Source organism: Rhinolophus hipposideros (genome assembly GCF_964194185.1).
Source record: "Rhinolophus hipposideros genome assembly, chromosome: 22".
Taxonomy (NCBI): Eukaryota; Metazoa; Chordata; class Mammalia; order Chiroptera; family Rhinolophidae; genus Rhinolophus; species Rhinolophus hipposideros.
In genome coordinates, this window is record NC_138068.1 from 26,491,201 (window position 1) to 26,635,379 (window position 144,179).

Sequence of the window (144,179 nt, forward strand, 5' to 3'; positions counted from 1 at the left end):
TCTGGCTAAGATGGAGGGTATTTACAACAGGGAAACAGAAGTTAACACCATAGAGTTTTATGAAAAGGAAGTTAGGACCATAGAGTTTGACTCGGTGTTCTCACTTGTACAAGGTGCTCTAGGCTAAAGAAACACTGCCCTTCAACAATGCTAGTCTTACAAAACCCACAAAACTTTGAGCACATTAAAAGCTTCTATGTAGTTACTTTTTATGGCTGTATCTAATATATTTATATCTGACTGCTCTCAACTAAAAAAGTAAACATTTACACCCAAAGGTAGCACTAGCTGTGAATTCCCTATGATACTTGCAACAGTCATGGTCCAAATGAAGGCACTGTCCTATGATGTTTAATATTCAAATAACTTTTATTTAATTTGAAAACAATTCTTAAAACTGCATTAATAGTCAAAACTCTGTTATATAAAAATCCTAAGGAGTATTTCTATATAAGTCAGAAGTAATTCTAGGTTAACAAGATCAGATTTGACTTAGGACTTTATCCTTTTAACAAACTGTCAAGAATGGACCAAAAAAAAAGATTATTTACAGAAAACATTATCTACATATGTACTCAAAAAAGTACAAATTTGGTGACAGAAGAGACTTAAGGACATACTGGAATTATCTACATATGTACGCAGAGGTACCAATTTGGTGACAGGAGACTTAAGGACATGTTGGAATCTCTGAAGCAGTTCTCAAGGAGCTTAGTTTTATTTTCTTGGATTTTTAAGACCGCCTAAGATCCTTCTTCATCCTCGATCTTGGGAGCCAGATAGTACTTCAAATGTCCCATATCAGCAATTTTATATTCTACAACTGAAAGACAGGAACATAGTTAATTACTGAGAAGTATCACATATACTACCTACAAAACAAGATGCAATGAATTTATCTTACCAAGGGGTACATCTGCAGACATACTGAGTGTTACTGTAGGAGAGAGTGGAGTGGCTTTTGTAAAGAAGTTCAGGTATCTCAGTGCAAAAGTTAGCTGTACTGGCTCATTCATCTCTATGGTAACCTAAGGGAGAAAACAAAAGATTCATCATATTGAAAAACAAGAGAATGGGTTGCAATTCAAGAGAATTGCAACCCATTGGTTCATAATATAAATTAAAAAAACAAAACAAAAAACCTTTACTTTGGAGGGTACTATGAAACTAATTTTCTGAAGACAGGTTAGTAAAACAAAAGAATCAAGTCTTTAGCCAGCCTTTCCCTGTATGAACTGAATCCCAGATAACCAAATTATATGGTAAGAGAGCTTCTCTTTATGGAAATATTTCTAATAAACCAGCTAATAAATGAAGGAGAAATGAAATATATTACAACTCTGCAAACCCTAATGACTTAATGAATCTAGACAATGATTACTATGGGTGCTAAAATCACAAAAAGGCATCCAGACATCTCATCACTCCTACCAGAGGTACACAGGTGTAGTAAGTATTCTTGCTTACCCACCCAAAAAACAAAACACATTGAGTATCATCAAACCTCTAGAGCTGTAGCTACCAGTTTACAGGAAACAGGGTAAAGGAACATGTTAATCGATGTAAGGAATACAATTTGCAAAATACAGACTCCCGGAAACTCAACGACAAAAGACCTAGTTTCTTCAACAAATTATAATGGAAGGGCAATCAAGAAACTGGAAAGAGAACCAATGGATTGAAAGACATTTTAAGGCGTATCAACCAACTGCAATGCAATGTATGGACCTTCTTAAAATTTTGATTCAAATAGTTCTGAAGTGACCAAGGAAATAGGAACACTGAAAAATTCCTCAATATTGAATAATTTTCTTCAATGTGATAAAGTTTAATATTTATATGAATTGAGATTTTCTTAAAAATCAAAGTTGGAAAGGGGAGTGAAATATAATTTAGGAGACAGATAAAAGTTAGAATTCGCCCCCAGGCTTTTGTTAATATCATTTTTTAAGTCTTTATTTAAATGGAGTTTTACTTTCAGTTTCATTTAAACTGAAAGTTGACCACTCATACAAGGGACAAGAAAATATCTACTATTTACTGTAAACTTACAACATGCTAGATACTGTGTTAAGCACTTTGTTACCATATTTGATCCTAATCATCCTGTGAGATTAGGCCCTTTAATTGTCCTTGTTTTAGTGTTCACAGGCTAGTAAGTGAAGTTTTATTTTAGTACAATTACCAAATACTGGTTTGTACTCAGGATCTAAAAAGAACACTTGATTAAGGAAAACCTTAATTAAAGGAGGGTTCTCTAGGCCCTCTTAGAGGCCTACCACACAGAAAAGTTAATATGAGGATTATATAAAAGCTCATAACAGCTGGATTTTCACCCCTAACTAGATCCTTCTATTGAGTTGCTATCCTATGCTCAATTTTTTGGTAAAAGCAAATACCTCCAGAAAGCTAAAGGTTAGCCACCTAGCTTGGGTTTGATATACAAACTCATTGTTCTGTGGTTTATAAAGGAAGCACTGAATTTGCATTCCCTTCTCACAAATTGGAAAGTAGATGGCACTTATAAATCACTTGCAGATTTCAACAGTATCTTTCACTTCTCACAAATTTCTTGGAAATGCCATTTTGTCTATTATTCTTTAGAGTTTTCTTTAATTTTTGCAATTACCTTGCTATAGACTGCATGTTTGTGTTGTTGTGTCTCCCCCACCATTCCTGTTAAAACCAAATCCCCAATGTGATTGCATTTGGAGGTGGGGCCTTTGGGAGGTGCTTAGGGTCATGAGAATAGAGCCTTCATGAATAGGATTAATGCCCTTTTAAAAGAGACCCCAAAGAGCTCCCTTGCCTCTTCTACCAGATGACAAGGCTGCTGTCTATGAACTAGACACAGAATCTGCCAGCTTCCCAGCCTCAGGAACTATTAAATAAATTCCCATTGCTTATAAGCCACTAGTCTATGGCATTTTGTTATAGCAGCCCAAACAGACTAAGACAACCTAATATTAAGCAGTTTTACAATTCTCTTCAAAGTATTTTCTGTCTACTTAAGAATTACTTACAGCTTCCTCTTCTTTATCCACATTACTTGTTTGTGACAATTTAATATTTCCATTTCCAAGTTCCCCACTTGCAGAAAATTTCACTCCGTCCTTTGCACAGGAAATTACAATAGCATCTCCAATATGACTGAGATCTCGGCATATACGTGCAAATTCACCAGAAGGCATCTTTACTACACAGCTATATTCTTGTTCCTAAAAAACAAACAAACAAACAAAAACACTTAAAGGTCAATTTCTGGGAATGAAAGAATTGGCAACCTCACTTTCTGAAGAACCAGCACTTAATCAAGAACTAAGAATTTAAGATTTTTTTGAGTACACTGAAATGTCACTCATTGTGTGATTTCTTAACTCCAAAAACTACTCAAAGGCCCCTCCGAATCACCCAACAGGGCTAAATCAAACGGGCATAGGAATGATGACGGTGCAAGAAGGCCCATCTGCTTTCCAAAACAAGAGAATATGGTACCAGGGATTATAAACATTCCAACACTTCTCTCCTTTAATGTTTCTAAACCTAACCTTAATAAATGTCTGCCACCATAATTTAAAATCTACTCTTAAATAAAAATCAAGCATTCTAGGAATAAAAAGACGCATGGAGGTTAATAAAAATACAAATATGCACTTGGCAACAATGAATTCAACAAATGATCTATTTTAGAGTACTGTAGTTTAATAAAAGACAAATGTGTCAGTCTAAATAGTAAAATCCCACTCTATACCATGCACCAGCAGATATATAATTGTTAGGAAGTAGGCTTTAAATTAATTATATTAACATATCTTATGTAACTCATGTACAGTATACTCAATCAGAAACCGATACTCACTGGAATCCCAAGTTGTTCAACATCTAAATCCATTAACTTCATTTCATAGTCTGAAACCTTTTCTTGATCTACCAAAAGAAAGCCAATGTTGAAGAAAAGCATGTAAGTTTATAACTGCGATGTCAATTTTACAAGCTCACAAACATTATCTTAAACTTCTCCCAGCTTTGAGAAATACTGACAATATATTTTAATTTTCTTTAGCCTAACTCAGTAGGAAAATATGACCTACTTGGAGCTTCAAAAACTAGTGCCAATGTGTCCGCATTATCTTCAGCCCTTAGTGTAATGATGTCCTCGTTGCCGGCACACTTTAGTATTTTGGACATGCTAGAACAGAGAAGACACAGGGTTTAAAATCGACACCATCTTTTCAAGGTCGTTAGATTTCTAAGCAACTCAAACAAGGAGTTACCATTGTGACTCATTAGGCTGTCTGATGAATTGGCAAGTTAGGGAAACGCACTACAGGAGGATGTGTAAACCGGGCCAGCCATTTCGGAATGCAATCTGCCAGTATTTATAAACTACAAAGCTACCACCAGCAATTTCATTTCCCGATAGAAATAAAATAACAGTATTTTCTGAATTCAAATCCGTTTAGTGGGTGAATAAATCATTGGGCCTCGACGATCATAAAAACTGCCTAAAATTGAAAGCCACTGTCCTGCAGACATTTTCCAAGTCCAAGAGGGTGCTCACTACCACTTTACTTTATAAAAGACTGGAAATAACCTATTGTCCCTAAGTAAAGGGATACAACTAGGGGCCGTTATAAAGCGGTTAAAGTCAACCATAATCGGTTTCTCATCCCAGGCCGCCGGCACCTAACGACCAAAGAGCTCTGGAACAGTGTTTTCCTGGCCCGGCAGCGAAACCCGTCATTTTCCCGCCACCACCCGCTTTGTGACTTTGGCGCGGAAAAAAGCCGGTTTGGCGCCGCAGTCAGCGCGGGCTTTTGGAACCGCGCGCCCCGTGGGTCCCGCCTCCAGGCACAGCCGGCCAATGAGAAGGCGCCGATGGCCCACTGCAGCTAAAGAGGGCCCGGCTCGGAGGCGCTCCCGCCAAGAGCCAGAATTGGGGGTGAGGGGAAGAGTGCGCCGCTCCCCACTGCCCCCAAGCTTACCTAGTGAGGTTCACACCCATGGCCAGGTTGCGGTCGCAGCGGTACGTGTCGAAGCCCTCGGAGCGCAGGGTGAGCTGCACTAAGGAGACATGGGATGAGTCCATGCTCTGCAAGTTCACGCCGCTGGAGCTGATGTCCCAGCAAGCCTCGTTGATGAGGTCCTTAAGCGCCTCCAGCACCTTCTTCAGGATGGAGCCCTGGACCAGGCGCGCCTCGAACATGGTGGCGGTGTCGCAACGACGCGGCTACAGGCTAAGGGAAAGAGGAAGGTGTAGCGGGTTTAGGCTTCGCGGGATGAGAGCAAGCGGGCGAACACAGCAGGAAGAGCCGGCGACCGAGGACGTTCACAGCAAGCTCGCTGCGCCAGCAACCGTTTAATACCGCCGCGTCTGCTAGCGCGCGCTCTCCGTGCCTGCGCCCCGTGGAGACGTCACCACGCCGACCCGCCCACTTCCTGGGCGGGGAGACTCGACGGCCAATCGTGTGCCTGCTCTGCGCGAAGCCCGCCCCCGAACATCCATTGGAAAATGTAGGGACGGGGCGGGGCACGAACGCTGCACCTCCTGGGCCTGGCAGGATGGAGTGGGGGCAGGACTCCCGCCTTTTTGCCAGGCTCTATTGACTCAACGCTGGACATGCCCGGGAATCAGTGAGATCCAGGCTGGGAGTCGTCGAGTCCCAACTTTTTGGTACTTCCTTAACCTCCCGCTTTGAGGATAGAAAGTTTTCAGCCGTGGAAGTGAAACACAAGTGCAACCTATGCGGGGGACGGGGGTGGAAAAACCGCCTGTAGCCTGAAGAGAACTGCTGCTTTAAATGTGCACTTCATTTTTGCTGTTATAGAAGTGACGCGCTCCTAAAAGTCAAACGATGAAGGGTTGGATAGTTACAAAAAGTTATCTCAGCTTCCCACCACCGGCTATTAAGACCCACGCCCACACACGCAAGGCTCACATCACTCAATAATTTCCTCTATACAGCTTTCTAGCTTTTTCTATACAAATACACATTAAAAACAAAAACAGGTTCATACCGTTAACACTTCTGCAATATACTTAAAGTACCTGTATATATAATTTCGTGCCACACAAGTGTTTTCTATATAAGTACCTTATAAAAAGGCATAATATAGGCACACCTCGGACATATTGCAGGTTTGGTTCCAGACCACCGCAATAAAGCGAGTGTAGCAGTAGAGAATTATGGTATTTTTCCTGGTAGAGGGTTTTGCCTTTAATTTGTAACACTTGTGAAGCACAAGAAAGCCACAAGCAATAAAACGAGGTATGCCTGTATTTTACGTTTGTAACCTAATTTACCAATTTCTTGTGTGTGTTTACAAACACCTTTGGGCACTTAGGTGATTTTATGAGATCAACACCTTGAAGTATTATTTGCATACACATTAAGTATTTGATTAATGTTACTAAATTGACCTCTAAAGTATTGCAGTTTATATTCTAGCCAAGACTATGAGCATGCTCATTTCCCTCAATTTTCGTAACGATAGATATTAGCAATCTTGACTTTAATCTGTGCTCGTTTACGTGAAAATTTCACTTTGTATACTGAGTATTACAGATTGAACATCTTTCATATATTTCTTGACCATTGCATTGTTTGTATATTTTTATTAAACTGTCTTTTTCTTATTGATTAAAATAAGCACTTTATATGTTACAGTAATCATTTCCCTATTACATGTATTCTCTCTCTGCTTTGTTATTTCTCTTTCACTTTGATTACAGCATTTTCCTTTAGTTGCATTTGATATCTTATTATGGTTTGTAGAATTCTTTAGTTTTTCTACCACGTATCTGGGTGTGGATTTAGTTTTATTTATTGTGTTCAGGGAATTTTGTGTTCTTTAATAAGAAGATTCATGTATTTCATCAAGTCTAGAATATTCTCAACCATTATGGCTTCAAATATTGCCTTTCCCTGGCATTTCTGTTAGATTTATCTACGTCATTGAATTTAAGATACCGTCAATTGTAAGATACATTACTTTACTTAACACAAGAAAGAAAATATTGTCAGACTATCACAGTGTTTATCATTTAGAATTTCTATTTTGTAATTATTGAAATAACTTTGATTTTTAAAAATATTTGCATCACGTATTACTCTTGTGCATAAGTTAAAATATATATATATATAAACAAAATTAACTGGCTAAGGCATTCCTAATATTTCTCCACACTAAGTTTCTCACTTAGTTGCTGGCACTGTTGTTTTTCCATATAATGTTATACTCTATTGTATAGGGTGATGATGAGTGCTACTTTACTGTCTCTGGAATTTCTTCCAAGTCTCTGCCACCCATTTGTAAATTTTTTTATTAAAAATGTTGTATTCAATTTATTTAAGTTTAAAAAATAAAAAAAAAAAAAACCAGTATACCCTGACTTCAGGAATGTATTTGGTCTGAGTTTAGTTAGCCTGGCAGGGCTGTACTGTAATGGATGAGAAGTTTGTTGAGGCCAAATTGTAGTGTTATTTATCCTAGTAAACATACTGTGCATTCTGAAACATGCACTGGTTTTCCCACCTCTTTTATATTAGGCTGGATTTGAAAGGAATAGCTGAGCGTTTGGACGGACTGATGTGATGCTTCCTCAGATGTGAACTTTCACAATTATGTACCCTACAGGTGAGGCTCTGAATACTAACACCTCCACCTGTCTCAGAGGATGACCTTGTGGCTTTCTCTGTGTTGACGTCCTTCTAGGTCCTTTAGATCATAAACTTTGCTTAATTTACCCAAGATGTGTCTGGTCTTTAGATCAAGAAGTGACCACTGACAGTCAAAATAGTTATCGTAACAGTCCTTAACAGATTAAAAGAGTTTTTAAATTACCATCAGCATGTTACTTACTTTTAAAAATAACATTAAAACAAAACACAAAAGCAAAGTTTTCTTCAAATAAGTTATGGCCTGAAGGGAGTGATTTGCTTCTTAAAACAAAACAAAAATACAAGTATTCGCGCAATGTTAATAGGAAACAAAGCATACCGAGTTGTGTTCCTTCACATCTATTTTACTGTCACTTTGAGGCACTATTAGTGTAACTTGCGAATACACTCTTATAGAAATCAAGAATTCTCACTAGTTTCCCAAAAACCCACAATTCAGGTCAAAATTGATTATACGAAACTTCAACTCATTATGTGTGGAAGTTTTTCTCCTTGTTAAATTACAATATGCCAAAAACCCACAATTCAGGTCAAAATTGATTATACGAAACTTCAACTCATTATGTGTGGAAGTTTTTCTCCTTGTTAAATTACAATATGCTTAAGGGAAGGGACCTCATTTCATACTTGTTTTACATCACTTACAAGGCAGAGAATAAGAACGGCTGATGGCAATGCTTGAGAAACACAGGCTAGTGTGGGCTTAGGTAAGAAACAGATCAGTGTTCCGATTCTTAGTGGGCATTTTCTAGCTGTGAGACCGCGGTTAAATCATTTCCCTTTACGAGATTTAAATCCATTCAACAAGTACTTAGGATGTGTCAGACACATAGGGGAATCTGGCTGTAAACAAAGTAAACAAGGTCTTTCAACAGTCCAGAGGATAACAGAAATGTGAAAAACCGCGGAAGATCTTATCTATAAAATGAAAATCATATCCACTGCCAAACGTTGTGCAGACTGGCATAAATTAAAGTGATTACTTGGTTCAGTACCTAACATATAATTGATGCTCAGTAAGTACTAGAGACAACTTGGCAAAGCGACGCAGACTGAAGTTTGGGCTTCACATCCCTTATCACGTGACGACACAGTTGGGCTCCCCAGGCCTTTCCACTCAGGGCCTAACCAGCGTCTACTTACATGCGTGAGGGAAGAGGCCTGGCTACCCACGACACAAAGCACAGACCGGGAAGCCAACCACCAACCAGGCTAGAGCCTCGGGGTTGCCTCCTCTCACCTCCAGCAACCCGTTAATTCTAGGATCTAGGTACCAGCCGGCCATCCGCGGTCAGGCCGGAGCTCCTATTGGCTAGTATCCCTCGGAAGCGCACGCCTTTTCCCGCCCCGTCACGTTTTTCTGTCCAATGCAGGCCTAGCCACTCCGCTCCGCCCTGCCCCCACTGCCCCGCCTCCCTGGCGGATTCGCGCCATTGGTGGATCTCCGGGGCCGTGATGGTGGCGGCGCGCGTGCGCGTTCGCTCTGGGGCCATCCGGAGAGAAGGACCTAGCGGGCTGGGGCGGCAGGAGAGGCAATTGTGCTCCGCCCTAGTGAAAGGGCGGCGACGGTGCTGGGTCGGGCCGAGGTCCAGGGCTGGCCGCCGGGCTGCGGTGGGGCCCGTGAGCCGCTGCGGAGCCCTGAGCTACGCAGGCGGGGCGGGGCCGGCCGAGTAGAGTCCGCGCGCGCCCGCGCTGAGCTGCCCGCTCCGGCGGCTGCGCTGCTCGCCCGCGGGGACGTCGCGCCGGAGTCTCCAGCATGAACGAGCTGAGGCTCAGGGCGGTCCGCGAACCGGACGCACCGCCCGAGTACAAGGTAGCGGCGGCTTCGGGGTGGGCGCGGTCGGGGCCGCGGCGCCCCCGGAGAGTCGCGGGGGGCACGCGCGCAGAGGGGTCGTTTGGCTCTTGGACCCTTTGTCGCGGCCGACGGCGGCCCCGGGCCTGGCCAGCCTGGGGGTCCTCGGGTGCAGGGCCCCCACGGAGCGCGCGTCAGGGCTCAGCCAGAGGGGACCCCGGGGACACGGCTCTGGGGCCCGGGTGGAGGTGGTACCTCGGCGGCGCAGGAAGGAGCGCGCGGGGGTGACGCACGCTGCCTGCCCCCTGTGCCAGTTGGGGGCGCCCTCCTGCCCCTCACCTCCCGAGGCCTTCCCGGGTGTGAAGACGTCCGGACCTGAAAGCCTCCTCTGGCCGGTGACTTCTCGGAGCCGGACTTGGGCGCTCCGCACACCACTAACGTGCTGTTGTGTTTTCGGGGGCGGGGAGGTGATCAACACAAGGCCCTGGGATTTGCCTCCTAGGACCTTTAAATCCCTTCTGGAAAATGAAATCCGTTGGCTTTAAGCAGAGACGTCTCTAGACTCGTGCAGTCAGCGAGTGTTGGGCGGTATACTCCCAGTAGATGGGCTTGTTTCTGGCTTCAAGTGTGGGCACCGATGGGGTAAAAACAGAGGCCATCGTGGGGATGCGGCTGGTCGAAGTTGAGGAAGATGGAGAGTGGTTGTGATACTCTGGGCTCTGAATGACAGCATAGATTTGTGTGTGTGTGTGCTTTTGTTTTGTTTTTACCAATAAGTACGTCTGATCGTTACAAATCCTTTGCTTTTCAAAAATACAGCTGACTAGCTATCATGTCCTTTTTCTCCCTCTTCTCAAACCTTTTAGGCCCACAAAGTTTCATTAACATCAAGTCTGACCTGTCACCTTAATCAGGACTACGTCGCCTCTAGACCTTTGAATATGCACCGACTAGTACATATAGGGTGGGGACAGTTCTTTCAGGCCCAACCAGGGTGTTTAATGGGAAGATTAGAGATTTCAAAAATACCTTGTCTCTGCAAGCAACTCCTAAACTTGAGCTAAATCCCTAAATATTCTCCAAATTCATTCTAAAAATCAATATGGAGAGTCCTACTTGAATGATCCACTGTAGATAGCAACACCAAAAGAGTTGTTCAAAACCCCATTATCATTCACCCAAAACATTCCTCCTAGTATAACAGAGTTGCTCCCCTACCCACCCACTTCATGGATCCATCTCCCAGAGAAAGAATGCCAGCTGACTCTTAAATACTTTCTCATCCCGTGTTTTAGGTAGAGAGGACATGAGGAGCTGTCCAGCTGAAGATGCCTTAATTTTTTATTACAACTGCACTTAAACCACTTATACAATGACAGAATGCCTGGGGTGTGAGGTTTACTAAGTGCATGTCGCTCCCTAAAACACAGCAGCTACTGTATTCTGTTAAAGCCAGATGTAGTCCATTAACCTAGAACAAGGCAATCAGCGCCCTCACTCTGTATTTCTGAATTACCATGTATGGGACTTTTAATAATAAAGATATATTTTAAGAACTGTGGAAGTGGTTTATTTGCCTTTGGTGAATGTATATAGAGTTTTTAAGAATCTTGATTCTATGCCATACTTTGAAAAACTTACTTCTGTGATTCTGGCTTTGCCAATATTCTTGTTAGAACTTAAGAAAATTAGGAACAATAAAACAAGGATATCTTTTTAGGGAAATGAATTGTGAAATGGGAACTTTCTTATTTCTTTTTTTTTGGGGGGGGAATTTTTTATTTCATAGTAGAAGAATTCAGAAAACAATATCAGATCAATTCATTAAAAGCACTGGAATGAATTTGAAAGAGTCTTTAAAATGTTACAGTTGCTTAACTGCTGTGGCAAAATTGTCTTGTAAATAAGCAGATAATCATTCGTTTCAAGATAATCTGGAGAATGTGTTTATTATAAAAGTCAGGAGGTATTTTGTTATATTTAGCATCCTAGAATGGAATTTTCAAAGCCAGTTTCTAATAAAGGAAATGTTTTCCTCTGCGAGCCGTACTTATAATTTTAAAGTCCCCAAAGCATAGTATTGTTGCCAAACTAAAACACTTGGAATTTAAGCTTTGGGAATGATCCTCTTCCCGCCCAACCATGTTTTTACAATGTAGTTTAGAAAAAAGAAGATGAAGCATGGGCCAAAAGATTGGCATCTTAAAATTTATGATTGGGTTGGCATTTCAGGGGGCTTTGTTTTGGAGGTTAGAGTGAAGGATCTGGGGTTTTCTGTTGTACTTAGATGCTGGAGTGCTATTTAAATTAGAGGTTTACTCCTTCCAAGACTTCCTTTCTAGATTGATGAAAGCAGTATTGAGAGGAAATTGTGACATTTAGGAAGGGGAGTTTAAATTTTAACCGAAGACAGTGGTTAAGAGCACAGGTTTAAGTGTCAGCTGAATCCATCTTGAGCCTGGGCTCTGTCTCTTGAGTTGTGTAACTGAGCAAATCACTTGTATAAAAGCTTCAGTTTGTCCATCTCTACAATTGGGGTGGTAAAATAGTATGTGCATCAGAGTATATTCATGTGGATTAAATGAGTATGCATGTTACATAAGCATGGCAGAAATAGTCATGTTGTAACAATGTGTTATTGTTTCTGGTTGAAATATAATGTTATAGGAAAAAAAATTTAATATTCACCTTCTGCTCTTGGAAGATGATTAAATTTTCAAGTTATAAGTGTTTGGAGTACTCTTCCTAGTTTAAGGAAAGTGTATGGACAGGGCTTGGCCTTCTGTGATCTCTCTTTTCAGTTCATTTTCTTGCTGAACTTTTCAGGGCTCAGAATCACAGTGAAGCTTTCACTGTAGAAGGAGCATCGCTGTATACAAGTATCTTCCCTTCTTGGCACTAGCCAGCTGGAATATATTTCAGGACAGTGGTGAATGATTAAAAAACGGTTTTCTTGATAGAATTTTAAGAGTGAACTACTGAAATAAAATCTTATTTTAAGATCTCTAAGTACTTCAGATGTAGAAGAAATGCTTTATTTCTGTCAAAAACTTTTTTTTACATTGCGAAATACTTTGGATATTGAAAAATTAGTGAGCCTTAACTATGGCTCTTAGACTTAGAGAATGTGAAAGATTGATTTGTCATACGATAACCCACCATTTTAAGTTTATTTATGTTGATCAAACAAGTATACTTTTATTTTAAAAAATCAGTTACTCCCCAATTTATGAGTAAAGTTAATCCCCCCTTCTTCCGTCTCCTTCTCCCACCTCTGGTTCAGGCGTTGTTTCTTAGTCTAGTTGTGTAGGACACAGCTCCCTGGCCCATGCTGGTATTAGGAGCCGTGCCCTCCCCCGCCCCCCCCCCCAGGCAGTCAGTTGCCAGTTGTGGGTCAACTGCTCACAGCAGCTCACAGTGTCTCACAGCAGCTCTCATCAGCTGCCGGCCACTCATGGCAGCACACAGCAGCCCACAGCAGCACTCAGTAGCCCCTGGCAACCCACGGCTCCAGGGAGAGCCGTTGTTCACAATCTTAGCTGTAGAGGTGCAGCTCGCTGGCCCATGTGGGAATCGACAGCGCTCCAACCACCTGGGCCATCGGGCGGGCCCAAAGTTAATTTTTTAAAAATTTAATTTTGTTTAGAATGTTTGGTGTTTGCACAAATTTGTTTTTTCATTAGAAGAATTTATATATATATATATATATATATATATTTTTTTTTTTTTTAATTAAAGTTTATTGGGGTGATGATTGTTAGTAAAGTTACATAGGTTTCAGGTGTACAATTCTGTAATACATTGTCTATATATCACATTGTGTGTTCACCACCCAGAGTCAGTTCTCGTTTATCACCATATACTGGATAATTTATATTTTTTAAAAATGTTAAATAGCTCTCATCAGATGTTAGAGGAGGAATCTTAGAGGTCATTATTTTATAGAAGTGGATACCATAGCCCAGAGAGTTTACATGCTTAAGGTCACACAGCTGGTTAGATGCAGAATGGTTAATAGTATGAAGCTTTTCTAATTCTTGTTTTTTTCTCATTGTGTTACATAATGCTGCCTTCAATATACGGAATTAATTTACAGACTTTAAAAGCTTCTGCATTGATTGACTTTGGTAGAAAAATGCCCAAATATCACCTATTTTTCTTATGTGGCTACAAAAATAAAATAAATCTTTCAAAATGCCAAATACATAAATAAAAGTAAATTCTTAGGTAGTAAATACGGAGATTCTGAGACAATTTATTTTGGTAGAAAAAGTTGATTAGGTCCAGTTTTCCTGGTTATTGGATGACTGGCGATTATATAGTTTGAAGCCCAGCCCTGGGCACAGCCACTTGGGAAAGGAACTCCCTGTGTGGTGCAGGCTCCTTGTTCTGAGATGACTCTTCGAATCAGAACTGTTTGTTTTAGCAATGTCGTGTTTCCCCGAAAATAAGACCGGGCCTTATATTAATTATTGCTCCAAAAGATGCATTAGGGCTTCTGAATAGGGGATGTCCTCCTGAAAAATCATGCTAGGGCTTGTTTTCTGGTTAGGTCTTATTTTCGGGGAAACACGGTAGTCAGTCATTCAGTGTTACACACCTTCTTAGGACATTCACGGAATCCAGGGTCTGTTGTATACAATCTCTGTTAGTTCTGAGGAAGGAGGGCTGGTGTCTTCTCATTCATGAGGAAAATATCCAGGATTTTATGCCAATTTTGGCTCCAAATCTATTCTTCACTGTTTTGAAGAAATCCTATAGCTGATTGCATCTGGGAACTTATGAAATGACTCTTGTAACTAATTTCACAGTGCAAATAATTGTCCCTTAAACCATTTGAAAATAGGTGTCAATATTTCAGATTTGCACACTCTTCTGTCTTTTCTAGGATCCACATAGGGGGAGTGTGTTGAACTTGTTAGCGTTCCACTCAGTAGGCTTGCAGAGTGACTCGCCTGCACACAGCTTAACCTGTTCCCTGTGCTGTGAATGCCTGTCCGGCCTCCCTCCCTGGCACTGGAGGCTGCTGGGGGTGAGAGCATAGCCTTTCGTGTATCATACTGCCTCTGGTATGGAAAAGGGACAGAGACACCCTGACTCATGATTATTAATTTTGCCAGGGTCTTTTTGGAAGAATACTAATTCGTTCCTGGCATTGGGCAGAATTCTTGCCTTCCAAACCTGTCACATGATGGTTGCCTGGTTAGGGTGGTGGTGCGGAGCCTGCGAGGGCAGACCTGGTCCCCATTAGGCAGCTCACCCTGCCAGCCCCTGATCTTTGTTCTTATGCTGTTTGCCCCAACACTGGGGATGGCATAGGGCCCACTAAGTTGAGTGACCTTTTAAAGAAAGTTAAACTTTATTATGTTATTTTGACTAGGTAATGCATGGTTCAGAATCGGACAGGTGCAAAGGGTACATTGTGAGCACCTCCTTCCCTCCTATCCAGTTCTCCTCCCCAGACGCAGCCCCTGGTCCAGGTCGTCGTGCTCATGAGTGCTGCTGTCCATGCAGAAGGACCTGACCGTTCCTTCCAAATTCAGATGTCCTTTTGATTTGTTGCCCTTTGTATTAGAGTCACCACAGGGCCAGCTGGAGCTTCTCTGAAGATCTGGCTGTTTTTTGGACAAGCCCTTGAGACCTGAGATTTACTGGCAACACTCTGCTCCTGAGTCTCTGATGTTATGAGGACATCTGTCATTGACCCTGGATCCCTCAGTGGGTGACTGTCAGGGCCTCCTCCCCACAGTCTGTGTCCTGCTAGTTCTGTGGCTTCAGGGTCTGCAGGACATTTCTAGATGCATGTCCCTCAGTCAGTGCACACTTACTTTGTCTCAAGTCTGACTTCTGTCGTTCTAGATACTGACCCTCCCTTCTCCTGTCTCCTCTGCAAGTAGAGTCAGATCTCTGAGTTGCTGCTGCAGCTTGAAATCCATTAGTCCCTGTGTCTCTCTGCTCGCACCAAGTGGTCACAGGTCTAACCAGGTGTTACCTGGATTCTTTACCTTTTGCCTTGTGTAGTTTCCATAGTTCAGGGATTGAGGCCTGCACTGTTGTAAACCCTTCTACTTGAACGCTCTCCCTTCAGGGTTTGTTCTCAGGTCCTTCCAGTCCACCTGTCCTTTGTATCTTCTAGCAGCTCTGAAACCACCCTAGTAAGTGCGGGTATGTGTGGGGGGGGAAGCATTCTGGCCCTTCCTCAGATCTCTTAAACTTGATTCTTTCTAGCCTTCTCAAGCAGCTTCTTCCTCCTGCTTGGGTTCCCCTGTGCCATGGATCTCGGCCCTTGCTTGGTCCCAAATGTTCTCTTTCTTTGTCACTCCTCTCCCAGCTCTACCTGTTTAAGTATTATTTTTTCAAACTCCATTTTAAACCTTCTCCATCTCAACACTTAGGCTAGCATTTATTGTAGAAATCACAGAAATGTGTACATATGAGAATTAAATCCATTTACAGTCCCGTCATTCAAAGGAACAACCATTGTTCAAATAGGTATCTCTCCCATGCATATTGCTACATGTGGCTTAATAGTGGCTACCATGAATGATCTGGTAGTGTGATTGGGCAAACACCTTTTCATGCTGTCAGAAGCATTTCCCCAAATTGTTAAGGTTCATTAAGTTCTTTATAAACACTATTTCAAACTTTTTTTAATTACAAAAGAATCAGATGAAAATAAAAGATATTCATTGTGGAAGCACCAAAAAGGAAAGAAATCACCTTAATCCTGCCACTCAGAGATAATCACTGTTAGTGTTTGGTGTGTATCCTTTCTTTTTACACATACTACACATTCCTGCACTATGTGTACTACTGTTTTAAAACTTTTTTTTTTAACTTATGGATATGTCGTAAACATTAAGATCTTTAAAAATTTTAACCCAGCATCATTTTTAATGGCTGTATGTCATTTCGTTGTGTGGCTGTACCTTATTGAAGTATTTAAGTTTTTTGGTATTGTAAGCAGACTGCAGGAAATACCCTTGTAAAAAAAAAAAAAAGGAAAAAAAGGAAAAGCTTTCTGTACATGCATGCTATCCTTAGATAAGTTCTGTGTTTAGAACTGCGGTCTGTAAAAGGGATATACATTTTTCAACCTTTGGTACAAATAATATATTTCCTTTCCTCGGTAACTTTGTGGCCACCATAACTGTGTGAGGGTCTATCTGTGTGGTCTCTTCTCCCCCACACATACTTGTTTCTTAATCTTAGGAGAGGTAGTATGGCCAAGTACAGACTTAGAGTTGGACTGCTTGGTTTATAATGTGGCTAATTTGCCTCAGTTTTTTTCATTTGAAAAATGGGACTTAGAAGGGGGTTGTCCTGAGGCATTGTCACGCCTTTCCTGTACAAACTGTACCTTAGCATTACCAAATAGTTGATTAGGAGAAGTTTCTCTTTATAGAATAAATGAAAAAGGAGTGATGGAATTATTAATAGAATATTAGTATTTTCAACCCCCATTGAATTAATAGAAGGAGGCAGCAGCCATCAGTGCTGCTGCCCTTACAGAGACAACTAGATACTGTGTATCTCTTGATGGACATATGCAATACTACTGATGGCGGAATCTTGTCCAAAAGTCATATCTGAGCCTGATCAAGACTAGTCCTAAATACTAGTTTTCAGAAAATTCGAGGAACAGAAGAACACATTGAAAACCACTACTGGACAAATGACGTGGTTGCTTTAGAAAATAAATGGCAAGGAGATACCAGTCTCCCCAACATAAAAAAAAAAAAGGTGTGTGTGTGTGTGTGTGTGTGTGTGTGTGTGTGTGTGTGTGTAGGGGATGAGAGGGGAGTGGAGGGGATGACATGGAGGATAAAACCTATACAGATTAAAAGACAAAGCATATTAATGATTTCTGGGCTTTATTTGGATCCTGATTCAATCAAACTTAGAAATGAAATTATTGGGTAAATTTGAATACTTAATGTAAAGGCATTGTTAACTTTTAAGGTGTGATAAATGGTATAGTGATGTTTAAAAGTCCCTATTTTAAAAAGCAGTAACTATAAAGGAAACAATTGATAAACCGAGCTACATTAAAATTAAGACCTTTTGTTTCTTGAGCTATTAAGAGAGGGAAAAGGAAGGCCACAGGCAATGAGAAGATATTTATAAAAAATATATCTGACACAGGACTCATATCCAGAATCTATAAAGAATTCCTACAGAATGAATTTATAAAAAAGACAGCTCTATAGAAAAATAGGTACTTCAGATGGTCAATAAATACGTGAAAATGTGCCCAACATCATTAGTCATCAGGGAAATGCAAATTAAAACCCACAATGAGATATCACTACATACCCACCAGAATGATTAAAATGAAAAAGACTGAAAATACTAAGCATTGGCAAATACGTGGAGCAAATGGAGCTTTCACTTACTGCTTGTGGGAGTATAAATTTGGTACAGCACTATGGAAAACTGCTTGGCAATATTTACTAAAGCTAAAAATACATAAATCTTAGGATCTAATAGTTCCATTCCTAGGTGATTACCCAGTAGTAATCTGTACATGTGTTCACTAAAACACAAGTTCTAGAATATTGAAAACTCTTTTTTGTAGTAGCCCCAAACTGCAAACAACCCAAAGTGTGAATAATGCTGCTATGAACTTGGGTGTACAAATATCTGTTGGAATTTCTGCTTTCAATTATTTTGAGCTTATACCCTGAAGTGGAATTGCTGGATCACATGGTAATTCCGTGTTTAATTTTTTTTGAGGAACTATACTTGTGTATTCTTGTATTTTAGAAGTTTCTCAAGTTTTATTTTCTAATAATGGCAAGTATCGATAGATAGAACTTACGTAAACAAGAATTGAGGTCCTCAGTAAATTAAGAGTGTAAAACGGCCCTGAGATAAAAATTCAAGAACTGCTGCCTTAATGAACTGTATTTACTCACCAAGGAAGAGAAGGGTTGAAGCAGTCATTGGCAAGGGGTGTGGACTCGATGGGTGATGAGTAGGGTGACACTCTTGCTATTTAGTGTTCCAGTTTGGAGGTTACATTATGTGGTCACCCTAATGATGGCGTGCATATTAGGGGGATTGTCAGACTCGGTAACTGAGTCACTTTTGTTTGCGTGGTGATGTAGAGCTTCCTGAGCCGGCAAGATTTCCTCTGCCTCTGGACCATGGAGAACCATGTTTTAGGATGAAAGAAAACCACGTCATTCTGAATGTAACCAAATGGTTACCTTAAAAAGTTCTTTGTATGGTGCTATAAGACGTAAGGCCTTTTTTTTTTTTTTTTTTTTTTTTTTTTTTTTTTTAAAGAAAGCTTCTCATCATATGGTCACAAACTGGATGTTGCCAACATGACTCTCAAAATACCATCCCTTTGGAGACCATACATCCCTTTGGAAATTTGACTAATGATTAGAAATTTGTTTAATGATTTTGACCTTTCAGTGTTACTTGAAAATGTAACTCAAAAATTTCCCCATGAATTGTTTTAATAAAAATGTGGGATTTTTGAGACGTAACTACACATTTTTCCTATGTAAACATTGAAAACATCATGTTGAGGATCACGTGCATTCTGTGAAGTTTGTGTGTTAACAATCATGTATATCTTCCCAGGAAAACCTTAGCCCAGGAGGGTTTGCAGAGTGTGCTTGCTTAATCCAGTTTCCTCCTCTTCCAGCGGGCAGAAGGCATCACGTGCTGCAAGGCAGGCAGCACAAAAGCCCACCTAGTCATCACACTGCATGCAGCTCAGAGTTCCACCTCACAGTTTGATGTCCAGTAGTCTCAGTGGGTCTCGTGACCTGTCTTCCCTCTCCCCTCCAAGTACAATTGTGGAAGAAGGACACAATGAAGGGGGGCAAGGTAATCCAAATACACTTTCCCATTCAGACAGGAAAGAATGGGGGAGACACGCAGCAATGTCTCGGCTCACCTCTCTCCTGAATGTGCCTACCATAAACAAAAAGTTGACTAGGTATTTCATCAGCAAAAATGATTTTTTGGGGGGAAAATTAAAAAAATTGCAATCTGGTACCTGCAGCCATCATGAGTCATGTGCAAGTCCCTCAGACCAAGATGATGGAAGTTCTTTCAAGAGGGAGAGGAAGTTCAGGGGAGGGGCTGTTATAACCATAGAGCTGTTAGACCTATAGAGTTCTTCCCATAGGGCTTTCTTGACCAACATAGGGTGTGAGAGTACCTCCTACAGGTCCTTCTGATTCCTGTCTTGTTCAGGTGTCATAAATTTTGACACTGGGGATTAGAGTGAGACTTCTGTGTGCTTAGATGAGGTTTGCCTGATGGGTTTGCTCTGTTCCCTGACTGGTTTCATTTTATGTTGAGGTGGGGAGCAGAGCCCCTTACATCTCATCTACCATCCATATGTCAGATCTCAGTCCAGAGCTTCTCCAGGGTTTCAGAGAGCCGAGGGCTCCTACTTTCCCTGGAGCCTTCCTGAAGTATATACTCTTGGCTGCATTCTCTATTTTATTTCATCCTTCTTAGTTCTTCAGAACTATGTCATCCAGAAATTTGTTGAACTCTCCTATCTGCTGATGGTCTTTGTCCCCTACCATTTCTGTCTAAGGCCATGGTTTCGTTCCTTACTGTACTCATTGACATTCATTTCAGTGGGATATTGAGGTCAAAAGGCATGAGCTCTGTCTGCCATCTTCAACAGGAAGTTTTGCGTTTTGAGAGACGGAGCTGATCTTACAACATTAGAAGCAGGTAGTTGCTACACTTTTGTTGTTTTGTGTGGGGGGGGCAGATGAAAATGGTTCCTCTTGATTGATAACGTGAATTCTGGGCTTCTGCTCTTGCTGTTAAGAAGGATGAGTTGACGTCAGATCCTGGAAAGTGACTGTGTTTGGTTTGAGTTGGCTGGTGGAGGAGAGGAGAGGGTAGGAGACCAATGAAAGAGTCAGGAGAATGAGGTGTGCTATCTAAGCCTGAAAGAACATGTTTTGAGAAGAAAGAAAAGGTCGGTGTCAAATACCACAGAGATGTCAAGTAGAATGAGGAGTAGATGTGGTTTTATCCTGCCCACATATTTTCCTTAAATGGCCCAAAAATTATTTCATGGAAGATGATATCTCAGAAGGTGATGAGAACCTAAACTTTTTTTTTTAACAGTAAACTTTTATACATAGATCTGCAATTTTGTGGATTTTGCTAAGCTCTCACTTGTGATATTTTTTAGCCTCTATTACCTCACAGAATAACTAGCACTGTGTATTTATAACCTATTTCTTTAAACATTGCAGCAAAATCTCAGGCTACTATACTAAAAAGTAGCCCCCACCCCTTTTAACTGGAAGGGACTGAAATGATAGTTGACTTAAACAAAATGGAAGTATATCTCCCTCACATAAAAGAAGTCTGGAGGTCAGCATTCCAGAAACTTCACAGTGTCACGGCTTTAGGTCCCTTCTGTTTTGCCGTTCTGCCACCATCCAGTCATCATCAGATGTCATCAGACGTCAACTCATCCTTCTTAATGAGTTGAAAGAAGCTACCCGGAGTATGTGACTTCTACCACTAGCACAGGATGGCTGCTGGAATTCCACCCATCACATCCGTATTTCAGAAAGCAAGCAGAAGGCAAAGGGAAAGAAGAGGCCTGCTCATTTCCTGTAAAGACACTTCCTGAAAAATGCACTCACCATTTCTGCCTCGATCCCATTGGCCAGAACTCTGTCACATGTCCTCACCTGGCTGCAAGGGATGCTAGGAAACGTCCTTTTTAGATGGCCATGTGCTTGGCTAAGCATTGGGGTTACAATGGAGGAAAAGGAGAATGGATGTTGGGGTAACCAGGGGTTTCTGAGCACTTCCAAAAGCCTGAAGAAGCCCATTAAAAATTAGCAGCAGATCTACAAAACAGGAAAAGCTAGAAGAAGATGAGGGCAGAGAATAAAGGAGACCAGTTGTGGTGGTTAAGGGTCTCCTCCAGTGGTGGCAGGTGGCTGATTCAGAGAGCAAGGCAAAAAGAAAAGGGGGACTGTTCTGCACGATTGGGGATGGGGATTGAACACAAGCAGCTGCCTCCTCAGTCGGAGAACCCTGAAGGACAGGCCTTGAGGATCTTTTGGTGTGTGGTACATGAGTGTTCAGCAAACAAAGAAATAATATGTAGGAAACTCCCTGCATCCTGGTAGCTATGACTGTCCAGCGCCACTTTCATAAAAGTAGAGGAAAAACAAGGCCCTCAGCACCATGTCCGTCTTCATCAAATTCATATCTTTTGCTCTCTATAGGACAGAGCAGTAATTGTTACCTAAAATGAGAATCTTGAATTCTTACAAAATCGTGCGGAAATTATCTGTTGAAGATAACCAGAAATGGTGCTGCTTTTAATAGGATGACTGGATAAATGTGTTCATTGCACATGTATCTTCTTCCCACGGATGCAACAGAAATGTATGTTACCCGGCTGTTGGAGCAGTAACCTGCTGGAGCTGTGGCACAGACACTGTCAGGGCTGGCATGGAGCCAGGTGTCCTGCTGCCTTGAGGGCCAAACGAGGATGCCATGGTTAGACTCTTACTAGTGCAGTGGGGCAGTTCTCTCTGGAGAAACAAACCAGTTATTAATAAACGCAGCCTTCAAAATAATAGTAGTCTTCAAAACAAGAGGTCCTTGGTGGGAAAGTAACTATAGGATAAGGATGGGAAATGGCCCCATTATGTGGCATGTGAGAAGAGGCTCAAGGAGGCAGGCTGGCCATCCAGAGTTCTGATTGCCTTGGGCCAGGGTTTTCCACGGGCTCAACTCCCACAATAAATGTTCTCTATTCCCTCCACTGTAGGTTTATAGTGTCCCACTCCGCTTTGAGTGTGAGGGTGCTCCCAGGGAGTCCCTTCATTGCTAATCTTTGGCTACTTTTAATAGAATCTCCCAATTGGTGTGTACTGTGTTTGGCCTGATGTTTGTTCCCTCTTACAGTTTCGGGAGACCAAGGGCCACGTGAGCTTTGTGTTCTCACAGGAACGTCAGCCAAACTCCCAGTTTTCTCTTGAGCAGTTGCCATTGCTATCTCCTCTCTGTTCCACAGAACTCTCTGTACAGAGACTTTTCAATTTGCACGTAATGGTCTGTTAAAAGGTACCACTGGGGAGTAGCTACTTTGAGAACTTTTAAGAAAGAATCATTTCTTCCGAAGATACCAGCCTCTCCTGGGGACTTATCACCAGACGCGTGACATCATTGCGGAGGGTCCCACTTGGGTCCCGGTAGCTGTGGTAGACATCTTATTTCCTAGATCTCAGGAAGAATTGTCTCGTTATTGGGTTTGGTGTTCTAACACAGGACTCTTACCTTTCTCATTGGTCAGAAAATATACAAAACACTAGAATGAGCCACCATTTGAAGTTGAGGAAACAAGGACTTTTAGTGTCCAGGGGGGTCAAAAAGGGATGAAAACTAGGATGATTTGAGATTTTACACAGTCCTTTCTTTTCAGGGAAATTTGGCCCAGGATTTCCAGCCTTCATTGATTAATCTTAGTTTCGATGAGTTCAGTACAGGCATATCTTGGAGATATTGTGGGGTCGATTCCAGATCACCACAATAAAGCGAGTATCCTAATAAAGTGAGTAGCTATCTTTTTGCTGGTGGATGGCGTCTTGCCTTCAGTTTGTAAAAAACACAACACCTGTGAAGTGCAGTAAAGCGAGGTGCAGTAAATTAAGCCAGTACGCATGGGTAATGTGGTTGTGGAAGCTGACCTTGGGGGCTGCTGCTGCTGGCTGCTTTGAAGGATGTCATATTGCGTCATGTATTCATCTGCGTGACTCCAGGCCTCGCTCCTTATTCAGAGGTATTTAGCACTGCCTGGGCAGGGATGGAGGAAGGGGCTTAGTGGGGGTGGACATTTGAGCTGGAGGAGCAGGAATGTGCCTGGAAGGCTGAATAGAGAATGAGTCAGCAGTGGTCCCAAACTGCAATGGGAAGGCATTGAGGGCAATGCCAGAGAGCTTCGGGGGAAGCCAGTAAAGGTGTCTGTTTTGTTTTGGGAGGCAGCAAAAGTTATGCTCAGAGACTGAGTTGTCTTTGCTACGTAGCAATTTATTTAACACAGGTCCCCTGTGGCAATTACAACAATTTCACAAGCCACTAGCATACAGGTTATCTCTTAATAAGCAAAAGGGCCTGAAATTCAAGTTAGAATTTGAACTCAGGTGAGCTGATTCTGTGTTCGTGCTCTTTGCCATAGCCGTTCCGCCTTCCTGGCCTCCTGGTCTCCCAGTCATATTTCTTCTGTGGTTTGGCCAAAGAGCCATTAACACAGGAGGACCTGTGAGCATCTCGGGGTTAGCCAGCAGGGCCCCGGGGGGGTGAGGGAGCCCTTGCCTCATTCTGCACCCGTTCTGGAGACAGGAGGTGCTGACAGGGGCCTCTGAGTTCCTTGGGGCTGCAAGCTGGCAGCAGGGGCATCTCAGCGCAGGCCCTGCAGGCTGCAGCGGTGTGAGGCCTGCGAGGCCCAGCTCAGCCCCAGCTCCTCTGTGGAACCCTCTCAACTCCTGCCACCCGCCACCCATTCTTCATCTCCCTCCCTTCTCCAGGTTCTGTGGAAATCGACTGTCCAAATCCTGGTTAGGTCCTGTCTCTTGCTCTCTCCTCAGCACGTGCAGTCTCTGGAGTCGGGCTCCTTGTCTTGGATTTCTGTAGCTTCTGTGTAATTCCATAAAGGCATGTTGATCCATCATGGGGGTTCCTGGTGGGGCGGCAAAACTGACTGTCCCAGAGCACACAGTAGGCAGATCTCCAAGGCACAGCTCCCTTGCTGACTTGGCCGTAGACTCCTGGCCTCTTTCAGTCTTGGCTGTTCCTAGCACGTGAGGTTGTCAGGAGACTGAGTGGTGCTAAGTCATCTGTGAGGATTGGCAACTGGTGGAGCACTGAGAACCAGGCCTCTGGTTTCAGGAAGAATTTGTTCCGCAGACTTGTCACCAGAGTAGAGGAGCAAAAAGAAAATATTGGCATGTCAGTATTTATTTTTAGTATTGAAGTACCATGCTACATTAACATATGATGTGCTTAGAATCAATCCCAATATTTTGTTTAAAAGTGTTTAGACTGTATGAAATTAAAGACAGTAAAACTAAGTGAACCAGATGCACAAATTTTGGACACACTACAGAATTTTAAGTAGAAACTTAAATTCATAAAAATTTAAATGCTAAACATAAAAATTACTATTCCTATGTAGATTAGTAGATAAGTAAAATTTAAATTTTATTCAAAATTAAAACTTACTGAAATGTCCTAAATAAGTTACATTTATTGAATTCACAATTAAAACTTACTAAAATTTAAAATGTAAATATACATCAATAGTGACCTTGATTTCAGCACATTTTTGTTTAACTTATTCCCTGTGCTGAAAATTAACTCCAGGAGTAGGGTAGTGACGAGACCACTGAACTGCAGCTCTTTCCTTTCACTCTTTCATCTCCAAATCCCACCTGTTGTTTGATAACTTTGAGGGAAAACATTTTTTGTGTGTGGTGGGGAGCACAGACTGTAGTAGCTTTATAATTGCTCATGTGCTGTGGTTTTGGGTTTAAAGATAGCGTTTCCGGTTTGTCTTAGTGTTCTTTAGTTACATCACTAGGTTTGAAATCAGTTTCATCATTTAGTTTCATCATTAGTTTCTTTGAACTGGAGTAAGAATTAGTTTTCAGGCAGAAGTTTTGCTTTATTGGTTTATTTTTTTTCCCCTCTTCCTGAGGATTATGAAATGAAAAAAGGTTTCTAAATGAGGAAACTAGGTGTGGGTAAGTCTCAAATATAAATAGAATAATGGGAGAAGCATGTCATTTCGAATGCCTTTTGTGTCACACAGGCGCTGTTTTTATGTTCTAGTTTTTCATCTGTAAACGGTCAATAATGCCATGTCTCCCCTTTATTCCTGCTCCCTCCCCCCACCCAACATTCGTATGGTGACTTAGTTTACAACATATTTCTCTGCATCGTCTCAGGCCTTTCAGGCTTTTTTGGTGCACAGGAATAAATACATTTTACACTGTGTCCCAATACAAGGTTCTATGTATACATTACTTTGAAACAAAAGTTTCATGAAGCAGTACTTTTACTATCTGTGATACATTCAAAAGTTTTCTGTTTTGATTCTTATTGTACCTTTTATGTAAACTTTTATTGAAGTGTTACACTTTTATTGAAGTATAACAGAAATGTGTCTATGTCATAATTATACAGTTGGATGTTTCATAAAGTAAGCACATCTCTGCAGCCTGCCCCCAGATTAGACAAAACATTACCAGTACGTGGGAAGGCTCCCCTGTCACCTCTTCTAATCACTTCCTTCTCTCAGAGATATCCCCTAACCTGACTTCTGGCACATTTTATTTTATTTTTTGCCAGTTGGGATCCACTGAAGTGATGTCAAGACGCAGTAGGTCTCGACCCACAGCGCGAACAACAGCCTTATTTTATCTCCCCAATACCCTTGAAATGGGAATTGTTTCTGTTTTATAGATGGAAAAGCCAAGGTCCAAAGGTGACATGGTTTCTTAAACGATCACACAGCTAGTAATGGTTTCCCCTTTCCCCAAGCTTTTGGGACACTGTTCTCCCAGAGATAAAGTGACTTGCTTCTTTGGAAAGTCAGAGGCAGCCTTTTTGGTTTTATGTCTAGTTTTTCACTCCCTCTTGTGTTGACAGGATTGATACTCATTATTAAAGTAGCTTTAGCGAATTTCAATAATACCATTCTTAAGTACTGAGAATATTTTTTGTTTGTGTTTTGTGAACATGAGTTGTGTACATCTGCTCATTGCTCTGGAGGTTGTGTGGTTTGGAGGCTTTCATGGCATTCATCCTCTTCACCCCCCCCCCTCCCAATTAAACTGCAGTGGCATAGATGGCATACAGGCATGACAGATGGCCTGGACGGGGTGTACTTGCATCTTTCCCAGCCTGTGGAAGCCTATGGATAGATTTCTTCCCACCCCATGTCTCCCTCAGGTTCCAGAACACCCACCTGCAGGGCGTAAGTGCTCTGCTGGCTTACCGTCCTCAAGCCTCTCTGGTTGTGAGGTCATTGCTCCCATCCAGAATGCTCGGGGTAAATGCTGTGAGAACCACTGGGGCTGACGTCCCATGGTCTCTGCCCAGAGTCCCTGATTGGGCACTGGGCCCGACGACCGTCTCAGGCTCTGAACTTGTGGCCCGTTCTGGCTCTGTCCATTCTTAGCTGAGGCTTCCTTCTAAGAGCCTCGGCCTGCTGAGCTCTCCCTTGACAGGGTTCTCTGGGAGAGAGGCAGATGGGAAACGCGCTCAAGGCAGGTCTGCCAGTGTCTTGATGGTAAGGGAGGATAGACTCCAAGATTCCAACCTGAGCACTAACGCACAGGGTCTGTTACTGGGGCAGACAGCCTCCTTAGTCATTAGCTCCTACGGCCGGCACAGGGTGGAAAGCAGTGGAGACTCAAGATGTTAAAAACAGGACAACAGGCACAAAATGCATCACTTATACTAAGCCCCACATCACCAAACTGAGACTTGACTTAGAATTTGTGCTCTCCCAGAAACAGTCTTAAGTCAGTGAGGAATCACTTGATCAGCACTAGTAATTAGGTGGTTTGCCCGATAAATCCCGCCATCCCCTAAGGGAAAGTGACCTTGTGATAACCAAAGTCACTTTGTGATTCTTTTTTGCCTGATATTAATATAATGTATTTGTGCCCCGCTGTTCTACCTATTAAAGTCTTTCATTTTGTACAGCTCCTCGGTGCTTCTTTCTGTCTGCTAGATTAGATGCTGCCGGATTCATGAATCATTGGGTAAAGCCAATAAGATCTTTAAAATGTGCTCATCTGAATTTTGTTTGTTTTCTCCCCCCTTCTTCCACCTCCCCCCACTCCAATTCAAGCTGCTGTTTCTCAGTCTAGTTGTGTAGGACACAGCTCCCTGGCCCATGCTGGTGTTGGTTCATGGCAGCTCTCGCCGGCTGCCGGCTGCTCATGGCAGCACATGGTAGCCCACGGCAGCACACACAGCAGCCCACGGCCACTGGAGTCAGCTCACATCAGCTCAGGCCAACCTCCCGCTGCTCACAGCAGCCCAGCTCCAGGGAGAGCTGTTGTTCACAATCTTAGCTGTAGAGGGCGCAGGTCACGGGCCCATGTGGGAATCGAACCAGCGACCACGGAGTTAGGAGCAGGCATTAGGAGCACGGCGCTCCAACCACCTGAGACACCGGCTGGCCCCCTGAATTTTGCTTTTTAACAAAGGAAATGTAGGACAGTGCCCTGTCAAAGTGTCCTTGTTGCAGAGCTGCACAATAATCTTTGGATAGAAGATTTGCTACCCCAGACATTTAAAAGAAGGCTGTTTTTTGTTGATGAAGCAGCTGAGTTTCGGCTTTGTAGAAATTTTACTATGCATTAGCAGATTTTTCTTTATTACCGGACAACTGAGTTGTTATAGTTTACTCCGTGAGATGGAGTTGGGTAGAGCCTGTTCACAGCGTGAAGTTTGAGTGGCGGTTGCATTTGTGACTAAGTAAGTGAGTAATTTCTTCTTCGCTCTGTGCGTCTGACTGTTTTGGCTTGGAGCAGAGACCACCTTGGCAGGGAACTCAGCTTGTAGAAGCCCAAGCTGCAGTAGGCAATGCACAGGCATACCTGCTGTATTGCGGCGCTATACGTGTTTTACTGCGGTGCTTTGGCCCCCAATCTGCACTGGCTCGGAGCTACGCCTGTATTTCCTTTTTGCAAGGATGCTGGGGTGGGGGGGTGGCTGGGAAGCAGTCAGCAGCTCTTGAGATATTGGAGATTTAGTTCCATCCTTTTACCCACCTCTATTCTGCATGTTTGATGGCTCATCCTTATGGCTTTCTTTTCTTTTTTTTTTTTTTCTTCAGGTTCTACAATTTATTATTTTTTTTATTAAATTTATTGGGGTGACAATTGTTAGTAAATTTACATAGATTTCAGGTGTACAATTCTGTATTACATCGTCTATAAATCCCATTGTGTGTTCACCACCCAGAGTCAGTTCTCCTTCCATCACCATATAGTCGATCCCCCTTCTTATGGCTTTCTTAAGACTTTCGCATTCCTCCCGCTTATGGAACCTACAAATCTGTGTAAACATGGTAAGATGGGTATTTTGTGCAAAGTGGCTGGCTATTGTGTGATAGTTATGCCTACGATTTTAATCTAAGTGGAGGCTCCAAAGTGGAGAATTCCTTAGTTATTCTTTAACCTGTCATCTTCTCTCCCTTTCCTCCCCTTGTGAAGAAATATTTATTGAGGACCTCCTATGTGCCAGGCAGTGGTGTAGGCCATGGGGACATAGCAGTGAAAAGTAAAAGTCCCTCCCTCTTGGAGTTTATGTTCCAGTGGGAGAGACGGGCAAACGTGTAATAATTTCAGGTAATAGTGATGTTAGGAAGAACACAGGTGTTTCTTAATATGAGTGTGGCGTGAAGTGTTAGCGTGAAGGGGCCTTCCTGTATGCAGTCTAATCGGCTCAAAGGACAGAGGTGTTCTGACTCTGCTTGGAGCATTTCCCATTATTCCAGGGAAAAGAGTGGCAATGTGCACAGACCTATGCATTTTGTAGGGTAGGACTGAACCATTTAGGGCTCTAAAAGGTTTCACTATGCCTCCTTTCTCATTATTCCTGGCAACACATTAGTTGGTGTCTGGAAATCACCACCCTGGGTTTTATGGTTGCCCCCTGGGGACTCCCCTCCCCTGTACCATTTTTACCTTTGGGAAGGGCTGAAATCAGAGGCTTTTAGTCATTAGTCGCATTTGTATAACTGTAGCTCTAGGGTTGTCTTCCGCTCGCTAATTCTGGCACTCATTATTCCAGGCCTTGTAGATAAAGTTAATGAATTTCATTAAAATTCAGTGAGTTTAATAGAACACTCTGAGCTTTTACCAGATTCAAGGCAAGGATTCAAGGTAAACAAAGATGGATAAGGCAGTCCTTACATTTAATGAGTTTGAAACCTAAATTAGATTATGGAAAGTGCCTTGTTGTCTGGAAGTGAAATGGTTCATAGCCAGAGTTAGGTTTTAAAAAGCCAAATCTGCCACACCCGTCATTTCCTGTCCTTTTTCTGGAGCTTTTTGATGTAGAGTGCAGGTATCTGTGGAGGTACTTGAAGTGCAGCAGTCCGTCTGGGGAGGCTGAATGCATTTCTGTGGATCACGTTGGTATGAGCCTTTTGGAGGACCAGGTGTGGCCACCTTGGGGACGAGTCTAACTAGGAGGAGATTAAGGCTCCTCCTGTTTGATCCTTTGTTCTGACAATTGAACTTGTCAAATGGAGCTAGCATTAGAAAAAGCTAGAAATATTTTCTTTGCTATTCCTAACACTACACACATACACTCATACCTACGTGGCTTTTTCAGTGAGAGGGACACATAGGTCCCTGACACTCTTACTAAGGATGAGCCTGTCTCTGGTAATTTCTCTCCCTGGGACATGCCTGTAAGTGGGAGTGAATTGCCCTGGCAGCTGCCACAAAGCTTAAGATGCAAGCAGATATTTAGCAGAAAGGTTAGGCTCTGCCTGATGACTTTCCTCCAGGATGAGGTTTGTAATTTGCATTTAAAGCAATGCAACCCCCCCCCAAAAAAAAAAAACACAAAACAAACAAAAACAGTTTGTATAAGTTACAGCCACTCAGTAAATGAAACTTACAAATTTGAATGCTATGCCGGTGCAACGGACAGAGTTGTTGGAAGCATCAGCAGCCGGGCATTGAGCAGAGCCAGTCCTCGAATAACATCGTTTTGTTCAGCATGGTTTCGTCATGACAATAGTGAGATGCTGTAGGAACTTCATTCTTGTTTATATCAACTAGCCTGTGGTAAAATTGGTTTCGTTATATGTCACTTCACTGCATTTCCAAGAACCTATCGATGACGTTAAATGAGGACTTACTGTACTACCTTTTAATGACATTGCCTTGAAAATGAAAAAGAAGAAAAAGCTTAGTGGGTGACACCACTGATTTTCTTTTCCTACTTTTTAGCTCCCTTTAGGCAAACATGAACAGAATATTAATATATTTTCCTTAGCAAGGTAGAATACTGAGTTGGCAACTGGTAAAGAAACGGGGTATGGAGTGGGGTCAGTCCCATCTGCCTGCAGCCGCTTGACACAATGCCCAGGGCTCCTGTCCAGCCTGGCCACCGCCACGCTTTTTTGGTCAAGTTGTGACCATGGCCACTTGTGGGTGTCACTGTGGAGTCTTGCGAAATATTGAGGTTGGAGTGTGGGCCCCTGATACCAACTGGTGACGAAAAGGGAGCCTGAAAGGGATGCTGCCCAGCAAGCTTTTGTAAGCCCAAGGCAGGCCTCAGGAAGGCGTGAGAATTGAGAGGGGATGGGAAGAGGGAGGACTTCCACCTCGAGAATAACAGTAAAAAGGAGTTCTGCAAATGCTTGCTTTTCCGGACTGGGCCAGGCCCTTCCCCAGGCCAAAGCCAGACCTTGACCACAAGGAACTTCCCCTCCCAGCCCCTGTTGCCTCTGGGCCTCCCTGGCTGCCTTCTCTTGCCTCTGTTGAAGGAAGGCTTCTGTGCTGTTGTAAAAGCCAGGTCGGTGCTGGTGTTGGCTTCTGGGCATCTGTGGCGGGGCGAGGGGTCCTGGAAGGTGGTGGGGGGCCTTTGGAGCATGAGTTTCTCCTGAGCCTTGGTACCCCGGAGATTGCATGTATCCATCACCCTCAGTCCTTCTGCCTTTTCTCTGAAGGGTCTAAGTGAACCAAAAGGAAGGAGGCCTCTGAGAGAGCTTTTTTCCTTCCATTTAAAGCACTACTTTTGCTTCCTGTTTACACCAGCACCACAACCTCCTTGGGGAATGGCTAAGGAAGTGGAGGAGGATGGGTGATGATTGAGATAGAATCTGAGAGACAGGGTCTACTCCACTTAGCCTCTGATCTGGGCCCTTGGGTTGAAAAGGAGGGAAGAGGGAGGGATGCCTGGGAGCTGGGCCCAGACAACCTGATGCGTCCGCTCCCTGCTGTCCTGTGCTGGTCCCAGAGCTTCTGAGCTGCGTCCTCAGACCCACTGCACAGCGGGGCGGGGGTGGGATTGGGCACTGGCCTGGTCCTGCTGCGAGGGCCACCGTGGAGGTGGTGCATGGGCCCTGGCATGGGGGCTGCAAGTCAGAGTGGGTTCCGTCGTACTCTCAGTGCAGTCCGGACACGCTGGCCCGTGGTAGGTCAAGTAGGATTTCTTGTCTCAGTGGTTCAACAAATCTTTGGGTACCTGCTGTGTTCCACATACTGCTCAGTGCAGTGGGAAACAAGACACCTATGGCCGCTGACACACCACCGTGTCGGACATGTATGTGATGTTTTTACCATGTGCCCCAGATTGCACACATTTCCTAAGTTTCCGATCGGCCCATTATAAAGCACACACAGGAAAGAAAATACAAACGAGATAAACAGAAATAAGTTCTAACGTTTCTCTCTACACTTCAGTGGATTGCGTTGCGTGTGTCCCCCTTCAGAGAGCAGTTTCCCTGGGCTGCTGCCTTTGTGCTGCAGGCCTCCGCCTCTGTGGTAGCTCTGGGAAGCGGATCAGTTTTGAGTTGGGGCTGCCAGTTGGATGAGTGGAAGGTGTGAAAGAGGAATCAAAGCCGGCAGATGGTGGGGCTCACATACTTGGTTAGCACATGCACCCCAGCAAGGTCTGATGGCGACCAGGCCTTCCTCGCGCCTTCGGAGGTGCCTGGGGCGCCTGGGTGAGTGTTGAAGGTTCTTGTGCTCTTCTCCTGTGCTCCGTGCTGGCGCCGCGGCCGCTGAGGGAGGGGGGTGTCGCTCTTCAGTCCCTGTATAGTGTCCACAGACTTTCATGGATGTTGCATTTGATCATCCCCACAACCGTCTGAGAGGAGGGCTCCTTTCCCCGCCGGGAAGACCGGAGAATGGAGGCTGCACCGGGTGCAGTGAGCATTAGAGCCGGGCCCTGGGCCCTGCTCTCCCTGGTTGGCTGCTGCCTCCTGCGGACAGCCTTCCTTCCCACCCGCCTGGCTTGCCTTCCCCTGGAGGAGCAAACCAGGGAACATGCTCAGCTCCTCTGACTCTTGGTCCAGCATGTGAGTTGTTTTTTGGGCAGGGACTTGGGCTCTGGGTCCCGGGAGCCTCCTGGGCCCGTTCTGGAAGCTGCACCAGCACTCGGAGTCCTTTGCTCAGGCATAAGCGGCCCAAGTGCAAGTCCTGTGCCCATGAGGTCGGGAGGAGCGGGAACCCTGTAGCCTCCAGGTTCTCTTAAGTTTTTGTTTCCTTGGCCTGCTGTTCTGTGACACCTGGTGCTGGTGGCCGTGGTGGTGGTTGGAGCGGGTCAGGAGCCTAAAGTGCGGTCTGATTTGCTTCCTCCCCGACCATGAGTTCCTGGGCTGTGCCCTTTCCTTCCCCTGAGCAGGGATTTGCGCCTCTGCCAGCGGGAGAATGGTTGTCTGTGTAGGTGTTGGTTTCCTGCTCAGAGGGAGTTTCCATAGAAGGGCTGTGGGGATGCTTTTTCAGTGATCTGGGGTGAGGCCCAGGACCCTGCTTATAGGCAGATAAACCCCAGGAAGTTAATCTCCTTCAGGCCTGTGCCTTCAGGGCCTTTACTGAATTTCCTAGGAGTTGTGCACCCCAGGCCCCCTACCCTCTTGGAAATAACAAGTCACAGTATCTTTGTATCAGTTCTGTCTCCTGCTGCTTTCTGCCTCAGGAGGCCTGTCTGCACTTCACCCATCCTGGCTCGGAAGGAGAGGAGTCACAAATGGCGGTACTGCAGGAAACAGTGCTGGGCTAATGTGCAAAGAAAGGGCCTGGAAGGTCCAGGGGGCTCAGCACAGAGCCAGAGCTCCCTGCCCCTCCCATGCAGGGCCTTTGCCTGGCTCCTTCCTGCCCTCCCTCGCCAGGGAACCGGCAGCCTTTGTGAGTCTCCTTGACAACCGGATGGATAAGTTAAAAATAACCTTCTGTGTGTGTGTTTGTGCACGCATGCACACAGGCACGTGGCCTCGCCTGCTGTCAGTCCCTGTGGCTTCTCGATGCTCCCGAGAGCATCTGCCCGGAGGCCTCTGTGGTGCCCAGGTGCTTGCGTGTCGAAGGCCCTTGGTTTAGGGGTCAGATCTAGATAACCACGCAGCAGCATCCTTACCTCCTGGTACAGATGGTTGCCGGTGCGTGTGGGTGTCAGTGTTAATAACGTGGAGACTGGAAAGCTGTTCTGAATGCCTCCGTCGTCGTGCAGGCTAACCGGAGAGGGATAGTTCTGGAGGCGCTGCTGTGTTTCAGAACCTTTCGGGTGGTAGAAGGGACACAGCCCTGGGGCGGAGTTTGGTTGTATCTCTTCAGTGACCCCCCACAGGTAAGGAGGGCCCTTTCTGGGCCCTTTTTATAAGGTGAGGACACTGATGTCACTTAACGTGACTTGTCTAGAGCCACCTGGTGCAGCTGTGGCAGAGTAAAGAGCAGCGACTCCATCATCAGAAGCTGGAGCTCCTTCCCTCAGGTCCTATAGGCCCTTTACCAAAGCCAGCTAGCTGTCCCTTTTGTATCAGCAGTTTCGTGCTACTTAGGCCTCCTGTTTTGTGGTGTTATCACTGTTGTAATTTAATTTAGAAATAGCTGTTTCCACAAGGGCAGGAGCTTGATAGCTCTTTACCATCCCTGGAGTTAACTCCTGGCTCCCTCCCGCCATTCTTCCACCCACTAGTATTTTGCTGTGTGCCAGGCTTTGGGATGTCATGAGAACAAGGTATCTTGGTTCCCGTCTGTAGGGAGCAATAGACGATTACAAACATCTCCCTCTAAGTCCCTTCTAAGCCAGTGCCCAGAGGGAGGAGTCTGAGTGTTAGAGGGAATGAATGACTCAGATGGGAGTGGGGTTAGAGATGGCTGGGAGGACATATCAGGGACACAAAGTGCTTAAATCTGGAATGTGTAAAAATATCCTACAAATCAATAAAAAGGAAGGCAGAAAACTCAGTAGAAAACTGGCAGTGACTTAACAGACATTTCACAAAAGATAACCAAAGGGCCAATAAATGAAATGGTGCTCACCTTCATATAAGGGAAATTCAAATTGTTAGTTCAACTTAAAAAAACATGTAATTGTTTCTGTGTTTGCACATGTACCTAACAAAATCTTTGAAGATGCGGTGAAACATCCTTTTGCCATTTCTAGTTTACTTTGTTTTGAATTTTTTTTTTAAAAGATTTTTTTATTGGGGAAGGGGAACAGGACTTTCTTGGGGAACAGTGTGTACTTCCAGGACTTCTTCCAAGTCAAGTTGTTGTCCTTTCAGTCTTAGCTGTGGAGGGCGCAGCTCAGCTCCAGGTCCAGTTGCCATTGTTAGTTGCCGGGGGCGCAGCCCACCATCCCTTGCAGGAGTCCAAACGACAACCTTGTGGTTGAGAGCCCACTGGCCCATGTGGGAATCGAACCGGCAGCCTTCGGAGTTAGGAGCATGGAGCTCCTACTGCCTGAGCCACTGGGCCTGCCCATTTTGAATTTCTTACTGAACAATAAAATGCATTCCACGATACTTAAATAAAAGAAGACCTACGTTCATAGGAGATTTGGGGCCAGCCATTGAGCTTCTCAGAGCCCGTTTGTTCATTTGTAAATAGGGATCTTCCTCTGTTCCTTCTCTTCCTCCCAGAACTGCTCTGAGGTTCACAGATATGAGAAATGCTCTAAAAACTGTCAAGGTGATACGGTGATACGGTAGATGACAGAAAGAAAGGAGGGAGGGAGGGTGGAGAGAGAGAGAGAGAGAGAGAGAGAGAGAGAGAGAGAGAGAGCGCGAGCGAGAAAGGAGAAGTTTAGCCCTGGTTTAGAAAGCCCCTTGCTGCAGTTCCTACCTGGGTTGAGACCCCTGGCAGCTGCCCAGCAGGACTCCAGGCTTACACATACCTCTAAATTAAAGAGATATGTTGTCAGAGAAAGGGGGGCACATCCTGTTTGTCAGGATCACCAGTACTTTACTAGCCCAACGGGGTTCCAGGTTTACACATACCTCTAAATCAGAGAGAGCCAGAGAAGGGAAGACTAGGCACCTCGCGGTGAGAAAGAGAGATAAGGGAAGGGAGAGGTGGAGGCAGTCCTACTCATAGAAATAAAAGCCTTTATATGATATAAGGCAAAGCTGCTTTCTTTGCGTCAGCCCACGCCATGTTACTCCATTTTACTAATAAATTTCTGGGCTGTTTTATTCTGCACAAAATTCTGTCTCTTAATTGAATTCTGTCCTTCAACAAGAGAAGAGACGAGGTTCAATGTCATTTCCCAGTAATACAATAGGGGACTATACAAATACTAATTAGTATTGTTACTGTCTAATTCTAAGAGATATCATTTCTCCTCAACCTCTTCACACAGCCACTGTGCTAAATTCCCCTAAGAAATAAAAGCTCTGAGTAGTAGATCAGGAATGAGGCCCTGATGAAATCCAGTCACAGTCCCCTTTTGCATTTTGTGGATACAAAAAGAGGCGCTTTGTCCCCCTGTGGACTGTCCCCTCCCTCACTCCCCTCTAAGGCAGGGGGCTTGAGCAGACCTCGCTGTTTCTAATCCTTCCTCCGGCAGGTGCCTGCCTCTTGCAGCAGAGAGCCGGCCACCTTGGCACATGTCAGAACAATGTTGGGACGCTGTGAGTCCCATCTGTTGTGTCACCTGACTTTGCCAGGTCCTCAGGCCCTGTTCCGGTCTTTTCCCACAGATCTCCTGTGACAGGTGTGTACTTCTCAGTATCCTACTCAGCATTTTTTACCTTTTCCTCTTCTGTTTTTCTGCCGTGTAGGAGTCAGAGTCAGATACAAAGGTAGATGGAGAGACTGCGTCAGACAGTGAGAGCCGAGCAGAAGCTGCTCCCCTCGTAACCTCTGCAGACGATACCCCGGAGGTCCTCAACAGGGCCCTTTCCAACTTGTCGTCAAGGTAACTTGGCTTACTGGGGCAGGTGCTTGTTGGGGGCCTTGCTCTGTGTCCAAGCACGCTGGGAGACCCAGAGCCCTCAGAGAGCCATGTCAAGGTGTGTGGGGCAGGCCCACCTACTGGCATTGGTGACCGTCCCCCTTGCCTCCGCCCAGGGCTCCATTGAGTGTCATGTAGGCTTAATAGCAACTGCGAAAACAGCCTGGAAGGGTCTGGCCCTTGAAGGGTGCTCTGGGCTGGGCTGGGCGAGGCCGTCCAAGGAGGAGGAAAGAGTGCACAGAGGTGATGGTGGGCAAGACTGACAGCACGTGACGACAAATGGTCCTTAGGGTTTGTGACTGGTGGGTGAGCTGCTTTTCACAAGCTTCCAGTTCAACATTTAGTTTTTCCTCGCTCACACACATGCATTGTGGACATTTTAAAATTATCCCAGAAGAATCGAGAAATATTTCTACTTGGGTGAAGCCAGGGTTAAAATTCTGGTCCTGAGACTCTGTTCCCTGTACACCAGCTATATGGGTAGATTAAAAATACAAACTGGAAGACCCCAAAGCATTTTCTAAAAGTGTTCCTATGTGTGGTGGCTACCACACACGTGTCCCTTTGAAAGGTTGTATTGTGTAGGAAGGGCATGGGTTCTGGAGCCAGACTCCCAGGATTCACATCCCAACTTCACCTCACAACTGTATGGCCTATCCATTTCCTCATCTGTAAAAGCTCGTAACTAGTGTTGAGAGTTGAATGAATTAATATAAATACGTAAAGTCCTTATAAAAGTGTCAGGTGCATATTTGTCATAGGTATTAGTATCATTCTGCAATATTATCACCATAACAATGCAGGGGCAGGGCAATGAGGATTGCACTGCCTGGAAAATGTTTATAGTTTTTTCTTCAGATAGAGACAGCCATAGAAGCCATCAAAGCAGATACAGAAGTAGAGGGCACCACATTTCCAGTGGGGTTTTTGCCTGATTCGTTCGTTAAGATACAAGCTGGGTGTATTTTGCTTAGGCCTTGGAGCACCCTCTGAGTTCGGTGTGGCTGAGGCCGTGGCTCTCGTGGGTCTGCTCCCACCAGCATGTGGCTATTGTGTCTGTCAGGGTGCAGGAGGCGCTTCTGGAAAGCACTGACCTCCGGCCCTCTCCTCCAAGGAAGAGCCATTCTGGGCTTTTAACATGTTTCCTCCTTCCCTCCTCTCTAACTTAGATGGAAGAACTGGTGGGTGAGAGGCATCCTGACTTTGGCCATGATTGCATTTTTCTTCGTCATCATTTACCTGGGACCAATGGTTTTAATGATAATTGTAAGTGCCATTTGCATGCTATTTGCTGCCTTCAGTTTTCCCTGCAGGGTCACTCATCTGAAGTGCTACGTGTTGGGTTGGTTCTGGGAATCATTTGGGGTCCAGGCTCTTCAGAACACGCCTTTCTTAGAATACCTGTGACTTCTCAGCTTTCACAGCAACTGGAGGGATGTTAGCATGGGCCATTTGTATGTGGTTAAAGATCTCTTCATTTTGTGATTTCCACTGATTATGCTGTGACCCCAGCTGTGACTGTGATTCTTGGTTTTGTTTCTTATTTTCCTGGGGCCTCACTCATAGGCTTAGGCCTTTCATTAAGAAATCATAAACCACAGTGCTTCTCTCTTAGTCTTCTCACTGTCATGGACAGGGTCAGATGACTGACAGCTGACTCTGAGCACAGTAGTTGGGGCTTTTCAAGTATTTCTATTTAAAGTCAAAAGGGGAAGAAATTGATTGAGTCCTGGGAGGTTCTAGAATAAAAAAGTTAACTGAAATTTTAGGAACATGTATTTATTGTGAGAAATTGGATCTACTCCATGTGACTTAAAGGGCTACATTCCACGTGGTACAGTGTGAGAGAGAAAAGAGGAGGAGAGCCCAATCACTGTAGGACTGACATTTTTCTTAAATACAGTGGTTTCTCTTGAAGTCCCATGACCTGTTAGCTTCTGTTTCCAAAGATTGTAACAAGTGGGGAGTTAGCAAGTGTTGTAATTGTTTTGTGTCCTGCAGGTGATGTGTGTTCAGATAAAGTGTTTCCACGAGATTATCACAATTGGCTACAATGTCTACCACTCCTATGACCTGCCCTGGTTCAGGACCCTCAGCTGGTAAGCTGGGCCCAATAGGGACTCTTAACACAGTTGGATGATAAAGTGTTTTGTGGCGGAACTTACAGTGGCAGTAGGTGGGAGGGCAGTGATGGCCATGCACTTTGTCATGCAGGGACTCTGGTCCTGCTCCCTGTACAAGAACATAGGATACACTGATGCCAAAAACTAACACCCACGGAGCCATAGATAGGGGAGTCATACCACTGTAGTCTCGCTGATGGCTGGGTTGGGGACATAGGAAGCAGGAGCCACACGATCCACAATCTGCCAACCAACCAACCAACCAACCAACCCCTTTTTAACTGCAATCTGCTCTTGCTAGCTCAGCCACGGCAGTCATATCAGTGGCCAATGGCTAACTGGTTATAGTTGATGGCCATCTACTACCCGATGGCCATCTACCTCCCCACGTGAGGCCGAGAGCCTGGAAACTGATCTCTGGGACTCTGTCCCCACACACTTGCATAGTACCTTTGAGACCCGAGTATTTCATAGGCCAGACTGTGTGGCTGGCCTTTGAGGACTTTTTAGTAGTTGCCAGGAATCTGGAATCTTCCTTAGAAGAAAGCAGACGGGGGAGGCAGATAACAGGTTGGGCAAGGTTTTATGAAGGAAATGGTATTTGGGGGGCAGCCGGACGGCTCAGTTGGTTAGAGCGCGGTGCTCTTAACAACAAGGTTGCCAGTTCGATCCCCACATGGGCCACTGCGAGCTGCGCCCTCCACAATTAGATTGAAACAACTACTTGACTTGGAGCTGCTGGGTCCGGGAAAAACACACTTAAAAAAAGAAAAAAGAAAATGGTATTTGAGCAGCGAGTGAAGAGAGATGAGTGAAGAGGCTGCTCCAGGCTGGGAAAAGACAGGCACAAAGTGGACGGGTGGCAGAGCCGCCGTGAACCATCTTGATGGGCGCGCAGGGTGTCTGTTGGGAGAGTGGAGATAAGACTGGGTGGCAGGATGAGGTGTGTTTTGGAGCATTGTTTTACGATTTGAGTGTGCTCAGGTTAAGTGTGGACTCACCTTAAAGGGGCAAAAACTACATCCCAAGTTTGTGATACATGGAAGGTGGATGAAAGCTGCCACAAGTTTCTAGATAAACTTCTCACCCATAGTGTCACTAGAGAACAGTGTACCATGGGGTCTGTCTCAGGACTGGGGCACTGCTATTTTGGTCCTCTCCTCGGGGTTTTCTGATAGCCTTGCTGTAAAGGACAAGCCCCTGTGCTCCCTTTGGCCATGACCTGTCTTCATTTCCAGGTACTTTCTGCTGTGTGTCAATTACTTCTTCTATGGGGAAACAGTGACGGATTACTTCTTCACGCTGGTCCAGAGAGAGGAGCCTTTGCGGATTCTCAGCAAATACCACCGATTCATTTCCTTTACTCTCTACCTAATAGGTATGCCTCGAGGCGCTCCTCACTTCTTGTCTGCTGAGTAGGAGTTGGGGAATTTCTAGGTTAATGTAAAGTTTTGATGATGTTCACTCTGCCTGTGCAGGGGTCAGCACTGACGGCTCCGCCTTACAGGAGCTGTAGCAGTCTTGCCTAAGAGAAGTGAGACAGGGGCTGTGTGGGTGCAGGGGCTGCAGTCTGTGCCATGTGCCGTGTGTCCCAACCTCCGTTGGAGGATAGCAGAGCACGATCCTGCCCTGATTTGCCTGTTGGCAGAGATCTTGCGGTGTGACTGAAAGGAAACCACCCAGGAACTTACGTATAAAAACAGTCTCTTAGGAGACTGATGTTGCAGTGTGGTGGGAACGTTACTGATTTGGGTTTGAAAAGACTGTGACTGCAGAGGGGCTGGGAGCTTACACTGTGGAGTTACTAGGAGGATTAAATCAGACACATTAAAACCCGACACACAGTACAGTGTTAGGTCGATCTAAACTCAGTTCAGACTGTACACGAGTTCTAAGCAGGCTCGTGGTTTTCCTTGTTGCTTCAAAGCTAGTTTGAGGCACGTGAGAAATCTGTTCTGACCCAAATCTGTTCGACCTGTTTTTGATCAGCTCTGTGAATGACACCTGGCTATTAACATACACAGTCCACTGCCAGAGGGCCTTCTGACATTGAGGACATTCAGAGGGCATGACTCAGACCCTGAAAGCAGCCCCCACAGGGAGCTCGGGTGTGTGGGACAGCAGCATGCTGTCTTCTGGGCAGAAGTCCTCTTCCTTCCTGGAGAAGGGGGCGAGGCTGCAGATACTTTTTGCCACAATATGGGTCAGTGTGTGAGACAGGTAAGGGTGGCCTTGAGCCATACCTGGTGGATCCCCCCTCCACCTGACCTCTTGGGACAAGGGTCAGAAAACTTTTTCTTAAAGGTCCAGATAATATTTTAGGCTTTCGGGACCTGGGTCTGTGTTGCAACTCCCCAGTTCTGACGTTGTAGCACAAAAGCAACTACAGACAAAATGTAAACAAGTGGGCATAGCTGTGTTCCAGTACCATTTTATTTATAAAAACAAGCAGCTGGCCTGACTTGTTTGCTGGCCCCTGCTCTAGAGCCGGAACATTCTTATCTGGTGAACAGTGGCCTAACTTGAGTGTAGTTTGCCAGATTTAAAGATAGGACCTTCCTTTGATTGTCTTGAAGGAGTAATTTTTTCCTTCTGACTGCTGTCTGAAGAACTCGTTCTCCCCTCCATCCCCTCCCTGGCTTTGGGATTCTGCACTGGTTAACTGCTACCGGGAAGTTAGCCAAAGGACCATGTAACACAGATAAAGGAAATAACTAGGACAAAGATAAATGCAGAATGTGATTCGTTTTGCCCTTTCTCTTCCCTCCTCAAACCAGGATTCTGCATGTTTGTACTGAGTCTGGTCAAGAAGCATTATCGCCTGCAGTTCTACATGGTAAGGGAAGTGTGTGTGTGTGTGTGTGTGTGTGTGTGTGTGTGTGTGAGAGAGAGAGAGAGAGAGAGAGAGAGAGAGAGAGAGAGAGAGAGAGAAGGGAGAGAGAATTCTTGGCTTAAATGAAGTTTTGCAGAAACTCAACAAGCCTCTCATCCTTTCTGTAGTAAATCAGAACTCCGGAGTGCAGTCTGTTCTGTGTGTATCTAGAACCCAGGGCATGAAGGAAGAGGCCCGTTTAAGTTTGGCAGCTCTTAGACATCCAGCTAGGCCCAATCACTGTTACCCTAAGTGATGTCTCCACAGGACCTGAAGGTGGGCTCCAGGTAGGGCTCAAGATGAAGCTTTAGGCATTGTCCACAGATACCCTACCTGCGATATCATTCCTTCAACTTGAACACATCCTCTATCTGAGTGCCCCAAGCACTCAACGAATACTAAGAAAATGAGAAGTACCCAGGTTTGCGGAGCACAGAAGGACTCAGGACCATGTGATCCCAACTTTTGGGGGATCTGTAGCTGGGGGACAAAGTTTCTTCCAGAGGCCTGTTGCATACCTTTTCACTTCTAATAAGACAAGTGCAGAAGCAGATATCGTTCCTACCCATGCCTCAGCAATTTTCCATTTTGGTATTTACTGTTATTTGAAGTTCCTTTGAAGGTAAACTGATAGGGAAAGTTGATTCTTTTTCTTCTTTTGCAGTTTGGTTGGACCCATGTAACATTACTGATTGTTGTAACCCAGTCACATCTCATTATCCACAACCTGTTTGAAGGAATGATCTGGTAAGTGATCGCAGGGTTTCCCCTTTTACTTTGTGAATGTTTCTCTTGTAAAAGTGCCTTACCTTCTAAGCCAACGGTTCTCATCTTGAGCTACATCAGAATCCCTTGCTGAGCTGGTTCAACACAGATTGCTGGGCCCCACCCCTGAATTTCTGCTTCAGTGGATCCTGGGGGGCCTGAGAATTTGAATTTCTAGTACATTCCCAGTTGATGCTGATGTTTCTGGTCAGGACCTACACTTTGAGAACCACAGTTCTAAGCTAATAGGTATGGGGATATTTGAAAGAATCAAAGACAATGCAACTGTATGGCCACAAGTTTGAAAATTTCCTAGAGGAAATTTTCATGATTTCCTGGCAAAATGTAAACCACTAAAAGTCATGAAGAACAAAACTTGAATAGATAACAATTATAGAACAGTTTCAAAATTGCATAAAAATCGACACCTGGATAAAGGACCAGTGATAACAGCTGAGTTTTATCTAACCCTTACTAAAGCTGATAAGCATAGGGAAGGAGAAACAAGAATGATAAACTGATTTATTTTATAATTATAGATAAACCATTTTAAATAAACTTAGCAAATGGAATCTGGCAATGTGTCCGAAGAATGTATATAGTCATGTACCACTTAATGTTTCGGTCCATGACAGACCATGTATACTATTGTCCTGCGGGGTCTCTGGTCCCACTCCCAGCATAAGAACGTAGGACATGGTGAGACCAAAAAGGAACACCCACGGAGCCATAGATAGGGGAGTCATACCACTATATTCTAGCTGCGGCTGGGTTGCAGACACAGGAAGCAGGAGCCACATCATCCGCAATCTGCCGTCCACTTCTCTGCCAACTAACCAACCTCCTTGCTAACTGCAATCCGCTCTTGCTAGCTTAGCCACGGCAGTTATATCAGTGGCCAGTGGCTAACTGGTCGCAGCTGATGGCCACCTACTACCCGAACCAGCATCTTTCCACGTGAGGCCGAGAGCCTAGAAACTGCTCTCTGGGACTCTGTCCCCACAAGTATGGTCGTCACAATGGAACAGAAAATTCCAATCGCCTGGTGAAGTGGTAGCATGATGCATTACACAGATACTTAGCATTGTGCTGCAATTGCCCACAGTATTTAGCGAAGTAGCATGCTGTATAGATTTGTAGCCTAGGAGCTTTAAGGGAACAGAATTTGTCACCCCAAAATATCTCTATTTGACATAAGGATTATTTTAGACTGATTAATTTTAAGAAACAGCAGACATGGGAGAAGCTCTGAAAACCAAGTAGAAATTACCCTTTGTAAAAGACATTTACGTTTGTAAGGGTGTCTCCCTGCTATACCTGGAAAGAGAGGCATGACCTTATCTCTACAAACTCCTATAAATGCAGAAGAGAATGGACTTAAATCTCTTAACAACCTTCCCCTTATTTACTTTGCTTGTCCTGACAGCCTTCCCTAACTGACTCTCTCTACCCCCAACATCCTTTGTCTTTAGCTGAAGATGGTAGTTAAAGTGGTGGCTTCAGCCATTTTGGCTAGTTACTCAGTTTTCTTGGTATACATGTTATTAAACTTTTGTTTGATTTTTCTCCTGTTATCTGTTTTTTATTACAGGGATGTCTCTGCCAAAACCCAGAAGGGTAGAGGAAAAATTATTTTTCCTCTCCCACAGAGCAATAGGCTATTCCATACAGTCTAGATTGTACCATATAGGTAGACTGCACCATATAGGTTTGTGCGAGTGCCCTCTATGATGTTCGCACAAGGACGCAATTGCCTAAGAATGCGTTTCTCAGACTGTATCCCTGTAGTTAATTGGTGCACGACTGTACTGTTACTTAGTAGATTTTATTGCAGAAATGCAATGGTTTCAACAGGAAATCTATCAGCATTGATAGAAATCAGCAGTTGGGTAGTCTTAGTAAAGAAGTGAAGGCGTACCTTAGCGTATATAAGAGAAATATTAAAGTATTGTGGATAGGATCCCAGACTGCACCTCTGTTTCCAGATCTCAGAATGAGGGTATGTACTGCCCACCTCCTGAGGAATAAATTAGTAAATACATATAAAGTGCTTAGAACAGAGACTAGCTCATATAAATGTTAGACGTATGTATTATTGAAATTAAAGAAATTACAATGCAGTGGGGGGCATAGAGTTTCTTCCCTTCTTTCCAAGTTTTTGTTAGATGTTTCTTAACAGTAGCACATGCTACGTCCTCATCTTTAGGGCCAGATGTGCCACTTGCGTCTACAGTGAGTAATATTAAAATCTCTAGTTACTGGTTTTCAACTTACAAGACTTAAAATTATAGTTGTAGAGAGTATGTCCTGGAAGCCTCGACAAAGTAAACGTTGTGTGTGGCTGGTGGGGGGGGTAGTGGGAGGATACAGAGGCTGTGAATCCCTCCCTTAACCGGAAGTCAGAAAATTTTGTCTGTAGTTGATAGGACAGGAAATCGAGATTTATGTCCAGTGTGTTACACTGTAATAGAGGAAATAAAAAATAAAAAGTGATTGTCAGAGAGTGGAGAGTGAGGAGAGGCAGGTGATGGTACAAGTATGGAAACCGCCCCCTTTTTCATGGTAGGGGTGACTAGACCAGCAGGGGAGGCAGAGAAGAAATCGCTGTGTATAGGTGGTGATTTTGCCCTCATGGTAGTCCCAGGGAAAGTTAGGGCTCACCTAGAGCTAGTAAGAAACAGTTAAAAAAAGGTAAAAAGGTAAGTTATGAAATAGACATAAAATACAGAGGGTGCTAAAAATATGTATACACATTTTAAGAGAGGAAAACTTTTAATATTGTAATATTTAATATATACTAATAACAACAGACGAATACAAGTCACGTTTGACTTCTGCAATTACAAGAGGTGCTCAAAGTGGTTCCCATCAGCGTCCAGACACTTCTGATTACAGCGAACTACTGCTTGAGCAACGTTGACCAAAGTGTCCACTTGTATACATTTTTTTGGCACCCCTGGTGTATTACTTAGAATTATGGAAGCAACTATTAAAAGAAGGAAAATCAGAAATGATTAAAAGTGGCTATTTTGGGGAATGGATAGGGGTAGGAAAACTTTAATTTTTTTCTTTCCTTTACAGTTTATATTATCATGTACATAGATTATAATCAAAAAAAGAACAAGTGACATTTTATAGTCTGCCACCTTAATTTGTTCAGTAGTCATTCAGTCAATATTTGAATGCCTGCTATGTGCCAGGTATTAAGTACAGCTTATTTAGTATTTCTTTTTTTAAAGTTTATTTCTTAATGGGTAACAAGTACTTTATAGTTTATTTTGGTACTGGAATTTATGAATGGTATGGACTTTTGAGGTATCATCATGTTGGTAGAGTTGATCCTTTGGATTATTTCCTAGGTTCATTGTCCCCATTTCTTGTGTGATCTGTAATGACATCATGGCCTATATGTTTGGATTCTTCTTTGGTCGGACCCCACTCATCAAGGTAAACGGACTGCTCTCACATAAAGTATGACCATAAGGGAAGGGTGGTGTTTTCAACACAAGCAGATCTGCTTGGGAGACAGAGGATATCTAGCTGGTAGCTAGTGTGTACGTCTTCAATGTCATCCTGGAAAACGGCTGGCACTAAATTAGTTTTAAGAGAAAAGCCAAAGGAAAACATTGACAACTACTACCCACGGGAAGAAAATAGCTAATAAAGAAAATACTTTTACAGACTGTATAGACACCTTTTGGGGGTTTTAATTTGAATCTGAGTGTTGCCGTTAATTAGCTTACTGTTTATAATATAAATACATGATTTGAATGACCAATTAAAACAGAAGGGAAACTGAGGTGAATCAGGCAGGGACCAAGGAAACCAACCAAGCATAGGGGTATTTTAGAAGGGAAGGTGGTTAACAGTGAGGTTTTCAAACAAGTATTCATTGTTCCCAATGCCAGAGTTACCAAGACACCCTTTGCTAAGAACTTGCTCTCTGTCCACAGCTGTCCCCAAAGAAGACCTGGGAAGGCTTCATCGGGGGCTTCTTTGCTACCGTGCTGTTTGGCCTTCTGGTAGGTGGTGGCTGCTGGCCGGGCCAGGGAGTGGACAGAGGCCTCACACCCACCTTCAAAGCCTGTCCAGGGCTAGAGAGCATGTCTTCAAAGGCCAAGGACTCTGTCCTACTGAATGGGGACCTTGCCCTGAAGAGGGGCACCAGTGTGGCACACTCTGTAACTGGCACAAGCAGTACCAGCTGTCCCTCATCCGCCAGTTTTCAACTGGGGTCTTGGCAGTCGAGGAGCAGGGGCTGTACGCACCTTGTGCTTCTCTCATGCTGAGGGATGGTGCCACTCAGCAGGTGGTGTTCTTGTCCAGGCATTTCATTTTTCAAGGTTGGGGTGATTCGCCCCGGGAGGAAGGGGTAAGGTGAGATATGCCAAGTGAAGAGAGAAATGCCACTCTTGCCAAGATTTTCTCCTGTGTGTGTCCTGCCCATAGGTGGACCATCCTCCAGCCCTTTCAAGAGCATCACTCCCTGCTCTGACCCTAGGCTATCTCCCCTTCGAAGTGTTGTCCAGCTGTCCTTCATGGCCGACTTCCCTGCCATATTGCTCTTCCGCCTTCTTTCTCCTGGCTGCCTGCTTCTCACTGTACCATTCCCCTACCACCTACCTCCAGTTAGTGCAGTTTAGAGATCCTGAGAAAAATGGACTGTGGCTCCCCCAAGTGGGCAGAAACTTCTTACGGTTCTTTGCCCACGTTCCTCAGGTCTTTCCTGGATTCATGTAGGACCTGGGTGTTTGGGCAAGTATATGTGTGACCTCTGGACTGTGAGTCCCCTTTCTCTCCCTCCCCAGTTCAGGTAAAGCACATGTGGTGAAACCTAAACCTGGTTGAGTGCATGGCTTGCAGTTAGAGGGAGCTAGGCACGATGAGGGACGTGGCCAAACCAGGTGCCTGCTGCCCAGGAAGCATGGCAGAACCTGTGTCCTTTCCTGCCTCTGTTCTTTGTCCTCAGCTATCCTATGTGATGTCTGGGTACAGATGCTTTGTCTGCCCTGTGGAGTATAACAATGACACCAACAGCTTCACCGTGGACTGTGAGCCCTCGGACCTGTTTCGCCTGCATGAGTACAACCTTCCTGAGGTGATCCAGTCGGCCATTGGCTGGGTATGTGCCACTCCCATGAGGGGAACTAACCTCAGTGGGGTAGTGACTACAAAGAGAGAGGCCCCTCTCCACCACTGCTTTCCCTCCAAAAAACTACCTTCCTCTCTCCCCAAAGCTGTAAGCCCCAGGATGAGGGAGACTTGTTCAAGTGAGTACAGCGTGAGGGCAGGAGGCGATCTTTCCTCCCACTTCAAATCATGAGGACCAGCGCTTCTCAAAGTGTGCTTTGGGGATCTCTGGAGGACCCTGAGATCCTTTCAGGGGGTCAGTGAGGTCACAACTGTTTTCATAATAATACATTATTTGCCTTTTTCATTTGGTTGGCATTTGCTGTGATGGTGCAGAAGCAGTGATGGGTAAACCTGCTGGCATCTTAGCTTGAGTGAGGGCAGTGGCACCAAACTAGACTAAGTCGTATGATTCTTCACACCACACCCTCAGGAAAGATTAGTCGGTTCCTCTAAGAGTGGCTTTGGTGAAATAGTAACATTATTAATTTTAGTAAATCTCGACCCTTGGATATACACCTTTCCTAATACTCTTAGTACCAAAATGGAAAGTATGCATAAAACACTTCTGCTAAATACTGAAGTACTTGCTTACCTAAAGGAAAAGCATGTGGGTACTTGTTTGACTTACGAACTGAACTAGCTGCTTTTTCATAAAAACATAATTTTTACCTGAAAAGAACTGACAAACTATAGTGTCTTAGACTTGGATATTTGGCAGACATCTTTCTTGAAAATGAGTAAAGCAAGCCTGTTACTTTAAGGGAAGCCACTGACTGTAATTGTAACCAATGATAAAATATGACTTTTAAGTGAAAAGTAGAATTTTGTAAAGTTTGTGCCTGCCAGTTATGAGCTTGACAGCTTCCTCATACTTAAAGGATTTGCTGATGAGATCTGTGGTGATTTTAATGTATAATGTTTTGACATTGTGTAGCGAAATGTGTCTACATTTGGAAGAGTGATGTTACTCAGGGAACCAGTATTTTCTAAATGGCCAGTGCATGGTGTTACTCAGTCACACATGGGTAAAAGAACCACTCAAAGTGCAAGATAGAACAATGGATTTTAAGAGTGCAAAAATTTCATTGGTAGGACTTCAGATTCTATATTGTACCACATTTTTAAGGAACTACCACTTATCAAGTTCTGGTGTAGTGTCAAAGAATGCCTATAATTATCTGAAAAGATAGTACTAAAATATTCTTCCTTTTTGCAACTACATATCTGTGTAAGGCTGGATTTTCTTCATGTACTTCAACCAAAACAACATACCATGTTTCCCCAAAAATAAGACCTAGCTGGACCATCAGCTCTAATGTGTCTTTTGGAGCAAAAATTAATATAAGACTTGGTCTTATTTTAATATGATGTAAGACTGGGTAATATAACATAATATCATATATAATATAATACCAGGTCTTATATAATATAGTATAAGACTAGGTCTTGTATAGTATAGTATAATGTAAGACCGGGTCTTATATTAATTTTTGCTTCAAAAGACGCATTAGAGCTGATGATCTGGCTAGTAGATCTTAGTTTGGGGGAAGCATGGTATCACAAAAGATTGAATGTAGAATATCTTAATGTCTTCTATTAAGCCAGTCATTAGTGATTTAAAACAAAATCATTCTTCTTACTAATTATGTTTTTTTGGGGGGAAATACAGTCAGTTGCATAAAGAGTTATTTATGTTAACATATAGGAAGGCTAGGCCTGCACGCACCTTGACTTTTACTCTATTTATTCTTCTCAGAAAATCGTCCGGATGTACCCCTTCCAGATTCATAGCATTGCCCTGTCCACCTTTGCCTCGCTCATCGGTCCCTTTGGAGGGTTCTTTGCAAGTGGATTCAAACGAGCCTTTAAAATCAAAGTAGGAAAACCCTCTTCTCTGTTCCTCTCATTGTCTCCCAGCCAGGACCCTCTTCAGCCACCTTCTGCCTTCCTCCCCGTGCCCCACCCCATCAACCACCACCCCCTGCAAAATACCAGGCTTTTAATGTGTGCTCTTCTTCACCCATGCTCAGAATTTTGGTAGGTTAAGTAAAAAGACAGTGTTTCCAGAACAATCCAGTAGTTGGATTTTCAGTTTATTCGTTAATCATATCTTACATCTTTCTTCAAAAGCAACATTTTGTGATTTCATAAGATTGTGTCCCATTATAGCCTCAGCATTCAAGTCAATGCCCGCTTCTCACTTTCCGTTTCCCTCAGCTGCTCAGGACAGTAGCTGGACGTTGAGGTGGGACCATAGGTCAGGGTTTGATCTTGGCGGAGCCAGTCTCACCAGTCCTTCTCGTGCCTCCCACAGGACTTTGCCAATACCATTCCTGGCCACGGAGGCATCATGGATCGCTTTGACTGCCAGTATCTGATGGCCACCTTTGTCAATGTGTACATTGCCAGTTTTATCAGGTACAGTGCCTTCCATCTGAACCACGTCGGTGGACTTTTAAATATGGTGCAATTCTAGAATTTTAGCTCCATCTCAGTGTCAGTGAAAAGCAGTTATGAGTGCAGCTTTCCGTTGCTGCTATTATGCATTCCCTGAGGCCCCTCTGTCCTCCACTAGTTATGTTAGTAGGGAATCCCGAGGTGGGGGCAGCCACTTGGATAGTCAGGCCCGAGAAGGTGCTGGGTCCCCTCAGTGCTGTTTCTTCACACTTCCTTCCAGGGGCCCGAACCCCAGCAAGCTGATTCAGCAGTTCATGACCTTGCGGCCAGATCAGCAGCTCCACATCTTCAACACGCTCAAGTCTCACCTGACCGACAAGGGGATGCTGACAGGTGCCACGGAGGACTAGCAGGGGCTACACAGGCCCGGGAGAGCCAGAGCAGGACTGAGCGAGGGGGCAGAGCTCCAAGGCAAGCCCAGCTGCGGTGACTTAGACAATGACAAGGCTTCAACTCACTGTCTTTTTGTTTTTTGTAGAGTGTTTTATATCTGTGGGTTTTTACAAAAGTTGTACATACAGTCTATGTGCTTATATTTTGGGTTGTGAGTAAACTACAGCTTTGAGTTGGAATGAAGTCATGGGGTAAAAATTTGGGGTTTTTAAACGTTTTAAAAACCTGGAAGACAGTGTTGCCCAGCTCAGGTGTGGCTGCGTGGCGCTTCTAGCTCCCATCAGCTGAATGTTTCTGGGCTCTATCAGCCAGGGTGGCTGTTCATCTGTGTCCAACCAGTTCAGGGCCCCCCATATTTGTCTTTGTGTTCCTTCCCTGCCAGCAGGGAAGAGGTGCACGGCTTGGATGCCTTTGCTACTGGAGAGCTTTCACCCAAGCTGCTCTGGAACCCCTGCCTTCGTGCTCCAGGGGGGTTGCCTTCTCTAGGCTGGAGGGACAAAGGCTTACCGATCAGATAAGCATTCTGTCCACATGAAATCCTGTGGAACATGAGCTCTGCTTTATGATATGCGTTCACCTTATTTCATCACAGACGGAAAGAAGTTTTCAGTTTTTATTTGCTTCAGAAAACACAAAAAATTATTTATAATAGTCTGGAAGAAGAAACACACTGTAATATTTCAAGTGTATGCAGTAGAATGTACTGTAACTGAGCCCCTTCCCACATGCTTAGGCTCAGATGGCTCCTGTGGGGCAGCCCAGATAGCTGTGTCTTTTCAGGGATGATGGTGTTCATGTTTGTGCTGCAGGCGGGTTGCCCCTGAAAGCTTTCTGGGGCCTTCCCATTAGGCAGGGAGCAGCAGGCTTCTCGCTCGTGCACCCTTTGCCTGACCGACCACCCATGTAGCTGCTGTGTTGTATATATAGTACTCTTAAGGCAAGTGTGTATTGTGTATGTGTTGTAAAAATCACTTTTCTTATAGTGATTTCAATTGTACCATGACTTATTCACTGAAACCACAAGGTCCTGCTTAAAACTCTGGAAATCCAACCCAATTAGAGGTTTGACCATTCTGAGGATTAAATGCACACTTTTTCTGTAATGTGACCAGTTAAATGTAGTTTGTGTTTTACTGGGGGACCTTTTTTTTAAAACAAACACACAACCAAAAACCAAAACTGTGATTCCCCCCCCCCCCCTTCCTAATTATAGGAGTAAGGTTGACTTTGGGAAGAGAGTACAGGAGAGAGAACTCGGTGCCCACATGTGTTCAGTTATTCTGTGCCGCAGTGGTTCTCGTTGCCAAATGAGGGTGTAAATGGTTTGCTTCAGCACCTTGGTCTGGTGCTGGTTTGTTTTGTTTCTGTTTAAACCAGCCTTCCTGCCTCCCTGAAAGCCCACACTGTCCAGATCACGGAAGCGTCCGGCACAGGGCTGACCCCTCTCGATGTTTCAGCTCACAGTGCCTGCGTGACCTTCCCCATGCATGCAGCACTGAAGCAGCTTTTTTCTTTTGAACTTTTACTTCTGTTTTAGCCCACAGCTTTTCTTTTTCAGGTTCAAGTCCCCCTTAAAAACCAAATGTGGTCTTTTTGCGTGGGGTTTCAATCTTGGCTGTGTGACCCTAGGCAGGACGCATCACCCTCTGGGTCCTTCTTTTCTGGGCTGTCGTCTAATTCTAGTATTCCACGATTCTGGCTGAGCAAGTTCATGTCATCAGAGGCTGCTATGGGTAGGGACTCGTGTCCTGGGCACCCAAAAGCAAGTGCTTTCGGGCCTTTTCTAAATGCTTGTCCTTAGGATGAGGCAGTATATCAGCAACAAATTAAACAGTGGAAGTGATTAATAATGAGTCTAGTTTTCTTACTGCTGAATGAACTTGGTTTCCCAAACCAGAGACAGACGGCACCTCATTTGTCTCATGTTGCCCCATTGTGGGCATATGGTGGGTCCTTGTTGCAGGGAGTCTCAGCTGGGACCCAACAGCAGAGAGCCACTCTTTACGGCTGCCTTTGGGGTCAGGGTGCCTGGCACATTCCTCTGTGGAAGTGGTCACTGATGGGGCACCCAGGGGTCCTGGGGTCCTGGGAAGCTGAAGCTTGATGCTCACCAGAGCTGCCAGCAAGAAGGCCAGAGGGTCAGCTTGGGTTTTGCTGCCTTCCGATCTCCCCACACTCTTTCTGGTGAACAGCGGAATTTCCTAGTGGGGGAGTCAGGAGAGCAAGGCCACCTTATGTCTATATAGCACAATTTTTTCTTCCATTTATTGAAGGTATTTCACTTTTCAGGTGAGATTCAAGAGAGTATTTTAACATCTACCTGTGCAGATCTTAATGGTGTAACTTGCTTCAGATCCATCTTGTGTGTGCGTGAGAAATAAAATGTGACTGAAACTGTGTGATCTCCCTTGTTGTGAATTCAGTGTCTCACTTGCACTCAAGGCTTTATGTTTCCCACTTGTTTTTGTATTCATAAATATCGTGCAGGCCTGACTTAGAGGTTTTTGTTTTGTTTTCCCGTTTGAATCCTATACATTCTCACAACAGCCCTCCAAGGCTCCTCGGGTGAGAGTCGTGAGCACCTTGCTGGTGAGGAAGTTGAGGGCCAGACGGGGAGGGAGCTTCCCCAGAGTCATGGGGTGAAGTCGAGATGCCATCTTGCTGTCTGCCCACCAGGGCAAGGACTAGATTATCCCTGCCCGCCCTGCCTTTTCGAAAATGGCATGAGTGCACCTGAAATTTTGCAGCACTGCCTCCCTGAAGCATAGGAGGCCTGACCTGTGCACCAGGTTAGAGCTTAAGTTGCTGTTGGCTCACAACTAGAGACATAAAGGAAGTGAGGAACAGGCGTTACAGAAACCAAGGAATGTCTGCAGGGGGCTGAGACTGGGCGTTCTCCCTGGTGAGTTCTACTTGTCCCTGCTCACAGGACACCTGAATCTTGTCCCTTTGTGTGCGCATGCCACCCCCTTAACTGCTCTGAGCATCATGGAAGTACAGACTTAGTTTTACTCCTGGGAGTGAAACCCTCTGAGGCAGCCTGGACCTTATTTATGTTTATGTTTATTAGTTTTTGTCTGTTTGATATTCTGAGCATTTTAGTAGCTATAGTATAACTATATTAAAAAAAATTTACTCTTAGTGTTGTACAAGTCTGTAATATATGTTTGAAACTAGTGTATCAGAAGGGGGTGAAATGTAACTTTTAACCTTAACACAGGTGGACTTTTTAAATGGTATTTATCTTTTCCCACTGGGCTTCTTATAAGTCGACTTAATTTCTGCAAGAATATTCCAGAAATGTATTTTAAGGGAGATGAAACAGACCCTGTGATTTGAGTCTAAGCTAGTTGCTGAGTTGGCTAGAGGCTGATTTGAATGGATCCTTGAGTTCGGATATTCAGACTGCCAGTGAGTTCCCAGCAGGTTCAGGAGCTTCCCAGATGTTGACAGGGATGGGAGCGGGGAGGATTTGAATGACTCAGGGCCAAGAGTATCACTGCTTAGAAAACTACAGCAGTGGCCTCTTCCTTAAGCCCACCCAAGGTCACTTTCTAAGGGAGTCGCTTTTCGTTACCAAATGTGATACGTCACTGCTGAAACTTCTTCCTGTGTCACTGATATGTTAGGTACCGTTGCCTTTGCTTTTTTGGAGTAACTCACATCTGTGCCAACCTTGGATTATGTGCTGAGAAAAGGGGGGAGTGGGGAGGGGCACTTTCACTTGGACTCAGGGCTCCTGTTCTTCCAAAGTCAGGGTGGGGAGGAAGAGCTAAGAGGAGGATGTCCAGGTGACATCACGAGACAGTGAACCATGGAAAGACTCTCACCATGCTGTCTGCGCAGGGGCTCTGAAAGAGCATCTCCCTCAAGAAAGGAGCTGATTCTTGGCAGGGCTTCTTCATATTCTGTCCTTGTCCTAGGCAAAATAAACTTCCTTTTACCTTGATCACCCTCCACGCAGTTGCCCAGCTTCCAATTTTTAAAGAGATGGAACAGCTCCCACTATTGAGTTGGTTTCCCTTGTTGGGTGGGGGCCTAATGGCATGACCTACCATGTGGCATGACCTCCCGCGTGGCATGACCTACTACGTGGCATGACGTACCACTTGGCATTTTCTATCACGTGGCATGACCTACCATGTGGCATGACCTTGGCATTTGGACCAAGTGGTTATGAAAGCTTAATTTAAAGACTTCTTTTAGGCTCATTTCCTCTTGGTCCTAGACTCTGCTCACCTACTCTGCTCACCTGGGTCCCATTCTTGGTGAGTAGTGGGGTCTTAGCTGCTGACTGTCTGTATCGTTTGAAAGTTGCCCCATCTTTCTGTCCCCACCCCTGCCTCAGGTTGACCGGAAGTGACTTTACTCACCTGGGCTCTAAGGCGGGTAGAGGCTGTTGATCTTACCTGACGCTGACTCTTATCTGAGAGTCACCTGTTTGTATGTGGACCATGTTTTCAAAAGCAAAGAAATCTTAGCTGTGAGGGCAGTTTGGGTGGTATGCGTTGGATGCTAGACTGTTGGTGGTTCTGGAACATGTGGATGAATTATGAGAATAGAGGACAGAATATGTGATGTCTAAGATTTTTTGGCCAGTGGGTTTCAAGTCCACTGGCTATTTGAAAATCCTGTCCCCTCTCCTACCGTCCTCCACTAAATACCTATTTACTGAGGCTCCTTTTCTTTTTTTTTTTCTTGAGCTAGTAAGTTATCAGCAGTGTGTTTATTAATAATAGTTGCAGTAATAGTAATAGTGCTTAATACGCGCCAGGCACAGTGCTAAGGGTTTACCTATATTATCCCTTTTAATCCAGAAATCAACCTTTGATTAGGTATCATTCCCATTTTATAGATGAGAGCACTGAGGCACCGTGGCAGGCTGGGTGCTGTGGTTAAGAAGGCAAATGTCGGGCTCAAACAGCCGTAGGTCTGGGCAGGTTACACGTGTAACTCTGGCCCACCTGGGTGTGGTAACGGCACCTCCCTTGTTGGGTTTGTTGTGAGGACTTTATGAGATAATGCACGTGCGCATTTAGCACAGTGCCTGGCACATAGTAAGTCTCAGTAAATGGTAGTTATTTTTGCTGTACTCAGCTGGTTTATTTGAACCCAAGTTGGTGTGACGCCAGAGACTGGGTTCTCAGCCACTACACTGCCACCTGCCCTGCACGCAGCCTGGGTGTGCAAAGTCTGGGAAGCCATTATACTGCCCTTCTACGAGAGGCGGTCCAACTTTCACACCCACCTACAGCGTCTGGGTGCTGCACACTTCATTTAGAAGGCCAGCTTGACCAAAGGAAAGAGGACGTGAGGATATTCTGAAGTTCTCCATACTTAGAATAGTTTGCCTGAGCTCTTGCCCACTTCCTGCTGCCCCTAATCTGGACTTTCCACATGGAAGGAGGCCCTTTGCCCAGCGGTGCCTCAGCCCTGTGGGCAGTGGGGTCTATCTGTGACTGCCTCCAGACCCCATTTCCCCCTCTGGCCCGGAGCTGTGTTCTGTGCATACAGCTCAGGAACCTGCAACAGTGCCCTATACAAGTGGACATCTTGGGCCCAGAAGAGTGGGGAAAAGAGAAACCATCTCTGGAGCAGATTTTAATACAGACAAAGCCTACAAGCCCTGCCCACACCCTTACAACGTAACCTGCCAGGGCCTGTGTTTCATGCTTTCTTCAAAGTATTCATGGGATAGAAGCAGGTGACCACTGAGGTTGGATGATATGGGGTATTTCTGTTGGGTTCTCGGTTAGCAAGGGATCATACATGAATGAACGGAGAGCAGGCAGGCACTGAATTGAGTGAAAAATATTTGTTTTTTAGATAGAGATGGAGGAGAGAGAGAGAGAGAGAGAGAGAGAGAGAGAGAGAGAGAGAGAGAGAGAAGAGAGAGAGAGAGAGAGAGATAGAGAGAGAGAGAGAGAGAGATTGTGTTTGTGTGTGTGTGTGTGTGTGGTAGACAGTTCTTTACTTCGACAGGTGTTGACAGAGGACCTGTGAAATTCTCAAGGTGATGGAATAATAAAAACTTAGAACTGCCGGCTTGCCTTTGGACTGTTTCCTGGGTGTTAGTGGGGAGTGAAGACCAGACCCAAAGGCCCATCGTGTTTACCGATCTTTCCAGTTAATGAAGTTACGATTCCGGCCGGAATCAGGAGAACCTGGTTGTAGAGGTGTTTAGTAAACGGCTGTTGTGACAGACTCTTCCTGGACGTGTCCTCTCGTCCTTCTGGCCTCATGTTTGCCTGGCCTGACACTTCCTCCCTCATTGCTGCATCTAATGGACCCAGGCAGCTTTTGATCTGTAGAGAAAAAGGCTCTGAGCGGGGGGCGAGGGTCTCTGGACATCAGCCCCTGCGTTGGGTGGGCCCCAGCTCTTGGCAGCCTCCCGAGGCTTTTCCTGTACGTAGCACTGAGGGGTTAGCCATCTGGTGAGTCTGTCCCAAGTGAAACTGTTTGCTGATGGCTTCCACATGTGTGTCTGCCCTCCACTACCAAAACGCCTCTTTCTCACCTTCCTTAGGTTCAAGTCCCGGGTTTGCTGGCTTTGTGCCAAGGAATGGCAGATTAGAAAGATTTTCTAGCTGCTGCGCCTTTCTCGCGATGGGCGCTCACCAGATCCATGTGTTTGTGCCACTGCTGAGCTTCCTGTGTGATCAGTGTTAGACAATACATGTAGATGTATTTTCACTGCAGTGTCAGAACATGATGTACTGTACGTTGGAAAGTATTTACCTTATTTATGTACCCGAATGTTCCTATTACGCAAATAAACATCTGTTAAATTCTAGATCCTGTGTGCTTCCTGACGGGGGGGGGGGACTGGTCCCTGGTGTGAGATGGGGGCGTGATTGTGTGGAGCCAGCGTCACTTCCCAGGACGCCGCCGACCATCAGAGACCCCCTCTGCCTTTGGCCTTTGCAGCCTCCTCTCCTTGCTTTCCTCCTGCCTCCTTGGCTGCTCCTTCTCAGCCGCCTTTCTGGGCATCTGGGCATCTAGGGGCTGCCCGTCCGGCCCCTAGATAGTGACATTCTGCTCGAGGCTCTCTCCCACCACTGAACCCTCTCATGGGTGTTCTCACCCACTCTCAGAGCTCCGATTCCCACACTCAGCTGCACGATTCCAGCTCCATGTCCCCAAACTGGATGGCTCTGCAATGCCTCTTCGTGGGGACTTTGCACGACCAAACCCAAACCCAGCCCTTTTCCTACACCTGCCCCAGTCAGTGTTCTTAACCCCACCCGCACCCCACCCCGCCCCCGCATTGTTACAGAAGCTCATCACTAGGAGCGAGCTCATCAGTAACCAAGGCCTGACCCCTTCCACCTTCATCCTAACTGCAGCCTGGCTCCCTCTGCTAATCCACTCCTTACACTGTATAGGTGGGTGAGCTTTCTCTGCTCGATGCCTTCCCATGGCCTTAGGTCATATTTCAACCTTGTTAATGAGGCTCCCCAGGCCCGCCCATCTGACCCCCTGCACTTAGGGTCTGTCCTCTTTCAGCCACTCTGGGTCCCTGTCCCTTTGTGCCAGGTGCTCTGGTCTCCTGGCCTTCCCACATGCTGCTGCTTCTGCCGGATTTCCTTCTTTCCTGGCTTCCCCAGCTCCCCTCAGCCTGCCTCACTCCTGCTCAGCTTATGGTCCCACCAGCAGCAGCACCCGCTCTGGAGGCCCCCACCCAGGAGTCTGCTTTACTGGTCAGAGTGGGTCCTGGTGGGAGGGGAGGGGAGAAGGTGCCCCGAGTCTGAAGTCTTAGGAGACAGCCCTCCAACCCCTCCCCCCTCACACCGTCCCACATGTTTTGGGCCAGTGGGACCTCCAGATTGTTTGCTTTTTAGAGAGGAGCCTCTGCCTTCCTCATCGGTGGGACTAATGGAATGAATTTCTTCCCAACACTCACGGTGCAAAAAACACTGCATTTACTTACTTTCCTAAGTCCAACAAACTCTGACTGCAAGCCACAGGTTTCTAAGGTTGAGAAAACCAACATTAGGCATTTTCCCTGGCTGCCTTGCTGTCGTGTGTTGCACCAGGAGCCAAGGGCTTGTGTGAGGATGGAGAAGTTGGGGGGGCCCCGTCTCCAGTGCATCTGCTGGTGCTTGTTCAAGCCTGAGAGGGCCGCCCGCTCTCTCTGAGGAGGCCCCTGTCAGTGGCATCATGACCCCCCTTCCCTGGTCACCTGTGCAGCCATGTCCATCTGGCTACCGCCCACCCCGGTCCTCGATGCTCTCCATGCATTCAGCAAAGCCTTGGGGGATTTCTGCTCTCTGCTTGTCCTTGTCTGGAAACTAGAAATGAAGCAACAAACAAAGCCAGCACAGTTCCTGTCATCATGGAGCTCATTTTAGGAGAGGGTGGCAAACATGAAAATGGTGTTAGATGGACAAAGTGTAGGCAGGAGAGGGGAGCAGGGAGTGCTGCTGGGGCGAGGCGACAATTTTAAACAGGGCGATCAGGGGAGGCCTTGCTGCCAAGGTGATGTTTGGGCAAATGGACACAACCTTCAGGATGTGGGGAAGGACATTCCAGGCGGCCCAGAGCATGTGTGAAGACACCTGTGTCCGAGGAAGTGCTACGATGGATGAAGCAGGGCGAGTGAGGACCGAGCAGTGGCATGCAAAGAGGTCCGGAGAGAGTGGCTAATTATGCAGGGCTGAGGCCATTGGCCTTTACTCTGAGCAAGATGGGAAGCTGTTGGAGAGTTTAGAGCTGATGTTTGTCTTCAAAGACTCACTGTGCTGTGCTAAGAACAGATATTAGAGGGGCCAGGGTAGAAGCAGGGAGACGGGGGAACAGCAACAATTCAGGCTACAGAGGTTGGTGGATCAGCTCGGGTTGTGCGGTGAGAAACAGATCGTAGAATTTGCCGAAGGATTCCATATGATGTGGGAGAGAAGAGGACTCAAGGATGGCCAAGATGTTGCTGTCCTGGGCAACCGGAAGAAGGATGTCGCCATTTTTCAGAGCAGAAAAGGGCTGTGGGAGGAGAGATGTGGGGTGGGAGGTGGAACTGAGAGGGAAGACCGGGAGTTTGGTTTTACATACAGTAGGTCTGACATGCCTGTGAATATCCACGTGGGGATGTCCAGCCCAGGGGTGGACCGGGTGTGGATATTATTCTGCACCAAGAGCCAGGAGACGATGAGATAAGAGATGGAAAAGAGTTGAGGTTCACAGCCAAGCATTTTCCTCTACGAGGAAGGATACCATTACCTTTTTGGTCTCCTGGAGGTAGGTCGGGAAGGGAAAGAAAGCAAGAGTGACTTCCATATTTGGTTATTCAGAGGATAGGCAGTTGGGATGGAAAGCCCCAGAGAATGGACCGATGGCCTGGCCACGATATCCTAAATAAAAAACCATCATCTCCCCATATTTTCCAAAGGACATTGCCAGTACCCAAATCAACCAAAAACCAGAGAATTCTCAAATAGAATAAAACCAGGTGGCCACTTTCCTTGCCGTCTTCTCAGTTTGAACAAGAAACCTCCATCCGATGGAGACTACGTTCAGGATAAATTCTAGTCTGCATTTGACCAAGGCCCATCCTGCAGCAAAGATGGGCCCTCTGAGCTTGTTCACATGGTCCCGATTTCTCTGAGATTCAAAGAGCATTCGAAGGAATGCATTCCAAACCAGTGATTCTCACCCTTGGGTGCACTTTAGAATCACCTGAAGAACTTAAAAAAATCTCAGTGCCCAGGCAGCACCCGAGACCTATCACATCAGAATCTCTGGGGAAGGAACTCGGGCATCAGTGTGTTAAAAAAACATTCCCCAGTAATTCCAATGGGCAGCCAAGGTGAAGAATCAATGGTTGAAACTCCCTCTCGTGACTCCATCCCCTCTCTGATTCCCCTCCCCCCACAAGTGGTCCTTGCCTTCTGTGGGAGCGGCCCCAGAAGGGATGCCTCAGGGGGTCCTCAGTTGGCCTTCTGGTATAGTCATTGCAATGACCCACACCAGGAGCCGAGCCGAGCCGCTGTAGAATGACTTGTGCTGCCCGGCACCCCCACCCAGTGCTCATCTGTATTCTTGCATCTCACAGACTGTGTCTGTTCCTCTTTGCCTGACAAACAGAATGTGTTTCATGTGCCCCCAGCTAGCTCCTCTCCTCGCCACCCAGCCTTCCCTTTCCAAGCTCCCCATTGTACTCTCTACACTCTTCCTCACAAGGAATGCTTTCCAGCTCCATCACTATGCTGGCCAGTGTGTGGACAGACACAAGTGTATCCTTTTGGGGGTCCCCTATCATTGCCTGTAGTTGTGAATATGTGTGTGCATCGATGGGGGTACACATGGGGTCCAATGGATACTGCCCAAGAGGTAGCTTCTTCCTTCCGTTGTCAAGGGTGTCACTACTCCCTATCTACCCTGATTGTCATCAAGAGGAGGAGCCCAGGAGGGGGCCCTATGGGTAATCAATTTGCAGTCTCCTATGGACTCCATCAGTTACTAGAGAAAATTCCAGGAGAACTATGGTGGGTGGCTTCCTGAAGGTGCAATTATTTACTTTTTTATTTGGAATAGTTTCAGACTTGTAGAAAAGTTTTAACACAGTATAAAGAATTCCCTACATCACCAAAATTCCCCAAATGTTAACATGTTACTACATTTGCTTATTATCTCTCTTTCTACACATACATACACACACACACACACACACACATACACACACACACACACTTTTTCTGAATTGTTTGAAAGTTGTAGATAATAACGCCCTTTTACTGTTATGTAACATTATTTAAATTTCACCAGTTACCCCAATGGTGTTCTTCATAGCAAAATAATATATATAATTTTGGCTGGTGCAATTTGAGAGGCTCTTCAGTGGCTTTGAGATGAGAACTCCCCCAACTGCCTCCCTCCTCCCACCCATGCCCTCACTCAGCAGGCGTGAGCTGGAGACCTAGGTGAAAACATGCGCAGCCCAGCCGGGCAGTGCTGCCACATGCCCAGCAGAGGGCAGCAGTGGGTCACAAGCGAGGTGCAGGTCTTTGGAGTGAGACATCTGGGTGAAATCCTAGCCCAGCACTCAACTGGCCTTGTGATCTTGAACAAAGCACTCAACCGCTCAGCCGCCTCTTCTGTAAAATGGAGATAACTGAGAAAATATGCAAAGCACTGGTCCAGCCCTAGCACCTACTAATCACTTGGTCTGAGAAGTGTGAAGGGGGTGCAAGTGAAGGCAGGGCCAGGGCTGGACACAGAAGCTGGGGACTGAGAAGGAAGCACCCTTGCAAAGGAAGGAAGGGGAACTGCAGTTATAACTGAGTGTACTTACCACGGGCAGCCCAAGGCCAGTTGGAACTAAAATTCACACTGGATTACTGGCTGAGCGTTTGATGGCATTGTCCGGATTCCCACCTGGTGCTGGAACCCCGCTCCACAGCCATCCTTGACAATCCAAGAAGGAGGGATGGTTTGTCTTCTTTTCCATTTCGGTTGGGAGAGCACCTGAGTTCAACGGCTGACTCTATTGTTTACTGGCTGTGTAACCTTGTGGCTTTGGGCAAGTGGTTTAACTTCTCTGGATTTCAGTGTGCTCATCTGTGAAGTGGGTGTAAAAAGTGCCCAATTTGTGGAACTGTTTGAGGATTAAATGAGTTAGTCCTTGTAAAGACCTTCGGCTGGCTTCTGGCACACAGTGCATTTTCATAAATATTAGCTATTATTATTTCAGGTGTTGCCCCCTTTTTTTCTTCCTGATCTGTGTACGCTTGGCCTTTTCATATCACTCCCAAGATGGCCCTGTTGGGGTGGGGAGTTTATTTTGGCTCTGGTCCTCTCTGCTGTGGACATATCCATGTGCATAAGTGTCTGCTCACGCTGAACTCTCACTGTCACAGTTAATTGTGGAATTTTCATCTGTCAGACAGTTCTCTACCTGTCCGTTGTCTGTTGCTGCAAGCATACCAGAGAGCAAGGGAGCTTTAGAAAACAGTCACATCAAAATGCCTCAGAGCCAGGAAGAGGTTCCCCAAGATGGGATATTTTACACATAAGTAAGGATAACAACTACAGTTGTTTGCAACATATCAATTATATTTAAATACATGAATTTATAACGATACTTGAAAAACTCAACTGCTCACGTTTGGCAGATGCTAGTGGACCAAATCTATTTCTTAACCTGGTAGACAAAGAGAAAGACTCAAGCATTTATCCTGCCTTTTCTAAATAAACTGCACTATTAGTATTAAACACCGGCTGCATAAAGATGAACCAACTAGCAATCTAGGAAGTAATTTTAAAACTGGTAAATAAAGGGAAAGCATTAAGAGTGGGGAAACACACCTGCCATATATGGTCACTTTGATTTATGACAAAGGTTACAGTACAGTGGGGAAAGGTGGTCTTTTTAATACATGTGCTGCGTTACCTGGATATCCATGTGAAAAACCCACCTCACATCGTACCCCAAAAATCAATGCCAGATGAAGTGTAGGTCTGAATGTGAAGTGTAAAACAATAAAACTTTTGAAGAAAACAAAGGAGACCACCTTCATGACCTGAAGGAGGCACAGATTGCTTGAACAGGACACCAAAGGGTGAAACGAAAATGGTGACAAATTAAACTAAAAGGCTGTTGTGCTAGGTACCTTGAGGGTTGCAGTGACAGCCAAACCTGCTTCTGGTCCTAATAAAGTTTATAATTAAGCCTGTCTTCTACTGTTTGCCCTTTCTTTCTTTCTTTCTTTCTCTTTCTCTCTCTCTCTCTCTCTTTCTTCACCCCCCCCCCCTTCTGTCATTCTTTTCCCCCTCTTACTCCCCGTTCTTCTTTTTTTGAAGAAGAGCTTTCATAGGCGGCTGTCAGGCTTTCCCTCGGTGGTGAGCCTGCTGTGATCTTGCCGAGTGTCCCCAGAGAGCTTGTTTCCCTGCTGAATTACTGATATTTCTCCTTTGCTTTGCCAAGTCAGCCTCTATTTGAAGAGGTGGTTTATTGGTTGAGGAATAAGAATGGGATGGGAGAGGGAAAAACAGGTCTCCTTTGCATCACCGACAGCTGATTTCTGTTGTTAACGTGCTGAGACTGTGAAATTGCCAGTTGGTGATGATAAAGATTCTTTTGGGACCCTGTGGGTACGAGAGGGGTGGTGGCACTTGAGAACATAACCTGAGGCATTTAGAGAAATTCAAAAGTTGCTGTGCAGAGCTTGAGTTTAATCATTCACTGGGCTCAGTGATAGTTCCTTCTTTCTCTTTTCCTTCTTTCCTCCCTTCCTCCTTCCTTTCCCCTTCCCTTTCTTTATACTATGGGCCTGCATCTTAAGAATTCAAGGGACTTAGAAAAAACTCAGTAGCCTGGGATTATTCTCTCATTTATTCACCAAAAAATATGCAAAGACAAATAAATCACCCCCTGCCCTTGTTAATAAGAGAGTTAGACATTTAAAGTGAACCATTACAACACTGGGAAGCATTGTTAGTGGCTAATTATCAGTGACATTTATGAAAGCTTTCCATGGACCAAGTATTATGCCTGACCCATCCTGATGAGCTAAGTATCATTCAAATTATTTCATAGATTCTGAAATTGAGGCTCATAAGGGTTTAATAACTTGGTCAAATGTATTGTCAAGGATCCTAAGATAATCCTCTTTACAGGTTCTGGCCCCTCAGCTGAGTGCTGCTTGGCAATAACTCTTTCCTACTTTGTTATCAAAGTGTCTCCCAAATTATTTGACACTTGAGGCCTTAATCAAAAATCTGGCTGATGCCGCTTAGAAGGTGGCAGAATGCTGATGCCACATTTCTAAGTCAGACTGTGATTCATTTTTCAGCTATATATTTAAAAAAGATTGATGGTGGCCCCCTATGCCTCAGGGCAGCACCTCCTGGATGCTCAGCTCCAAAGGGGTTAGGGCTGTAGCTGGCTGGCCCTGAACAGAGAAAACTCAATGGTTATTTTTCTGCCGTGGCCTGAAGCCCAGGATACATGTTCATGCTACAACCGTTGCACCTGCTGAGACACACCAATGGAAATCCGGTCTTCTCACGCAAGAGATAAAAGGGCCCAGTTGCTTCATGAATGTTCAGGCTGGAAGAACAACTCTGCCTCCTTTCTCTGTGCTCAACACGCACTGTGTCCCGCCTGGAGTGGGGAATAAAAGTCCTAACTTTCTTCTTTACCTCCTCTTTCTTTCCCATTAGTTCACAGGACGGTGACAGGTGGCATTAATCTTGCTGAAGCTTAACCTTTCATCTTAGATTGAGTCTCCCTTAGGTTCTAAGGGAATTTCAGTGTGTGCAGCTTATTGGGAAGCGGTCCTTGAAAAGTTAGAAGGGGATGAGGAAGTTTGAGACAGAGAAGATACCGAATACAAGGTGTGCTAAAAAGTGAGCAAGTTAAGATGTTTGTTGTAAATCCTAGAGCAACTGCTAAGAAAATAACTGAAAAAATACAATGCAAAAAAATTGTTAAAGGAATTATGATGTTACTTTAGAAAATATTTACGTAATGTAAAAGAAAGCAGTAAAGGAGCAACAGAGGACAAAAAAGACATGAGACATAGGATACAAGAAGTAAAATGGCAAATGTAAGTCCGTCTCTGTTAACGATAACATTGAATGTGGAAGGGCTAGAAGATTGAATTAAAAAGGCAGCAATTGTCAGACTGGATAAAGTAATATGATCCAATGATATGTTGTCTGTAGGAGACAAACTCTAGATTTAAAGGTACAAATAGGTTGAAAGTAAAAAGAAGGCAAAATATTCAGGTATACCTTGGAGATATTGCAGTTTCGCTCCCAGACCACTGCAATAAAGGAAGTATCGCAACAAAGCGAGTCATAATCTTTTTGCTAGTAGAGACTCTTGCCTTGAATTTGTAAAAAAACGCAACCTCTGTGAAACACAATAAAATAAGAAACAATAAAATGACGTATGTCTGTATCACGCAAAAAACAACTGTAAGAAAGTGGAGTGGTGATAATAATACCACTCAAAATTGATTTTAAAATAAAAAATATTAGATATAGGGGACCATTTTATAATCATAAAATAGTTAACGCAGGGGCCGGCCTGGTGGCTCAGGCAGTTAGAGCTCCGTGCTCCTAACTCCGAAGGCTGCCGGTTCGATTCCCACATGGGCCAGTGGGCTCTCAACCGCAAGGTTGCCAGTTCAATTCCTCGAGTTCCACAAGGGATGATGGGCAGCGCCCCCTGCAACTAAGATTGAACACGGCACCTTGAGCTGAGCTGCCGCTGAGCTCCCGGATGGCTCAGTTGGTTGGAGCGCATCCTCTCAACCACAAGGTTGCCGGTTCAACTCCTCGAATCCTGCAAGGGATGGTGGGCTGTGCCCCCTGCAACTAGCAATGGCAACTAGACCTGGAGCTGAGCTGCGCTCTCCACAACTAAAACTGAAAGGACAACAACTTGAAGCTGAACGGCACCCTCCACAACTAAGATTGAAAGGACAACAAATTGACTTGGAAAAAAGTCCTGGAAGTACACACTATTCCCCAATAAAGTCCTGTTCCCCTTCCCCAATAAAATCTTAAAAAAAAAAAGTTAATGTATCAGGAAAGTATAACGATTATAATATATATTCACCGAACAACAGACCCCCAAAATACATGAAGCAAAAACTGAGAGAAGGGAGAAATATATAATTAAACAATAATAGTTGGAGACTTCAATATTCTACTTTTACTAATGGATATAACAACTAGGCAGATCAATAAGGCAATAGAATACTTGAGCAACTCTTACACCAACAAGACCTAACAGACCTCTGTATTCCACCCAGTGATAGCAGAATGCACATTCTTTTCAAGCACACCTTGAACATGCTCCAGGAAAGACCACAGACTAGGAATAAAACAAACCTCAATGAATTTAAAAGGGTTGAAATCATACAAAGTATGTTTTCCAACCACAGTATAACAGAAACAAATTTGGGACGTTCACAAGTATGTGTAAATCAAACAACATACTCCTAGGTAACCAATGGATCAGAAAAGAAATCACAGGGGAAATTAGAAAATAATTGGAGATGAATGAAAATGAAAACATGACATATCAAAATGTATGGGATAAGCTAAAGGAGTGCTTAGAGGAAAAATTTATAGCTATAAATTCCTACATTAAAAAAGAATTCCACCTTAAGATACTAAAAAAAAAAAATAGCAAACTAAAGCTAAAACAAATAGAAGGAAGGAAATACTAAAGATTAGAGAGGGAATTAATGAAATAGAGAATAGAAGAACAATGGAGAAAACCAACAAACCAAAAGTTTGGTGCTGTGAAAAGATCAACAAAATTGACAAACCTTTAGTTAGACTGACCAAGAAAAAGGAGAGAAGACTTGAATTACTAAAATCAGTAATAAAAGAAGGGACATCACTACCAACCTTACAGAAATAAAAAGGATTGTAAGAGAAAATTATAAATAACCGTATGCTAGCAAATTAAATGAATGAAATGGACAAATTCCTAGAAAGACACAAACTACTGAAACTGACCCCAAAAGCAGACATGGCCAGGCAAGAGGCTGCTGCGGTAATCCGGTGGAGGGGCCGATGGCAGCTTGGGCCAGGATGGTTGGACTGGAAAAAGAGGCATGGGGCCCTTGGGATATATTTAATAGGTGGAACCAAGGGAGCTCACTGATAGGAATTGGATACAGGATGATGAGAGAAAGAGGAACCAAGAACAAGTCTTAGATGTGAGCCTTGCCCAATAGGTGGATAGGGTGCCATTGTTTCCTGCTAAGAATCTCACTACTTAGTATAGGACACAGGCTGTTACGGAAATGTGGAGAGATTTGAGGGAGTGGGAACAAAAGTGCGTGTTTCAGAGGGAAAACATCTGAAACATCTCTCCCTTTCCCTCTCCTCATTTTGGAAATCGGAACTTCTCATAGTAAAAATCTTATTCATCTGGGAGTTGATAATGCTCGCCGGGGCTGGTTGTTTTGCTGCATTTGTTTCTGTTATCTTTGTTTTGACAGTTTCTCTTTTTCTTGCATTTGGTGGGCGTCAGTATAATTAGGTTTGCAGAAATCACAGTAATTCTTGGTCTGCCCACTGCGTGGGATTGATTTGAATGTTATTTGCATATGTTAAATTGCTCTGTGAAAATTACTTCCAGTCTACACTGGAGTCTGAAGAATTAGACTTGATTTAAAGAAAGAATCCACTTAACCAGTCCTTTAAGCAGCGGCTTTAGGTTGGGCTTGTCCAGAATCAGACCCTGAGATGAGCTTATTTGGAAGTGAGTTCAGAACAAACTTGCAGTGGTGTGGAGAGATGATACAGAGAAATGTGTATTAACGTGCAGGTTGCTACTAGGAGCAACTGGGGATTTATACCCTTGAAGAAACTTGGGAAACTATGAAAAGCACATTCCTCAGATTCGTCACCACCAAGAGGTAAGGAAGCTCCCAGGAGAGCTTCTGGGGGCATCAAATCCTCCAGCACATCTTACCCACTGCCCAGGTAGGCTGAGAACATTTCTGCAGCCAGAGGTAGTTCTCAGGCAATGAGTGGCAAGATATAGAAAGCCATACCTTGCATGCATGGGGGGCCAAGGAGATATGGGTGGGGCACTCACATCATCTGCTGCTGCAGCTTTTCGGGAAGACAGGGGCTGCTGGATCTGAGGCAATGACTGGGAGGGCATGCAGACAGTCTTTCCAAGCACGACACAAAGGATGCCATTGTTGCCTGTGGCAATTTCATGGTTTGAGATCCTCTGAACAACTTATGAATAGCCCCTATAAGAATTTCCACGATAATTCCATCTCCAAACTATTTCACTAATTCCTGATATTTCATTCAACTGTTTGTTTGTTTTTTTTAAATAGCCAGCATGTACCTAGCCCATGCAACTCCTGCAAAAAATATGTGCTGGGGACGGCAGATCTTTTCCAGGAGGTCATACATAAGGTATGGAGATAATTGGCTGGCTTTAATTTATTAATAGCTAGGTCATGTGGGCTCAGCTTGCCGGATACTATGGTGCAGACTGCATGTTACACAGGATGCTGTGTGATGGGAGCCAAAATGCAAAACAGCTCCACTCACCTAGTCCTACATCGAGCAAAGAGGGGTACTCAGTCTGGATACATCCAGACATGGCGAGTCGACATCCAGCCTAGAGAAGGCATCTTTTCCTAATTTGCACAAAGTTGCCCTATGAGGTAATGGAAGCACTACGTAGGAAATAGGAGCTTAGAAAAAAATTATATCTGCAGCATGTTGTTATGTCCCATCGATGAACCCTTCCTTCCTTTCACTATTGCTAGGACCCCTTTAGTCCCACTTCCTCTTCCATACTCTCCACTGTTTTTTTCTCAGCAGCCAACTCCCACATTATCATGCAGAGTGGTTTAACTGTTCTTTATCCTCACCTCTCTCACCGAAATTATGCCCCGGGAGAGCTTTACCTTCTCTACCAACTACATCTATCAAAACACATGGCTGCACAAAACGATAGGTCTCACCCTGCACATTGTATTCACTTCTCTGAGTTTGAGCTGTTGCTCAAAATACAAGCAGTTTAAAAATGTATTTTCTTCAGGACATCTGACACTATGGGATAAAGTGGGTTTGAGGTACATTACTAAGGCTTACAGCCACAGCTGGAATGTGTTGTTCGTTCATAGAGCATTTGGGGTTAGATGCTCTGTTGGCCACAATAATGACAACAAGCAGAGATACAAACAAATCGTATAAGAAAATAATGTTCTTTATTCCTGGAATTTCTCTAAAAGAGAAAGGATGAGGATTCCAGGTCTTATTTTAAAAAATGGTAGATAGCCTCAAATTGGCAATCAGCCTCAAGTATACACTTGAAGACACAATCTTTTTTGACTATCTAGCATACAAATGTGAGCTCCGTGTTCTTAACTAGACTAGCAGCATGGACAGATTGTGGAACCACTGAAGCAAGGTGGATTTGAAAATAAACAATGCATTCCAAAGTCCCACTCAACATCACACTCGAGGGGTCCTTGAGAGATGCAATGTGCTGCCTTCATGCTGTGCTCCCCCCAGCATTTCTAATTAACTCAAGGACAGTGGGACCCTGTGCAGGGCTGAGGAAAAAAAAGGCATGGGGAGGGAGCAGAAACTAGAGAGGTTTGGCCTTCCTTCTTAGTCTGCCTCTCCATTTAGCCACCCCAGACCAACTCTTTGCCTCAAAGATAGGGGAGAAAACCCCCCCAAACTTAACTAATTGCAAGTCTGTTCACTTAAACATCCAACCAACCCTGGGACCCAGCTAGATGATCAAGGTGTGACAATATGATGGATTATATCAGAGCACTTATAGTCAGGTTCTAAGAATAGTGACTTACAGAGGTGAATGCTCACAGCAGATCACAGACTGCAAAGCAGAATGTATAGGAAGTCCTCATTTTCATAATTATATAGGCAGATATAAATTACAAATATATTTGTTAATTACTCCCATACACACAACACATGCTTGTGTTACACATACATGTAAATTACTTACATATAAAAAGTATGTGTACAAAAGCACAGGGAGTGTAGCTATGACCATATTCATAATGGGTACAATGGAAGGGGAGTGATTTGGAATTTTGGGAAGGATACTATTTGTATATTTTCACAGTGTTTTACATTGATCATACGTTTCTTGTAAACAGAAAAATATATCAAGAAAAACAATCTTGTCTTTTCTCCTGTTTCCACGAGTATTGACATGGATAGTTAGAGCAAAACAATCCTTCCAGCTGCCTCTCCTTCACCCTCAGATATGGCTCTATCATTCACACTAAGACACTTCAGCCAAGCTGGGGTGCTGGTCAAAGGCTGGGGTGCTGTTATAAGGTCAGCAGACCTGAGGCTCAGCTCCTCACCCCGAGCCTCTATCTCCACGAAGGCACAGCCCTGTGAGCCCTGCCAGATCACGTCACTGGCCGTGGTTGTGGTGGACCTCGCTCCACCACATGTCCTGTGTATCAGCTTCGGCGGTGGGGGAAGTGGCTTTCAGTTCGGAGATGGCCTCAGCTGACTACTCTTCCTTGTCCTACTTGTCCTGCTCTCCCACAGAGATGGGAACACTTAATGGTCCAACAAGAGCCCGGCCAGATTTTACAACAACCCTGTTAACATTCAAAGGTCACTTGGAATCAGAAAAAAATCTGTTTACGTCCCAGGTTAGAGTCTCAGCCCTGTGTGCTGTGTGACTTTGAGCAAGTTACTTAACCTCTCTGAGCTTCACTTTATCCATCTGTAAAATAGGATCCATGAGAAGGTTGTTGTGAGGATTAAGAAAGTCCATAGCCCAGTGCCTGACATCTGGTTGTCACTCGACACATGATCATTATTAACGTCTACTTCTGTCACTTACTAGCTTTTTTTTTTTTTTTTTTTTTTTTTTTTTACGCTTTATGCTTTATTGCTTTGGGAGGGAGGTGCTCAGGAGTCTTGGTAGGGGGAACCCTCTTCTCTTCAGTGCCATGGGCTTCTGGCTGCGCAGGATGTCGCTGGCTCTGTGGATGGTGGCCATGCGCATGTCCGGACATCACTTGCTCTTGCGGATCATGTGCCGCATGTTACTGAGGGTGACGCGGGCACTCCTGTTGATGGTGGTCCAGAAGTAGGCAGTGGCCGCCGTCGCTGGCCCGATCTCCGCTTCCGGACGCCCACCACACCTTTGCCGTCCGCCGCTGGCCCCACGCGCACGGTCTTGCGGTGAATCAGCCCTTGCAGAGGAAGGAGGTGCGGGGCCTTCAGATGGTTGGGCTCCCTGCTGTCTGTCTGCTTGTTCCTTTTGATCAGGAAGCCCAAGCAGTTGAGCATGACCATCCATTGCAGTTGCGCCGAAGCAGCAGCTCCTCTCGTTGTGGCGGCCAGAGACGGAAAGAGCTCACCTACTAGCTTTTAACCTTAGGCTAGCACTCTATTTTGCTGAGCCTCAAGTGTTGCATTTATAAAGTAAAACAACAACAACAAAAACCAAACTTGCCTGCTTGACCCACCAGAGCTTGGGGTGAAGTTTAAGTAAGGTGAATGTGAGAAATGGTTATTAACCAAACCAAAGGGAAGAACCCTGTACGTGTTTGGTCTTGGAGAGGAACCAGAAAGAAGACGAATGAGTCACTTTCTGCGGATTGATTGCTAAAATGGCTCCGATTCTTCCTCTCCTTGTATACACGCCCCTTGGCAATGTGATTCTGTAGCTCCTCCCATGAAGAGGTGGAGTTTATTTCTCACACCTGACTCTGTGACTTGCCTTTGCATTGCAAGCGGAGCCTTGAAAAATTCCCAAACGATGAAGCTTGCCCTTTCATGGTGCTTTGGGGAACCCTATGACCAGCACTGCGTGGATGAACCCCCCCCCCCGAAGGATAAGCAACACATGCTCTGAACTTTATTGTCGCTGCCAACAGCCAGCCATCCGGCAGACATGTGAAAGGGGTCGTGGACCCTGAGCTGACTGCAGTGCAGGAGGCAGCCCAGGCCACACCGTAGGGAGCAGCCGTCCCCTAGCCCAACCCTTTTGCTCATAGACACACAACATTCTTCCACAGCTGCAAGGAAAATCACTCTCTGAGTTATTGTTCTCATTACTTACCAATCTGCAGTTTAAAACTATCATTCGTGTTCCATGTGTGTTTGAAAGCAACTGTTATAGTCCCAAGCACAGTGAGGGTGCTTGGTGAGTGTTTATAGACTGGATGGACAGACGCACAGATGGATATTGTGGATAAAGACAGGATAAAAGGCGGGAGCAGGCGGTTCTCATGAAGAATACTTAGAACAGGGTTTCTCCACCTCAGCATTACTGACATTTTGGTCCAGATACTTCATTGCTATGTGTGTGTGTGTGTGGGGAGGGGCTGTCCTGTGCTTTGCAGGATTTTTAGCAGCACCCCTGCCCTCTATACACTGGATACTTGTAGTAAATCACACCTCCCCACAGTGCTGACAACCAGTAATGGCTCCATGCACTGTCAGATATCCCCTGGGAGCAAAAATGTTCCCCAAATTTCCACTGAATTAAGGGAGAAGGTTCCAAGCAGTTGTAGGGAAATGCACACAGCTTCTCAGGCAGAGGGCTTCATCCAAGGACCCATGAACAGGACTGAGAGGTCAGGAAGCTCTTCAGCTGATGCTTCTGTGGCCTGAATGCCACAGTCACTGAGCCACTGGCCCCAGTCAAGTGTGAATCTCAGGCTTAGGGTGAAATGAGAACTGAACGATCTAGTTTGTGATATGCATTTCTCCTTTCTCTCCTGTCTCCTCCGGAGCCTGCTACCTCGCCTTGTCCTTGGTATTTCTACCAGTCATTGGACAGGGAACATAAAAATTGAAGAAACTCTGGGGAGCTAACATTTCTACTTGCTTTACGGGTCTGGGGAAGGGAGAGGAAAGGAAATGGTCTTTGTGGGGCTTTCAGTCTCCTCAGTCCTTTGTCCCATTATAAAAAAGGTAATTAAGAATTAGCTTTATTTCCATGAACTGTGACATGTACCCAAATTACAGCAGTTTCTTACCACAAAGCAACTTGTTGCCAATTGTTTAGAAGAAGATGGTAAAATCAGAGCGATACATGATTTCCCTCACACAACATAGCAGAAACCAGTAGCTATTTGAGTACTTCTCCAGCTCATAATCCAACCATCAATAAATCTCTGAATAAGATTGTGTTGTTACAAAGCCTTTCTCCATCAATGACATTTTAATATCCCCCGACACCATTACAGAGTGAAGATATTCCATAAACAAAAGACAATAAGCACGCCTTGTCTAATAGCTTTTCTCTCCCACCATCCTAATGCAGGAGCTCTCACATTTATAATTCTTAGCAAAACAAAGTCTGCTTCCTGACTGTATAAACCACCCCCATATGGGTGTGGGAAATACACTAATGAGATGCCCCGAATGTAAGCATGTTTCCAAAGATGTAGAGCACTAGATACGTTTGTTTTTATTGATGACCTCTGGACATTGGGGATAATGAAACACTATGGTCAGGGTTTTCTAGCAGGATGTGATTTCCAGGCTAACCATCCATCCTGGCCTTTGGAGCAATAATGAATATAGGTGACTGTATTAGTTTGCCGTATTAGACTATTAGTTCGCCATAACAAAGTACCACAGACTAGGTGGCTTAAACAACAGAAATTTATTTTCTCACAGTTCCAGAGGCTTAGAAAGCCAAGATCAAAGTGTCAGCAGGGTTGGTTTCTTTTGAGGCCTCTTTCCTTGGCTTGCAGATGGCTGTCTTCACATGGCTTTCCCTCTGTGTGTCTGTGTCCTAATATCCTCTTATATGGGAACCAGTTATATTGCATTAAGCCCCACTCAATGACCTCATTTAACCTTAATGATCCCTTTAAGACTCTCTGAAATACAGTCACATTCTGAGATACTGGGGTTTAGGACTTCAACACAGGGATTTGGGGTGGGCGGAGGTGGGTGGGGGAAAACACATTTCGGTCCACAACAGTGAGCCAGGCACACATCCTTTCTCTTCCACACACACTTCCCCATCTGTACAGAATGCCAGCTCCCCTTTGAACATCAGCAAGCGTACCCATCTCTCAGCTGCTGTGAGCATTGGCAGCTAATGGTTCAGAATTGCTCCCTTCTGTGCAGAATTTTCCTTGTCCATGAGCTTCCTTGCTGGAGAAGTTGTGCCCCTCTCCTCTGACGGCCTATAGATAATGATGGACTGATATGGGGGTACAAAGGGCCAGCCCCTTGCCTTAAGGTGGAACCGATTCTGTGTTGCAGTTCTTGCTTCAGAGCTCCCTGCTAACCAGGCGGACGCTAGGCTCCAGCTGTGACCACGTCCTTGCTCAGCTCCTTCCCCTGCCTTCTCCTGCTTCTCTCACTCCTCTTCTCCTGACAGTCACCCTCAATAAACCATGTGCACCCAAATCCTGTCTCAGCCTCTGCCTCTGCTTTTAAGGGACTTATCCAGAGACTATAAGTTTTAAAGAAATCACTCAAATGCACTTAATAGGAACACTCTCCAGAAGATAATTTAGTTGTTCGTTGATGATTCAGAAGATACTCCATGACTGTGCAGTGTCTCTGGGCTTTTATTATAAACATCAATTATTTCTACAGGTGGGAAGAAATATCCTCGAACAGAGCACTCCTGTGGTGACAGGATGCAATTACCATTGTGATTTAACAGTAGCTGGAACCCAGTCTGTTTGGGTCCAAATGAAGCCAAATCTGATGACACAGCCAGAGGTCAGAATGGTACCTCCAGCTGACATTGTGCACACCGACGGTCACAAGGCAAAGTCACTGTGCTCTTCCATGGGTAGCTTCTTGCTTTGACAGCATTTCACAGCATTCATCTTATTTATAGACAAATAGGATGTCAGTGCCAGGAGGGTCTGTAGTCATTCCTCTAACAGATGCTTAGAGCTCTGTGACAGGTTGAATTGTGTCCCCCAAAAGATATGTTGAAGTTCTAACCCTTAGAACCCAGGAGATGGCTTTGCTTGGAAACAGGGTTGTTGTAGATGTAATTAGGATGAGGTCATACTGGAGTGGGTGGGCCCTGATCCAAAATGTTATACTTTTTAATTGTTTTATTTTTGAAGTCATGGGACACCTGATTCTAGAACTTGACCAAATTTCATTCAAATTTGTGATAAATACTTAAAAGGCCTCCTTTGATATTTCTTATTTCAGGGTAAAGATGAAAAGCTACATGACATTGTGTAAAACATTGTCTCATTCTATTGAAATAAAAATGACTAAAAGAACATATGGAAAAAAATATGGTAGCAAAATTAAAATGCAGCCCTTGATCAGAAAACATGTGAAAGATGCCTAGAAAATATTTCTTGAGGCTTAGAAGATATTAACATAAATTACACAGGTGGGAAATTTGCAATAGTTTGGTAAAAGTTCAGATGTGACTAATGTGTCCCAGCTTACAGTACTTGTTAGGCTCTGTCAGAAATAAAACGCAGGAGCTATTTTTTAATGAGCCATGGAAGGAAAGAAGAACTTGATAAGATAATAGTCTCAACAGTAATGAGTTTTTGAATAAAACCAGTGTTTGATGAAATCAAAAATAAAAAAACTGTTAGCCATCAAGCATCATCTAGAGATGTCCTTACTGCATTGACGTTCTGTGATAAGTCTTTTTCAGCGATGACATTAATCAAAATCAAGTGTTGAAAGAAACAGATCTTCAGATTATCACACAGTTAAGTCAATTAAAAAAATTGAATTATGTTTAATTCAAAATACTACTAATAAACATATTTTAATGCTATCTGAATGAGAACTATTCATTACAACAAACTATTGACCTATTAATACAATTGTAAACATATCTATTAAATATTTGCTATTTAATAGATAAATAGCGTTCATTCTTTTAAAATGTCTTTGACTGCAGCTCAAGTCTCCTGACTGCTTGTATAGAACAATTTTGGGGGTCCTTGCTGTAACGTTCAGGAGCCTCTTCACACTCATCAACGCTGGAGAACCCTGTCTAATCCTTCCAGGAATTCTGAACCAGATGTATGAAGAGGCTGTGATAGAAAGGGAAGAAAGGAAGGGGGAGTACTGGAGTTAGGAAGGAAAGAAGAAAGACCTTTCTTCTAATTTGATTTTCACATTTTTTCCCGTTATCAAGAACACTGTACAGTAGAGCTTTCTGTGATGGAGGAAATGGCCTTAATCTGTGCTGTTGGATGTAGTAGCTACTAGCCAATGAGCACTTGACTTGTGCCGACAGTGGCTGAGGAAATGGATTTTAAATTTTGTTTAATTTTAATTAATTAAAATTTAAATAGGCACATATGACTGATGGTTACTGGCTTGGACAGTGCAGTGCTAGAAAGAAACCACAGCCAAACATGCCTAAAATGTCTAGTGACTGAAGGGAAATATGAAATGTGTGACTCTAGCCATGGAGAATAGCACATGTGTTAACATGAAGAAGTAAATTGGTGCAGGGATGTAGAGATGGCATAATCTGAATGACGTAGGAGTCTGAATTATCCCAAAGTGGTCTTACATTTTCTTTCTTACCTTGATGGAAGATTTATGGTTTCTATTTTGTTGCAGAATGACAATGTAACTTACGTTGCACAGTTTACCTGCCTAAGAAAGGTGTACGCAATATTCTTTCTGCCAGTTTAATTATATTTCATAGTTTCAAATTATTTTTCCTTTGGGAAGTTGCAGGCAGGGAGATATGCACCCCTTTTCCTTTATCCTGTACCCTAGGCTTATTCTTTCATCAGTGCAAATGCGGCAACTTCAGTCTGTTTCTCTCCACGGATGTAGATGGACATGTAGATTTCAACCTCTCTTTTCCCCTTTGTTAAGTCTCCTCCTCCAAAAAATATCTCCTCAAACGCTGACATAAAATTTCTTTAAAAGCAAGCAACGTGTTTTGTTCTCCAGTTGTAGATAAAGGCTTGTGATAGAAATACTACCTAACATAATACAAGAAACTCACATATGTTAGGGAAAAAAATCAATTAGTGAACTGGGGAGGCCCTCGGCTCCTTCCCTATGAGGGAGAGGATGATTGAAGAAGGGAAACCACTGGTTCCATTAAACAAAAAGAGTGCAGATGGCAAATGTTGTTTGAAAGTATATTGTGGGAATAAAGAAGAACCATAGTTTTAGTCATCATCATCACTCTGCCTTGGGCCAAATGGGAAGAACAAACTGAAATCAGTGGTTGGGATGATTGAAGCGCTGGGCTGTGGAATTTAGAATGACTCAATGATGACTTGGCTGTATAGGGACATTGTAAATTCTAGGAGGACAGGGACCAACTACAATATATTTCCCATCTGTTCCTGGTAGTCTCTAGCATGCTGCCAAGCACATGGAGTTTAAGTGTCTGTTGGAAAAGCGAAAGACTATAACTCTTGAAAACCTATTTAAATCTTGGGGCACTGCCTAAGCAGTGAGCATTTTCTTTTCCTCTTGAACAAGTGGATGAGAAAATTAACTAATTAAAAACTTCCTGGGATGATATTACCTCCCAGCCTTTGCTCCTCACTGATGAGAACTTAGATTGAAGAGCTCTTCTTGATGTCTTATGGCAACAGGCAATTGCTAATGAAAATCAGTGTTAACTACATGAGCACTTTGGAAATTAACATAAGAAGGCTTTCCATGTAAATTCAGAATTTTCACTTGTCAGACCAAGACCTTATCGAGAAAAATGATAACATTTTATTGAAAGATATTAATGAATATCTAAATAAATGCAGAGAAGTGCCATGTTTGTGCCTGGGGAGATGCAAGGCCATCAAGGTGTCAATTTTCCCAGAATCAAGCTATAAATACAATGTAATTCCACAAAAAAGCCCAATAAAATTATCCTGAAACCCAACCAGCTGATTTAGACATTTATATGGAAGAGTAAAGAGCCAAGAGTAGCCAAGACACTTGACAGAAAAGAACCAGATCGTGGTGATATTGCAGTTTGACATTGCCATAAGGAGATAAAACTAGACTGACAAACATAAGAGAAGTCCAGAAATAGAAGCACAGGTCCATGGAAATGTAAGATGTGTTTGGGGGTCATTGCATGAGGAGGAAGTGATGGACTGATCGATAAATGGTTTCGTGGCCCCATAATGGACTTTATGCTCTATGCTTTCACCTCCACTCACCCATCACTCTGGATGATCATTGCTTTGTTCTCTTTCTGTCTCTTCCACAAACTTGTCAGCCTTGAGGGTGTCTTATTCCCCCTCTTTGCATCACCTCACACAATGTCCAGTACATAGTAAGGGCCTCAACAAAACTCAGTTCCATCTTTTATGAAAATTTGGCATCTACTCCACAGGGCCACTGTAAGAATTAAGAGACAGAATTTAAGTAGATCCGTTAGAGCTGTGCTTTGCATAGATTGAGCACCCCCAAATGGTCATCATAATAGTTAGTTTATTGAGTCTTATTATGTGCCAGGCACTGCACTAAACTCTTCGTAAGAACTATCTCAATTTAATCCCTGTAGCAATTCCATGAGCCATTGAGAGACTAGAGACTTTGTGCAAGGCTGTATGCTAAAAGGTGGGAATTGAGGCTTCAAATCTAAACAGTATGGTTTCCATTGGCATTCCAATGTAATCATAACCATCATATTACACTATGTTTCATACCAGTGCCTTAGTTTTGTGTAGAAGACCACAACAAGTATTTGTGGCATGGATAAGCTCATGAGTGATCCTGAGTCCTCTCAAAACGTCTTTGAGATTTCCGTCTTATTGCATCTTAAGGGAGCTCTGGTTAGCTGGAGGGGTAACCAGTGTGATCCACCTCATCTCCAAGTATGTAAGAGAAACAAGGTGTTAAGGAAGGAGAGCACCACTCAGTCACCTGGAGAGATAAGACAGATTCCTGCAACTCCTGGCCACTGCGCTGTACGGAGCAGAGTGTATCCCTGGTCTGGCTGGGGGCGTTTGAGTGCTGGGCTGAGAGGGGAGGCTGGATGGAGGATCAGCTGCATGAGCCCATGACCGCTTGGGATTCCTACTCCCAAACTGTGCCTAACCCACAATGAGATATCACCCTACACCTACACCTATCAGCATGCTTACAGTAAGTCGTGACAACACCAAATACTGGGGAGGATTCAGAAAAATAAGATCACTCAGACATTACTGTCAAGAATGTACAGTGGCACAGCCACTCTGGAAAAGTTTGGCAGTTTCTTAAAACATAAACAGGCACCTATCATGTGACCCAGCAATTGCACTCTTGGGCATTTATCTCTGAGAAATGAAAACTTGTTCACCCAAGAAATTGTACACAAGTTCTATTTGTAATAATGCCCTTCAGTGGGTGAATGGGTAGACAGGTCCTGGTGCACCCATACCAGGGAATACTATGCAGCACAAAAGACGGATGGCAGTCCATACACTCAACAACCGGCATGAATCTCCAGACCTTTATGCCAAGTGATAAAAACCGCTCCTACAAACTTGCATGTTATACAATTCTATCTACAAACACCCTTGGGAGGACAAAATTACAGAAGTGGAGAATAGATTAATGGTTGCCAGGGGCTCAGAGGGCGGTAAAGATGGGAGGGAGGTGGTGTGGCTGCAGAAGGGAATCAGGAGGGGTCTCTGTCGTGATGGAACTGCTCTCTATCTTGACTATGTCAGTAGCCTGGTTGTGATATTTTACCATAGTTATTATTGGGAAAACAGAATAAAGGGCATATCAAATTTCTCTGTATTATTTCCTGCATCTGCATGTGAATCTAGAATGATCTCAATATAAAAAGATTTGATTAAAAAAGAAAAGCAGTCCCATGATCTCTTTTTAAAATATTTTTACTTTTGTACTTCTTTAAACCTACACATAATTTTACATAAATGCATAGGGTTTACTTCAAATGCAGTCTTTTTTGTCTTCTCCTTTTTTGCCCCTTCCCTTCTTCCTTCTAAAATCTTTACCCACATCACCCCCCACCTTTAACTGCTGTTAACTGCCTTCTATGGAACAAAGGAAACACAGGTGATGTTAGTAGTTAGACTGGGGAAAATATCAATAATGCAGATGACAGAGTTAATATCGTTAATATTCAAAGGGGTCTTACAAATTCACAAGGAAAAGATCAACCACCCAATGGAAAATAATGGGCAAAGATTTGAAGAGATGATTCATGGGAGGGCAAATTCAGAGTCACGCTGTAAGTGACAAGAGGCTGAAACTCACCAGCGACCAGGGCAATGCAAATTCAAGTAACAATGAATAGCACTGTATACCCATTAAATTGGGGGGAAAAATCACTGCCAGAGATGTGAGGGCCAAAGGCACTTTCCCTTGTGGAAATGTGAATTATAAACAGCAATCTGGTATATCTATCATAATTAAAAAAACATATGTATTCTTTAAAAATTCTTTGAGCCATGCATTTAAGAATTATGTACTTGACTGTATGCAAGTTATGCCTGAGTTAAAAGGAAATTTGTATAATACATCTACCTATGTCTTAGTAACACTCTTCTGGAAATCTATCCCATGAACTAAAAACACCAGTCTGTACAAGACCACATTGGTCCTGAGATGCTTATTACAACATTGTTTGTTGTGCCAAAACCCCCCCCCCTAGGAATAGAATAAGAAATGCCACATGTGGAGGCGTGCTTGACCAAAGCATAATCACGCTAGAGAGCATTGTGCAGTCGTTAAAGGGAGTGTGTCTGAGTTGTGCAGATGACTTGGTGATATTTTCTCACGTATTATTGAGTAAGGAAAGCTAGATATAAAAAAGCATGTAAAACGTGACCCTCTTTTTATAAAGTAATTGTCAAGGAACCTTGCATATGTGTCTGTATATACACATTCATGTATATATTCTTGAGTTGCTTTTTTCCCACTGATTTTTTAAAAATAAATTTTATTGGGGAATATTGGGGAACAGAGTGTTTCTCCAGGGCCCATCAGCTCCAAGTCATTGTCCTTCAATCTAGTTGTGGAGGGCGCAGCTCAGCTCCAAGTCCAGTCACCGTTTTCAGTCTTTAGTTGTAGGGGACACAGCCCACCATCCCAAGCGGGAATTGAACCGGCAAACTTGTTGAGAGCTTGTGCTCTAACCAGCTGAGCTGTCTGGCCACCCCTCTGGAAACTCAGCAGCAGCTCATTGTCTTCAATCTAGTTGTGTGTGTGTGGGGGCGTGCAGCTCACTGGCCCATGTGGGAATCGAACCAGCAACCCTGTTGTTCAGAGCTCCCGCTCTAACCAGCTGAGCCATCTGGCTGCCCCCACACTAATTATTTTAAATGTTGAGGTGGTTATCAAGTTGAAGGTTATCTGAACCTGCTCCCATTTTCCATACTGTGCATAAGCACATCCAACTCCATTTGGGGAGCTGGTAAATTAACCCCACTGACCCCTCACTAACTCTCCAGGTTTTGGGGATTCACAAGCCAGGAAAATTTCCTTGGCAGCACACGAATATCTGTGTTAACCCTGCCCACTTCCTAGTGGATCAAATGCAGCAGTTTTAGTGACTTAATGTCATCCACAAACAGCAGAGCCTTCTGGAATGCAATCCTGTTGCTAAATTGTCTACCCTGCACTCTCTCCCCATGACATCTCATCCCCATGACATATGGAGCCATCCATTTCCCAACTCCACTTAAAATATGTTCTATTTAAAGGTGTTTTCAAGCATTTGGGAGTGTTCTGGGGGTAATAATGCAATCATGATACTTAACGTCTGTTGAGCCTGGCACATGGTAAGGGTTCTATAAACGTCAGACTCTGAGTGGCAGTTGGAGGAGGGAAGGACAAAGGCGAGGAAGAAGGGGAATGAGGCCAAAGGTGAAGCCAGCAGCTGTGGAAAGAGGGATGTTTCCAGCCCCTTCCCACAGACCCCTCAGGTTTAAGGTGCCCTTCTTGCATTCAATTCTTATGAAGAGGTCTCAGAACAGAGGCCAACTTTCTCCTCTTAGGGAGAAGATAACCTCAAGAAATATTTTTAAATTAATTTTTTAAATTATTATAAAATTACTACTACACACCTATTAGAATGGCCAAAATCTGGAACACTAACACCAAGTGCTGGTGGGGATGTGGAGCAACAGGAACTCTCACCCATTGCTGGTGGGAATGCAAAATGGTCCAGCCACTTTGGAAGACAGTTTAGGGGTTTCTTACAAAACTAAATAGACTTTTACCATATGACCCAGCAATTGTGTTCCTTGGTATTTACCCAAAGGAGTTGAAAACGTATGTCCACAGAAAAATCTGCCCATGAATGTTTATAATAGTTCTATAATTAGCAAAATTTGAAAGCAACCAAGATGTCTTTCAGTAGGTGAATGGATAAATAAATTGTGATACTGCATCCAGGCAATGGAATGTTATTCAGCCCTAAAAGGAAATGAGCTATCAAGTCATGAAAAGATATGGAGAAACCTTAAACGCATGTTACTACTAAGTGAAAGAAGGCAATCTGAATAGCTACATACTGTAAAGTTTCAGCTGCATGATATTTTGGAAAAGATGAAACTATGGAGACAATAAAAGGGTCAGTGGTTGCCAGGGGTTGGGGACAGAGAGAGGTGAATAGGCAGAGCACAGAGGATTTTTAGGGCAGTGAAACTATTCTGTATGATATGGTGGACACGTGTCGTTATACATTTGTTCAAACCCATAGAATATACAACACCAATTGTAGGCTATGGACTTTGGGTAGTAATGATGTATTTATATGGGTTCATCAATTGTAACAAATGCACCACTCTGGTGAAGGATGTTGATAATGGCAGAGGCTGTGCATGTGTGGGAGCAGGGGCTATATGGAAACTCTACATTTTCTGCTTGATTTTGCTGTGACCCTAAAACCATATTTCAAAGCCACAGAACTCAGGAGTGCAAAATTGAAATTTCCTTTGTTTTCTAAAAAGAAATAGTCATCTTGAACCTCTGTAGCAGACACTGTTGATGGCCCTGCATATTCCCTCAGCATTCATTGTTCCAGTAGAGGGTAACCCTATAGCTTCTGATTGTACCTCTTTCCCTAGGGGCTTTCTCTGGCCACTCCTGATGGATAGGGCAGGCTGGAAGGACCAGGGAACCAACTTAACCAATGACTGATCCAGCTTCCTTGTTCTCATTGATGGTGGGTGAGGGCTCCAAAGGTGTTCTACGCAGGCTCCCAGACGTTTCTCAGTTTGAGCTCCCATTGTCCACATCAGTAATCTGCTCATCAACACAGTCTTTATGGGCTGCCTTATTTTTGCATCTCTTTTCCCAACTCCCTTACCAGTCTTTTCAGGGACCACCTCCCAAATAAGCCACTTGCACTTAAGTCTTTCCTCAGGGTCTGCTTTTGGGGTAGCCTAAATCAAGAGATCCCCCTTTCTACCTAAATACATAAAACAATACAGTTATGTGCAGGCCATTTCAAATTTAAACTCATTCCATTTAAGATTCCCTGCCCCACCCCCAACCCCACCCACTCCATGTTTCTGCAAATGTGTGTCTCTAGGTTCTTGGGGTTGAAGGGGGTGGGAATGAGGGAGTGTTTGGCGGTGTCACGGTGCTGTCTGGGGCAGTGAGTGTGGGAGGCCTCCCAGCGGGGCACAGGTCACAGGTACAGTAGGAGAAGTGGGAAAGGGGAGGTTTTGTTTGCATCTTGCAATTACTGTCCCACCATATACCATCACAAGGAGTGGCTGTCTTTTATGTAACTAAAGGCTGTGCACAGAATGAGGCCATGAAAGCATTGTGAAAGACCTGGTACAAACAAACAACCTAGGAGTGGAATTTTGGATTAAACCTTTGGAAACAGAGCTGAACTCTGTCATGTAAAGTTTCCAGCTGCTCTTTAAACAAGCTGGTTTTAAGAGCTTCCCTCTCTAGCCCTTTCCTGCCTCCCCCGCCAATATAACCCCTTTTGTGGTTGAATGGGCTGAGCAGCCCAGTGCTGGTGAGAGATTTCCCAAAGCCACTTCAGATGGAAACATGAAGTGCAAAGTCAGACCTTGAAAAATTCAGAGGAATTCAAAGGTGAATCTTAGAGGTGAGATGTGTGTCTCTCTGTGACTTATTTCTCTTAGTCAATGTTAATTTTGAGATCTGTCCAGGTTGATATGTAAAGCAGACGTTCAATCATTTTCCTGCTGTTTATTCCAAAATATGAATACAACAAAATTAAAAAAAATGTCTGCTATATAGTATTCCATTTTATGAATATTACCACAATTTTTTGATCCATTCTTCTGTCAATGGACATTTAGGTTGTATCCCTCTTTCAAAATTAGGAACAATTTTGCTTTGAACATTCTATTTATGCCTTCCAGTACACATGTATAGGAGAAATGGAATTGTCATATATAATATTGATATTATATGCAGAATATAAGCATATTACATATTTATTTATAGCATATACTTGTATTTATATAAAATACTTTAGTATATAATACAATATTTATATAGTATTATATTTTATTTATTTATTTCTAGCCTCTAAATTACTTTTTTCTAATTATTGTTTTTGTCTCTGTCCATGGCTTTCGTCAGATGTTTGGTTGTCTGCTCCCCTTGAAGTACAGGTCACTAAGATGAATATGAAGCTCTGTGCACTTGGGTGACACTTTTTGACCCTTGGGTCTCACCACAGAGTGACTTGGCTGGGCCATTATGGCCCATTATGTTACAGAAACTCCATGCCAGTATCTTTAGGTCGTTTCTCTTTGGATTGGGTTGATTTCCAGAGGGAGGAAAAAACAAGCTTGTCTAGCCCCAAGGAGATGACCCTGGCTACCAAAATTCAGGGGCCAAGAGGAGGATGAGGCTTGGGGTGTCAACATTCAGGACGTGGACAGATTTTTGCTTATTTTTCAGCCTTCAATATAGTACCTCTCGTCTTCAGCTGTGTCTGGTGTCTCCACTTTGTTCTCTCTGGGGGAAAATCCTTCAGTCTTCGGATGGATAATCTGGGTGTCTATTTGCTTGTGACCAGACTTTCAATTGCATTCTGTTGTGAGCATCACCCTGTCCTGCCCCACTAATGTTTGAAACTTTTGGGAGTTCTGCTGAGCGAAGGAAGTTGTTTCTTGGATTTCTCCATTGCTGACTTTAGATTCCACTTTCCTGTGTTTCCTAGTTCAGGCACTTATCCTAGGTTCCAAAATGTGGCTGCCATTTCCTCTCCTGCTATCTTCATTTTAATGGTTTACGTGTTTTACAAAGCCTTTTTGTTATTGTTTCTTAGGTAGGTTTAGGAGATAATTTGTGTGTTCAGTCCATTATTTTGAGTTAGGAAAATCTCAACATTCTTACTAAATATTTCTTAAAATTGTCCAGTCTGGGAGTTGTCAATGGCCATAGTATACTTCCCTTACCCCCATGGGGCGCTGAGTATCAGTCCTGGCTGGGCTTTCAGAATCACCAGTGGAGCTTATTGAAACATACAGGCACACCCCAGCGGTAACTGATTTTCAGACCTAGAGTGGGGTCTAGGAATCTGCATTTTAACATGTGTTTCAGAAGCTGTTTGAGAACCATTGCAGTAGAGAAACTCCCTGTACGACCCCTGACAGATGGTTAACCAGATCTTAGTTCAGACCTTCATTGGCAGGATATGCAAATTAATAGATGGTTCTGAATATTAAGAAGTGATTTAATATGCACAACCCAAATCTATATTCCGGGGAACTTTCCATCATTGTTTGTAGTTGTATTTCTTGATTATACCTCACATGCACGGTCACTATTCATATGACTAGCCTTCAAATATTGAAGGCAGTTACTATTTTCACATCCCCCTTTGGCCTCCTCTTTGTTTTTTAAACTTTTTATTGGGGAATGTTGGGGAACAGTGTGTTTTTCTAGGGCCCATCTGCTCCATGTCAAGTCATTGTCCTTCAGTCTAGTTGTGGAGGGCACAGCTCAGCTCCAAGTCCAGTTGCCATTTTCCATCTTTAGTTGCAGGGGGCACAGCCCACCATCCCATGTGGGAATTGAGCTGGCAAACCTGTTGTTCAGAGCTTGCGCTCTAACCAACTGAGCCATCATCGGCTGCCTGCAAGGCCTCCTCTTTTCTTGGGTGAACTCTTGTTCTCCTTCCTAGAGCATAGTTTCCATACACTTCACCATCCTGTGCAGCTCTTTCTGGCAACCAACTCCAGTTTATCAACATCCTTCATGGAAATGTGATGTTCCAAATAGAACCCAATGCTCTCAGTGTGAGATCCAGAGTGCAAGGTGGATGTTTTGTCCCTAGAGTCAGAGTTTACATGTATTAATGTGGCCATTGATCACACTGTTTCCTTTTTGTTTTTAAAGCCCATTATTACTGATGGTTCAGTTTGGTCTTGGAACCAGATGTCCTCTCCTAGTGAGATCTTCTCCCTAGATTCCTTAAGTTAGGTCTCCCACTGCTACACTCAATAATCGACTCTCTAACAATATGTTGAATGAATAAATAGATAAATGAGTGAATGAGTGGACTTTAACAGGAAGTTGAAGGGTTTTTTTCCTGATGTCATGGAATTTTAGTGAAGCCCTAAAAATGAGGATAGTAGGTGAAAGTTACCCTCATTTCAAAGAGAGCATACCTATACCAGAATTACTAGAAAATATTAGAATAAGTTCAATGGTCATCAACCCCTTCTTCTAAGTCCAGTCTTTATGAGACCATCTATTTGAAATGATTATTGGCGAGTCATTGGGAAAGGAGAGCTCAGTCTTGTGGGAGCTGCTGTGGTATTTCCTCTCCTCTGTCCATGGTTCTTCCACACTCCCCCCACTGGCCTCTTACACCTGGCTGGTGTCTTGCTGAGACGCAGAATCCTACAGTCCCATCTTGGTGTAGCCACAGGGAAGGAAGGAGGTGAGAATTCTTGTGAGATCCTGGACCTGGGAGATTTAAGTGAAACAGGAACTAGAGCCTATATCTTATCAGGTCATGATGCTAAAGATGGAATATTAGTTGGCACTGAACATGATGGCAGAGCAAGGAGCACTCCCAGCATTTGGGGAAGCAAGGATGAGTGAGTGGATACTATAGAAGGTCACCAGGTTTCAGCAGCTTTGATGGGAGCTTGCCCAACAGGTGAAAGAGACCAGCAGGAAGAAGGTTTGGGATGAACTGATGGGGTAAGAATCAGAAAGGAGGAGGCATGTAGTTTCTGCAGAGAGTACCTTAATTCAGAGAACTAAACAGGATGGAGGCTTGTGTAGAGATACTTCCACATGACCCCCCCGCCCCCGCCCAAATGCACCTTACCAGGGGCAAGGTTGAGAGCCTACCATGTACAGAAGAGACATGTAGAGACAGCCAAGAAAGAACCACAAACAGCACTAGCTAAGTACATTGATGCTCTGCTGTTTTCTCTAATCCTTCCTTTCTTCTCCTGCTTTGCCCCATAGGAAGGAAGACACGAAGGAAGGGCAGAACAGCTCATAGCCCCCTTCCTCATTGCAAGTCTTCAAGTTACAGTTCCGGTAAAAGCTGAAAGGAGAATTGATGCTTGGAATTGCATGAAATTGGAATTTTGACTTGGACTAGACTGGATTTGACTTTATGATAGCTAAACAATGAGTCAGATCAAAGTGAGATTGTTCTTATTATTGAAAGTGGTTGATTAGTCTGAGATGTTTTCGAGGGGCGGGGACCAAGCAGTTTTGAAAGAAAATGGGTAAATGAAGCTCTTTCCTGTTTGGAACTCAACAAGCTCAGCATATTTAATATTGAATAAATGAACGGACTCAGGATTGGTGATAGTGGATTCCTATAATTGTGCACTCCAAATCCCAGAGAGCTGCTAATTTCTGGGACTCCTGAGAGCAGCTCCTTGTGGGCAGATCCATCATCCATTCATTCATCCATTCATTTAACTTTTAACTGTCTTCTTATTTTCTGCCTAACACTAAACTAGGCCCTGGGGGTCCTAAATGAGTGAACCAGATCCCTGACTCCAGGAGCTTGCCTTGCTCTTAGAAGAGGGGTGATTCCACTGAGTTCAGGCCTGGGAGACAAGAGGGAGTGTCATTCAAGATGGAGGCACTGTCTCTTAGAGGTTGGGTTTCCTGCCACCCCACTCTAGCCTGTCACTTCCTGGCTGGTGGCCTGTTGACATGCAGAATCCTGCAGTCCCATCTGGCCCTGGCTTGCACATTCATTCATGCTTCATTCATTCATGTGTGCATCATCTACTTACTTTTAGGGCAATCTTCTTGGCATCTTTCTTAGAGGGCATCCCTGATGGCTGTAGACCTCCCAGCATGATGAGTCTATTTCTCACTTTCTGAGGAATTCGGACAGCAAAGAGGTGGTGTGGTTTCAATGTTTTGGAATCTGTCTCTTCTGATTAATAACTCTCTGACTTTTCCAGTTACTCCCTAGTGCTCTGTTGACTTCAGACTGAATCTAGAAAATAGGATAGATCCAATTTTCAGGAGTCAGAGCACCCGAGAGCCTGAATGCCCCCAGGGAAGGGAGGAAGGATCCCTGGCAGTATGGCATTCCCGCCCCCCCTCCCCATCCAAATCTTGGGAATAGGATTGCCAGATAGAGTTGCAATATTTGGACATACTTATTCCAAATTATGTATCTGAAAGTCAAATTTAAGTGGGCATCCTGTATTTTAATTTGTAAATCTGGCAGGCCTACCAGGGCAGGGCTCTCCCTGGCCTGAGAAAGACCAGGAGACTCATATTTCAGGTTTTCAGGAGCCTCTTCCCCTACAAGTCTTCTCCTCACTCCTGCAGGGTGGAGCTCGTGGGACCCCACTGTTGATTCTCCACAACCATCCCTCGCTCTTTCCAGCCCTGGTGAGAGCTTTGTCCAGCCCTCTCAGCTAGTTATCTCTCTGTCCTGCCAAATGTCTATGATCCTAGAGTAGGGGACAAAGCAGAATTTAATGGATATACTGTTCTCTCTTCTTATTGCAGCCATTTTTTCCAGCTTCCATGCAGATTCTGTGTAGACTTGCCCCTTCTCTTTGCATTATTTCAGAAAAACTGACTAAATGAATAGCCAAGACTGTAGAAAGAGGCCTCCCAGATGGGGTGACCTGAGCCCCAGGCAGGTCCAGGGGGTAACTGGAGTGATGGAGTGTGGGTGGTCCAATGTGAGGACCTTAGACTGGGAACCAGGAGCACTGGGTTCTAGACCATTGTCTGCCATCAACAGATTCAGTGACCTGGCACAGGGCACTTTGCCTCTGTGGGACTGATTTCCTTATTTGGGAAATTTCTTAGTTAAGACTCCCTGGGACTATCTTAATGTTAGGCACAAAGTGAGAAGCCGATTAAAAGTTGAATGAATAAATGAATGAATGAATGAATGAATGGTAGATCTGACCACAGAGACTCAGGGGTCCAAGAAATTAGCAGCTCTCTGGGATTTGGAGGGCACAATGATAAGAGCATAGGACCATTTGAGCATCACATATGGACTTAGTTGCAGAATGCAACTGAGGCAGGAGCATTTGGTCCATTTGTCTACTCTGTACCCAGTCAGTGTGTGTGTGTGTGTGTGTGTGTGTAGGTGTGTGTGTATGTAGGTGTGTGTGTGTGTATGTAGGTGAGTGTGTAGGGGTGTGTGTGTGTGTGTGTGTGTGTGTGTTGAGGGATAGATGGCGATCCTAAGCTGCCCTAGATATTGCCAGAAATGGCTTCGGAAGTGCTAACTGCCACGATGTTTTGATTTTGTGGTATGGAAACAACTCCTGTTCTGACAGAGATGGGGGTGGATGAGGAGCAGTCAGAGGCCCTGACCCATTTCTGTCTCAGTTTACCCCTCTCAGAATGACCCCATCCTCACCCCTCTTCTCTCCCTGGAGAAAACAAAAGTTCTTTCTTCTGTTCCTGGAAATACAACAGGCTGACAAAAGGGAACAAAGACACGATGGTAGACAGTTGAGTTGAGCTTGAAAAGAAGCAGTCACGGGAACCCAGTTACTCCCTGAAGCTGCCTGGGGCTCAGGTCACCCCATCTGGGAGCCCCCCTCAACATCCCTGGTGATTCATTCATTCAGTTTTGTTCGGAAACATAAGGCAAAGAGAAGGGGCAGTGTCTCTGTTCAGAGTTTCCAGGGAAGCCAGAAAAATGACTGCAATAAGAGGAGAGAACAGTCTATCCATTAAATTCTGCTTTTGTCCCTCACTGTAGGATCACAGACATTTAGCAGGACTGACAGAAAACTGAGAAGGGGTGCACAAAACTCGTGCCAAGGCTGGAAAACAAAGAAGTGCATCCTCAGAGCTGTCCGGAAGTCAGGGTAACAGCATCAGGAGAGTCGCGTTATCTGTTGCCCTGAAGTAGAACACGATTGGCTCTTGCTTTTAGGAGGGGAGCTGCTGTGTGTTGTGGACACGGTTGTGCCACCCAGATCTCTGGAGGTCCCTCTGCTCAGCTCTGCGCAGTGCATCCCCAGCTGCTGTGTACTTTGCTACGAATGCTGGCATCCGTACTTTCTGGAAGGTTGTCTTGGTTGGTGAAGCCATCTTGTCCCCAAAAGAGCTAGAGGAGCCTGGGAGTCCCAAGCTGCTCCTTTCTTAGCCAAGGACAGACGTGGGAGGACAGATGCTTGGCTCCCCAAGGGAGTTTGAAGTGTAATATATGCCCCAATGCTCCCCATGGAATCAGGCTGAGCCTGGGGCCCCCACTGAAATGCTTGGCTTCTTCCCCTTCCATATCCTGCTGCCCCCACTCTCATACTGGCTTCTCCTTGACTAATTAATTATCTGATTCATTAAAGAACTAATTATTTCTTAATCAACCACTTAAACACCTGAACTCTAGTTGGAGGGTCAGATTCTGATTTGATTACAATAGTGGGCAACCCAGCACATTCTCGTTAACACTCCAGGTTCTCAGGAAGGAAGAGAATCAAGGGAGCTTCAGCTGCAGCCAGCCATGACCCAGAAGCAGAATTATCATTTAAAGAAGGCCCAGACCTCTCCTGGAGGGAGGGGGTAGGTGCTAGGAGCAGGGGCATCACAATCTCCCATGTTTGTGTCTTCACTTGAGGATCTTCGAAGTGATTTACGCAGGAGACTCTTGATTTACTGGGTAAGAGCATGTGTTTTAGACCCAGACAGCTCTGAGTTTATTTATGTCATCCCATCACTTTTTGTTGTCGCTTAGTCCCAATTTCTTGTTCTTTCCAACTTTTAGTGACTATTAAAAATATGGTTGCCATAACAACTCTTGTAAAAAATCGCAGGCTAACTGCATTATTTAGCAGTTGGCATGTCCCACCTTGGAACAACATCCTGGTAAAACAGAGGGTGTAAGCTTCTATTTTATGTTAACAGTAAGTCTCCCGGACCAGAACCAACACATTCCCCACCAGCAGGCAGGTACATGCATTAGCTCATTTAACCCTTCATTAAAGTCTTCTCTTTTGAACCAGCTGAATTGAATTCATTTCCTACTCAGACCTTGACTGGCACATGGAGAAACAGTAAAGGCACCAAGGATCCTAATTTGGGTGGGACTGGTTTTCTGAGGCAGCAGGGATGCAGGTTGGAGAGGGAAGGAGATATGGGGCAGGACCCAGGGATTAAGCTCAATAGTAGAGCTGGGTCACATGAGTCTAAATTATAGTCATTGTTACTGGTCTGCACTGGTGCTGAAATCTGGGAGCCATCCTTCTGGTGAGGGGAGGAGACAGTGGACTTTGGGCAGTGGAGATACTCACACTGGGGGCAAAGTTACATCTTCACTCTGGGGAATCCTTCTGTATCTAGTAGGGCTCAGTCCCAATGGGGTGGGGACCCCGGAGCTGGGCATGAGATCAGAGCCAGCCAACAGGCCTGAGAGTCATGAAAGAGAGCCAGTTACCACCAGAGGAACTGGAGTAGGTAATAAGAACGAAGGCAGAAAGGTTCAAGGTTCCTCTCAGGGTCTTAGAGGAGGCTGAGTAGGGATGAGACCAGGAGCAGGCAGGAATGGACACAAATCAGCCAGTGATAAATGTATGGTGACAGAATCATAGCTCACAAGTTACGCAGTTTGGCTTGCTCGTTAATGCTGGTAGGCGATGGAAAGGATTATTACGATAAAGACACGTGAAAGCAGTATCTCTGGCACAGAAAGGGCCATTGAAGAATATGTTTAGAAAGTGAGTGGCGGCATGTTATCCATAGCAGAGGAATTCTGTTGTAATACACAATAGTTGGTTGGACTTGGGTAGAGTCATTCGTGTGCCAGCCTCCCAGCCTTGTGTCAGGAGAGTCTCTTGAGTCCTTCCTGAGGTATCCACTGGGCAGCAGCCAGGGCATCTTGGCTCCCAGGTCTCCTTCTGTTCCCTTCACTACAGGTAATGCAGGAATGCCTGGACACTGTAGTCTCCCCACGACCTGGATGTTGCAGCCTCTCTCCAGGCTCAAAAGCAGGGACACATTTCCCTTTTCTGTCCTGTCCCCTTATCCCTTTAAGCACCTCTACAATAGAGTTAACGGGAGATAGGAGGTGGAAATTTTCAATAAAAAAAGTCAAATGTGAAAATCTCACTTTATTTCTCTGTAACTGAGATTAAACTAGCTCTTGAGCCTTAATTTCCACATTTTGGAGAAAACTTGATTTTGCCAATTTCCATATGTACATGTGTCTGTATCTGGGGTTTTATATTTTATTTCATCGGCCTATTGGTTTATCCTGTCCCTGAATTCCTCACTCTTTTAATTACTATAGCTTTACAATATTGTTCTCTGGTAGAATAAGTCAGTGCGTCTTTGAAAAGGTGCCTGGCTTGAATTTTGGGATAAGCTTATCAAGTTCGCTATTGATTTTTGTTTCTGGAGCTTGTAGCCAACTTGCTGTACTCTCATTAATTCTATTAGTTTCTACTAGATTCTTTTGGATTTTCTGTGTAGGGAATTATATTGGCTGCAGATGACGGCAATTGCATTCTTCTTTTCTTATAATTTTTTTCCTTGTCTTATGCTGATTTCTAGTACAGGTTGAATAGAAGGGCTAAGAGAAGATACTCGTATCTTACTGTTGCCTTAAAAGGGAGCACTAGTTTCTCTTTAATTCTCATTGTAGGACTCACACTCACTTTTTTAGAAACTCTATTGTTTACCCAGGCGATTCACCTCAACCAGGATCTGCCCCTGGTGCTGAGGAACTCCATCTATGAGAGTGACCTTTGGTCTCGGCTCCAGAAAGGCAGTGAGGGCTGGCTTTTGACATTCTAGTTCCCATAGCACAGGCCAGGATGAGCTCTTCCTTCCAGTTCTTCTCCACATCTGCGTATTTTGCAGGCAGACCTTGTCATCCTTCATGTTTTCTAGTGAGTGGCTGTTGAATCAGGTGGAAAGGCACCTAACGAACCCTGTGTTTCCTCTCTCTCTCTCTCTCTCTTTCTCTCTCTCTCTCTCTCTCCCTCCCTCCCACCCCCCTTTATTTTTCCCTCTCTCTCTCTCTCTTTTTTTCCTGTCTCCAAGGACAAATGATAATTGTCAGAGACAGTTAAAACCCACAAGGAGACAGAGCAACATTTTCCTTCACACCCCATAATTTTAAAAACCACATTCCCTCAGTGGAGTTAAACTTCCCGTTTTTCATGTGGAAGATCACTGGCTCCTTTTCTTTTGTTTCAATCCCCACCCTGCAGGCTGTGCACCTGGGTCCAATGGGAGTAAGAAATAGCACTACCTCTTAATAACTGTTTCCTCCGCATCGCAAAGACCCACTTTGAAAAGCTCTGAAATTGCTACATTGAGGCTCAATTAATGTCTTCGCCAAAGGCTATCTTCCTTTCCACTCTGGGATGGGGAGACTGTGGTTTTTTTCTTCCTGTTCCATAATAATGCTATAGAACAGAAGAGCTGTAGCTTTCAAATTCAGTTCTTTCTTTTTTTTTCTTTTTCGGGAACCGAACCGGCGGCCTTCGGAGTTAGGGACTTGGAGCTCTAACCGCTTGAGCCACCGGGCCGACCCTTTTTTTTTTTTTTTAAATGAAGGAAAAAAAGATGGTCTCCTAGATATGTGGTCCCTAGAAAGTGTGGGCTGCGGTTTGGTTAAACGTGTGTGCTCCCATCCAAGACCTTCCTTTCCAAGGGGTTTCAATTTGTATCAAAGTGGCAGAATTGTGTGTGTGGGGGGGTTGGGGGGGGGTGGCAGGAATGCTGCCAGATGTGGCCATTTGACAAATTCAAACCCTGGACTCCATGATTTCATTCAACTAGCACTTCAAGTTATGTCTTGTGACAAATGAGGTTTGAACTCACAAGATGACAGTCAGTTCTCATTATTCACGGTAGTTGGTTTTATAAAGTCACTGCAAACACTGAGTTATTGAATACGGAACAATTGCTCCTTGAGGAATTACAGGGTTAGTTTTCTGTGAGCCTCTGGTCACAACAGTTTTGCCAGCCACTCAGGACATACCATTGTTTTATGTGTGTTTCTGTTTAAAGACACCTTATTTAATGTATATTGTTGATTCATTAACACTGAACTCATGGCCAACAGCTTTATAACTCATGCCTGAAGGAAGCTTATCTAAAACATGTATTTTCTCTTTCTTTTTTCATTTAGGAGCAGTTTGTTGTCTGACAGCCTGAACTCTGCTTGTTCCTCCTGCTTTTCTTGCTCTCCCTAAACTTGACCCTTAGCCTGCATTGACTGGCAGTATTGCCTGTCCCTTTCTGGACTGCCTTCCAAATCAACCTCATCCTATGGCTGTCCTCACTGACGTTAAGGCAGGAGAGTGAACATTCAGGCAGAGGCATACAGTTTGGGGAGAACCAAAGTGCTTCCTGATAGTTCACCTTCAAAGATAGCAATGGACTTGGTACCTGGTTGTATTCGTTTCCTATTGCTTCTGTAACAAATCAACACGAACTTAGTGGCTTAAAATAATATAAATTTATTCTCTTTCAGTTTCGGAGGTCAGAAATCCAAAATGACACGGTTGTGTTCCTTCTGAAGACTCCAGGGGATAATTTGTTTTGTTGCCCTTTTTAGATTTTAGAAGGTGTCTTATTTCCTTGGCTTGTGGTTCCTGCCTCCATCTTCAAAGCACATCATTCCAACCTCTGCTTTTGTTATGACATCTCCTTTTCCTGACTTTTTTCTTCTTGCCTGTGTCTTATAAGGATCCTTGTGATGACACTGGGCTCACCCCAGATAATGCAGAATTATCTCCTTATGTCAAGATGCCTGACTTAACACAAGCAAATCCCTTTTGTTACAAGATGACATATTGACAGGCTTTGGGGATTAGGATGTGGACACACTTGGAGGATCATTGTTCAGCCCATCACACTGGGGAGTAGAGGCTCATTCAGAACCACCTCAGTGTGTTTGTAAATCCAACATTAAGAGATGTTTTTACCTAAAATCATGCTTAGAGCAAAGAAGCCAGGCTCAGGTGGAGTAATCTGAGGACCAGAAACATCAGCACCATGTGGTTTTGTGATGCTATATAGCAGATTCTTGAATAACATTTCATTATAATGTTATAAGATGCTGTAGGAACTTACCTCTTCTTTATATCAGTTAGCCTGTGGTAAAATTGATTTCATTATACATAGTTACACTTAAAGTCACAGAACCTATTGATGACATTAAGTGAGGACTTACTGTAATAAGAATCACCTTGGAGAAAAAGCTGGGGTTGCCCCTGCAATAAATGATGCTCAAAGATCTGAAAGGCAGTGGCTTAATTACAAAACAAACAAACAAAAAAACTGTTGTGAAAACAGTGTGGCTGTGGATGGTGATGCTTTCCTGGGTCAGCTATGGACCTCCCAATTTTCTGCTTCCTTCCCTAGATGTTCCCACAACTCTCTGCAAACGGTAGGTGGTGATGATTATAATGACGAGGAGAAGAACTAATTTCCAGAGTTCATCTACAGCTGCCTCTACAAGATACAATATAACAAATAAAATAAAATAAAACAAAATTTTATTGTGCTGAAATAAAATGAAAACTCAGGACTCCAGGTGTACTGTCTGGGTTTGAGTGAGCCAAACCATGCTTGAAGGTGAGGCAGTTGAAACAACTTGCATGATGAGAAACTAATTCATCCACGTGTCTGCCATCCACTTCAGATCCCTTTCAGGGGGCCAGACCTTTAATAATCTTGCCTTCTTTAGGTCTAGTCAAGCAATGGATACAATCTTCAGATTAACACAGATTCTTTGATCAATATTCTTTCTGCCAGCTATGAATCTATCTAATCCACGTATCACCTCATCTATATTTCTCAATATTCCCACAAGACTCCCTTGAGAAGGCATTAAAAGTTTAATTGAAATCTAGGAAAGACAGAGGCTTGACACTCATGAATAAATCATTCTAGGATGCAGACTTTTGGGAATCCCAAATATATGTTCAGTCTATGGCATCTAATTTCTTCCATAATATGTAACTTTTTTACAGGCTGGAACATTGACTGAAAATTTTATGAATCACTTCTTGTTTCGGTATAAAGCTTCTATCTAGTGTATGCATACCATGGATTGGAATAAGCAAAAAGGTCATTGTATTCTTTACATTTATCTGAACTTCTATTCTCTAGCTAATAACTATTATTTTTGATAGAATCTTTAATTTCTCATCTTAATTTCTTTCTTCTCTTTCCATAGTAGCACCAGTTCTCTTCATCAGAAAGCCATTGGCTTTCTTTTGGGGAACTTTTTTTTTTTTTAAAAGGAATATGATCTTTTATCATTTCATGAGAGCAACTGGATATACACTGTTGAGTAAAGAACAAGAAAGCCACATTAAAATTGGGCTGCCATATGGTTGGCAAGGCCTAGTCATTGCTGTGCAAAATGGAAATCTCTGCCTTCCAAAATGCCAAATGATTACATCATGAATCTGTGATTGCTCATGAACCAAGTCACAAATATCAAAGCTGGCAATATCAAGGGCTGCCATCAACTATATCAAATGTATTTTGCTATGTGCTATATCAACTATATGCTATAACAACTATGTTTTCCTGTACTGTCCATGTTGAAGTCATGCTAGCTTCTCCTTATTGTTTTGAACGCTATTCTAGAAGGTCTGGATCTGGATCCTGTGCGATAATTTTCATTCCTATCATGTGTTTCCAGTGTGACAGTTTCTCTTTCTCTTTTCTCCCCAGTCTTTTGCTGCCTCTTTATCATTGTTATATATGAAATGCTGGCTGACACTATACTTGGATGTATAAGAAAAACATAGCTTCTTGACTTTTCTGTCTTCAATCAAAGCTTCATGAGCCCCCATCTCACAGGGAGGTGGAGAAGCAAACTTAAACTTAGCTATTAATGACAGATAGTTTTTTTGAACTTAAGTAGATTCCCTTCAACTTAAATCACACACTTTCAGACAAATGAAACCTTTTGGATTTCAAGCTCTGCCCCCTACTACTTTCCCAACATGGTGGGGCTTCCTGTGACCTTATGTTGGAGGAAGGGGAGAGGAAGCCTCAGAATCATGCACAGTTTGTGGGTCCTAGACCCTGGCTGGCTCTGCTGCAGGATGGATTGCTGAGGAATACTGGGTCCCATCTAGTCCTTTGTAGCCTATAGTCCTGGATACTTGTTCTTTATGGCAAAGGCCCAACATCTAATGGCCTCTTTGACCCAACCCCAGGCTTCTGTCTAGCCATTGTGGCCCCTAACTGGTGCACATGAAAATTTATGGATCCCTGCTGGCTGTGGGATATTAAGGCACTGTCTCAGACTCCTCTCTCTCGCTTCTGTCTCCTTCACTGCTGTTTCACCATGTCTCTGGGCCATATGCAGGTTTCTCTTAGCGGCTTGCGTCCTCCCCCAGATAACCTTGGGGAAGGATTCCATTGGCGCCTCCCTGCCCCATGATCTTAGGCTTCTCTATGCCTTCGATACTTCTATTATATTCCCACGTTCACTGCCTAGATTTAGTCCCTGAAGAAAGCAAGGACAAATGCAGCTGGTCTTCAAGTAACTTCTGTTTCTTTCTTTCCCACTATCATTGGGACTGGAAGAGGTGGGATCTGTTTTCTTCTTCCTCTATGGAAGGGACTTTCCCTCCATCATAGTTTCCTTCTTGAGGGTCATTAAAATTCCTGAATCAGCCTTGATGGTGGAAGGGCATTCTCTCCATAGTATGGAAGAAATCCTGTGATTTGAGCTGGTCAGGTACAGTTAGGAGTACAAGATACCAGGGACTTGGGATCATGGAAAATAAAAATATGCTAGTTTCATAATCCCAAAATATTATATCCATTATATGTGATATACAATGTTTTGGATTCATCCAGGAGAAATTCTGTTCCGAGAATTAATCATTCTAAAAGTAACAATTACTACCTGTTGACTGCTTATGATGTAGTAGGCATTTTTCTAAGATATATATTTAATGCACATATAATCCTATTATGTAAGTACTATTATTATTCCCATTTTACTCATGAGGAAATAAGGCCTGGGTAAGGTATATTTCCAAATTCATATGGTTAAGTAATACTTTTTGAACCCAATTCTGTCTGATTGTGAATGGGGCTTTTTGAATCCACCCCTATGCCTGGCCTCTTTCTTCATCCTACCTCTTCAGTCTGCTGTTTGAGTCTATTCTTCCTCTAAACACTCTGTATTCTGTGTGCTTTTCAGACCAAGCGATTTGCTGTCTCATTTATATTCCATCTCATTGCCCCTCTTCTATGTCTTTGCTCATTCTATTCCCTTGGCCTAGATACGTTCTCCCCCCCATTCCCTATCTTCCAGGGCTCAGCCTAACTACCCCACCACAAACCTTTTCTGATCCTCATGGCTGGAAGGAACCTGTATTTTAAATTTGCTCCATTTTTGTTCTTACAGTATCTCAACTTTGACATAGAAACAATCACATATTATTTCAAAAGTCACCTTGACATTCAGGCTGGCATCTCCATCATTTTTGTTTCTCCACAGCAGCTAGCACACAGACTGGATGAGTAGATGGGATACCCTTTTCTACACACACTGGATCATCACTGCAGCAGAGTTCAGTCAAAGGATTATGTCCGGATCTTGCTTAGGAGCTGGATCCAGAGCTGGAAACCCATGGTCAGCATTAAATGAGATTCTGGCAACAACCTCTTTCATTTCAGCCTGTGACTCATATGTCACAAAGTGATATCAACAAAGGCATACAAGGACCTTGTGTCTACATGACCTTCTGTTCCAGGAGCTGACCTCCCTGCTTCTTGGAGGCAAACCCCCTGCCTACTTCGCTGTTCAGTGATTACTTATTCTTTCCAAGTTCCAATGAATCCCTTGCCTCCCACCAATTTGTTATATCTGAAAAAAGTGCCACACTTTTTTTTTTTAGACCAGTTTATCTCTTGGAAAAACTATACTGTATTTGGAGCTCTTTGAACACCTGTAAAGGAGTAAGTGGTTCAAACACCCCCAGGAGGTGATGTGTGCCTGGTTGGAAGACGTCAGGAGAGTCTGACCTGTTGGCCAAAAGGCATTTGGTTCCCGGGATGCATGAAGAATGACTACTGCTTGGGGTCAGCAGTCGTAATGTGTGTGAAGATTGCACCCTCTGTCTTGGATGGCCCCAGTCTTGCTTTGTCTTTGAATGTCAGCCTCTTTCCCACTACCTGCTTTTCCTGGGGCCAAGGTCGCCTCCCATCACAATATACCTTCCCACATGGCTCCAGCATCACCTCTTAACTGCTTCTGGTGCATTCAAGTCAAATGTCTTTAGACATCTCCCAGTGGGGGTATCTCTCTCATTAGGGGAAAAGAAAGGCAGAAACACTGGAGTATCCTGGTGTAATTCTCCCTGGTTTCTCTTAAATCCTGGAGTCTGCATTATGAAATCCCTTGGATGGGATGCACTTTTTGCTTGCCAGATGGAGGGAAGGTATCTTTTGTGCAGTTTAAGATTCTCCCATGAGGGGCAGCTGGTTTGCTCAGTGGTTGGAGCATAGTGCTCATAACACAAGGGCCGCCAGTTCAATCCCCACATGGGCCAATGGGCTGCGCCCTCCACAACTAAATTGAAAACAACGACTTGACTTGGAGCGAATGGGTCCTGGAAAAACACACTCTTCCCCAATATTCCCCAATTAAAAAAAAAATTAAAGATTCTCCCATGAGGTCAGAAACTAACTTAAATGGCCCTTTAAGCATTCTTAGAGGGTCCTTTGGACTCTGGAGGGCAGTTACTGAGCGCAGTTTACTGGACCGCAGTGAGACCTTGGGGCAATATTTTGGCTCCAGCAAATGTTAGCTGTGCAACATTAAGTCATTTCCTCATTTGAAATTCAGATCTTCTCATCTAAGAAAGGAGTGCATTGAGTTATATGCCCTTACAAGGTCTTTTCCTGTTCTGGTATCCTATTGGTGTGTGTGTGTGTGTGTGTGTGTGTGTGTGTGTGTGTGTGTGTGTGTGTGTGTGTTCTTGAGCCCAAGGGAGAGATAATGGTTAAATTGCAGAGATAAGTTTCAAAGCCATCATTTCACCCTAGAAATAGAACTCACTTTAAGTTTTCTAATCACCTCCCACATGTCACATTCTCCCTCATAAGTCTGGAATTGGTTTTTATGCCTGAAGGGCTTAAAGCCATCTTTTGATTTCTTCAATCAGAGCATCAACTTATTTTAGATGTTGGATGCTGAAAGAAAAATCTCTAATAGCTTCACCACAAAGCCATCTTTTCTCTTATTTTGGCTGAGAAGATGGATCCATTTTGCCAAATGAGATTAAAATTTCAATATATAATAGTATATATAAGTATTTATATATCTTAGCACTTCGCAAGTATTTTTAAGCTTACCATTAATTAGTCTTGAGAAGAAAAACTTAAACACGATGCAATTAATTTATTTAACACCAGTTACATGAATGAACAGTTTCCACGCAAACAGCAGTTTTCATTAAACGAACAAGATGATTTTAAAATGAAGGAGTAACGTGGTTCTCTGCTTATTTGCATGCATGAATGCACTCCTGGGCTGTAAGCTTGAGGGATGTAACCAAGATGAGGCTGGTTGCTGGTATGAGTTACTGCTGTTCTAAAACTGCCTTCAACAAATTCCTTTTCTGTTTTAAGGTTGAACTGTTTAGATGGCTATTAGTTCATTTATGAGGTTGGACAATTAAGATCACGAACTCATCCTAGAAAAAGTGCTATATACCTCATTGCTGAATATCACTACAGTCACCTTCGACGTACTCCCCTTGGGAAACTACACACCAATGGCAGCGCTTAGTCCACCCTTCAAAGCAATTTTGGAACTCCTCCTGGAATGGCCATCAGAGCTGTCATTGTATTACCCTTGATATCCTGAATGTCATCAAATGTCATCAAAATGTCTTCCTTTCAATATTTCCTTTATCTTCGATAATGAAAGAAGTCATTGGGGGCCAGATCAAGTGAATAGGGAGGGTGTTCCAATACAGTTATTTGTTTACTGGCTAAAAGCTCCCTCACAGACAGTGCCATGTGAGCTGGTGCATTGTCGTGATGCAAGAATCATGACTTGTTGGCGAAAAGTTCAGGTCATTTCATCTAACTTTTTCACGCAGCCTTTTCAGCACTTCTAAATAGTAAACTTGGTTAACTGTTTGTCCAGTTGGTACAAATTCATAATGAATAATCCCTCTGATGTCAAAAAAGGTTAGCAACAAGTTCGCGAACTAAATTGTCACACCTCATATATCTAAATGTACTAACATATATAAAAGATTGGTGGGGAAAATGCTCTAACACTCTGGTAAGCTTCCTTATGTTAATATTTCATTTAATAACCTAGCACTGGAAAATCATAAATACACACTCATATTTACAAACATTATTTCAGGCTACATTTAAGGGAAGAAAGGATAGTACATTTCAGGATCAAAAGGAAAAAGGAGATGAGTTCTTTTGATAGACACAACTGGTACACAGTCTACTCTTAAAGAATGTTATTAGGAGAAAAGTCAAGAAGGTGGTAATAAATAAAAATAGTTATTATAATCATAAAAATACAGATAACCCCCAATACTTACTTGCTTGGTTTTAGAATGCATTGTGTAATTTTGTAAAATCAGAATTTACAAACCATTTGGCTTAGGCTAACATTTTCTGAGAGTACAGTGACTGGACTTCAAAGTGTCTGCCGGGTGGTGATGGAAGAAAATGTTGATTGAAACTTCACTGTTGAGTAAACAACCCAAAAGTTAATTTAAAAAAACAAAAACAAACCACAAGCAAAGAACTAAATGCTTTCTCTTAAAAAAAAAATAGTCCAAATGTGGATGGCTGAATTCCAAACCAGGTACAATTTATATAGTCTTTGTTTCAAAATGAATCAGGAAGAAATTAGGACAAATACAATCACCACAGATGTCCAATAATATAAACAGATTATGAGGCCCTGGGGTCTGCAACATGCAGGGAAGATTGTCAACACTTGTAGGACAACAGGGATGCTGAAAGCATGGGGGTCACTGACACTCTGAGGTTGAATCTTCCAAATTATAACCCAGGACAGGGATTCCTTTTTTGCTCTGGTGTATATGGGCTGCACTGTAAGAATTCAGGGGTCTCTGGTCCAAACAGAGATGAAAATGTGGGAATGTTTCTCCATTATAAGTCACAATGGAGGAAGTTTCCCTTGTCCAAACAAACTTTAAATATCACTTATCCATTCTTATCACTTATATAGTTGAAACACACTTTCACAAGGTATGACCTCAGTGGGCTCTCCCAACAGTCCTAAAGGGTAGACAGTACAAGTATTTTCATCATCTTTATTTCATTGAAGCAAAACTGACACTCAGAGAGAGTAAACATCGTGGTCATATGAGTGTTTGAGTTAGGACTTGAATCCAGGCCTTTGGATTCCAAGTAGAGTTCATTTTGTAAAAGAGGATTTGTTCTAGAAAAGTGGTCCAGACCTTAACAAAAGAGCCACACAGTTTATTTTGCTACTGGTGGAGCCAGTAGCAAGCTCCACCTCTTTCTCTGTCCCCTTCCTCCCTGACACTAGGGTCCCTTTGATACTTTAAACTAAGGTGTCAAGAACTGGCTGTGTTCTTCATTTCAGGATTATTTGTCTTCACCCAAAAGAATAATGAGCTTTTCAAGCATCACTGGAAAAGATTTTTTGAAATTATACCACTGTAGATCACCAATAGCCTGGCTGTGAGAAAATTCTTTTCTGGCTGCCAGAGTCCTAGAGAATGTGCCAGGGAAGTAGTAGGACCTGAGTGGGAAAACTCAATGGGACGGCATGAACTCTCTTCTCATGAGGCTGTAAACCCCATCCTCTGACAAACTTATTTTTACGTTTCCATCCTGTCTGAGTGCCTTCTTTTTTACTGCCTTTTGACATTCCCGCAGTGATGAGATACAGAATAAGGGAAGATGGAAAGTCACTTCAGATGACCATTTGAAGCCTCTGTCCGGCCCTTCTGCCATTCAGTTTTGTTATTTCCATACTTTTGCACACAGTCAGTGATTCATACATGTCGGCTCCTGTTGCCCCTGTCTAATCTCACTGAGGTGGCTGGCCCTCAGCACACGTTCACGTCAGTCGCCATTACTTGTGTCGTCCCATGGGTGTGGCTGTGCATACAGTAGGTGCTGAGCAGATAGCAGGAAAGGTCCGCTGCTGTGGTTTGCAGATGGTCTCCTTGCGTGTTACGACTGAGAAGTATCCAGCAACTTGAGGGTGGTGAGCAGTGGACACAGCTGCCCTTTCCCCCCGCAGCCCGTGAACGTGGTGACGGGTACAGTTTCCTCTCAGCACTGCCTTTCGGACTTTCAGTTATGAAACGCCAGCGGGTCACTTCAGCCTGATGCAGTCCACCTCCTCCGTGGCCGGCACGCCGCTGGTTTTGAGGTCGAGTTCGGCGCTGGACTTGCTCCCGTGGTGAGAGGGCCGCCAGTGGAGCAGCATCATCTTCTTGAAGTACTTCATGGTGTTGTTCTTGACGGTCACGAAGCACACGGTGTTGATCATGCTGTTGCTCATGGCGATGCACTCGACGACGTAGAAGGCCGTGAGGTAGTGCTTCTCCTTCACGAACACCGTGGGGAAGAAGTCGCGCACGATGGTGAAGCCGTAGAAGGGCGCCCAGCACAGCACGTAGGCGGTGAGGATACACATGAGCACCAGGACCGTCTTCCGGCGGCAGCGCAGCCGCTTCCGGATCTGCTCCGTCTGGAAACCAGGGACGGCCTTGAACCAGAGTTCCCGGGAGATCCGGGCGTAGCACAGGGTCATGGTGACCACGGGGCCCACGAACTCGATGCCGAAGATGAAGAGGAAGTAGGACTTGTAGTAGAGCTCCTGGTCCACTGGCCAGATCTGGCCACAAAAGATCTTTTCCTGGTTTTTGACGATAAAGAGGACCGTTTCCGTTGCGAAGTAGGCGGAGGGGATGGCGATGAGAATGGACACCATCCAGACCAACGCGATCAGGATGGAGGCCGTTTGATAATTCATCCGTGGTTTCAAGGGGTGAACGATAGCGAGATATCTGGTGGGGAAGGGAAGCCATCAGTAGTGATGAAAGTGTGCTTGGGAACTTCTAACTAACTCCAAGCTATTATTAGTTTCTAACTAACCCCGAACACACACAAACGCAGACAAAATGGCATGAGTCCCCATGTATCTATGATATCCAGCTTCAACAAGCTTTGTCGTATTTTACCAAGATCATTTGGCATTTGGAGAAGTGGGGTGGGTTAGAGGAAACAGCACAGGCCTTGGGTCAAACGGGTGGAATAAATCCTGGCTTTTCCCCTAATTGGCTTTGGAGTCTGGAGTGAATCACTTAAGTCTCTCTCTGTTTTGTCAACTGCAATATGGGGTAAAATGACACCTATCTTGCAGGGATGCTGTGACTATTAAATATGATAATGTTTGTAAAATGCTAGGCATGTAGTATGTGGCTTATTATTATTATGAGTCCTATTGATACTCCCTTGGCTTTCAGCCTTGCCATTCTGCCCAAGAACATAACACTTTCAAAACTCCTTATTCCAAATATCCCGTGGCTTAGAGGAGAAAGAAGGGCTGTGGACCTCAGAGAGAGGCAGGGACTTTTTCAGGGCAGTAAACTAGGGCTTTCTCTCTCCTTCCCCCAGGTGTCATCCTGCACCACAGAGCAGGAGAATCAGAGTGGACTTGGGGTGGAATCTAAGGAAGCTAATAAGTAAGTGACTTGCCCAAGCTTACTTGGTGCAGGGGCCAGAATCCTGGCTCATGATACAAAGCTTTTACACCCACCTCCCTGGGCTATCTCAAGCTTAGATGACGTGTGTGAAGTTGCCTTGACACCATAAAGCAAGGTTGTTGTTGCCATCTATCTGCTTAGATGTGTTTCTTGAGGTCAACACTCTCCTTCTAGGGTCTCTGTGATTTGAAATAGCATCCCAAAGGCCTAGCCACAAGTTTCCTGTTCTCCCCAGATACACCCTTCTACACAGCAGTAAAGGCTACCTGTTCTGCTAGTTCCTCTATCAGCTGGACCAGCTGCACCCCCAATCCTCAACCTAATGGGGTTTACCTCTCTGCTAGTTGGCAAAATTATTCAAACAAGCCAATCACATCCTCCCATGGGAACCAAGGGTCACCCCATCCTATTGTCACTATAAAGCCTGCTGCCCACAGCCCCAGCTGGTTCATTCTGTTCCTGAGGGGAACTGCTATACAGCCTTGCATGTATCCTCCACCCCTGGTCTGTGAGTATATGGGACAAACTAACTGTTATTGGCTGCATCTGTCCAGTGTCAGGTTTGTGTGTTCAGTCACCTTGTGCTATTTAGGGCAGGAGAATCCTGCCTTCATCAATGGGGTGAGTAGAAGGTGGTGAGGATAGCACACTTGAATTTCAACATCTCCATGCATCATTACCAGACTACATCACTAACATAATGATCACATCTTCCTCCAAGTTACTCTTACCTGCCACTTGATAATTCTAGCTTTTGTGGGAAAAAAAAGCTGCCTGAGCTCAAGGACTGTGTATTCTACTACTTTATGTTTCCACACCCATAGGCGGGGCACACACAGCAGGGCCAGCAACCTGTTGTGGATTTACCAGGTTGCAGCAGATGCTGTCGGGGTTCCTCTCATATCCTTTGGCTCTTATCGCTTCAGTGCACACCTGTCCACTCCCATCTGCTAGCACCTGCATTTCATTATCTGCGGGCCTCCTCTGGCTTCCAGAGTCCTCTAGGCTACCTGCACAGCATTTCCAGAGCAGCTCTCACCAATGACTTCTGAGTTGGTGTATAAATACCCCAGCTCCTTTCCACTTCCCACTCCTAAGAGAACTCTGAGGTGTGATCTACACCAGCCCAAGAGGAATAAGCATCAGTTGCCCCCAGTGGAAACTTGCTCAGTAACACAGTCTGTACTGACTGCCTTCCCTTGCCTGCCTCACTTCCTATCTCCCTATAGGCGCACCATGAATCCTTGTCTCAGAGTTTAGTTTGGGAGTAAGCCAAACCAAGACACAGGTATAAGGCTCTGTGCTAGACACTGTGGAGACAGGAAGATATAAAACATGGTTATTGTGCTTAAAATACAATGTTCTTTGGAAAAGACTATCTGTATCTCCTCCATACACAGCATGAGATTGGAAAGACAAGGGGACATCAGATTATAAAGGCTCAGGAATGCTAGACTCAGGATTTAGCATGTATTCGGTTTGGTACTGAAACTCTTGGATGTTTGTAAGCAATAAAATAGTTTAGGAAAACTCATCAATGATAATATTCTGATGCTTAATATGAATGAGTATGGATTTCAGGGGACAGTGAGGAGCCCCTGAGCGGGGTGAAGAGATAGGTTAGAGGAGCATTATGATGGTCCAGCTATGGCCAACCAAGAGATGAGGTTGGAGGGACAATTAGTTGCCAAGACTTGGTGCAGGGCTGAACACAAAAGGTGGGTGGTTGGGTGGGGGTGGGACAGGAAGAAAGGCAATGAATGATGCTGATTTTTCCTGTTTGGGTGATTGGGAACCTGGTGGAACTGCTGATGGAGCTGAGAATCTGACTGGGGCAATGCTGATCTGTGGTGAAAAAAGAACCACTTTTTGTGTTGTAACAGGATGGTTGCTTCCTAACAAACTTCTCTTACCAAAAAGAAAACCAGACAAACAAAGAAACAAAAAAACCCAAAGTACATTATAAAGACAAAGATTTCAATGGGACAAAGGGGATGAGAATGATAACTCTCACTTGAGCAAACAATAGAATCACTCAGAGAATTGGATAAAAATGCAGATTCCTGGGCCCTAGCCCAGGAATTCTTTTGTTTAGCAGGGCTGGGGTGGGGCCCAGGAATCTGATTTTACATTACTGTATCAAAGAATACCTTGTATCATTTCCCTTGGGGAATTTTGTGCAGTTGGTTGATGGGTACATTTCATAAACACTGGTTTTAGCGCTGGAGCGCCTCAGAGGTGTAATAACAAAATTGTTTTTCCTGCCTGAATTATGTTATAGAAAAGAAGATGCCTTTTATGTATGTGTATTAATGATCATAAATGAAAAATAATCAACTGGTTGATTAAAAAGGACAACAAACCTAAATAGCACTAAGGACAAGGGAAAAACAAAAGGGTTAAAAGAGGACAAAAAGATGATTAAAAAACGTCAAAATTAGTTTCAGCATAGCTCACAATGGTGGACCAAGCGGATGTGACACCAATTACTCCCCTCAAACAGCCATTGCTGGCCTATAACTGTTTACGTAAATAAAACATGTGTCAGATTTGTCATAAGCTGCTATTAGAAATTTTATTTTATAAATCTGTAACAGAGCAAGGACTTCCAGAACATCTCATGCAAATGTATGCAAATGAGCAATGGATGTATGCAAAAAAGCAAAGGAAGCATGTCCTTTCCTCTTTTCTGCAAACAAGCCCTGTTGTCTGATTTTAAAATCAGCTGTGCAACAGACTCACTAGAAACAAGAGTACATCCTGTATGATTCCATTTTTATGAAGTTAAAGAACAGGCAACACTAAACTGTGATGATAGAAATCAGATCAGGAAGTTGCCTGGTAAGTGACATCAGGAAGTTTCCTAGAGGATGAAAATGTTCTGTATCTTGCACTGGGTAGTAGTTACAGAAAAACTTGGTACATGCTATCGTGCCTGGGAACTAGTTAACTCTTCTATGGCTTCTAAGTTAGTAAGCTGCCTAAACTTTCTGCTTTTGCTTCTGTGTTTGATGTCACTCATGGTCACGTGACATGCCTGTTATCCGAAACATATGTGGTATTTGGGGGCATGGCCCAGAATGGGGGGGCTCAGAAGCCTTACTCTTGCTCCCAGGTGGGAGGACACGAACCACAACTGGAGAAACCAGGTCCCTTCTTGCCCCATGATAGATCAGCGAGCATTCACATCGGAAGCAATGCCAACTGTCAGAGCTGAAGTGAGGAAAGGGGCAGCCTGGCCCAGCCCCCATCTTTGTCCCAGCCCAACATCCTCACCTGTCAATAGCGATGGCCAGCAGGGCGTTGGTGGAGACATAGAGGGACACAGTACGCAGGTAATTGACAGAGGCACAGAGCACGTGGCCATGCTCCCAGGACAGCTGGCGCACCACGTAGTAGTCCATCTCGAAGGGGCAGCAGACGATGGCCACCAGAAAGTCAGAGATGGCCAGGTTGGCGATGAGCAGGTTGGTAAGGTTGCGCAGCTTCTTATAGCGGACAAGAGCAGCAATAAAGACGAAGTTGCCAATGCCACAAACCAGCATGATACCTGCCAGTGCCACACCGATGACGATCTTGGCTGCGAAGAAGGTGCGAGTCTTGGTCATGTCCTCATCCTCATCCAGAGGAAGGTCGTAATCACCATAACTGAAGTTGAAGGGGAGGGAGGAAGCATGGTCTTGGGATGAATTGAAGTTGGGTGCAAAACCGGTGTTTCCATTCCGGGTGGCCATGGTGAAGCTGGCAGGAAGAGTGGTGGGTGGGAGTCTCAGGGTCTGAGCACTCTGAGCTCCGGGCGCAGACCTTCTGCTTTCACAAGGTCAGTGAGCCGAACACCCCGCCCACATCCTTGGAGAGAGTCAACACGTCATCCTGGATCCTGGAAGGAGACACAACTAGTGGACAACATGCAGGAGAACACCTGGTAGCATTGCCCCAGAGTCCCCCAGGTATAGGCCAACCAGATCCTGTGCTTACCCACAGACAGAACAGCCTAGGGTATAGGGGAAAGGTGACATAAGATCTGGAAATTAGAAAATCCTCCACTGGCTGTCAGGCTGTCAGACGGACCAGGCATAGGATGGACTGGACTCCCCAGGCACATTCAAGAAGAGTGTCCGTCTTTGCCTTTTCCCCGGGAGCCAAGGCCACTCTGACTGCCCAGTTACCCCCCCATTAGCCCTCACAGGGATCTTCTGGAAGTTTTCCAAGGCTGTTTCAGGGAGTGGGCCCAGGCTTCTATGGCAGTCACAATGTTAGCCAGGGACAATGACGCCAGAGGACGAGGATACAGCAGGGTCTTTTCTCCAAAGCAGGGCACCGCTCCCTCTGTGCTGGCCAAACCATGGACTTGGAAATCACCAAATCCATTTTCATATGGACAGGCTGAGTCATCTTGGGGCAGTGGATTTATGCTCTCTGCGTCCCAATCTTCCTGTAAACCAAACCCCTGCTGCCTAGCCCAGGGCCTGGCACATAGTGGGGGCTGGAAAAGAGGAATCTGTAGAATGGATGAATGAGGATCCCAGCCAGGATTCTGCAGGTGGAGGGGGTGTGGGTGGGAGGGAATTCTGCTGCTTCCCTGAATTCTGAGAACTGAGCTCTGGAAAGAAATCCTTTGTCTGCTTCCCCTCCCTCCCTTGTTTCCTTCACCAGGACCCGGAATCCCCTCCCCGAATCAGCAAGGTCTATCACCAAGGTCTGAGTCCTGTATGTGGTAGCTGTTCCAAGACCTGGCCTAACTGAAAAGAGCCCCCCAAGGAGCAGGAGAGTGTCAGCGAGGACCCAGGAGGGCCTGAGGACAAACCTGTTCCTAAGTCCTTTATATCCTCAAGATGCCCACGAGAGAGGAAATAAGGTATCTGAAGTATTGAGCCCTCAGGCGATAGGGTACCACTGGGTTCAAGGTGTCAGAAGGACTGGAAAAAGACCCGGACACCAGCACCTGCAGTGGGGGCTCCAGTCGTCCAGTTGGGAACCACCTGCACCCCCCCTTAGCACACCTGGAAACGACTTCAAATGTGGGGGCCACCCGATGCTGGTAGCAAGAAGTGGACCAAACTGGACAGGAGGTCGGGCCCTGTCCTGTGAGAGGAGAGGGAGAGCCCCGGAAAGAAACTGTCCCCGAAAGGCAGGGACAGCAGTTGCAGGGTGGCAGGGACACTCCAACCAGAGGTAAAGAGAGGTTCAAGTCCAGAGGCTTTTGCAGCCGGAGGTGTCCTCCCTCCCGGTCGCCTCTCGGTCTCACGCGAGGCACAAAGCCCGCAGACAGTATTCAGCCCGAAACCGAGAAGCGGGAGTGGGGGGCGCTCTCGGCTTCTACGCTCCACAGCTCTCCAGGTCCTAGGACCCCAGCGGAGGGGGCCTGCGCCCGGATTGGGCAGATCCCAGCCCCAATTCCGCGGGATGCACTACCTGCCCTTTACCAACTCGCCCCCGGAGCCTCCAGCCTCCCTTTCCGCGATTAACCACGCGGCGCGGCCTCGCGGTCCCCAGTGGCGCCGCCCTGGCAGAGGCGGGAATCAAGTCAGAAATTCGGGCTTGAAAAGCAAAGTGGGTCTGGCCTCCGGGCGGGAAGAAAACTGGGGGTGGAGGTGGAAACAGTGAGCCCGAATTTTCCCAGAGACGCTTCCCTTTTTCTGCTCTCCTTTCAAGAAGGTGCACCCCTGCCCATGCCCTTCCCTGCAATTTGGCGCTCACCCATCAGCCCAACATCCGCTGGCCCCCTTTGCCCGCGCCCGCACGCCCCAGTCTCAGTGTACCATCCCCTGCTCGGTCTCAGCGGGTCCATGGGATGGGGGCTCTCACCGCACCCACTCCTCTTCTGCGAGCCAGCCCGCGCGCATCCCCAGGGCGGCGGGAGGCAAAGCAGCCCCAAACCCGCGGAGAAGTGGGCGTGGGCGCACCAGCCCGGGCGACGCCTCCATGGCACCCACGGAGCCCCCGGCTGCGCTGACCTCAGCATTTACCTGCCTCGGCGCCTTCTTCCTCCGCGCCCCGGGAACCCAGCCTTGTACTTGAGGGGGCGCTGCGTTGCGGGTGTCTGTGTTCCTTCCTCGCCCCGGCGCGCTTTCCCGGAGCGTCGCGGTCTCCGTCTTCGCGCTGGAGTTGGCGCTCCGCCTCCGCCGCTCTTCTTCGCGCCTCGGACCCAGCGGGGGGCGCCCCGCCCCGCGCTCGACTCCGCCCCAGGGTCCCCCGCCCGCTTCCCAGCCAAGGCCGACGAGGGGCGCTGGGCTCCCGCACCCGGGGCGCCCAGGGCGCAGGGAGCCGTTGGCGGGGATCCCCAGTGCGCCGGGCAGACCCTTCGCAGGGTTTCCTGCGCCTTCGCACTCCGGTGTCATTGCGACCGCAGTAGCCCGATTTACATGCTGCGATTTGAAGCAACCCGCAACGCTCTCTGTGTCCCACGGTGGCTGGCGCCGCATGGGGGGTGGCGGGTGCAGACGAGCGTCCGGTCTCCAGCAGGAGCCCAGTCCAGTGCCAGAGCCCGCTCCCGGGATACTGTGACTCCTTCAGGAGGAGCGAGGGTGCATATCGTTGTGCCCACCGCTGGTGCTGGGAAGACTACCAGCGCAGAGCGGGCTTTGGGTGGTGGGTGGTGGTGGAGGGGACCCCCGCGAGGAAGCTGGGGCTGGGGGCAGCTTGCCTTGCTCAAGGCTCTGACCCTCACAAAGTCCTCACCAAAACCCACCGATGCCCACCACTGCCAGATTCCTTGGCCGTTCAAACACCATCCCATCTGGGTCTCCACCTGTCTGTGGGGGAGACTCCAGAGCCCTCCACTTTGCTTCCAACGGGCTTTGATTTTAGACAATTTTCATGACCTCTCCGATCTTCGGTTTCCTTATACACTGCGCGAGGGGATTAAACTCTAAGAAGCTGCTAATTCTAATGACCGGTAGCTGGAAAACCCAGAGGGAAGCTCTGGGTTTTTAGAATTGGAACTGGGAGCTGTGGCAAGACACTGAGTACTCCACTGTGAAATCCCAGCCAATTGCTGCCAGCTGGGAATATGGACTCTGCTTTGTTAGATCTTCCCATTTTTTGAGAGAGTCTGGAATTTCAAGACTTTATAAATATTGTTGGGTTAGTTAAAACAAAATAAAACAACAAAAAAAAACTATTGGCCAAAGACAGCAGATCTCAGAATGAATATAGTCCACTGACATGACATGACAACTCGAAATTCCTGAAACCCTTTGGGTGGTGACATTCTGTGATTTTGCATTTCCCACCTAATGTGGAACTAATCCCACCCACCCCCTTTAAAAATTTTTAAATAGTTTTTACAGCTTTGTTGAGATATAACTCACACATAATATTGTATAAGTTTAAGGTACACAACTTGATGACTTGATACATGTATGTATTGTGAAATGATTACCACAATAAGGTTAGTTAACACGTCCATCACCAAATGAAATTATAATGTGTGTGTGTGTGTGTGTGTGTGTGTGTGTGCTGAGAACTTTTAAGTTCTGGTCTCCAGGCAACTTTCAATAACTTTCAGTATTGTTAACTATAGTTATGCTGTACATTAGATCCCCTGAACTTACTCATCTTGTATCTGGAAATTTGTACCCTTGACCAACATCTACTCATTTCCTTCACTCCCACCCCCTGTCAACCACCATTCTACTCTGTGATTCTGAGTTTGGCTTTTTTTTAGACCCCATCTATAAGTGGAATCATACAGTATTTGTCTCTTTCTGTCTGACTTATTTCACTCATCAAAATGCCTTTAAGTTCCATCCATGTTGTCCCAAATGGTAGTATATCCTTCTATTTATGGTTGAATGATATTCCACTGTGTGTTTGTAAGGCATTTTAGGGCTTTTTTACGGCACACACACACACACACACACACACACACACACACACTCCATATATACCATCCATTCCTCTGTCGCTTGACACTTAGGTTATATTCCATGTCTTGGCTATTCTGAATAATGCTGCAATGAACATGGGGTGCAGATACCTTTTTAAGATAATGATTTCATTTCCTTCAGATATATACCCAGAAGTGGGACGGCTGGATTATATGGTAGTTCTACTTTTCATTTTTTGAGGAACCTCTGTATTTTAATAATATTTTAATATTTTGAGGAGCCTCTTCTATAGTGTCTGCACCGATTTGCCATACCACACACTCGAGTTCTCTTTTCTCCAGATCCTTGCCAACACTTGTTTTTGCTTGTCTTTAAGATGACAGCCATTCCAGTAGGTTGAGGTGACACTGTGGTTTTGATTTGCATTTCCCTGATGGTTAGTGATGTTGAGCATCTTTTCATGTCCCTTTTGGCCATTTGTATGTCTTTTTTGAAAAAATGTTTATTCAGGTCCTTTTTCTACATGAAAGAAGCCAATCTGTAAAGGCTACATAGTGATGATCCCAACTACCGGTATATGACATTCTAGAAAAGGCAAAACTATGGAGACAGTGGAAAGATCAGCGGTTGCCAGAGGTTAGGGGGGCAGAATGAATAGGTGGAAGGAACACAGGATTTTTAGGGCAGTGAAACTACTCTTTATGATATTGTAATAGGACACACATGTCATTCATTATACACTTGTCCAAACCCACAGAATGTACCACACCAAGAGTGAGCCCTGATGTAAACTGTGGACTTTGGGTGATAATGATGTGTCATTATAGGTTCATTAATTGTAACAAATGTACCACTTTGGTGAGGGATGTGGAAAATGGGAGGAAGCTATGCATGTGTGGGGGCAGGGAACATATTAGAAATCTCTGTACCTTCCTCTCAATTTCGCTGTAAACCTAAAACTTGTATTTATTTTGCAAATGCAAAGATATATCTCATTTATTCCCTTTTAAGAAGTTTCCATATCAAAATATGGAGCACTTCTTCAGTCTTTCTTTTGTAATTGTAGAATGGTCCATTGTGTGGATATACTACAATTTTTTTATAGTTCTCAATTGCTAGACACATGGGTTTAATATTTTCAAAAGATGACTGTTAAATTACAAATTGGATTATTTCCCAACTAGCAAATATAATGCTATACATGGTGCTATAAAATAAAATTAATAGTACTTCAATGAATAACTTTGTACATAACATCTTTTTGCATATGAGCAAATATATTTGAATGACAAATTCCTAGAAGTGGTATTGCTCAAGGATAAAAGCATTTGTAATTTTTGTAGAGATTGCCGCATCGAACTACATAAGGGTCTAAGTATTTTTCACTTTTGTGGTAAGCAGTGTTTGATAGAGGTGACTTCCAGGGTCTGCATCTGAATCAATAATCAATTGTCTGTTGAGACCAAAGAAGGCAATATTCAAAAGCATGGTTTCTCGGGAATGCTGTTCTCTCACACCTGTCCTCAGTTCTGAATGTAGGGTGTCTTCTCAGTCATTCAAAGTATGGTATGGAGGGGCACTGAGAAAATTCCTGAGAAAACTACCTCAAGTTATTTTTCCGTGGGTCTGTGTGTCTCTCCTAGAGTAATTAATAGTCAAATTAAAAATGTGCCTTTGCTATCGACTGCAGGCACATTGTTAGGTAAACTCTTTAATTACTTTGAAAGTAAATGTAATTAAGCTCTATGAACCATGGTTAGGAAATATGGAGCATAATTAATGGCTCAAGGTGCATTGGCCCTGGCTCTCACCTTTCACTCAATCCACTTGGCTTTCACGGGGTTCTGGAAAGGGTGGCTCTGTAAGACACACTGGCCTGGCTCACCTGACCCAGGCAGAGTATTTTCCTCTCTCTGGTTTCCACTTGCCTCCAGGGCAGTGCCAAGAAGATGATAGTCAGGAGTGAGACAAGGCATCAGGGTCCCTGCCTGCCAGCTATACTCCCTGTCTATGAAGGAAGACACAAGAACGCGGTAGCTTACACAAAAGCTAGATTTTTGGTCAGAAACCTGTGATTGCTTTTCATACTGTTTCAGAAAGTTTTCAGAATTCTCAGGAGGAGGCAGTGGTAGGGACAGGGTAGGTTGAGTGAGCAAAGTTCTTGCAAGAAGCAGGTTATCAATGGGCTAAAAATTGGACTTGATAGTGTGGAATCTAGTTAATGAAATCCCCTTGGTGGTAATGACATTGTTCTCTGGAAGGACAGATGAATGAGAGGACTATCCTGTAGCTAATAAAAAAGATTGAAGCCTTTCGAGTCAGAGCTATGTTTGGTTGGGTTTGGAAAGTGTTTAGTTTTATAGGGAGATATTTGTGTCGATTTATGTAAATCTTCAGCTTCTCTGGTGCTTCCTGCTCCAGGTAAAGGCCCTATATCCAAGTGCTCACACGTTGTCTCTACTTGAGCTCAGGAAAGGACACAAAACTCCTCCCTCGGGTATGTCATCTGAGGTGGGGTTTGCGTGTAAACGTGCAGAACAAAATCACGTAACGTAGAAAGTCCAAAGTTAAATTCTTCCTCTGCCTCCCCTTCACAATCCAGGCCCTTAGAGATGACCCCTTTTTTCTGGACTTCATTATACACATGCCAATGCAAACAAGACTGGCTTTGGGGGTGCTTGAGCTCACTATCGAAAGAGGAAGGGGAAGGAAAAAAAACATTTTCACTATGGGTGACCTAGGGCTCTGAGTCATTTGATTAGAATACCACGTTTCCCCGAAATAAAACCTAGCTCGACCATCAACTCTAATGCATCTTTTTGGGCAAAAGTAACATAAGACTGGGAATATAATATAATTAATATATAATATAATATAATATAATATATAATATAATATAATACAATACAATACAATACACTACAATACAATACAATACAATACAATATAATATTGGGTCTTATGTTAATTTTTGCTCCAAAAGACGCATTAGAGCTGATTGTCTGGCTAGGTCTTATTTTCAGGGAAACACGGTATTAAAAAGAATGTGACCTCGGTTTTGTGCTCCAAGGTGAAATTGGCTGTCTTTGTTTGGGTTCCTCTAAAAGTACATCTTGAGACAAAAATTTGAGAGGACCAAGTTTACTGGGAGATAATCCCAAGAAATATTAGGGGAGTAGAAAAATGAGATGGGAAAGGGTGTGGAATCATGCAATTTACCACTGTGGGCAAATGGAACTTCATTCCACTGGGGAACTCTGGGAGGTAGTGTGGAACAAACACCCCCCCCAACACACACACCGGAATTCTACCAGCAGAGGGGATGAGGGAGCTCACACTCATCTGCTGAGAAGTGTTCCCGAAGGGTGTTAATTCCCAGTCTGTCTACTGTGCTCCGCCCATGGGCAGAACAGAATCTTGTGATCAAAAAATCTGATCTTGTCCTCAGGCAGAGATGCCTGTTCTGTCAGTTAGAAGACATGCTCTGAAATAGTGAGTGTGTGCATGTGTATATGTGTGGGTGTGGGTGGGGGGTACCCAGAACCTTTGCCACGTGGGTATCACGTTGCATGGTGGTACTGTAGTTCTCGGCTGGCCTTGTTCTTCATGTCTCTCATCCTCCAGCAGGTTCATATGAACATACCCTTGGCATGGTGATGGCAGAGGTACAAGAGCAAGCAAGGACTAATGTACAAAACCATTCCAAACCTCTTCTTGCATCACATCTGCTAACATCCCAGTGATAATCACAGAGCTGAGTGCAGAGTCATAGGTTGGAGCAGGTCACCTTATCCATTATGGGAAAGTTACGTACATAGCAAAAGGGCATGGATGCAGGGAGGGGTGAAGAATCGGGGCCAAATAGTATAATCGACCACAATTAACTCCTGTGTCTTGGGTCCCCGAGCAGCCTGCCCTGTCTTTTCAGCTGCTGTTCTGAATCTGTGAGTCACCTCACCACCTCAATAACTTCCCTTTTTGGCTCAATTTACCCAGAGTTGGAGTCTGTTGTTTGCTATCAAGGAACCCTAAAAGATCCAGGAATTTTCATCCAAGAGAGAATAGGCTCAGTGAGATTAAGTTCCAAAGGTCACATAGCTAGTGGTTGGCAAAATTGGGATTCAAACCAGGTTGCAAATTCCAGACTTTTCCCATTACCCTAACTTGAGAATTGTGGTTTCTCTAGTGCAAGGGTGAGAAAGGCTGGGGTCAGGATTTAACACATGTACTCTTGCTCTCATGAGCTCTGCCTGCGTCTGAGGGAGTGTGTGGTATTGAAGCAAGAACTGGACCAGACAGGAGAAGAATGGACAAGATGCCCAGGACCAGGGCTTGACTCCGGGGACTATAAGCATTGTAGTCCAGATGGTATGGTATTAGATAACCCATGATGGCAATTCTCAAATTTGAGTGTGTATTAAAACCTTTTTCAAAATACACGTATCTTGGTCCCTGGTTGGTAGATTCTTATTTCACATATCAATAAAAATTTCCTGGCTTCTTCAAGTATTCATGTTCCCAGAAAGAAAAAAAACACACAAAAACTAAAAATACCCCGACGGAAATCATTGACTGTAAGAAGTGGACCTTATGCAAAACAGCACAGCAGCTCCCTAGCAGAATGGCATTTTGTTTTCCGACTTTGCTAGGCAATGTAAGGCTTGGCAAATGCAGCTCGGAGTGTAGCTTAGATGGGCAAAGATGGGGAAGGTGAGAGATATTAGCTTATCCAAAGGCACAGCTTCTTCAGGGAACTGGCAGTAGATTTTGAGAAAATATATCCAACAAGTCCTCACTTAAGGTAGTTGATAGGTTCTGCTAGTTTAAGCGAAATGACATATAATTTTACCATAGGCTGATTGATATAAACAAGAGTTAGATTCCTATGGTATCTCATCAACGTTATGATGAAATGACGTTGAAAGACAGCTGAGGTTGAACGAAACGTTATTCAAGGACCTGCTGTACCCAGTAAGTGGCCTGAAGCATACACGCACATTTCTTTTCAACAGAAGGCATCTAACATTTGAGTCCAGAAACGCTCTCATAGGGATGTCAGCTATGAGGTGCCGAAGTGGCTTCCAAGCTCAGAAGTCATTAGAGTCCAGCTGGTGGCACATTTTTGATGTTTGTATCACTTTGGGCATGAACTGGGAATAAAGAAGCCTGAAACTCCCAAATCTTGCTGCTCCCATCACAAACATTCTCAATAAGAGAACTAAAAGATGTCCTTAACCAAAGGCATATGAGAGCATGGAACGTTCGCGCTGTTGGCCTTGACTTTGAGGGAATGGTGAGCGACAGCTGAGGGAGCCTGTGCTAGTCAACATCGCTCATCTGTTTCAAGCCCCATGTCAGGATACCTGCACTCTCTTCACCACACAACACTGTCCCTGCCCCATTAGGGACCCTTTGTAGGGAATGATGAGAATCGGGGTGTGGGCAGGACCAGCAAGGGCTATTGGGCTTCCCCATGACAAAAGCAGGGGCTGGCTGAAGCCCCACGCAGACGTGCAGTCTGTGTTTGCTGATTCCCAGCCTCCCAACTGAGAGATCCCCAACTGGAGAAGAAGTTAGAATGAAAAGAAGAGGAAGAGGTAGAAAGAGATAGCTGCGATGGGACATTATAAATGTTCATGTTTATACTTCCCTTGAAAGGTGAGAAGTAAAGGAGTGAGCCCACACTGACATTGTCCATGTCTGAAGGCCCAGCAGGGGCCATGCTCTTTCTCCTAGCTGCATCCCCTCTTTCTTTTTAATGACAAAGGCCTTCCTTAATTCTCAATGCTTGATTCCCATGGTGCGTCTGTTCCCATAGAATGCCCTTTGCTTTGTAACCTGCAAAGCTGAAGTTCATGCTACAACTTTCCTGTTACTTAAGGCCAGCTAATTCAATCTGTGTCACTGGATATTGAATTGTAGGGTGTTCTGAAGTCAACATCTCCCCATTTACTTCTACTGATCTTCCAAAGCTGGTTAGCACCGTGACCTTCCTGAGGCTCGTCTGGTGGTCATGAGTTTCCCAGAGCTGGAGGCAGGCTTTTACCTTATGCCTTAAATTAGTGATTGTTGCTATTTGTCTTGAAGGAGAAAGTTTTCTTGATGGGACAACTATTTTTCCTTTTTCTTTTGTAGGCAGCACTTAACGTTCTAAGTGTGTGGGGGAGCCAATTTGCAATTGAACTGGTTTAGACCAAAGTCTGGCAACTTCCAGAACTAATAAATGATAGTCTATCATCATATATCACATATATGCAAGTGAAAAACATATAACATTAAATGTACCAACATAACCACTTTAAGTGTACAGTTCAGTAGTGTTAAGTGTATTTACATTCACTTATTACAAAGTTCTAGCAACAGATTGCTAGACCTTTTCCATTTTGAAAAACCAAACTCTAGATTCATTAAACAATAACTCCCTCTCCCCTCCCAGCCCTTATCCACCACCTTTTTTCTACTTTCTATTTCTACGGTTTTGATGAGAGTCTATTATCTTTGCATCTATCCCAAATGCCAAAGCAGTAAGTACTTCCATTGTACCTGATGGTTACTCAAATAGGTTAACCCAGTTATGATTCTTTACCCTAAGTTCTTTTAGCCTCACTTCAAAAATTATTATGAATGAAAATGGCACACCAAGCCAGGTTGGCCCTCCAAGAAGTCAACGTTCTGTAACAAAAGCCGGTTATAATCCAGATACTTTATACATGTGTAAAAAATTCTTGGAAAAAGATACTACAACATATTAACAGTGATTATCTCTAGATGGTAAAATTTTGATTGCATTTTTAATTTGTCTTTTTTTAAAATAGATGCACGGAAGGCATGGATTACTTGTCTAACAGAGAATAGACACATACAAAACAAAAATAATAAGTTGTCCATTTATTTGGTACCATGTAAAAAACATTTCTTTTTTATACTTTCAATGTTTGTGAAGAGCTGATTGGGGAATGAATTAAACCAATGAGTTAGTTTTGCATAAATGTTTTCTAATAGCCAAACAATTGGTTAAGAACCATCTGGTCAGATGGTTAAGAAGTGAAAAGGCTTCCCTAGGAGAAAGCTAAACACACTGGTGAAACTTCCTGACATCAGGGAGCCCCATCAGTAAAGAAAAATTAGGGGAAGTTATTCTGACTGGGCACAGGACTCAAATGACTCAGCTCAAAGTCACCTGGGGAGTAACTTTTCACAAGACCTTTGCCTTAGTCAAACGTCTCTGGTTGCAGCTTGAACCAGCCCATGCTAAGAGGGGAACCTGTGGGAGAGAGCCAGGTATGTGTCATGGAAACCAAGTCAGAGCTCTTGGGGTCCAGAATCTCAGCTGCAGAATCATCACAGAGCTTGAGTCACCACATTCTGGGGCTCTGCCTGGTTTTCTGCATCCTCTTCTCTCAGCGTGTGCTCTGTTCTTTTCTCTCGCTGTCCCAGACCAAGCACCATCTGATTTCTCAGTTTTAAAGCCCAGGAATCCTGCATGCCTAGGAAAGAAAGAGAATTCTTTTTTTTGAAAAATGACATTCTTTTTATTTTTATTTATTTATTTTAACCTAGGAAAGGAAAATTTTATTAAAATTGAATAAACCATTCCTGAATTATTTCAGGTGCACAAAACAACATAGTGATTAGATATCTACACACCTCACAAAACAATAACCGCAATACGACTTTTACTTATCTGACACCATATGTATTTACTGCAATACCACTGACTGTATTCTCTATGCTGTACTATATAGTATTCCTGTGACAATTGCTTTTAAATTATAGTTGACATTCAATATTATTTTATATTAGTTTAAGGTGTACAGCATAGTGGTTAAACACTTACATAATTTATGAAGTGATCTCCCTGATAAGTCTAGTACCCATCTGACACCATACATAGTTATTAAAATACTATCAACTATATTCCCTGTACTATACTTTACATCCTGTGACTCTTTTCCCTATTTTTTTAAGATTTTATTTTTTTTATTGGGGAAGGGGAACAGGACTTTATTGGGGAACAGTGTGTACTTCTGGGACTTTTCTGAGTCAAGTTGTTTTGTCCTTTCAATCTTAGTTGTGGAAGGCGCAGCTCAATTCCAGGTCCAGTTGCCATTGTTAGTTTTAGAGGGCTCAGCCCATCATCCCTTGCGAGAGTTCAACTGGCAACCTTGTGGTTGAGAGGATGCGCTCCAACCAACTGAACCATCCGGGAGCTCAGCGGCAGCTCAGCTCAAGGTGCCGTGTTTAATCTTAGTTGCAGGGGTTGCAGCCCACCATCACTTGTGGGAATCCAACTGGCAACCTTGTGGTTGAGAGCCCGCGCTCCAACCAACTGAGCCATCTGGCCATCCGGGAGCTGAGTGGCAGCTCGTTGACTTCATTCTAGTTGTGGAGGGCACAGCCTGCTGGCCCATGAGGAAATCGAACTGGTAGCCCCGTTGCCCAGAGCTCGGGCTCTAACCAACTGAGCCAACCATCTGTCCCCCTGTGACTCTTTTGTAACTACCAACTTGTACTTCTTAATCCCTTTACCTTTGTGAGAGAGAGAGAGCTTAATGGACTCAGCTTCCTAGGGCATCTGCCCAGGAGGCCACTAGCCTGCCGGGTGCATTGGTGTTGTTGGGGAAAGGAACCCTTCCTCCAGAAAGATGCAGCGCTGAGTCAAGGCACACACTCAGGCTTCACTTGCACCCGCCCACTCCTTTCCTTTCCACACAACGGTACATGGCAACTCTTGTCCACCTTTGGTCCAATCAGCTGTGGCTGGAATGGGAGCAGGCAGAATCACAAGGTTTTCCCCAGCAGGTGGGTGGCAAGACAGCACTCCTCCGCTCCACTTCTCACCCCAGGAACAAAAACTACTCTAGAATGGCCCACCCTACATTTTTCAGGCAGATCATGTCACAGTGGGGCTGGAGGTACTTTGTGCTGTCATATTCCATGAAGAACCTTTGGAATATATCATCTTTGCTTAAAAGCATAAAGAACATGATTAAATTAAAGTTGATAACTGAATGAAATACAAGATAATTTTTTGAGACTTACCATGGAAAAACAAATGGTTTATTAAAGAAAGGAATAGAAGTTCTTCTTCAGGAGGGTTACATCCTAGAAATTTAGAAGCACCTGGAATGGTTCAGAATTGTGTCTGCCAAGAGAGGGGGCAGGCATGAATGGCAAAGTCTGGAGTGTGTCTCCTGGCCCCTACTGAACTATGTAGGATAACTGGCTCAGAGAAATCAATCAGATTTGTCCTTTCTTAACTCTTTGAACCCACTCTTTTAAACTAGCTCATGGTTTTCTGAAATCTGTTTGTAACTGTCAATCTTCTTATCCTATTAGACATAAACACACATCTGTGTTTTGGAAAAGCCTCTGGTCTCTTCTATATCTGTTTTTCCTCCTCCTCAGTTTCTCCTATGTTTGACAAGACTCCAATCTGTGTCAGAAGTTCCCTGGTTCCCTTTTCTCCCTGCAGAGCAGACTCTCCTGCTGGGTCATCATTCACTGAGGCTTCACTTCCCTGCCTTTCTGGTGACATGGAATTTCCAAATTTCCTTTGACCCCGACTGCCACTGACGGCCCTTCCCCAGCTTCTTATCATACCTTTAGACCTAATGTAGATGGGCACACATTTCAAAATGTCATTCCATGAGCCTTTGTGAAATGACAGGGCATTTTCTTCTTTTGTAGTTGGAGGTCAACGTATTTATAATTGAGTTTAGAATATTCTTTGAGACATTGGGACTGTTCTTAGGTTTTCTGTTTCAGATTTTACTGCCTATTTTCTGCCTCAAAATAACCCCAAGTTGATTCAGTTCAAGGCAATCAATACCAGCTCAGGGCTGGATGGGGCAATCATGGCAGGAAATGCTGATGATCACATTTACAACACGGATATAATTGGTTGAATCAGCCCTGTCCAGGGCAGGAAGTTTGGGAAGTTTTTGTATCTCTTCTAACCCCATCATCCTAGTGTGTTATCTTCTTGTTTGGAGAACATTGAGTTATACTACATGTCTTCTGTTGTAGGTGTAACATGACAGGCAACTGACTGTTCAGCAGAGACTTGGAAGGTTTTAAAAGTCTAGGGAGAAAAGCAGTTTGGCTCATTCTAGAGATCTTTGGCTTAAAAAGCTGGAGAGAATTTGTAGGAGCCAGGTTGTAAAATACAGACAAAATCCCTGAGTAACAAAAGACTCTTATGGGAAAGTCACAATACAGATGCAATGACTTTTGTGCACACAGTTTAGGAGTCCTGTGGTTGAGCCATAAAATTGTTAGGATGTAGGGGCCAAAGAACTCAGAATAGTAAGCCAAGAATAATCTTCAAAAGAAATTTAGAAGCATTTTCTGCCAGGCAGGCAGAGACAGAAAAGGGAATCCTCAGAGTTGAGAAGGTTATTGAGAAAATTATTACATATTTAATCCTCTAATTAAACAGCTGGACACCCTCTGGTGTGTTTTGGTAACTTTCCAGAATTAAGGAGATGCTCAAGAAGAGAAAAAATTTAATTAATCATTGTTGGAAAATTGTGAAGTTTGGGTGTCAGAGCACTCATTTTATGTTACCCTCCCTAGAATATGAAATTGCTAGGAGTAGAAATTGGAGATGAATGAACGTGCCTTCTGATGCTTTTGTCAAGGGTGTCGCAGAACATGTATTAGTGGGTGGATCACGTGCTGTATTCTCAATTATCCAGGATGAAGAATGACTTACATCTGTTGATACACTTAGAAACAGGAACATTCAGTGGATCTGGTTCTCAGGCTTGGCTGTACACTGGAATCAAACAAAGGAGCTGTAAAAATATATTGATACCTAGGGTCTACTCTCAGGGATTCTGGCTTAATTGATCTGGAGTGTGGCCTGGGTATTGGGATTTTTAAAAGCTTCTCCAGATGATTCTAATATGCAGCAAAGTTTGAGCTCTCTGTGGGATTTTCTTGTTGCTGTAAACATTTTTCAATTTACTCTTTGAGGTTAGATTGATTGGCCGTTATTGCGGGTTGGCATTTCTACTCAACAGTGTGTTTATGTTATAACCCAGCTAAAAAAAGTTGAGAATGTTCCAATGTATTCTTCAGTTGCTCATGTCTACCTTATACTAAAATAAGTATGTATGTAGAAACTCACAAGATAATTTGTTTTAAGTTCAATTGAATTTAGAATTTGCTGAAACCATTTTAAGGTTTTTTTTTTTAGAATCTTGATAAAGACTCAGTGTCAGTCTTGTTTTACAAAGGGTTATAATCTATGAAAAGGGATCTAATTTTTTAAAACATAAGGTACAGTTTATATCTTGAACCAAAGTTTGTGTGTTAGAGAAGTTCTGAAGTATATCAGTTAGCTTTTGCTGCATAACAAATTGTCCCAAAATTTAGTGGCTTAGAACAAAAGCTATTATTTATTTCTCATGAGTCTCTGGGTCACCTGAGCAGTTCTGCTGTTCTCAGATGGGCTTGTTCATGTGTCTGACCTGGATATGGGCGAATTGGTCTCAAATGGCTTCACTCATATGTCTGCTGGTTTTCTAGCCATAGATGGTCATGATGGGAATGACTGGGTCTCTCACCCTTCAGCAGGCTGGCCTGGCCTCACTCACATAGTAGTCTCAAGGTTCCAAGCATAACAAGAGGCAAGTCCCAATGTGCAAGCAAGCACTTTCCAAGACGCTGCTTGTGTTATACGCTACTGTCCCATTGGCCAAGTGGTGAGAACATCTTTTGTGTGGTGAGAACTTTTTTTTTTTTCTATCCTGCCATGTTGGAACTTCTCCCCACCCCGTCCCCTAACATTCTTGCATTAATTTTTTTACCCACAGAATTGTCAATGGATTGTTGTTTTCACTCCACCTCCAGTAAGTTCTCTTCTCCTTCCAGATTTCAGCCTTGAAGTATCAGCCATCAGATTACTAGTTAATTAGAAAGGAGGAAAGGTAGCTTTATAATAGTTATTGAGAAGGCATCACTTTAGCCAAAGGGTCAATCTTTACATTTCCAACCATGGAACAAAGTGACATCAGGTGACCACTAATGTGATGCCCTGAGATGTCCAGAACCTCATTTCTGTTGTTGTGCCAAAAATGAATAAGCTGAATCTTGTTATGAGAAAAAAGCCACACAAATACAGTGTAGGTACATTATACAAAATAACTGATTTGGACACTTCAAAATGCCAATATCATGTAAAACAAAAAGTGGCAGGACAGCTATTCTAGATGAAAGAAGATTAAAGAGACATAAAAATAAAATGCAATATGGGATCCTAGAATGGCTCCTGGATTGAAAACAAAACTATAAGGATATTGTTGGGAAGATCTGGGAAAATTTAAATATGGACTGTATATTCAATATTATTAAATTGATATTAACTTTCAAAGGTTTGCGAATGGTATTGTGGCTGTGTAGGGGAATGCTCTTAGAAGCAACAAACTAATATTCCAGGGTTAATTGTCATGATGTCTGCAACTTACTTTCAATTAGTTTCAATGAAAAACAAACAAATGTGACAAGATCATAACAAATGGTATATAGATGTTTATTCTATTCTTTCAAATTCTAATCTGTTGGAACTTTCAAGATAAAACGTTGGAGGAAGTGTTTTGACATTTGCACTAAAACTGCAATGGCAAACTTTCATTCTCTATCATGGTCTGAAGTTTTCAAGTTCGCTTTTAGGCCAAAAACAAGAACAAGAGCAAAAACCTCAGAAGTTTTCTTGTACTCCAGGCCAGGAAACCTTTGGACACAAGCCACCCGGGAGACTGGCATAGGGAGAACCCCGGGAAACTTACCCGTAATGCACAGGGGCATATTTCTGCTTAAAGTCAGGAATTCTCTGCCATGTGCAGACCACCAGGTCTGAGTGCTTACTTTGGCTTTTGAAATCAATTTTGTCACAGAACGTACCCTGCTCTTCCTTCTACCGCCCTTTCTGGGAATATTTTGGTTTCTTGTTGTTTTGGTGCTTTGTGTGTTCCCCTAGGAAGCCACAGAAAACACGGGAACTGTCATCACTCATCAATCCCTCCATTTCCCAAATTGCGCATCCTAGATTCAGTTGGGAAACAGGAAATGGGTACTGTTCCATGAAACTTTGGCTGGCTCCACTTGGGATTGACTCCAGGCTCATGTATTCCATATTGGCCAGGCATGCATTCCTTTTAAACATTATTCCTAAAGAAAGACATAAAATTTAGAATTTAAAAATTTTCTCTCACCTATGGTACCTTCCAAGGGAAGACCCAGCAAGGCCTCTGAGCAGTGGATGGTGTATTGTTTCTCTCCTTGTACATTGTAGGGTCTCATGGTGACTTTCCAAAGCTGGGCAGCTGCCACCCTTTAGTACGCACTGCCCAGCCCAGCAGCTCCTGGTCTAAACACCAGTGGCCCTGAACTGACAGAAGTCAATTCCAAATTCAGTTTCAGAGTATTCTTCATATTCTATCGTAACATTTGGATGTGGTTTTAAAATACAGATGACAGTACATTGTTGCTTTCTTTCTCTGACAAGAAGAGAAAATCATCAGGTTTTGCATGTTAGCAAAACTAGGTAGGGGATATGATTCTGAACTGGTTTTGGATGATGAGTTTGTGGGAAATGTGAAAGAGAGGGGAAGACAGTTCAGGCTGGTGACCATTGATGTGGAAATGTGAGACAGCTTGGAGCATTCTGGAACCCATAAACCATCCAGTGAGGCTGGAGAGTAGGGTGAGCGTGGCATCCAGCAGCACACGAGCTGTGGGAAGTGAGAAGGGCGGCACAGGGCTAAGAAAAAACAGTAGCCAAGATTAGAGTGCGAGTGGGACCAAGGGTCTCAAGTCTTAAGGGCTGAGCCCCAGATCGGGCCAACGCGTAGTTTTTATTGGTGAATTTCTAAAGAGGTAAAAGATTGTTAATCTCAAGATCCGTGTGTTGGTAGCCTGCTGGCTGTCTTTCCAAAAGTTCCCATTGGGTTCCAGCTTGTACTTTGCCTTCACACACGCACACATCTCCAAGGAATCCATTGAAGGGGAGGGACCGATATAACTCCATCAGGTCTGTTTGTTGAGACTTCCCCTCAAAGGAGCTTTTCCCATATCTCTCCATCGGGCCTCAGTTTGCCGAGGCACTCCCTTGTGAAATCCTGGGGGGGGGGGGGGACAAACGGTTTGGCAGCTGTAAGGCAACAGGTGAGGCAGAGGGTCTCAGTGCAAGATAACCTGAAGAGGTGGTCAAGGGACAGATCACAAGCAGTCTCACCTCCTGGTACATTAAGGAGTTTAGACTTCATTCTTTAGGTTCGGACTTTTCTATTTTTGTTATTTGTAAATCATTTGTTGGATGCCGTTATTAAAAAGGATAACTGATTATAGGTAAATTAAGAAGAAACAATTTAATACAACCTTAAAGTAATACACTGAAGCAAAAGTTTTTTTTAAAAAGAACATAATTGTTTCATATCAGTGAGATAGTATTTTTGACACTTCTACCAAAGCTCAAGGATAGAAAAGTTGTGCCACCCTATTCCATCGATTTCTTTTCTTAGTCTTTCTAAAATTAGAAATTCCTAACTCACAATGCATGCTGGGAATGGCAGCCCACATTTAGCTGCTTTTTCAGATGGATCTGTGACTTGGATTGAATGGAGAGAGAAAATATGGAGGATTCTCCCAGAAGGCCACATTCAGCACTTTGTTGGACGCAAAGTCAATGAGAACACTGCCTTTAAAGGATGGAGTTTCAACCTGGGAAGAAGCCACGAATGGATTCATATCCACTCTTTGGATGTAATTTAGTTCCAAAGAATTCTTCCTATTCTATTGTAACATTTATTTGGAAGTGGTTTTAAAATACCAATGATAGTATGCTATTGATTTCTTTTTCTGACAAGAAAAAAAAATCATCACGAATTGGCAAAGAACCAAAAGCTCAAAGATTGAGCCATGTGTACAAGGTTTAAATTTGTTTCAAAGTTATTTCTCTTTAGCACTCTGAAGATATTTATTACTCAAGTGACTTCTGCAGTCAAGTTGCTAAAGACAAACACCTGAGTCCTTTGTAGCTAACCTGTTTTCCACTTTGATTGATTTTGGGTTTTAACTTTATCCTTTTCAAAATTTTCATTTTTAATAAGTCCTGGGAGGAATCCAAGGCTGCAAGTGCCTTTGAAATGCCAATGATTGGCCGGCCCGGTGGCTCAGGTGGTTGGAGCTCCACGCTCCTAACTCCGAAGGCTGCTGGTTCGATTCCCACATGGGCCAGTGGGCTCTCAACCATAAGGTTGCTGGTTCAACTCGAGTCCTGCGAGGGATGGTGGGCTCTGCCCCCTGCAACTGGACCTGGAGCTGAGCTGCGCCCTCCACAACTAAGACTGAAAGAACAACAACTTGACTTGGAAAAAAGTCCTGAAAGTACACACTGTTCCCCAATAAAGTCCTGTTCCCCTTCCCCAATAAAATCTTTTAAAAAAAAAACGAAAAGAGAAATGCCAATGGTCAACTGCAATGCACGTGAATTCTCACAGCTAGCTCATTCTTTGTCCTGCGTTGACGCACGATCCAGTGAGCCATCACTAATGGATCCTTTTGTTTTGAAGTTTCACATGATACGTGTATGTGTGAATTAAAAAAAGTCCTGGACTTATTTTACTGAACTCTGGTCAGACTATTTCAATCTGTGGACTCCTGTCCTTATTCAATGCTGAGAAATTCTCAGCTCTTCTCTCTCCAGCAGTATTTTTGCACTATTTTCTCTGTTTTTAATTATCTTCTACTTTCTTTGGATTTGTGTTTCTACTTTCTGTGATCTGGGCCTTTGCATTTGCTGTTCCCTCTGTCTGGGATGCTCTTCCCACCAAACCTTCTACCTTATCCTCCAAGGTCCAATTCAAATAACTCCTCTTACATGAAACCTCTTTTGATTCCCTACTAGATATTCCCAGTTCTCCAATCATACAAAATTATAAACCCTCTGAAGCCAGAATGGTGTCTTCTCTTCCTTTGTATTTCTCAAGGTTCCAGAGGAGTGCAGGGCACAGGTGACTTATGGCATGTTTGGTAGGTTGATTTTGATACCTGAAAAAGAGTTGGAAGGTCACTATAGACAAGGAAACTAGAACTCTGGTTTGGGGGGAAAGGATGGGGACCATGGGGCATTTTGGGATAATGCACTGCACACATGCAGACATAAATTATGTGAGCAAATGGTGACTACTGTTTCAGAAATAATGATAGCCATTAATAGCCAATATTTGTGGAGTCTCTGTTGTGTGACAGTTACTGAGCTAAGCACTTTAATTTATTGTTTTAGTTCATGCTCAAAACAGAACAGTGAGGGAAGCAGTATGATTTTCATTTTCCAGTTAGGACACCAAGGCCAAGAGTGGTGGGTGATGTTCCCAGGTGCACACAGCTGGTCAGATAAGCTGGGATAGAAGCCCATGTCTGGCTGACTGCAGGATGTGCTCAGATAACCACCATATTCCAAGGTCTTCCAAAAGGCAATGTCTGAGTACACAGGACCAGGTCACTTAGTGACCATTAAACATTTTGAATGTGTTGTTTGGCTAATGCCATAGGTAAAACTTGCTTTTGTCCTCAAAATGTGATTTCTGTGGCAATCTGAAAGTCTTGTGGCTTGCCCAACTCTAAACCAAAAATCACTCTTAGGCTTTTGGAATCAGCTTTGGGCCACTACTTACATAACTGATGACTTTTAAGAGTAAGACGTTGTAATTATGTTTACATTTGAATTATTATTCATGCCGTTCTCAGGGAATATTGGAACATTCTGACACTTCTCAGATAATTTGCAAATGTCTTAAATGTCAATATGCAAAAAAGTCAGTGACATTTGAAGAAGCTCTCCCCATTTACATCTTTGTATTAATGGGGGGGAGGAACCTATATTCCTGCAAAACAGCAAAGCCTCATCATTTATGGAATAAGCCTGACAAACCTGCCAGATTTTGCTGGTCATAAAAATTTTGTTTTGGCTTGATTTACTTTGGTATTTTGAAGAGCTGTGGTTTTCTTACAAAGTATGTGATGCTAATTACACGACAGCTAAATGCTCTCACTCTGCAATTTTGCAAATAGGTCTGAGAATAAATTAGGGTGGTGGGGGTAACCACCTTCCAAATGTAGACACCACGGGTATGAGTTTTGTTTTCTTGAATGTTGAGGTCAGAGTGGGCAGAATGAGCGGCTCTGTCAAAATTGTGTGGGAAAATTAAGACGACCAACTTCCAAAGTGGCTTTGTTTGGGTCATGCAAGGTGACAGTCACTTATACTATCCCCTTCAGAACACTCTCACCATGCCTGCCTAAGCGGTAACTCTCTGCTGAAAGGTTCCTATGCAGAGGTCAGTGCTATGTGTTGATTGTATCTCCCCCCCACCCCCGCCAAAGATATGTTGAAGTCCTAACTTCTGATACTTGTGAAGGTAACTGTATGTGGAAATAGACCTTTACAGGTGTAATCAAGTTCAGATGAAATCATTCGGGTGGGCCCTCATCCCATATAACTGGTGCTCCTATAAGAAGAGGGAGCAGACACACACACAGAGAGCAGACGGCTATGTGAAGCTGGAGGCAGAGATGGGAGCTATGCTTGCACAAACCAAGGAATGCTTGGGGCCACCAGAAGCTGGAAGAGGCAGGAGGCATCCCCCCCGCCCCCCACAGGCTTCAGAGGGAGCATGGCCTTGTTAAGACCTTGATTTGCGGCTTCTCGCCTCCAGAACTGTGAGACTATACATGTCTGCTCTTTTAAGGCAGTTTATGGTACTTTGTTACAGCAACCTTAGGGACATAATATATACTCTCACCACCGACTGGTATTTAGAAACACCTGGGGAGCTCACAGACAATACTAATGTCTGGGCTACCCCACCCTAGACTAATAGAATTTCCACGCTGTTAGCTTTGGCCTGGGTACTTTTTGAACGTCCCCTCATTTCCAGTAGGTAATTCTAATGTGCAGCCGAGGCTGAGAATCACCGACGAGGTCATCATTCTTTGTACCCTTTACCCATGTTTCTCAGGCTTCTACTAATGAGGCCCGTGACTCACACCTTTGACCCACGGGTAGGTGTGCTCTGTCCTTTGAATGCAAGGACTCTGCCCAACAGGAGCGTTCTATGCAGGAAAGACTATGTTCTGTGACCCGCCAGATCTTCTCTCTTGGGGAATTTGAATGGAAAATAGAAAAACAATATCAGCAGATAGTCGAGAGCACGGCATCGGGGAGAAGACAGTGAGCCCCAGCTCAGAGCAGGAGAAGCCATGAGGAAGCAGGTGGCATGAGTCAGTGGGAGGCATGGGAGAGTGGGGGAAGGGCTACAGAGGAAAACAGAAATGGAGGTGCTGAGTCTGAGCTTGGAAGACTTCTTGAGCGGCTGTGGGTTCTTCGAGCTTCCAGCAGATAACCAGCACTGCTGCAGTGTTGGCAACTGGGATAAAAGATGCTCCATCCTCTGCCATCTCCTCACTCTGTGCGGTTGTTTGTGGACAAGCAGCATCAGCGTCACCCGGGAGCTCGTTAGAAACGCAGGATATTGGGCCTTCCCCTTGCCTTCCTGACTCAGGGTCTGCATTTTTACAAGATCCCCAGCGGATTCACTTGCTCCATAAGCTTGTCAAGCACAGCGACATAAGTCCTGGCTGAGTAGCTCCTGGTATTTCCTGGGCTTCCTTACTCCCTGTTCCTCCTTTTAAAAACCAAATCCCCTGAGGGAACCTGAATGGGTCCCTGATTCTTACAGCCTGAAAGATCTTCTCCCCGCAAAAGGCAGGAATAATTTTCTGTGTAAGAGCTGTATAAAGTTGGAGAGATTTCGAAAATGTGCCTGGGCATTGGGGATTGAACAGATTGCCTGTGCCCTTCATTCAGTGTTGGTTCTACAGAGGCGAAGGTTTACAACGATCTCTGGTTCAGTGGTTCTGAAAGTGATCCCTGGACCAGCATCTTCAGCATCACCCAGGAATATGTGTTAGAAATGCAAATTCCCAGGCCCCACCCCAGACCTACTGAATCAGACACTCTGGGGGTGGCATGTAGGGGTTTTTGCTTTAAGAAGCCATCCCAGGAATGCTGGTGCATGCCAGCACTTGAGAACCATTGTGCTGGTTCATTGGTTTTATTCCACACACTCTCTCACCTTCCGAACCACTGGACAAATGACCTGGAATGTCACATCTAATTTGTTGATAAAAATACTGGTAAAATAGCTCTGTGATAATCCCAAATTCAAAAGGACCCAAATGACTACAACAGCAAAATGGATAAACAAATTGAGGTATATTCATTCACTGAAATATAGTAATGAGAATGAATGATTTACAGCTGCAGACAAAATGTTGAATGAAAGAAGCCAGGCACAAAAGAGTACCTATTGTATGATTCCATCTATATAAAATACAAACACAGCCCAACGGCATCTACGCTGTGAGAAGTCAGCCTTTGCATAGGATACTCTACTTCCCTGCGTCACTGTCCCCACTACAGCCTGCCCCCCTGCTATTTCCTGTCTAAATCCTACTTACCCTGCCATTGGCTTAGATGTACCTTTTCAGGTACCTTTCTCTGTCACCTCATTCAGAAGTCACCACAGAGGGAGAAGTGTCTGAAAGGAGGCATGAGGAGGGCTTTAGGGGGAACTGGTAATGTTCTATTTCTTGCTCTGAGTACTCAGGAACTGGTGTGTTCATTTTGTAAAAAGTGTATGCAGCTCTACACTTACCATTTGTGCACTTTTCTGTATCTATGTTATTATATGTCCATAAAATTAAACAAAATACTGGTGGGTGGTTATTGTAAAATGTTTGAGTCCTGATGTGATTTTCCTACTGCATATTTTTTATAGCCTATAATTTGGGGTTTTGGTCCAATCTCCTGTTTTCAGTGCATGACATCAGGAACATTAGTGACCCACATGGTTATGTGAATGAATCCCCAAAACCTCACTTGGAACAGCATTTTAACACTGGGAAATGATTAGAAGTTTATAAAGCATTCTAAAATACATCTTGCTAATGTTTCCGAGTCAAGTTTTGCAATAGCAATTTATTTTGTTTTTGATCCATGAACAATTTCACCAGATTGTTTCTTTCTGAAACAGTGGCCTTATCATCTTATTTATTTATTTATTTTCCAGTAAGCCCTTTTCAATCACCTTTGGAATTCAGTGGAAAAGGAAATGTCTGGGTGATTATTTGTTCTACAGAAGCCCACTGAGGAAATATGTGGGCCAAGCTTTTTCAGGAAGTAATTACATTGATTAAGATGAACCTCTAAGAAAATGGAGATAAAGAAGGAAAAAACAAGCAGGGAATAATAATAAAATACAAAGAAACAGAAAAAAAAAGATGAACCTCTAAGAGATGTTATAACCTCAAAATGAAGCCATTTACAAATCATTAGAGCTCCTTTCCCCAAACTACAAATACTTATTACATATGCATGGCCTAAACTGCATTTTGGGTAAGTAATCAGAAAAGAGGGAGAAACAGGAAAACATACCAACCTAATCAGTGTTTATTCAAACCCAAAACGGCATGATGTAGCCCCTCTGCCATTACAATTTACAAGGTATTGGAAGAAAGAATAACGTTCCCTTTTGCAAGTTGCAAGGCTTGGTTTTATTTCTATTACCCGGATAGAGGTTTAATGGAAAATCCTGCCACCAATTTATCCAAATTAGATTCCTGGGGCTTGAGGTGGAAGGAACATTCGAGGTCCTTTTGTATAATCTGCTTTTTTGACGGGTAGGAAAAATGAAGCCCATAGAGACTGAGTGGCCTTCCCAAGGTCATGTACCTGGTTAGTGAAAGAGCTTGGCTGGACTCAGTCTCTGGGCCTTTTCCATGGACAAGCTGAAAGGTCAACAGAGAGCTGGTTCTGGAGGGGGTGGGTGGTGGAGTGGGCAAAAGTGCTGAGAGCCCCAAGAGCCTAAAGCAGAAGCAAGCCACTCTCAGACCTGGCATGTGGTCACAACGGAAGACCGCCACATGCCAATCTTGCCTCCTTGACTGTTTCCAGGCTGGATTCCTGTGTCTCTTGTGGATTTTCTTCCTTGCTCCACTTTCCTCTATTGATTCAATTTGGTACACCAGGTTTGAGAGCTATGTGTCTGCTAGGCACTTAGCTAGATGTTGGAAATTTGCCAATGAATGACACTGTCCCCCCCCTTAATGTGTTGAAGAGCAGATATTAAATCAATCATAATGAGGGGGAAATGCAGGATGCTGAAAGGTGTATAACAGAGTTTTGAAGCTAGTTCAGGGTGACAGAGAAAGGCTCCAAAAGTTTCCCCTAAGCCAGGAATGACAGAATGAATTGGCTTAAGACAGTGAAGACCAGGGGATAGCTAGGCTGGGGACAATGTCCCAGGCAGATAAAACATCATGTCCAAAGCCTGGATTCAAGAGACACAGTGTCATCACCAATTGGTATTAATGGAAAGGGGATTTGGGTTTACATAAGCAAGGACTAGCACTGGAGATTGAGCAGAAACTAAGGGACATGCAGCCCTGGACATGGAAAATGTCTGGGACAAATGCTGCTAATATCTCCAAATATCCTCTCTACCTTCATGCCCCTTGCCCAAGTCCTGGAGCTAGAAGGCATCTGATTGGCTGAACTTAAGTCACATGCTGGACCCCTTCTATGCTGGGGAACCCCGGAGGAGGCAGAAGGAGGCTGGCATTGGGAAAGGCTTTTATACCAAGACTGTACAATATTGGCAACATCCAAACTGGGTATATAGCCAATAATTGTCCTTTTGTGCTTATTGATATCTTTGCTTGTTTGTTTTCTGTCTCTTGCCCCGGAGCTGAAACCTCTCCAACGGTCCACTGCTGTGCTCTGCTGGATCCCGAAGCCTTGAATAGTAGACAATCAATACAAACTTGTGGAATGTATTAATGAATGAACATTCAGGGGATGTAAACATATTCCACATTGCCCCGTGTGTAGACAAGAACAAGTGTGTCCTTGTTAAAAAGATGTGGATTTTGGCTCAAGGTAAGGAAGACTTTTCTAACAACCAGAGGTGTCAAACAGCATTACAGTCCAGTCATGAATAATAGGTCTCTGAGTGTGGAGGTGGCAATGGGATTTCAATATGGATATCCATTACCCCTTCCTGTGCTAACCCTGCAAACTCTTGTTGGGACTTCCTTCCTCCACTCTCAGGCCATGTGTTTTCTGGAAAGTTCACTTCACTTCCAAATCCAAAGGCTCATCTCATTGGAAAATTCCACCCCCCCCTGGCCACAGTGACTTAGCTCAAGGAGAGGCATGTGACCCAAATCAGGTCAAGCAGGGCCAATGGGGTCCAAGCCAAGATTTTTGTTAGAGCCTTAAGGGAAGCAGATTCTATCTTCTGAGGGATTTGGGGTCATGATAATAAGGACCTGGAGTAGCCAGGGGCTGCCGGGTAAACTCGAGAATGAAGCTGACATGGAAAAAGGCAGAACTGAGAGAGAGAGGGAAGTCCTCACATGTGTGTGCTTGCTGCCAAATCCATGAATCTTTAAAATGTGAGCCAACATTTTTCCTTGGGTTGGGTTTTCTGTTAGTTGCAACAAAATGAGTCCCAAATGATACAAGTGCCAGTTCTGGTCAATTGCTAGTGACCATGCAGAACACTGTTGGAAGACCGTCCTGAGGCCAAATCCTGAAACCATGGAAAGAGTAAGGTTGGTGAGTGTTGTCACAGCAGTGGGAAGGGGAGTGGTGTCATGCATGCCATCTGTTTGCCATCCTTGGACTAGCTGCTCATGTCTCAGAGTGTCTTAGCCCAGATTCCTGTCATAAAGGTTGGCCCAGGTGATCCACAACAGCTCTTATCCGTGGACGTAGAAGGTGGAGCCACCCATGCAATTTAAACTTTTCTGGTAGCCATAGTATACAAATTAAAAAAGAAACAGTGAAACTAATTTTAAGAATATATTTTATTTAACCCAATGTATCCAATATTATTATGTCAACATGTGGCACTAGCCACATTTCAAGTGCTCATTAGCCACATGTGGCCAGTCTACTGTACTGGACAGCACAATTCTAGAACCATTGAGGACTGGAACTAGAATAAACTATGAATCAGATGGAACCTCCTCATTGCACAAATGGGTAAATGCGAGCTGAGAGAGAAGTGAGTAACTTACCAAAGCACACGAGTAGTTGTAGTGACTTTCTATGGCATATTTCCTTCTTTTTCTCCAAACACTAAGTCTGTATAGTGAGTATGGTGGACAGAGTAATTACCCTCTCCCCGCCCCCAACCACCACCAAAGAGGTCCACATCGCCCTACTCTCTGGAACCTACATGGCAAAAAGGACTTTGCTGATATGATTAAGTTAAAGGTCTTGAGATGGGAAGATTACCCTAGATTATCCCAGGTAATCCAGGTGGACCCATTGTAATCACAAGGGCCCTTAAAAGAGGGAGGAGGTTAGAAGCCAGAAGAAGATGTGATGATGGAAGGAAAGGTTGGAGTGATGCACTTTGAAGATGGAGGAAGAGACCATGAGTCAAAGGCTGCAGGAGGCCTCTCGAAGCTGGAAAAGGCAAGGAAACACATCCTTCTCTGAAACCTCCAGAAGGAACAGAACCCACTTATACCTTATGATTTATGATAGCCTGTGACTCACTTCACAGACTTCTGACCTCTAGGACTGTAAAAGAATAAATGTGTGTTGTTTTAAGCCACTTAGCTTGTAGTAATTTATTATGGAAGTGATGGGAAACCAACACAGTGACTCTGCTCAGTGAATTCGGAAAAAATTTTTCATTTTTCCTTGTTTTAGATGGAAATCCACGTCCCCTACAATAAGATGGTCATCTTCACTCTAGGGAATTCAGAGGCATATGTGGCCAGTTTCTGAACACGATCCTCCATTTCCCCGGGGATACAGCTGAAGGAAAATTCTCTAGCATAGCTCTTGGCGTCCTACCAAAGCTTTCACCAGTAAAAAGTGACAAGATGAATCTTTCCACTCTACGTTTGCCTTTGGTGGGCTCCAAGTCTGGGCTGGGGAAGGAGTCCTCAAGCTTCCTGGCAGGTTATTTTTCTTGGCTTTTTCGCCAAGGTGCTACAGAAAACTGCAAAGCAAATGCTCTCCGGCATTCCATGAATAATGTGGGCACAAAAGGAAAAAAATAAAAGACAAAAACACCAGAGTTCACATCTTTCTCTCCTTTTATTAAATGCCAAGCACAGTTAGAGAAGTTTAAATGTGACATTTTCATAATTCAATTTACCCATTTGGAAAATGCAGTTCAATAAAGCCAGCTGGATCAGTTCTAAGGACACCAGACGGAGAGTCTAAGGACAGAGAATCAACCAAGAATTAGCTCATGACTTCTCTGCATCTGTGTTTCTTCATCATCAAACAGAAAAGCTGAATTGGGAGTTCCTTTGCGGCTCTCCGATTTTATTTTAATTGTATATGGGAAGTTTACTGCTGGTGTAAGGAACAAGCATCATCACCACACACGACACTAAAAGCCTAATTTCTACTTCAGAAAAATTTGTCATCATGCTCGACTTTAGTGTTGTTTTGAATCTCACAGAATCATATATATATATTTTTAGGGAGCTTAACATCTATTTATTTTTTCATTTTGTATGCATTTACTGAGCAGTATTTTTGTGCCATAATCTTTTGGTGATGAGTAAACATTGAATCCTCTTCAAACAAACAAACAAACAAACAAACAAAAAACTAGGTAGACAGAATGATCATTACAACTTAAATTGGTTAAAAGCCTTAATAAAGATAAACCAAAATGGCTGTGGGAGCAAATACAAACAAGAAAGTCAATGTTGAAGATGGTACTACATTAGTTAAGAAGTGACAATCTTTTTTTTTTTTTTTTTAATTAATTAATTTATTTATTAGTTTCAGGTGTACAAAACAAGGTAATACTTAGACGTTCATCATTTATATCCCTCATACTGTGAACCCCCCTCCCCCCATCCACTATCCCTCCGACCTCACACTGAACCATCACATTATATATATAAAATTATAGTTGGCATTCATTAATGTTTAGCTTCTGGTGTACAATGCCATGATCAGGTATCCACAGTATCCCTGAGGTGGTCTCCCAAATAGAACGCATGTCCATCGGATACCCAACAAAATCTTTACAACATTATAGAATACCTTCCCCAAATTAATTTTCAAAAAAACCCTGAGGCCATCTTGTGGTTACCAGCTGCTTCCAAATCCCTTCACCTTTCCCCTTATCCCCAACCCCCTCCCACACACCCATCTAACCACTCTCGGTTTTTTCTCTGCGTCCCTAAAACTGTCTCTGATTAGTTCATTCACATAGTCTTTTCTTTAGATTCCATATATAAGTGAGATCATATGGTACTAAGAAGTGACAATCTTTTAAAAACTGTAACTGGAATATTAAAATACTTACTAGCAGATATGTAGAAGACATGTGTGATTTGAAATGAATAAAACAAATTAGGATCACACCATTTAAAAGGCATGTGGCTAGCAGCTTCTGGCACACTCTCTCCTGATTTGCATTTAATACCGATAAAAATATGCACAAAAGTTTATGGAGTGTGTGTGTGTGTGTGTGTGTGTGTGTGTGTGTAGGAAAATTTATTTGACATGTAGCTAAAAGGTTACAGACACAGATACATGTTGCCAGGTCCTGCATGTCTTCTTTATAGAAAAGTCTACGGTATCTAGTACACATACTTATTTATTTTTTCCTCTTAGTGAAAAAAGAGGAGGCTTTAAATTAAATACGACTTAATTCACATATTTCAGCTACATAACTGGCAATGTGATCTTGAGCAAAATAGTAAATCTCTCTGAGGCTCAGTTGTTACCAGAAAATAGTAGCCAAACCACAGAATCAGACAATATTGAAGGGTCCATTGAGAATGCCCACCCCAACCCCTCATTTCACAGTTAAGGAAACCAAAGCTCTGAGAGGTTAATTGACTTGCCCGTGTCTCGGGACTAGAAATGATGTCTCCTGATTCACAAGCCAGAGCCCCTCTTTCTCCCAGATCAACGCCTTTATATCGTCCTACTTATAAGCCTATAGTTTCTCTTAAGAATAGCCAAGCGGCATACCCTTCCTGTCCCTGCCAGTGGTGAAGAAAGAGGGAGAATCGTGCTGGGTACATTGCTGAGATGGAAAGATCTGTGAGGCTCAGTAGTCTGCGTGTAAATAACTTTGGGTAGAGGTTTGGCCATCTTTGCTGTCCTGGTCACTGATGGTCACAAAATGGCCTCCTGAAGGGGACTGCTCTTATTAATTCCAAAATTTATATTTCAGAGTGGGGGCAGCAAGTTGGGGAGAGGGTGAGTTCTACTATAAAGGGGTTTTCCTTTTCTGGCTCTTATGGCAACTTAACACTCATTTTTTCCTCTAAGAAACTGGCAAATAAAGACAAAAAAGTCAATTCCAAACTATCAGTTTTCCTCTAAGAAATTGGCAAATAAATAAAAATTCATAGAGTTCCTTTATGGTTGTTCTAGCTCAGAAGCACCCAATGTACACCCGATGACTCAAGGGAGAACCAGAATGCTATGTCCTCCCAGGTTCTACTGCTCGCTAATCCATGTAGCAGGCACTGATTGACAACCACCACACGCAGGTGCCAGGAAATTATATTTCACCTCCCTACCTGCCACAAAGATCATTTTCAAGTGGGTTGTGGATCTAAATGTGAAAGGTAAAGCAATACAGTTTGTAGAAGAAAACATAGGAGAATATTTTTCTATCCTTGGTATTAGAAAAGCTTTCTTAGATTTAGCATTTAAAATTGTTCTTTGAGAAAGTGGCTTCAGGATGACAGTCGCCTAAGTTTTATTAATACTGTTTGTTAATACAATCTTAATTGTCCCCTTAAACTGTAGATTTCCCATTATCTTTTCTAGCTAAAGAATGGAGCATTTGGATTAATTAAACAGTTACAAAGTAATTATCATCATACATATACTAGTTTTCAAAACACATCAAAGTACACTCAATATTGTCACATACAATAATTACTTTTCCTTTGACAAATCATTCCTTTGACAAATCAGAAGGCACTTCAAGATTCTCTATGCTTTGGGACCTTTCTTATGAATACTAATTGTAGATGTGCAAAAGAGTTCATCCAGATAAACATAAGAGCAGAAAAATTCACTTTTCTTGTGTTCAGAATGGAGACTGGAACAGGCTGGCAGGAACAACAAAAAGCACACAAACCGTTACATGAAGTAGTTACACCAAAATCAAGGAGCATTTTATAAGGTTTTGACTAAAGAAAATGGGCTTCTCTCTGGCTTTTACAGTTCCAGTTTTATAGTCTCAAATGGTTCTCTCGATAATGAGTAGCTTTACATATCATGGGAAAGGAAGAAGTGGTGAATAAATAAAATAGTTTAACTTCCTATCATTAAAGAATCAGGAAATTTTATGGTTGGAAGAAACTTTAGAAGTTATTGATATATAGAAAGAGAATGCCGATATAGATATTCCTCTAAAATACAGTATTCATAATTGACCCATTTGCAGTATAAATCAGTGAGTTGCTCTACGGTAAAGTCACATTGTTATTTCTCACAGCAGATGGCTACCTGGAATTCGATGTTGCAGGCAATTCTCATTTTACTAGCAGGTTGGGTTCCAAAATGTGCAGACTGGATACCTGAATTTAGGAGATAATTTGCCATGGAATCAATTCACAAGTGGAGGTTGGATTTGTCAGGCCATAAGACATAAAACCCGTAAGTGCATTGTGCCCCAGAGTACTGGTAGAGACCCCACCCACCTTGTCTCCTAATCACAGTTCAGGCTTCAGTGTCGCCTCTGTGTGGTATTGGTGTCAACAAGACCACGGTTCAAACCCCAGCTCTGCCCCACGCCAGACGTGTGTCTTTGGGGAAATTGACTTACCTTCCTGTGCCTCAGTTTTCTCGACTGTGAAATGGGGTTAATCATGCTCTCTTGAGGTCAACAGACTCCAAGATATTCCGCAGTGTTCCCCAATCCTGGTTTTCATGCCCTGGTATAGTCTCCTCCTACACAGAATAGGGTTGGTCTGTATAATTAATTGGATATTGTGGGAGTGACAGAAGGTGACTTCTGAGGCTGTGTCAGAAGACATATGGCAGCTTGCTTTCCCTTGAATCTTTTGCTCTGGGGGAAGCTGGCGGCCATGTTGTGAGGACACTCAGGCAGCCCCAAACTCAAGCAGTCCAAGTGGCAAGGAACTGAGACTCCTGCCAACAGCCAGCACTCTCTTGCCAGGTATGTGAGTGAGGATCCTCCAAACCTAGTCAACCCAGGGCCACCAGCCCAGGCTTTCTCAGATTCCTCACCCACAGAAACTGTGTGAGATAATGAATGTTTATTGTTCTAAGTTCCTATGTATTGGGGGTAACTTGTTATGAAGCAATAGATAACGAATGTGTCATCTCACGGATTGGATAATGTAAGAAATGCAGAGACGGTGTCAGCCTAGACTCTGGGTAAGGAAAGCACGCGATAACTGGCGGCTCTAAATATTACTATCCCATTGTTATGCCTTCAATGCCTGGTGTGCTGATAAATTTCACTGCCAGAAATAAAACAATCAGCCCATTGGGCCTCAGTCCTGAGTACGAAGACTGCTGAGGATGGCAGATGTTTCTTTCTTCTTCCCATTGGGTTTCTCTTTGATCCCACAGATTTGTGAGCCTCAGATGGTGTTCACCATCCCTTCTGCCTCTTGTCACCTTCCTCTTCTCTTTACTGCCCCTCTGCCCTCCTCCCTTGGCTCCATCAGGTGTCACCAAGGTGTCAGGGAGGTGGAAATGGTGAGTTAGTTCCTGATTCTAGCCTAATAGATCCTTGATCCTTCACAGAAGGGTGTGTAATTTTGGTACCTTATTACGCTAAAGACCCATTCCCATCCAGGGTGGGGGTCAAGCTGAAGGAAGGAGGTTAGCAACCCCAGGCTGTCACAATATTGTAATATTAATATTCTAATAATATTTCACCTTTCCATGGCTCTTCAAGGTAACATTTCTGTCATATCCAATGGACAATCCTCTTTTTTTTGTAGTTCTTTTTTGGAGGAGGTTGAAGGAAGAGTTGGTTTCTTGATATCATCTGCAATGCTTTGCCTGGACAGCCCTCAGTAACCATGAACTGGACACCATCTGAGCTCGCTGAGGGGTTATTTCAGATGCTGCTGTGCGATTCCGGTGCTCATATGAAGTACTGACTCTCAATCCGCCCTGCGGCACTTGAGTGTACCAAGAGAAACGAAAATCAAACATATAATTATTATTTGGAATTTGTGTTCATGTAGGCATATTAAATCAGAACCAATTAGCAATTATGGTAAATTTTGTTGTTGTGAGGCTTAATGGAAAAATTTAAGAGAATAGAAAGTTCTTGAGAGTATTAATGCAAACAAACATTAGGCTTAGAATTTCACATGAGAATAAAATTCAAGATGGAAATAATAAAAATACAAGTAATAAATTATTTTCAGAGAGTGCCAAGATAACTGAAATAATAACTAACATTTACCTATCTATCAGCACTTTACCTATATCATTCCTCACTTATAACCCTGTGAGGGACATCCTTTGAGCTCCATTTTACAGATAAGAAAATTGAACACAGAGTGGTTAAAAAACTTGCCAGAGGATACCCAACTGGTGACAAGCAGAACCAACCCCCTGGTATCTTTTCTGAAACCTTAGAATCTTCCCTTACAAGTTTTCTTATAAAAAAACATCATTAACAAAAGAATGGGTTACTAATAGATTTTAAAAAACAAGTGCCTGACTCTTTTTTTATTCTGATAAACACATGAGATTCACTCTCTTAACAAAAATTTAAGCATCTGACACTTGATGTTATACAATTAGTTCTTCCCACAGTTATCTAGTGCATCATTGTCCAATGGAAATGTGAGTCACATGTGTGAGTCTAAATTTTCTAGTAATAACTTTTAAAAAAAACTAGCGAAATTAATTTTAATAATAGATTTTATTTAATCCAACATATCCAATATATCTGAGGAAAAAACAAGCAAAGTCAGGCAGGGATTCTGAGTAGGGGGGAGATTTTGGTTAGCATGATTCTCTGAAAATTTAAGGAGTGAATAGCCATTCAGAACTCATTATTTTGCCATTATTTTGTCATACTGGGAAGCAGTTTCTACAGATTTCAAACTCAAAAAGCAAGTTCACTGGATTTAACTCTAGTTAGCAGTAAAAGCCATAAAGGACTTATACAATCTGCTATGAATATTCAAACAAATTTCTGTTTTAAAAATTAAGGTACACTTTATATACAATAAAACTCACCCCTTTTCATATGACTGTATCCACCACCACAGTCAAGACATAAAATGACTCCATCACATCCCCAAATTCCCCAATGCTGCTCCTTTGTAGTCAGGGCCAGCTCCATAATTTTCAGGACCCTGTACAAAAGGCAGGAATAAAGGGCTAGTAAATACAGCAAAGTACAAAGCTTTATTTATTTGTTCTGCAATTTCTTTGGAATTGTCATGGAGTTTTCTTATTTGCTATTTAATGTTCTAAGAAAAATTAAAACTTTACATTATTAGCCTACATGTTATGATTCATTTTTATACTATATAATGCCAGTTTTAAATGTCAATAGAAGAGCATTTAACTAGTATGTGGCATCATTGAAATCACACAATTTGTATTTCATAGCTCGTGCATGCTTATGTTATTTCATTCTTACTAGAATGACAGAAAGCTGCATGAAACTAACTCAATTGTTTTTAATTTGCTTCTTGATGCACATACTTTCTGCCAATAGTCTATGGAGCCAGTGGGATCTGTAACACACTTTCCTTGTACTTTAATTCTCATTGCAGTCTTATAATGGCATGGATCCTAGGGTTTGTGCTCATGAGGCACATGAGATTCACTCTCATGAACATTTCACGTGGGTGGGGCAGCAAGGGCCCATGGTGGTGAGGCAGGATAGATAGCCTAGGGTATCGACTCACCTCTCCAGGATACAGGAACTAGTTTCATCTGGCAGGGCCAGTATCCATGACCGGCGCCTGACCTATAGCTGATTTTAATGTCATCGTAATCTCATTTACATTGCTGTTACCGGAACTCCCATCATGCGCCTGATGCCATGACAGTTCCGGAGAAACCAAATAAGGACAAAAAGGAGGGAAACAGAGATCCACCCCAGAGATGAGGACAAAGGGTGATGTTCTCAAATTCCTGCCCCTGAGAAATAAAAACCCTAATCAAGACCTTCTCTAGGCCACTCAGTCTCTGCATTCCTCCGCACTTCCTTCTCAAGTGTGTACTTTCGCTTTAATAACCCCCCTGGCTTTCCTACATTTGTTTCACTCTTGAATTCTTTCTCACGTGAGGACAAGAATCTGGCTTCTGCTCCAGGCGGAGTCCACTTTGAGACATCTGTGAGAGCCTCCAGCCTCAGTGGGTAAGAATACTGCATGTATCTTCTCTGTTCACAGGCATACTCCACCGATCCACCAGACTTCATTACAAAACATAAGTTTAAAGATAAAATGATGAAACGTTTCAAGACAGTAACAGCAGAGCATTCAACTAAATCTGGGGCCCTTCTGAGCACGGAGC

General features: G+C 43.9%; 3 protein-coding genes across 5 annotated transcripts; 1 reads left to right on the forward strand and 2 right to left on the reverse strand.

Moving 5' to 3' along the window:
* Positions 1 to 350: 350 nt before the first annotated feature.
* Positions 351 to 8,975, reverse strand: PCNA (proliferating cell nuclear antigen). 2 transcript variants are annotated; one of them, XM_081034389.1, is made up of 7 exons: positions 8,923 to 8,975; positions 4,986 to 5,237; positions 4,092 to 4,189; positions 3,860 to 3,927; positions 3,024 to 3,218; positions 905 to 1,028; positions 351 to 823 (listed from the first exon to the last, which is right to left on the reverse strand). In XM_081034389.1, the coding sequence occupies exons 2-7, from the start codon at positions 5,204 to 5,206 to the stop codon at positions 744 to 746; spliced, it is 786 nt and encodes a 261-aa protein (XP_080890515.1). In that variant the 5' UTR covers positions 5,207 to 5,237; positions 8,923 to 8,975; the 3' UTR covers positions 351 to 743. The 2 variants fall into 2 exon arrangements, with proteins under 2 accessions (XP_080890515.1, XP_080890514.1); XM_081034388.1 differs by having other exon boundaries at positions 8,826 to 8,971.
* Positions 8,976 to 9,109: 134 nt separating this feature from the next.
* CDS2 (CDP-diacylglycerol synthase 2) lies at positions 9,110 to 56,965 on the forward strand. The gene is made up of 13 exons (XM_081034541.1): positions 9,110 to 9,495; positions 36,257 to 36,393; positions 37,599 to 37,695; positions 38,431 to 38,528; positions 39,791 to 39,930; positions 41,330 to 41,388; positions 42,089 to 42,171; positions 45,549 to 45,636; positions 46,143 to 46,211; positions 47,159 to 47,311; positions 49,079 to 49,198; positions 49,637 to 49,740; positions 50,000 to 56,965. Exons 1-13 carry the CDS (start codon positions 9,439 to 9,441, stop codon positions 50,127 to 50,129), a joined length of 1,335 nt encoding a protein of 444 aa, XP_080890667.1. The 5' UTR covers positions 9,110 to 9,438; the 3' UTR covers positions 50,130 to 56,965.
* A 43,404-nt stretch (positions 56,966 to 100,369) lies between these two features.
* Positions 100,370 to 110,839, reverse strand: PROKR2 (prokineticin receptor 2). Of its 2 annotated transcripts, none has more exons than XM_081033983.1 (3): positions 110,705 to 110,839; positions 108,012 to 108,615; positions 100,370 to 104,036 (listed from the first exon to the last, which is right to left on the reverse strand). In XM_081033983.1, exons 2-3 carry the CDS (start codon positions 108,467 to 108,469, stop codon positions 103,340 to 103,342), a joined length of 1,155 nt encoding a protein of 384 aa, XP_080890109.1. In that variant the 5' UTR covers positions 108,470 to 108,615; positions 110,705 to 110,839; the 3' UTR covers positions 100,370 to 103,339. The 2 variants fall into 2 exon arrangements, with proteins under 2 accessions (XP_080890109.1, XP_080890110.1); XM_081033984.1 differs by having other exon boundaries at positions 110,693 to 110,839.
* Between the last annotated feature and the right edge of the window lie 33,340 nt (positions 110,840 to 144,179).

Bases quoted from the DNA above. Each gene is read 5' to 3' on its own strand.
- PCNA (XM_081034389.1), bottom strand. From the start codon at position 5,206: ATGTTCGAGGCGCGCCTGGTCCAGGGCTCCATCCTGAAGAAGGTGCTG. The intron at 4,190-4,985 runs GTAAGCTTGGGG...TCTCTGTTCTAG, and splicing joins ATGGGTGTGAACCTCACTAG to CATGTCCAAAATACTAAAGT. The intron at 3,219-3,859 runs GTGAGTATCGGT...TTTGTTTTTTAG, and splicing joins TTGAACAACTTGGGATTCCA to GAACAAGAATATAGCTGTGT.
- CDS2 (XM_081034541.1), top strand. From the start codon at position 9,439: ATGAACGAGCTGAGGCTCAGGGCGGTCCGCGAACCGGACGCACCGCCC. The intron at 38,529-39,790 runs GTAAGCTGGGCC...CTTCATTTCCAG, and splicing joins TGGTTCAGGACCCTCAGCTG to GTACTTTCTGCTGTGTGTCA. The intron at 46,212-47,158 runs GTAGGTGGTGGC...CTTTGTCCTCAG, and splicing joins CCGTGCTGTTTGGCCTTCTG to CTATCCTATGTGATGTCTGG.
- PROKR2 (XM_081033983.1), bottom strand. From the start codon at position 108,469: ATGGCCACCCGGAATGGAAACACCGGTTTTGCACCCAACTTCAATTCA. The intron at 104,037-108,011 runs GTGAGGATGTTG...CTTCCCCACCAG, and splicing joins CTGGCCATCGCTATTGACAG to ATATCTCGCTATCGTTCACC.